This window comes from Mya arenaria, chromosome 5, assembly GCF_026914265.1.
Source record: "Mya arenaria isolate MELC-2E11 chromosome 5, ASM2691426v1".
Lineage (NCBI taxonomy): Eukaryota > Metazoa > Mollusca > Bivalvia > Myida > Myidae > Mya > Mya arenaria.
The window spans coordinates 57,511,493-57,655,671 of record NC_069126.1 but is presented as its reverse complement, the minus strand read 5'-3'; the positions used below and the strand labels follow the sequence as shown (position 1 = coordinate 57,655,671).

Below are 144,179 nucleotides of genomic sequence, written 5' to 3'. Positions count from 1 at the left end.
AGTTTTTGAACAAGATGCTTTCTGGCACTATGATTCGTTAGCTGTTTGTCTCCCGGAAGTCCTACAGCTTCATTATTGAGGTAAGGTATTGGTTGGCGTTTAAATCATTTTGTTTACTAACAATGCGGAGGGATATCTAGGTCGCGTGTGATTAGTCTAGCCAAATGTGTAAGATAAAATATTCGTAATGGGTATATTACACGGAAAACAAGGGTAAGTATGTGATAAATTTATTTCTAATTTTGTATATACAATGTATGACGATCTCATAATGTAAGCGTGATAGTTCGTCTTAATTTAGATAGAAACAAATTAAAGCGGTTGATTTCGTTGAAACATAAAATGACGTCGAAAGCATATAAAAATACTGACCTTATATTACCCGATATGACGACACAAAGACGCACTTTTCGTAAAAAGTATAGAGTATTTGTTGTTCTTATTTTGTTTTATATTCGTATGTATTCTACTTATAAACAGAATTAAACGATCGGTTGTATCTGTGGTTTCAAAATATTACGGGTACAACATTTCTGCAATGCATGCAGCTCGGGAAATGGAATTGTTTTGTAGTGTTTGGCTCATCACTAGAGCAGTTGAAACAGGTAGGTCGATTTTGCTATCTTAACTGGAAAAAAAACATGTGATAGAGAGAATGTGACACTTGTCATTATATAGCTCACATATTTATTCAACTCGTCCAGTAAATCGTTGGATACAATTGTGTATACTACGACTCGTGATAGAACTTACACAATAAAGTATGTTAGTTCAAACATATCTCAATACATGAACTGAATTAATTCTTTATGTTTTTTCCAAATTAGACAGTGAACAGCAATTGAACATGTCTTTGAAATTCATGCGTTCAAATGCCTTTTGGTCACAATCTACCTTCCATATGAACAATATTTTGCACCATTTTCTCATTATGTTTTGCCATTGTTCTGTTTTAATGTTAGATAACATTTTCAGTTTTCAGTTTCTGCAACGCGAGAAGCCCAGAACGAATGTTGAGTAATTTTATTATCTCACTAAATGACAAAAATAATGCAACAGCTCATAGAAACACATATCGAAGTGCTCTTTGGCATCATTCATAATACAGGAGTGTTGGAATTGAGAAGATGGTCGACTTGACAGCCATATCACTATTGCTTAACACTGTTGCCAAGATATCCGTATAACGTCTTAGCGATAAACCGAAAATGGTGATATTTTGTCTCTATGCGCATTTTCAGGTCGACTTTAAGTGAATGCAAAAGGGTTTGATGTACTAATAGTGTGTGTACCAGCGGTAAATCCGACTATAATTAGGAAAATACACTTTAGAGAGAGAATGTTTGAAGTGTTCTTTATATGGATTGTCAGTTTTCTGCCTCTGGCGAAACTTAATATGACAGGCGAACCATATAAATATATTAACAAATTACTTGAGCTATAAAAAAACAACATTACTATGAATTCATATCATGGTCTTTATTGTAGTTAGTATTGCAATAATCCTAACGTTTTGTGTTAACGTTTATATACCGATGCGAGAGTTAGCGATACTTGATACACTGACGTCATTGGGGCGTTAGTGCGATACGATGGGCGAACGGTAATCGATATCAAAAATTAAATTCGTTGAGACTAGAGCCAAGCTAAAGGCATTCCGAAAGCCGATTTATGCAAGTTTTACTTGTAGTTCGTATTTTAAACGTACGTTGATTGCAGTTTTTTGAGTATTATTACTAATTATATCGACTTTGAAGTATAAGGGTATTCTTTAGATATAAACACATAAGAATAGATGGTAGATTCCGGTCATTCGTAACTATTTCATTTAAGACCACGGGTTCGAATGACCTTTAATTTATCTTTAACTATGTGTAAATGGGTAAGCTTACCATTTTATTTTCATCCGTACGAGTACATTTTTAAAGCGATTGTGAACACACCGACAAGTATTGAATGTAGTAAACAATATTAAGACTTCCGGGTTTAAAGAAACGGGAAAATAAATATGAAGTATTTTTGAAGTAGTTTATGAATCCTATATGGTATGCGGAATATTTATATACTACATCAAAGTGTTAAAATGTCTAAATATATGGATATAGCTGCAATATTGTTGTTTTTATTGCATTTTCATTTGGGTAAGTCAATAACTTTTCAAAAAATGTGTCATCAAACATAAACATGCCATTTCTATTAATTGTTGTGTATATTATTAATGTTTGTTGGTGTTGATGCATTCATAAACCTATACGAGTAGGTTGATACAAATAACATTTAAACTAATGTCGCAAAAACTTTCATTGAATAATGTCTACTTTAACTTTCGGTACAATACAATATGAGTGCGCATTATTATATGAGTGTAATCTTAACGTGTCATCAGGAGACTATATAATTGAATAGAAAGTGTTTCATAATATCTGTACCCATTTGTATTCCTGGTAGTTTTAGAAAGACAACCATAAAACAAATTAGTTTCAATATTCTTATTTCAGACAATATGTTGTTGATATATTGAAATTATATACTCGAGTAAAAGCGCTCGAGTCAACTATCAACTACTCGGGTTGTGGGTGCCATATCTTTAACTCAGCCAATTAGTTCCATTTCTAAAACCAATAAGCCGGTTTTAGTTCAGAATAAACATGTTTAAGTTGAAATATTATAAATTTAATGAACTCGGTCCCTTGGAATATATTTGTGCATTTTTTATATAAGGACGAATACATTCTTCATGTATTCAATTCTGGTTATTTATTTTAATCTTACTCTAAGGCTAGTTTTGGGCCTACAATTATCATTGTTAAAATGATATTACCACTTTCTTTTGTGAGCATAAAGTATTGTTATTTGCTAAATATCTATGGAGCCTGTACCAGTGTGTGTATACCACGTGATAAATTGCGTCATAAATGCTTCGTCGGAAGGCGATATAACAAAGATAACTTTCCTTTTTCTTCACCATTATAAATGAAACATAGCGCAGTCTACGTCGCTTATGGAGCCCCGACTTAGGTCGTTTACCAGAATGTGATTGAGAGTTTGGTTTCTTAAAACACTTCGACAAACCTTTCAAAATATGGCCGTCTGACGGAGCACTGTCAAAATCATTATTTCGGAAACATGTTTGTCGGAGTGTTTGTTGAAATTAATCACTTTATTAAACTTCGAAAAAAAAGAAGGGGGAGCTCTTTATAGACAGTCCTTTCTTCATTTAAAAGGGTGTAGTAAAAGAAACGTTATCTTTGATTGAAGTCCTTATTTTAAGTAAAATGTTGCTTTCCGACGTAGCATATATGACGTAATTTCTCACGTGGTATACAAACACTGTGTACGGTAAAGGAAAAAAATCAATTTGAACTAAAACAACCATACATGTGCTACACAACCGTTCAGAAAAGTCAACTTGATTCTTATATTAAAATTGCCTCTATCAGTGAAACACTTTCAATTAAGCAATTTTTTTGAAGCGTAATATCATGACGTCATTTATGATGGGCACTATAGCCCCTACACCCTGTTATATTCTTTGTGGACTACAACCTCTTAACTCCTGACAGTCTGACAAAACATATTTGTCTTACAACACTTAAAAGTAATAGGCAGAGTAACTGGGGACCGCTTAAACTGCATCTACCTGATCTCGAGCGCTGCTCAGTCTCAAATGTGCGAACCTAAATACTATGTTATAGTATGTAGTATGTGTTGGTAAGAATCAGCACCCGGTTAGCTCAGTCGATTGGAGTGCCGTGATATTTTTCCGGTGGTCGTGTATTCGAGTTCTACATCAGGCACACATTTTGTACTAGGTCTACTTTACTGATGTCAGAAGTAAAACACAAGAGTACATGGATTGGCCTGAAAGGTTAAGGGTAACATGCGTGTAGTGTGTTTTGGTTACAACCAGCCGCAGTTGATTAGAAAGCTGTATGATGTTCCGGCTCTCGGCACTTAAAGATTTTGTTATGAAGCGGATCCCTATGATTTGTTTTAGTTTGTTCACTCTATTGTGCATGCAAAAGCTGAACGGATACTTCATATCATAAATAAAATAAAACGAGAATTATTCGAAATGGAAAACAGATAAAGTTCGAAAATAAAGCGTAGGAATACTGCTCATACATATCAATCAATACCATTTAGACAATATTTAGAAAGAAAGATGCATGGACTAGATACTTTATCTACGATGTTTATGTCTAATTGTGTGAAAAACCACGTAACTATCTTACAAACGTTGAAATACGCTGCATAATTCTGCACAACTATTCGCATGTCGTAAATTCTATTTTCATGTTAATAATATTTACGGTTGTTTCCCCTTTTTGAAAAAAGCACTCCAACCTTTATACAAATGTGTCGAGATTTGCTCGGTTAAGAGCCGTGTTAGACACATGACACTTCTGGCAATTTGTGTAACCGATCCAATCCTAGAATTAATCGATTAAAGTTATTGAAACTTTACCGTATGTTATCGAAATATGATTCTATATCAGCTTATGAAATAGCTATTCACGCAGCTATTAAAATTCCTTAATTTTACGGAGCCAAAATAGTACGTTTTATTATCATATAACGTTATATAAGATTTACATATTAGATTTCCGCGAGACGGAGCAGCACCTGTTGGTCAAATTTCTATGTTAGTGTACAATGACGATCACCTTTGACAACTGACTGCAACAATATGACCAATACGTATACTTCTAAACCATTTCTTTCAATAATATTATCGGAAACGAAAGTGTGATGACGACGATGACGATGATACCGGACTAAGTAATATGTATTTGCCTGATATTTTTCGCAGGGAACACACTGCACAAAGCGCGCTGTGATTATTATTGCATGCATTCTATATACAGTTTAATCTTTAAATTTGCGGACATAAAACGTTTGATAAGAATCAATAATTATACTACCTGTCCTTATGTATTGACAAGGCTTTCCAGCATTCTTCTAAATAAATCTTTCACATGCAAAAATCCACTTAAACACAATAAAGTTTAATTTGCCCTTGTATTTCATTGTGAATACCACCAAAGTTGTACCTCAGTTTTACACTATAATAAACAATCAGAACACAATTTATTGAAAAGGTAATATTGTCTTACTTACTTATTTCTTAACTATCAAAATATCATGCGCTGACGACATGACAGTTTATTTAAGTATATTTTCCAGGTACTGAAGCAACAATAACTCTACACGCTAACGGCTCCTCTGACGAGGTTGCATCTGTGCCCGTGAACAGCGCATTGACGCTAACGTGCACTGTACCTGCTTCCGCAACATCAGCGAACTATTACAGAACACATAACGGGACAGATGAATTACTCGTTCTTCAAATAGCTCCAAGTTCTGCAGACAAATGCATGGAACATCCAACATATAAGATTCCAATTAACATGTCGTGCTCCTGCATGGACGTTCCAGTCTACAGCTGCACAGTGAGGTCGGTATCAAGCGCGATGAACGGGGACACGTGGAAGTGTGCATATGGTAGTGTGCAGGAACGCAGTAATGGTGTGCAGGTACAAGTTCAAGGTATGTGGACGGATGTTATTGATGGAGTAGTGTTGTAGGGTTGAAATTTCCTGTAACCTTTAAATGAACTACAACAGTTTGTTTTGTATTACCTCTATGAACATCGGCAATATCTTGTGTTCCGAAGTTTTTATTAATTTATTTATAATTTGTGAAAAACTTGTCATGCTTAAATATTTGGCCCCGAAATATTCTAATCATGTGTCATTTTCTGTTTTGATAAACATATTCTCATAATAGAGGAAATTGCCCAGTGTTTTAAACTTATTCATTATCTTTAAGCCGCCGCTAAAAGTTATATTGTTTTGTATACGATACATTTAAGATCATATGTGCACAAAACCATAAAACGTCTTGTTTTAACATGTACTCGATAAAGAGTAGTATCAGGCAGATTTGAATTTCTCATTAGAACAGGTATTGATGGAAATACTTACACTTTCTGAAACTAGGGTTCAAATTTGCATGATTGTAAATTATTAACATTTATTACGTCATAACGTTCGCGCAAAATAGGGGCGCAAAAGGGGATTATCGATAAGGCCAAAAGTAAATTTATTTAGAAGCAGTACCCGGCAATGTCAGCTTAACAATCATACTGTTTTGTGTCAAGTTGATTTAAGTGCTTTTCAGACTTGTGCAATAGAAAAATCACTATGGTTATAATGTGTTTTAACGAACATATACAATGTAGGCCGAATTTAAACAAAGTTCTACCGATTGCCTTGTTGAAATGCACAATAGAGCACTATTTCTACGTTTGAAACATTCTTTGGAATTTTGCGACATATTCCAAATCAATTATTTGTTTTCTTGGTGTCGTGGAAATACTGACATTGTTCATTTCTATAATATGATGGCATCGGAAAATGTTACCCATATTAAATCCATTGCTGTTTACGTTCATAAATTCATGTTAGCTATAGATAACCCTTAACTTTGTATATTAAGAGACACTACTCTTATTGAATTACATATTTAGTTACATATATGCATTTTGTTATATTTGATTTGCATTATAACATGTATTATGGGCTGGAGGCCTTTTATTGAATAAACTTTCGTTCGTTCGTTTATCAATCAAAATAGGCGTTTCTTTATTTGTCCGCATGTTTCGCATGTGCAACAAATTCAGCAATACAAAAGCAATACAAAAGGCGTAATTTTGTATTAGCTTTCATTCATACATTGTTTTCAATCAAACGGTATTTGTAACAAAAGATTTTTTATGGACTTTATCGCACATTTGTTTCACAATACTGATATTATATGTTTGGAGTTAGCAAGGTCAGGGTGAGGAATCACATGACTTCAACGGGGTTCTCACATGTGTCAACACGTTTCAAAACCGATGTTAACAAGCAAGAATGTCACAGTAATTCCTAAATAACTTTGTTTAGAGAAAAGATAGGACAATATGTCTTAGTCTATAAAAGATGATAATATTTTCTGCTTCTACACGTGTTAAATACTTTAGATTTGCTGGTATTTTTACGATGCAATCCTTGGCCAAAAATTCACTGTTTTTTTGTAGAACGATGCAACGCTGTGTTTCTTTGTTGTGTACATATTTTTTAGTCATTAGTAATAGTTATGTTAGTTTTGCTCATTACTTTCATAAAACGAATTGTCCGTTAATTGTTTTTATGGTTTGATTTTTTCAATAAATATTGAATTTGCAAGAAATGCTGTTGTAAACGTGAATGTTATATGTGCTGCCGTTAACGTGAACTTCTCATTTAAATTAAGCCGACAATGTTTAATAGGTATGCTTAACAAACGTATTATAACATGCTTATTTATTCTATTTGATAGTTTATATTGCTCTTTCAATTGTAAAGCGAATGTATACAACCTAAACACTTATTCTTAGTATGAATTTACATCAATTTGATCGATTTGAAAATGTTCAAAGGGAGACTTCTAAATACTCTTTGCCCCTCTGTTTCACCAAATGTTACAAAGATAAATGTACGTTCCAAAGTGAAAGAAACTCAACAGTCAAGAAATGATTACATTCAATAACCAAATTCCACATTTCTAAGGCTAATCATAAAACTGCCCACACTCCAGTTAAATCTCCTGCTTTGAAAATGGTAAAAATATCTTCATCAAGAAGAAATCAGGAAATAAAAAGAAGCACTGACAAAGAAATTGACTACCATAAAAATGACCTTCCCTCGTAAGTTGATAATTTGTATCTTGCATGGCCTTTCATGTAAGAATAGTTCATCCCAACCCGAGCCTTGTGTGTTATACGGAAACAAGGTTTATAAAGTTTCAAATAATACCATATGACAATGTTTCTTCTGTGCTACAGACGACTTCAACAAGGGAGGCAATTATGTGATGACAATAGAAGAGTAGTTCATTACGGGTATTTTTTATCTTGAGCCATGAGCACGATAAGGATGTCCAGCATGGACATATATTTGAATCTACTTAACTGGCGGGGATTGATAGCTTTGACGCCATAAAAGAATATATCACCAACCAGATATCGTAAGTGGAATCACAAGCCTCGAGTTGTGATAATAAAGTTTCATAGTTTATTCAAATGTATAAATGCCAGGCCATAGGCCCATGAACATACATATGTACATCAATGGAATTCATAATATATATAATTAAATGCACTTCTTTTAATCGATCGTAGGCCACAATATATATTAATACACGTATACTTATTTATGCTAACAAGGAACTCTCGAAACATAAATTGAACGTAGACAGTACACATAGAATATCATATAATCATAGTGAGGTCACAGTGGTTACAAATATCATTTAAATAAGTATTTAACATAATTATAAATATAAGAGGGACCCTCAATTTAAAAGTCTTGTAGATACATATTGCTAATTTCCTTTGAATAGTCTTATTTGTATTTGTAATCATTTCACTCAAAGGGTTTGACTTATATCATGAAAAAAATAAGTAGTTTATAATAACGTCAAATACAAATAAAATGGATCCAACCAGCAACACATGTTATAACTTATTTCTTCGATTCAATACTTTAATGATCAATTGTACATTAGCACGTAGTTTAATCATTTCTTGACTGTTGACTTTTTTACCGGGGGATGTACATGGAACGGAGTTGGCTGGAGTATATCTTGTCTTCCATTTGAATGTATTCATCACTGCATCAATTGAATTTATTCATCTTTTGTCAACATTTGGTGAAACATATGAGGGTTGACTTTGTCTTTTACAGAGGGACAATGAATAATTTGGACGTATTACCATGACGGCCTACCAAGAACATAAATTTTACTTTGTCAAATCGATCAAATGGATGGATATACATTCATTTCATGAAAGAAATATCTTTTAAAATAATAGTTCAATACTGAATGCATTATCGTCACAGTTGAGAGCGTAGTTCAAACTACTTTCTAAATCAAATAAGCATGTTATGAGAAGAATTGACGTTTGACGAATTGACGAATATGAAATTCACATTAACAACAGTCTTTCTTGAAATATCGATAATCAATAAAAGATATTTTACAAACAATTCGTTTAATGAATGAAATTAACAAAATTAACATTTTAACACATGAATAAGTTTTTTTAAATATTACTTATGACTAAGAAATGTAAACAAAACAAAGAATCACGGCGCACACAGCATTGCATTGTTCTTAAAAATTCCGTCGAGTTTAAATTTTTGCCAAGGATTGCATCGTTAAAAAACAAGCAAATCCAAACTAGTTCACACTTGCAGAAGCAAAAAATAGCATCGTCTTTTATAGGCTAGGAAATATTTTCCTTATCTTTTCTCTCAAAAAAGTTATTTAGGAATTACTGTCACTTTCTTGCTTTACATCGGTTTGAACCGAGGTGACACATGTGAGAACATTGTTGAAGTCACGTGATTCCTCACCCTGCAAGTGCTATTAAATATATGCAAATTTTGCATTTCATATGCACATTCATACTATGCCCCACGTGAGAGTTTGCGGAATTCCTGACAACTTCTGAGTTTTTAGATATCAATCTTGATTTTTACTTCGTTAATTTGATCTTTCTTGGACATTCGATGCAATTTTAAAATGACACTTTTAATGCCATAAAAATAACTAAAGGTGATATTTACAACTGTCGGTTACAGCTTCCCGCCAGCTTTACTATGTATTTATTTTACGTCCAGATTCAGTTGAGTTACAGTGCAAAAATCCAAAAATCAGTTACATCAGCTTGTGAGATTCGCTAAATACCTATGTGAGAAACTGTAGTTCTCGTTAACAATTTTTACTCGGATTGTGGATGCAGTCACTTTTTTTAAACCCTTAATGTTAAGAAGAAAAGATGTTTCTTCATGTTTTTCAATGGTTATTTTGTTTTATATGTGAAATAAAAACAGAGAAAATATCAATTTTCATATTTTCACTGCAAACGGAGGGATGAAAATATCAACTTTAATATCTACGTTTAAAATTCATTGTAGTTACTTTCCCTTGATTACTTTTGATCCAAAACATATTGCCAAAAAGAAGTTTATAAGAAAATGGTAATCCTGTTCCTTCAAACGTTTTCTTGAACTTTGAAACTGAATGTTTGAAAATTTGCTTTCATACAAAAACAAATTATAGAGGAAAACAACTGCTCGAACATCAATACAACATTATATATCGTTTAATTAATTTTTGTTACTCCACCCACGCTTCAAAATTTGGCAATGACCTAGCGTGGTCTTTAGTCTAAACTTATATATCGATATGTCTGCAAGTGAATCAAACTGGTATCTGACAGTGAGGGATGACTGAATATTTATATTTTATTAAATAAGCTATGAAATATGTTTTGATCAAATTATTATCGGTTATTGTTTGCTTACACGTTCGACCTTTTAAATTTTTCATTTTATAACTGGCGGCGTAGTAATTTTGTCATGAATCCATGCATAGTTTAATTTTAAATTGTATTCTTTTTTGGGGAAAATAAATGTATTGAACAGAGTTTATTGATTGATTTTTAATAAAATGTTTGCTCCAAAACGAGTGAATAATAAAAACATCGGAGAACTGTTAAGCAACGAACCGGAAATAGAAAATACGTCAACAGTTATAATTTTGCACGAGGGGCAAGACTAAAAAAGGATTTCTGACTAAAAGTGACTTTGCCACGCGTGACAATATGTTTTTCTATGATACTCGTGAACTAATATACGATTTTCACTAAAAGAACAAATATCCTCTATTTAATTAATTCTTTCGGTTAGCTCAATAATATAAATGGTCTATATATTATAAAAAATAAAAAATAAAATTGGTTGATAGTAACCACTAGGTATTTGTTAAAGTGACACATCTGGCGTAGTCGTACAAATAATGTGATGACAGTGTACACATAAAAGTGGACAAAGTAGATTCATAATGTTCAGCAAGTATTTCTTAAACAATGTTAAAAGCCATTTTGCTTCAAGACGGTAAGACCATGCTTTTATACACTGGCATATGATATAAAACACACACACACACACACACACACACACACACACACACACACAAACACACTAAAAAAACTCAGTTTCCATTTCCTAATCGGTGCTTTTTGGCCTAAATTCAAGAAATATTTTTGACAATATTAACAGGTTTGCGAACAAAATAATCGATAAAAGATGATTCACTCTTAATCTGAAATCAACCATTTCAATTATTCCAGCGTTAGCAGGGATCCCTCAATCTGTTATTTCTCCGTCCGGGGTGGTTCCGGTTGCACGAGGAAGCAATCTCACTCTCACCTGTTCAAATGCCGCCGCTGAATTTTCATTACAATGCCAGTGGTTTTCTAACATTGAAGCAGGCTACTACTCACTCAAAGTATTGATACAAACTGAGAGTTGTTTGAAACTTTTCGGGAATGAAACATTATATGGATTTGAATGTCTTGGTAATAATGTGTTTAAGCTAATTATCTACAATGTTCAAAATGGTAGTGACGGATCACATTGGAGATGCAATCAGCTCTTTGGAAATACAGTCACTGACAGCGAGTTTATACAGTTAGATGTTAAAGGTATACTGTTTTAGTTAAATAATTTCATACCTTGATATTTGCAAATAAAAATATACTCGAACGTTCAATACATACACATAATTATGACTTATTTCATCTCAATGAAAACGTTTTATTGCCGTTTTTAACAGTTATATACTAAACAATATTTAATAATGCCAAAAATAATGAAATCCCCGTCATCATTTTCATTTATCATGGTTATTGTAAAAACGTCACATTGCGTCAGCATTATTGTGATAGCACGATGTATTGTATTATATCTAATTCTTATTTAGCTCAAGGTGGAACTTATTTATAGAACAGTCACCTTTTCTTCGGTTTTTGGAAAGGTCATTGTTGGCAATCTAGTAAAACGGGAATATTTGCTATTCACGTGTTGGCTGCAGTTATCTACATGGGTTGATGGCATAAATCTGTATGATCTATATGTGGATAATACAGAGTTACAGAGTTACTTTGCTTGTTGTATATCCTTATGTACTTCGTCCGACAATCATTGCATAGTATTGTATAGTTCAATGTTATTAGTCACAGGTCTTAGAATGTAAATTTTGTTCCATTGTTTGGGATCATTGTATTTCCTTCTTTGAAATATGAACATTTTACACAACGCCGGTGACGACTTTTTCTCATTAAATAACCGCTGGTGCTTGTTTCAAATCTTGCTCTTGTTAGAAATGTCTTTAACTTTCATGATTGACGTTTTCTTTTGATCATGTTCGCTTACTCTCTTTCGTCTTGTTTAGAAAGTTTTTATTATTTAATATTTTTTAAAGAATTCAGGAGTTTTAGTTTTGTTTGTTAATGCGACATGTTTAACTTTATTATTATATTTCTTTATTTGTTTGAATACTGACATTTATGTCCGGCTTCTCTTTTAAGTGCATACGGAATAGTCTTTTATTAACAGTAGGAACTTATTAAAAAATCAAAACCGCACTGATGTTATTTACATATAAAACGAATTTCTTTAAACTTAAATAACTATCCCGCTGGTGTTAAATTATGTAGCGTTTTATTCATATGATATGAATTAAAGTTGTTAACTTTATTAATATATGAAACATCTTCCAAGCGGTTTTGAACTTTATTTTCTCCTGTTTTGATGTGTTAAGCTTTTTTCATAATTCAAACTGCTTACATATAAACTAATTCGTTTTGACTTCTTTGGCATCTTGATAGAAAAATTATAATGCAAATGATTGCATTTTATAACAAAAAAAGATCCATAAAAATCAAAGTTTTTACATATTATTCTCTCTATAGCTTCAATTTCATTAAGATTTCATTCAGCTCTTGTTATTTATTATCTTTTTAAATCTATATCACTTAACATGGCAACTATAAATAAAAAAAACTAGATTAGAGTCGTTTTCTACAAGTTCACATGACTTGTCATTCTATATGGGTCAAACCTAAATATGTCTTTTTCTATTTATTTTTTTTGTTATGACGCTCATTATTATATCATAAAACACTAATACAGCAGTTACTTAGCATGAAACCTTACTTCGACAACGTTTAGTAAATTATACCAACGCCGGTTAATCATTGCAATGCATGTAACATAATAAAAACCTGAAATTTATATCCAAAGAAATTATTGCCTTTTCAAAAACCAACGTATGTCTATCGAGAAGAAAGCATAGTGCTTATGCAGTTTGTAACATCAGACACAAGCTGATTATTCCTATTAAATAACTTTTGAAAAAAATGGCAATGTAATGTTCAAATCCAAATATAATGAAAATATAGTAGATCTGACAGAATAAATGTGTGCGACAATAAACTGTACACTTTCTGGAAAAAAATCTTCCTTCGGACTCCACACACTTAGACCAGCCCAATGGCGTTCATACCCCGATAATGACATCAACCCCGAAATTCATTCCTTAAATAAAAACAAACACAACATTTTGGTATTTATGTAATTCGTGCACGTCCTCAGGAATACACTGGTAAAATCTTATTGTGATTTAACTCTTCTGTTCATGTTTTCCAGAAAAACCATCTATTTCGGGTCCCAGAAACGTTTCAGTTGGCGATAATGTCACAGTTTCTTGTCACAGCGTATCCACTACTCTACCGAGCAACCATGAGGTTTCCTTAAAATACATCTGGTATATCAATGGCCAGAAAAATCCCAACGAAACACGATACGTGTTTTCATTAACAAAAGACGAGCTTGTAATTGTCGGTATTCGAAAGGAAGATGTTGATCTAACATTTCAATGTTATGCGACAGAAAAGAATACCGACGGTTTTGAAACACCTTGGAGTTTGATTTACCGGTTCAATGTTATATGTAAGTAACTAGTTATTTGCATTGCACAATCGCAGTGCTTTTTCCAATAAAACTGACGAACGTATTCACTATTTGTTTTTACAGAAAAATGTTTAAAAGTAAGTGAGAATTTGTATTTTTATAAATCTGTAAATCGTATATTCTCACTATACCATTATATTCGGTAGATGGGCCTCAAATTGCTAAAATTAGCGTTCCATCTGAATTTACCATAATAGAAGGACAGCAATCCATAAACATAGAATGCAAGTCAGACTGCTGGCCTGATTGTAACTTTAACTGGATGAATAGCTCCAGCAATACTTTTATAGCTGCAAATTGCACATTGACATTCCTTACGGTTACCAGATACTTTACTGGAAAATACAAATGCGTGTCTACGAACATTGCAACGGGACATCAGAGAGAGTCAACGATAAATATCCTTGTTCAGTGTAAGTGATTCATTTGTATTTATTTTTTAATATCACACACATGTATAAACCGTAAAACTTCAAATGTTTAAAGTATCCACCATAGGAAAAGGAAGCATGGGCCAAAAACAAATATATTCTAGGTGGACGCAGTATTTATTTATTTTTTTGGGGGGAAGGGGGGGTTATCGATTCAGTGTCAGGGTCGATTTGTGTTTAAGGGCAGCGGGATCGTTGTTAGTTAATGTATAAATGAGCGCTTCGTTTAAAAGATAAAAATGATATGAATACACTTTCTATGTAGAAATGTTATTCGATGATGCATTGTTGAACTGCTTTGTGGCCAGTAAGGTCAAGTAACTAAGAATATTAATAATATTTTCGCACAATAACTTTCGTAAACATTGATGTATAGTATGAAACCTTTTGAGTAGAACACTTTTATGAAGACACGCATTGGGATTGTCGGGGTCCATGTCAAGTCTCCTCGTAGATACGTATACTTGTTGAATAGTGATAAAACTTGGCGTATAGAAAGCGAATTTGAAACGAAACCATGTCATTTGTTTGTTGACCTCTACCTAAACTAGAAATTTTGTTTGTGCTAAAACAATGATGCAGTTGACGGATGCATTAATGCTGAAATGTAATATAAGAACCTAATTGTGGGGTCAATAGAGTCATGCCAAAGTTGATATTACAAAAAATAGTTTAGGCTTCATCATTTTTGCTTGCAATTAATCACAGTGGTAAGAATTGTTTTTAGCAAGTTGTAGCATGCCAAAAGGTACTTTAAATTGTCTTTCGTGTTAAGGTCATTGATGATGAAAACCAAATACAGTAATGCTTCTATGTATAAGAGCATGACTCTTCAGCTTGAATTTAGGGCTCGGTCAGGCAATGGTAAGGGAAGCTTTTACCAAAGGCGATAAAGCCGAAATCAGGATCTATGTTGCTAAAAAGCGAAGTAGGTTTAGGTCAAGGCTATAGGCTTAAGGTTTGGTGGGGTCAATATCGCTTTTGAAATGCAGTTATAAATCCAGTCGTTGCTCAGCAGTTTCTATTGTCAATATTGTTTTTTTTTGTAATGGAATAATGTTAAACCGATGACATTCAAAATATATTCAAATATACCATAAATGTCATGCGTTTTTTTTTTTTTTGGGGGGGGGGGGGGTGGGAGGGGGGGTGGGGTAATCTCTTTTGATTTGATTTAAAATTTAATGAAAATTTAATCGAGTTGGGAAAATATGCAGTTGTTCAAGTGAAGCCTTAAAAAAACAAATTATCCATGTCGACTTTAAACAACACGTCGATACTAAGTATACTGTATGTAAACCATTCTCATTTTTATAATACAAAATACTAACATTAACTTTTTTCTTATTACAACTTTTTGTGTGTAAAAAATAAATGTGTTACATATTATATTTTTTAAACACATAGATGCACCTGATGTCGAAGTAATCGCAAACAATGTAACTACGAAGGACAATCAAGCACAACTTCGATGCTCAGCACACGGGAATCCAGATGTATTTACTTACAAATGGCAGCAAAAATGGCCGGATTCAATACTTACAAAAAACTGGACATTAAGCGGGTCTTCCGTACTAAATCTTACTGATCTGAGTTACGATAATAGCGGGATTTACACATGTTTTGCCAGCAACGGAATACCTCATTTTCCAGACATGGACATATATCGTTCGTCATCTACGTATATGTTTGTGAAAGGTTGTGATTCTGTTTCATTAAACGAGAGCAGTACATTATTTGTATTCGTTATAAAAGTTTGTTACCATCAGTACATAAGCTAAACTGCATCGACATGTATAGCATAGCGATCGTATGATTTAACAGTTATTGTACTTACCCTCATAAACACCAATATCGAGCGCTTGTTTTGATACATTGTTCTGTGTGATTCGTTAATCAGCATCTGGTTTAATTTCAGATGTTCCAGTAGTTGTTCACCCATTAAAACCTAACGAGGGGCGCTATGTTATATTTGCAAACTTGAAAGAGACAGTGGATCTAAACATTACAGTATTTTCCAACAATGGTTTAATTTCAACGAACATTTCCACAACTCATGACCAAAGCAAAAACATGAGTTCCATTCGGACCATCGACAAAATTATTCAGCTACCTGTTTTTGGATCAACGGTTCCGGCAAAAGGATGGTTGATATTCATTACTTTTTTCTTAGGAGATACCAGTGATTTTACTACATACGACGTGATGTTCACAAACGAGATTGGAGCCGTTACGTTTGCTGTAAAAATTAAACATAAAGGTTTCCTACCATATTAAATTTTATAATTTATTACGTCGAAATTTTAATAATTGTCACAGCACGTCGTCAACGTCATTATCTTTTTCGAGTTGAACGTAAACTGTATTTTTTCAGCCGTGGAACCGTGAGTTATAATCTTATGAACCCTGTTGTTTATGCTAATAATGACATAGCGTCTCAGTCAATGAGTATTAGATATGTCTCCTGGTCACCCGATGAATCAAGAAGGGTTGTATATGCTTGTGCATTTTTAACACAGTACGGCTGTCGCATATAAATATCATATGCATCTGTGTGATTGCTACAGACGATAAGTTATGAAAGATATTGATAAAATAGAGGTTACGAATTTCTGTTTAGTCGTAGATGCAGCAATACGTTCATGTTAAAATTGCTGTTAAGTTTAACACTCAATTGCAAAATTTCTCAATGAAATCACTTATACTGCTGGCATGCAATGTAAATTACTCATCGTGCAATCTTAGAAGTGCAAACTGTACACAAAATAGGGATGGTGTGCGCACATAAAGAAGTCTACACGTGCATGTTCCCGTACAATATATGTTTTGCATACTCTCCAAAACAAAACACACTAATAATACACCAACAACCACAAAGACAATTATGCCTATAGCATACACACAATTTACGAGCAAACAGGTGAAATTAGCGAGAAGTATAATATTAAATTGATAACACAAGATGAATGTTAGTTAGATAGTAGTAGTGAAATATGTTACAATAAAAGGCTAGTTTATAAAGAGTATGATATATCTGATTAAAGGCGCTAGTTGTATATGATTGTATCCATATTTATTGTTACCAACTTGTATTAGCGTGCTATTTACTTTCTGTGTTTTTCACTTAATTCTGAATTTTCCGAAAAACAAATAACTTTGTTAATCATCTATCGTTGAAAATTTCGAAATGTAATGGCCTGAAAATTTTCAAACCATATGCCAAATTTTTTATCATTGAAAACTCCTTGTGTCTTTAAGTCATTATGCGTAAAATGATTTAAAGGTGGAAATCATATATATACTATATAATAACAAAGCCTAGACAGTAGATTCGATCTTCTTTTAATACCTTTCAGAAACCTCTGAGTCAAAAAATGGCCCACTTATCGGAGGAGTAACCGCAAGTCTTGTAGTTATTGTTGTTCTTTTTGCTATCATTGTTGTTGCAAGACGCAAATATTCGACATCCTGTCTCCGCAAAATTACGTCTAAAAGTATGTTTATACAAATTTATCTAATTTCATAAACATGTTAAAAATATTTTAATACGAGCATCTACATATTTTAGTTTGCATACATATAACATGTAACTGGTTTCAATCGGTACGAAAGCGTTGTATATTATTTTCAAACATTTTCAAACATTTCAAATGATCAATATGTGTTCGATTATTTTTTAGAACTTGTATTACATTGTACCCACACACCTTTCAACACCATTTGTTTTCTTTACATGTCCAACTTCAGATATGAGAGAAGGCAGTTCTACAACAAGGAATGATGCGTAAGTGTATCAGGCCTTATTGGTTCATTACTGAATTGTAAATCATTGCAGAAGTTGTCCTGTAACGATGTCTTCGTCGGTAGATTTTTTTTTTAATTTTAGCAGCAAACGTTCTAGCAATTAGCTAAAATGTTAATGTACTGAACCAATCAAAACACGTCTTGCTACTAGTGTTTACATTTTATTTTGCTTAGAAATGAAATGTTTTGTATGGTAGTATGATTTCTTTTAAATGATTTTGTATATTATTGATAACCCAATGATCAGTATCACCTTTGATACCGCAGGTCGCCTTTGGAAACAAACAATGCTTACGAACAAATTGAAAAGCCAACGGAATTACCGGAATATACAAAACTTAGTGAGTGTCTGAGATTTTTAAAATGTCCATTAACTTTGGTTTGGGTAATGCACTCAGTTTGTATACATAAGTGTGCATATTAGTTATTTTATATTCTGAATAACAACGCCGTCATGAAATGTATTAACTTTGTTGTATTTGTATAGTATAATGGCTTTTGAAGTGAGGTCATAAACGGCTAAATTGAAACATATGAGCGCGTTAAACAGCAACTAAGACTTTCTGTCATGTCTTGAATTTTGCATTTCTGGTCATTCAATACGAAATATATTTAATCTCGTAAATTAAATGCGTATTTATTGACCACTCACGTTGATTATGTAGATATCAGTTGCACATTTTTTAAACATAAAATGGGCACTGTTGTTAGAAAGGTTACTTTATCTACTCTAATATGTTAATAAATGTCGATTCTGGAGCTTCAAAGTGCTGAATCGTATTATTAGTCTTTTAAAATCACACTGCTGTTCAAAGACCAACATAGCCTCTGCGATACACGACATAAACGCAGGTTACATTTATTTCGTAAATATTAAGTTATCGTTATCAATAAATGTTGGGGTTACTGAAATAAAGTCTTAATAAAGAGTTTTATTTGCTTAACCTCACTTGTCCATTAAAATACGAATATACACACGAATCTCTCACAAAACAGATTTATGAAATACAACAGTAAAGCAATACACATGCAAAAGGGTGTTTATAAATACACACTTGGTTATTGCATTAGAAGAGTCACCGAACAAACTTCGAATTAAACATTCCAAGGGCTTAGCCCTTTTTCTAATGACGGCAATTGGCGTGCAAATGAAGATCTCTATATTCAATTCTCTAAACATATTTCAAAACATTTATCTTTATTATTTTTATTTTTCAGAGAAGGATCATATTGGGTAAGAATAACAAAGTTGCCTAACTTTTTATAAAGACGATTTTACAATTGATTACATATCATTTTAACCGAATTAAGATCCCATTGCAAATATCAAATGACTGCAATTTTTACTCACAGAGAGACAAACGCGTACGATGATTTGACACCAACGGAGCCGAAGGCGGAATACGAGAATACTGTAACAGTGTCGCAAACTGGTCTGCAGTTATTTAACGTTATCTGTATTATTAAACGTCTTGCTTATTGCATGTGGCACACTCAAACGAACTAAATGTCTATTCCATATAACTTCACAACGAATCAGTACACGATGATGGGATTTTAAAAGGATTTCAACTACTTCAATAAAGGTACAATGTTCTGGTCGCAGTAAACAATGCATTTTTATTCGAGACAAAACGTTCTTATATTTTTTTCCAGGTGTACATTACTACAACAACTGAACACAACTGTTTAATTGTGCCCTTTACAACGCATGAATAGTGTTCTACATTACCACTGCATGTGTAAGGGCATCTACAAAACTGAACAGATCATTTCAATACACATGTATGCCTATTCGTATTGCAACCATAATCACCAATTTACATGATAAGGTTCGGCAATGACAATACGAGGCTGAGACAAAACTTTGACTCTCCAACAGCAAACAAGCGAAATGTATAACGTAATAGCCACTACTTGCTAATGAAATGCAGAAGATAGTTTTGCTTATCATGTTGAAAGGCACTTCAAGAATGAAATGATTAACCATAATTAACAAAATGAACACAATATATTTTTTCTGAACAAAAGCAATAATAAGGAGCTTGAATTTATTAACAGACGACAAGCTAAGTGATACGGTCGTGGGTTTGATTGTCAATAACAGGAATTAGGCGAACGATACTGATGTCTTAAACATATTTACTGCAATCTTGGATATATAAAGATTAGTCGATTACGTAACACCATTGGGTTCAGTTAAATCTTAAAATTGTTACACTCAACAACTAGTACAAATGAACTACGGCTGTTTGTTAAAGATTATATCAACTGATCTTTTATCTTAAAACTTGATTTTGTTAAACTGGTTTAATATAAAAATATGATTATATCCTCGGGGCAATATCAAAGAATCAATACAGGGATTTTGATGATAATCCACAGACTGTAAACTGGGTCTCTAAAGTAAGAATTATACTTCAGTCAGCGGGTTATGCGGATGTGTGGTTATTACCTGAGCCTATTAATATAAATTCATTTGTCCCCATGTTTAGAAATAGATTAAGAGATGTATACATAACTAGTTGGCGAGCTACCATGGAGACACAGTCATCATTGTATTTATATAAGGAAGTTAAACATACATTCCAATTGTCTAACTACATGGTATTACTGGATAATATAGAATATAAAAATGTTTTAGCTAAACTCATATTGTTCTCTCATAATTTGTATATTGAACTAGGTAGACATCACAATATCCCTAGGCAAAATAGAAAATGCACACTGTGCCATTTCAACGATATAGAAGACGAGTTTCATTTTGTTCTTGTCTGCCGAATGTATAATGACATCCGACATACTTATATTCCTAGATACCATGTTAGAAATCCCAGTATGATTAAATTTAGATCATTACTAGATTATGATAAAAAAACTCTGTTAATAAAATTAGGTATTTTCTGTATTAAGTCTTTTAAGATAAGAGACATAAATATATTATATTTTATAAGACATTCTCACCTTATATTGCTGTTAAATTTGTTAGTTTTGTTGTATACCATATGTATTGTTGGTATAGTTACCAAAATATCTATACGCATTACTTATTTGTTACATGCATTACTTATTTATCACATGCATGCTATTGTTTTTCATTTTTTTCACTCTGCGTTTATAACGATAAGCTGTATATGCTTAAGTTAAATAAACATTCTTTTCTTTTCTGTATGATATATTAAATATGACTTTGTCGAAAATGGACGGCATTGTTCCTTGCGTAAAGGCTATGTGTGTAATGGACAACCGAGATGAAGAATAAGCCTCAACAATTAATTATCAGAAATCAGTTATTTCATTCTTGATTTTAAAAATTATTCATTTCGTTGGGTTAATACGTATATTGTCTAATGGATTGTAACAATAACATATAGACTGGTGACTTTCTATAATATAGCGGCTCAGTTTTTTCGTAGTAGTAAGATATGCATTAATGTTTTCTTTCAACATACTTGATCTTGGTGTCCGTGCAGGTTAACCATTTGACAATCAATGGAGGGGTTTTGTAGATACACCATTCATACATTTGAAATCATAAACGCATATATTCCGAAAAAAAACTTATAAATGTTGAAATTAAAACAGCTACCTGAGAACGTGTAATGTTGTTTATGATATTTTTCAAAAACGAATTTCATTTGGGAATCACGCTCATTCAACACATGCACAAAAAGGAAATGTCAGCATTTGTTTTTGCAACGCTTAAATTGAACTTTCATATGACTATGGAGTACAAACCTTGTCCTAGTAGATTAGTTTATCATGTCAAAGTATATTAATTTGAATAACGCGTTACTTTTAATCACGCTCTGTTGGTATGATTTGACTTCAGAGTTTAAACTACTTGTTATAACAACCGTTTTATAATACAATTGTTCGTTTTCATATTGCAAATGTCTTCTGAAACCGAAGTCGCCGTAGTAGGTTACATCGGTTTACTTAAAAATTTTGAAAGTCACAAAGAGTGGTTTTCAGAGCATAACTAGTGGAATCGTATATTTCCGTGCAAATGACTGTTGACAGAATACCCTCTCGGCCTGTAAGGCAAAAATCTAGCGATTGCCTTTGGAACAACCTTGTTTAAATAGGACTTATAAGTTGAAGAAAGTATTGTTAGAAGTTTGCTTATGTTCGTGGAATTAAATAAATATAAACCAAAAGTGAATTAATTCATTGGGAGAGGAGGGTACCGATAGAGCGGTATAGAGAGTGTTATCTTTATTTACTTTAATACTTTTGTAATGGTTTTAAATTACTCTTTATACAGTTATGCAAAGTCAATTCAAAGAAAACATTTGCAAAGACTTTCGCGTTTGCGAGACAATGTACGGCTCTGTATTCAGTATACTTTAAATTATAGTTGTTTTCCCTCATGTTTTCCCAAACAGGGAATATTAATTTGGGATGAATTTCATACATGTCTTCATTACAAATTTCAATATGGATTTTGGCCTCTTTTTCATGCACATGGACAATAACAACGATACTTTGCATTATTATGCAGATATTACCAGTTATGAAAGCTGAACTTATAGCACTATATACTTTAAACATAATATACAAAGTGAATGTAAATACCAAACGGATAATACATGAGTGTTGCTATTTGACACAACGTCGACTAGAACGTTTGTAACTCTTTGAAGTAATGCGGAAGAATCGTTGACGAGGTGAAATAAAATGGTAGTAACACCACGATATCAATAAAGTTCTCAAATTTCCCTTGTGGCGATTTGCCCGCCAGACAGGTCATTATCGCCCATCCCAAAGGAATGTTCAGTTGAACACCAAAATAAACTACTAAGTAATACGTACTCACACAAGAATTTGGTGGCAGTTAGTTAGCTTCTAAATATATCCTGAATTCGTGTTGTGAATGTATAATGTTTGATATATGTAAACTTCGTTTCCGCAAAAACACCCTTCGCTCGGGTCCGGTATAAAATCACGTATAAATACCTTAGTTCCAACTGCTGGCGCTTAAAACGTTCATTATCAATCCTTTTAGTGCAATCATAAGCACAGGACAATAGTTGAACAACTGTATAATGATTTATATTTCATTTTTAACGTTCAAATTAAAGTGAAAGATGACACGGTTAGCACAATCATATATACACAATTTGAAAGTGGCTACGAATCAAATTTCAAAGTCTCCAAAGGGATACATTTCTCAAACCAAATCAGCATCTTATTAAGTTTATGCTTATCTTACAAAGTACAAGTATTTGAACTTGATGTCGCCACCTCATCACTTACGACGTTGATTTCGTAAAAAAGGTTGTAATAAAATCTTCAATTTTGCTGTTCTAAATTGTATATATCCATTTTTCATAAAAGAAGATAAAAATCATTTTCTTGTCCACACATGAGTCGTTTTATACGGCAAGTCCATGATAAAGTGTTATATCATCTTATGTAACGCAACCCTTAATTACCCTCAATTACTTCAGTCCCCAGGTCACCAAACATAAGTAATTCGTTCACCTGGTGATCTCGGTTGCTGTGGTGAGTAGGCATCTTGATAACACTTAACCCATGCCTTATATAAGATAATGGTAAATATTCGCAAATAGTATGTATCAATTATATCAAACTGTTGCTGAGGGCTAGAGTAATAAGTTATTATTTTCCACATTTTAGTAAGAAGCTTTAAGATCACTCTGCATTAATACCAGTTTTTAGCAAACGTCAGTTGTTTCTCGTGGACTATCAGATGTTTAAAGACAAATTAGTGAACGAATATCATATTTCGTCAGCGTCCCCCCAACAAAAGTAAAACTAAGCAGCCATATTCTACAAAAAGGTAACCTTTCACCAGCCCCTTTTCCACTGCTGATGGAAGGTAAAGGAAGACACATATCTGACTGACCGATTTAAAAATGAAACCAACTAGAGAATATACGGCTTACAACTTAAAAACAATATTTTTATTTTCTAGAAATATTATCTATAATATAAACGTCCACTTAATAACGAGTCATATGAATATTCAAATTAATCACAAAATCACTAAATTAAATAGCCAATAAATTTATGTTTTATAAAAAGTGACGAAATATCTAGCTTCCTATTTAGCACAGCAAATCAAAGTGCATATTTTGATAAGAAATTCTCACGAACTTGCATTTAAACACACACTGTCATATTGTTATATTGAAATATTAAGGTATCTATACAAGGAGAAAATAAACAGTAATAGCATACTATAGTTATAAAATACTAATTTAATAGTCCCTGTATTTGAACAGCAATTAAGATGAACAAAAACATAATTTAAATGCACAAATTAGAATATCGAAAATAAAAGTAGAAACGATATGATCCTGAAATATTTGAAAAAAAACACAACTTAATTCGTGATAGCCTTTATGTTAAACGGTGTCAACAAAAGTTTATGATATATTGACTAATTCCTTATTGAGGACAAATAAATAAACCCTAAACTTACGTAATAATGCGATTTCAGAGTAACAAGTAATATATTTGCTTTCAAAAATGATATATTTTAAATCACATCATCAACAATTATAATAATCAAACTGTACTTAAATAGCCATATGGTATAACAATTTTAACATACTGTTTTGACCGCGTAAAAGTTGGAGCATAGACGGTTTAAAGTAAAATCAATAAGGTCTAGAAATATTCAAGACCTTTTTCTGATGAGTAATAAACTTTTGGCAACATCTTGCCAAAACAATCCAAATGTTTAACCGTCTCATTTATAGAAAATAAAGATTGAAATTCCCAAGCACTTATTTCAGCCGAGCTTTAAAGTAATAAAATCTTCAAAAAAACGCTTATACTTATGTCTAGAAATAAATGGATTTTAATAAAAAAAATATGAAATAAACTTTTGTAAAAAGTGTAAGCAAATGAAAACAAATAATAAAAAAAATAAAAATACAATATGTTTGTGCTTCTAGATGAATTCGAACCTCAAAAGCTTTGTAGTCCTGTGCTTAACAACATAGGCTAAATCATAGAAAATTGAAGAATGTAAAGTGGAGGTTTCATTGCGGATGTGCTACCTTAAACAAACGTAAATCTAGACCTCCTACTTTTTAACTTGAATACAGCAGTACAAACAGGATAGTAAATATCACAAACATATATAAAAGATGTATGCATAGAACGTACTCACTCTTCAATACAGACATCAATAAATTTAGTCGAACACAAATATTACAAATAAAACAATAAAAACGACTTCTTCCGCGATGATCCAATGGCGAGTATAGCTGTTAGCTCGAGTATTGATAAATATAAACTATGGATATAGCGATAAAAATTAGTTCGAGGATTTCTAGAGACAACAATAATGTACTTAAAAGGCGGGCAGGGGGGGGGGGTAGAGATATGGGGATTAACCGCTCCAAAAGGGGCATGGTGCCGCGCGGCGTTGAAAGACTTCTGGCTGCTATTTTGAGTGACAGGGCTCCCAACATACCACCACACTACGTCACGAATGAACAATACCCTAGTCTTACTGTACCTCGTCGGGTGGTAATTTGTAGAAGGCGGGGATACAATAATTATATGGAACACTACCGAAACAAGCTCAGTAGCCAAAAGTTTAAACACAAACCCAATTAAATTGCACAGGATGAACGCCTAAGACAAAGAACACAAAAACAGAACGTCACAAGCAAAATACATGGAACAACTTCTAAGAAATTATTTGTGGAAGTGCCAACATATAGTATAAATCTTAACGGTACAATATAATACCACAATAGTCAAATATTTAACAGACATAATACAAGGTAAATAAAATTGCTCACGCCCATTTGTTGGGGGAAAAACAGAAACAAATACAAAACGGGTTTAATTAGTATTCATATATCAAATGATACAAAAAACGAATTATAGTACACCATGTAATGACATAAAATAAAGTGAAACGGTTTGATTATTTGAATGTTTTCGACAGCTATATGACTAACTGAATGAGTATAATATAAGATTATGATAATAATGAAGAACCTTCCAGTTCGACGTTCAGGTAAGAAATTGCTTGATAAAAATGGAAAGTTAGTATAGAACTGCAAAGATGTAAAAATCGACCAATGGAATTGTAAATACGATAGTAATGAATATATAAAACCTGTTCAGACATCCCACCGTGACTTTTGGCGGTATTTTAAGAGTAATGGTAGCTCAACAACAAATAATATTTCATTATCTGGTTTTAAATCGCATTTTGAGATGATGTTTTCTGAGATGAATTTTAACTTACATGCAGAATCAGAAGATATTAATAGGTCTCCTGATTTTGATTGAAATGACCCCGTTTTCGAAAATTTAGACACTGTTATTACGTTTGATGTAGTATGTAAAGCTATCAAAATTCTTAAAAGTAGGAAGTCTCTGGAGAAGATAAGCTGCTAAATGAGTTCTTAATTGAAGCTAGCGATATTTTAGCTGGTTTTATTACAGATTTATTCAAAAGAATTCTAGATTGTGTTCCTGAAGCATGGGCTAAAGGCATTATTATTCCTATAAATAAAAAAGGCGATAAAAATGATGTAGCGAATTACAGAAGAATAATTTTGTTGAGTAACTTTGGGAAACTTTTTACTTGTGTTCTAAACCAGAGGATAATTACCTGGTGTGAGGAGAATAATACCATATCTGATGCGCAGTTTGGATTTAGAAAAGGAAGGTCCAACTGTAGAGGCTGTTTTAATTCTCCATTCACTTATCGAAAACTATTTAAATATAAATAGCTAAATAAATTTGGCATCAATGGTTAAAATACTGAGAATCATACGTAATATGTATCAATATGTCAAATCACTTTGACATAGCATTAGGCTTAAGGCACGGGGAGATAATTTCTCCGACTATGTTTTCATTATACATCGAAGATCTATAAAATAGGATAAATTGTGGCATAGACATTACTGATTTATGTCTTATACTGTTATTGTTTGCAGCCGATATGTGTATACTAGGCGCGAGATCACAAGATCAACATACCTCGTTAGATAGACTTTTTGAATATTGTACAAACTGGGGCTTAGAAGTAAACGTTGCTTAGACGAAAAAAGTAGTAATTAGAAAAAGAGGTGCCTTAAAAAGAAATGAGTTATAGACATATGGTACTGAAACAATCGACGTCGTAAATGATTTTACTTATCTAGGGGTCACGTTAAATTATTCTGGTAATTTTAATCTTAATATACAGGCTTTGCATGGAAAGGCATCAAAAACAATGAATACGTTGCTAAGCAAGCTGAAGCAATACGAGACTATGTTAAAAGTTGCGTTACAGTTATTCGATGCGTTTGTTTCCCTATTTGTTTCATATGGGTGTGAAGTTTTGGGCTTTAGTTAGTCTAACCTTTTAGAAAATATTCAGCTTAAATTTTGTGAAACATTACTTGGTGTTCGACAATCCACAATCAACGTTGCTGTATACGGAGAGTAAGGGAGTTTTCCACTGTATGTATATAAATATATTAAAATAATTAAGTTTTTGTTCAAGTTGTATCAAACACACAACACTATTTTAAAGGTTATGTTATCAAATGACCACTTTAGTGTTGAAAAGCAAATGTTATCAAGGTATGGATTTTTTGAAGTCTACAAAAATGTTGTAAATGTTGATGCTGATTGTTTTTTTCTTCCTTTGTTTAAACAAAGAATAGTGGCATGAAGGAATAAATGACAATGGTTTACTGACCTTATATGTCCATGTAAAATGTTCACTTGATATGGAACCGTATTTAGGAAATATTATTTCAAGACACGTTAGAGTTGCCCTTACCAAACTAGACGTGTCTACAGGAAGGTATGGCCAAAATAGAATTGAAAGACATTTACGTGTATGCCAGATTTGTAACGTAAATGTTATCAAAGATGAATTCCATTTTATCCTTATTTGTCCTTTTTACCAACAAACTAGAGAGAAATATATAAAGCGTTATTATAGACTACGACCTAGCATGTTTAAACTTGTACAGTTACTGTCATCAGAATATAAATCTGAACTATTTATGTTAAGTAAATATATATACGAAGCTTCAAAAGCACGTTCAGTATATTTAATGCAATGAGATATTGTATCTAAGATTTATACCACTATTATAAACACTATTTGCCAATTATATTTGTATAGTGAACATGCTATATATCCTTTAAATGGTGAAGCTTATATATTCCATATAAGATCCATCCTATGTGCTATTACCTTATGTCGTATAGTTTGATTTGTTTAAATGTACTTATATGTCACAAGAAACTATGTAGTTTACGTGAATAAAAATCTGTTCCGTTCTGTTCTGTTCATTAACTAATTTGAAAATACATGAAGGTTACATTAACTGGACGAATGGTAATTACAACATGGATTGTTGGGGTGGAAATGACCTGTCTACATTATGTTTATGAAATTAAGATACTGTTTACGGTTCATTGGTGTTTCTCTTTCTTTTTTGAGTTGGGGGAGTTTCAGATTTTCCGGATTATGCAAATTGTCGACGATTTCGGTAATTTTCGACATGGATTATGTCATAATTCAAATGTCAACTTCAAAATGTCAGTATTGTGTCAAATCAAGATTTTAAAAAACGTTTCAAATCGTTTAAAAAAAAAAAAAAAAAAACAATTGAAATTGCTAACGGTAGAGGTCCACGTTATAACCATTCCGCATTAACAATTATACTTCTAGCGCACCAAGGGAATAAATAGAATAAACATCTGAGAAATCTAGATCCACGTTAACGGACACTTTTTCAAGACCTGGTTTACGAACAAATGGATGGATAAAAAGACCACCGTCATTCCATAATTATCGTCATTTGTAAAAGAAGTAGTTAAACAACTGAACATGAAGCGAACAGGAATTTATAAAATGATAAAATAGCAAAGAAAGAGTCGAGCCAAATTGCTAATAACTTAACAAAGACTCTGGTTAAAGGTACATGGCTGGAGCCTAACAGGCTTAAATGAGAACATTACAATGTACAAGATATATTAGACGGACGACACATGAATGAGATGCATGTCCAAAAATGCATTTTTAATATTTGATCTATGTGATCTGAATAATAAGCGAAGGGTAAAACATATACATAAGGTACTAAATATTCGTCAAAACAGTAGTTATTTCTAGATATATACAGGCCTCTCATTTTCATGAATGTAATTGCCTAAATATAACATCCGTATTGGGCCACATGATAGTAAGCATCTGTACCAAGGGTGCGAAACAGTGGCTCCAGCTCTTTTAGGAGCTGTGTATAAAAAGGAGCCAATGACACTTCCGAGCTAGAGCAAAAGAACGGATATCATCGTAAAACGTAAGTATGACTCGTTATTTTATCTAATATCACAATTATGAGGGCTTATTTGAGAGATCGGGGAATGCAGTGCCATACAAATATCTTTAATCTTCACACGTATTTGGGTTATTTTGTAAACATATTGTCTATGGAGTTATTAAACCGATTCTCCCATCAAACACATCAATGTTTACAAACGAAAGTAGAACATTTTCACCAATTTTCAGCTGAATTTCACTCAAGAAGCTTACATTTAAGAAAAAGCCAGTATTATCGAGTGCTTTTATTTTGTCGGGAATAAAAATGACCGTCTGATTACCGGAATAAGCATGTTTATACTCCTTTTCTGGGTTGAGCTGGAGCCAAAGCCAGGGAGCTGGAGCCAAAGCGTGGAGGCTGAGCCAATACGCTGTATAATAATGCCTGTTTTGATGAGAAATATCGGCAAATTCCGAACACTATATTCTTTATTAATAACGATTATTGCATAAAATGTGTGTTTTCGGTCCACTATCGTGGTGTGTTAAAACGCAATTACCCGGGCGTTATCGGTAAAAAAAAACGTGCATTATTCAGTAAATTCACGTGCCGTTAATTTTCGGCTTTTTTAACATAAGCTCTATCATGGCCCGCATCATAACAATGGAGACTGAAAGACCTGGTTTCTTACCGAAAGTGGGTCAACGATGCAAATATTGCACTTAAACATATTTCACATATATAGCTGTATACAAACATTAAAGAAATGAAAAACAACACATATAACTTACATATTTCCTTCTGAAATATATTTTCATGGCAAGCTGATGTGTGTTAACTAGATAGTACTTTCTGCAGTTGTTTTGACTAATTGTTTGCTCTAAAAGCACTAAATTAAGTCTAAAACGTTTAACTCCTCCCAACTTAAGTCATTTCTGTTGATTTTATTCAGAACAAACGACTTATATGGACATGATTCCATTACTTCGTATGCAATGAACAAAGAGTTTTCAAATATATTTTTTCTGTTAGATGCTGAAGATGCTGAACATTTTGTCCAGAACATTTTAACAATTTTTCCCGGTTTAAATAAGTTGCCAATACATATAAATGTTTAATTAGGAATATATCGGTAATTATTCGATTACCCGATAGGTATGTGTGTAAATAATCCAGGTAATCCAGTAAATTACTAAAAAAGAAAACACTTTCCAATCGATTGAACACTGAAAAAAATAGCGTTGAAACAAAAATGAAACTGTCGAGTTTTTTTGCAGCCCTATTCGAGCAGTACAAAGTTCAACAAGTGTGACCAATTTGAGAATACCCGGTACCTTACGTAATTTATAAATTTTCATGCGATTCAGACAATTTTAATGCTAGAAATCACAAAAAAATCATTCCCTTGAATTATTCCCATCATAGTTTAAACTCATAATCAAATTTCAATGCATAACATTTGAAATAATTTTAAACAGATGAAAAACTGTTATTTTTAAAAAGCACAGTACATTGTTTATCGTTTATGTGACATAACATTAATATAAAAATTTATTCAGATCATAATTTAGAGACTTGTCTTGCACTTAAATGTGAACAAGTATGCTTGGGATTGAACACTAAGAAAAACAAATTTCAAAGAATGAAATTAAATAAAGCACAAAATATACAAAAATTGGAACTTTTTAGACTTTCAAAACTTCTGCAAAACAAGTCCAGCTGTCTAGAAAGACTATGTCAAACCCTTACCAGATAAAATTTCTAGTGTTTTCAAATTATCAACTTGGCAATGGTTTTATCATAACATAGGATAATAATGCTAGTTGTTTTAAAGAAAATTCTAGTGGTTTTGTATGTGGAATGATATATCATAAGTGGCACTAAATTGAACATAATTTATAGTTCTCATTGATAAAACACATAGCCCCAAGTACATGTTGATCTTAGATTTAAGGCTTGGATGGAGTCAGGTCAAGAAAATTGCATGTAACATTGTAAATACATTGTACTTTCCAACGCAAGAACTGTTTGTTTATTCAAGTTAATAAAGCAATCCCCACACCAAGGAAATACAGTATTGCTTAACCAGCTCAATTGACATCATGAGTTGGACATTAAATTGCTGCAATTAAAGGCACATCTAGATATCAGAATTATTCAAACTCTGATTTAGCAACCTTATTATAGTTTAATATATGAACTACTTTTGCGAAATGAAAGCTTTTTAGATTTACAAGGACGGGTAAAAGTATTTGTAGTGAAGTAAATGTACTGCAACACCTGATACATGTTGCCTAGGAATCCTACAAATTCTAGGCACTCCAAATGGTACAGTTCTATTCAATTCGGAGTGCCTGAAATGAAAGCTTCTTGATTCTACATTCAACATCTTTCTGTATGACCAATGACCAGGAGAATCATGAACCTACAACCATTTGCAACTATTGAGATAGGGAGCTATCAGGACAGAGACAGAGGACAATACAAGAATGGCAAACTGTTGCATTTATTGATGTCTTTTACAAATATTATCCAAAGTATGACCCTGTGGTTTAAAGCTCCCCTGAAAGAAGTGACAGGTTTTCTATATAGGATATAATTACATCATTGAAAATCTTCTCTGAAACTGCAAATTACAGACCTTTGATATAAAATGATTTAATCAAATTAAAGGAGTATGTGTACTTTGGTTAACATACGCCAACCACGTAAATTAATTTGTTTAGGTCTGATTTAACGACATTGAGATTTTCAAAAGAACTATGACTTTATCTGATTAAACACTTTACCCCCCCCCCCCCCCCCTCTACCCACACTTTTAAAATTTCCATTGCAGCTTGCAAGCAGTTTTAGTCTAAAGTTTAAGCTAGCCCATTAAACAGTGACCCCTTGTGATGTCAGCCGATTTGTTTAATGCATAGAACATGGTTATCAACGTTCCCCTAAATGAAGCCCTAGTCCATCAGTGCTTTCAGCACTTTGATTAAAGATTGGCAGAAGAGATTCAGTTTCAACTGCTTTCTTCTATTTTTTGTAACAATGACTTTGATCCTAGGGGGCCAAAAAGCAATCCATGACATCATGAAAGCTTTGCATAAACTTGTCCTATATACCAAGTTTGGTCACACTATGTCAACCCTTACTGAGTTATTCAGAACTAACCATATTTCTATTTTTAGCAACAGTGACCTTGACCTAGACTATAACTCTCGGGGCCCAAAACACAATCTCAGGAAAGGTCTCTATAAACTCTTCCTATATACCAAGTTTGGTCACAATATGTAGACCGTTACTTCAGTTATTCAATACCGACCCTTTTTCTACTAATAGTAACCTTGATCCTAGGGCCTCAAACGCATTCCAATAAATGGTCTCCATAAACTCTTCGTATTTACCAAGTTTGGTCTCTTTATGTCAAACCTAGCTAAAAAGCTAAAATTATTCGATACGTATGGTGACTTTGATGCTGCCCTCTCACCTGCCCGCCCAAACAATGATGCAAGTCATTCAATATGAAATGCGGTTAAGAATATAAAAATGTGCCGTTCAAAAGAAATTAAATTTAATAAAAAATAAAAATCAAGGGCCATAATTTGTATGTAGGGTTAAAATGGAGTTATGTTCCTTGTTGTAAGATGGTCGTGATGGTTGTCAATAATTCTGCGTTTTTTTTATTAAAATCCCAACTTGCCCTAAAAGGTAAATATGGAGTTATCTAACCTCATTATGTGATGGCCCTGAACAACTGTGTGAAGTATTAAGTCAATTGAAGGAAGGGTATTGGACTTATAAGTGAAAATTCCAACTTGCCCTAAAACTTTAACCAGACGCCGACGCCGATGCCGACGCTGGATGAGTAGTATAGCCCTCCTTATTCTTCAAATAGTCAAGCTAAAAATACTCTTGAACGCATACACCAAAGCAGGGGATATGCAACATAAGGAACACACTGCCGACCTACCTTCCCTATTGTCCTCAGACTTGTTGTTGAAATACTCGACCATGTGGCTGTTGACATGCTCCGTGAACGTGTTCATACATTTAAACACCGCAGAACAAAGCTGCCATTCACAAGGCAACATCAGTTCTTCCGAATTCACTTTCACTGCAGAATTACGGATTGCTTTCTGTGCCATCCTGTCAGGTTAACCTGAAATTCAATTAATGAATGAAAATAAACAAGACTGGATGATCTGATTATCAAATTTAGAGGTAATATGATGTTCTTTGACATACAATTAAGTTTTACAAGTTCTAAGGCATCACTCAGTGTCATAATTTTCAAATAGTAAAAAGAAACAACAAAATATGATATATTGTATACATGTAATAAAATTAATGATTGGTTGAGATTCAACTGCCCAAAATTTAAAAAAACATTTAGCTGAATCTAAATTGTAATGGAACATTTTTTCAATGTTGTAAGCACTTTCATAATAAACTGATGTTCCAGTATCGGGTATGACCTTCCAGCTTTACTTGATGTATCATATTTTGTATTTTATATATATTAATCTTTGAACAGTTATTATGTAATTTTAAAGCTTACATGTTGCGCTAATTAATGTTGCCCATTTTTGATCATTTTGCTTCATTTATGAATTGCATAGTGCAAAATATCGTAAGTAGTAAAGAAAATAGATTATATAAAGACAAAGAAATTTTATGAGAAAAAATAACTTTTTAAATGTGTAATTTTTCATTATTTTTCATGTTGAAAAACAAAAACATGCACTCTCTGTAATTAAATTCCAGCCTATCTTTGAGGCGGCAATGGTTTATAACTCCCTGCTCATTTGAAGGATTACATATCACCCCTTAGCTGGCTTTAAGACAAAAGTTCAATGAAATATCTTTCACAGTACAAAATATTGATACTTTAGTACACGGTCTGATGTTAACTTTTCAGAGCTCTACCAGTGGCCAGTTGCTTCGACCTGACTTCACAAACATTACATAAATATCCAGACAGTATTATAATCTTAGCACAAACATTATAAAAACAAGTCTCAGTTGTATATTGGTTTCAACTAAAATGGAAACCAGTTTTATTGTTTGTTCTAATAGAAGTGAAATTGTTGTTTTTTAACTTTGGAATTACTTGGAATCAAACTTTACATTAAATTCCTTTAAATTTGAAATTTACCACCGTTCTATCTAAAATCATCTTACTACTCTGAGAGCTATCACATTAATCCTTTATTAAGTAAAACCTGTATTTAATACTATTGCAAATTACCATTCAAGGAAAGGAACTTTATTAGTTAATTCTACCGTTCCAATCCTTTATTTTATATGTTTGTAACAAATGCTGTATTGTTGTTTTTCTGCATAATAAATGTTTAAATTAAACTAAACTTTGGAAACCCCCTTTCAGTCTCCGTTTCATCAGTTTGTTTCATCTGAAAACAATTTCACTTTGAAAAAAAACCTGGAGGAGTGTGATCAATGTGTGTTAAAACAGGCAAACGAACAGCTGCTAACAGCAGTACTGTACAGTACCATTGAAAAATTAAAAAGAATAGCTACATGCAGATTTTTGATCATGTTGTTGAAGCTGTACATAATGCCATGCATTTATTACTTCAAGCGAAACTTTTCGAAATATGTTTCCTAACAGCCAAACCCTTGAAACCAAAACTGAAACTATTTTGGCATCAACAAAAACGCCCTAACAGAGGCTTGAATTTTGGCGCGGACGCTTGTGAGAGCACCATTCTGGTAATATTTTGGAAATTGAGTGAAAAGACTGTCCACGTTCTCAATACATGGAGAAAAAAAATGACAGGAAAATACATGTTTCAAATTAGCAGATCTATGATTATTTTAAACACATTCAATTAATACAAAGTAACTGACAAGGATATCTCTGGATAAGCTTCGCTACGTCAATCAAGCCACACTGTGAAACTGTTAAACCGGCTTAAGAAAAAATCGACGTGTCAATCCGGGACCAGGTAGAAGACTATCGTCTATGTAATAATTACTTTTGATCTAATCATGGTTATTTCAATAATTATCATTACAATGTTATAGTAACTAGTTCAGTGATCTGTGTGCTTGTAACTAAGCTGTATATTCCTGAATGTGTTTTTTTTCAGTAACTATGATTCTATTTGCTTGTCAGCCGTTGAATTCGTACATACATGTATGTAAGTTGAAATATTGCAAAACAGACAATTTATTACTTCAATTGTAGTAAATATGCACTAACTTTCATTATCAATAATGTATATTCGGTAACAAACTGCAGTGATTTACATATAAGTAATCAGCATGCACTTCTCTTCCAAATAATACAAGATTTCCACTTTCCAAGTATCCAATTTTAACATTATATGGTTCATGGACCCTCCAGAGTATTAGCTTAGTTATCAGTCGAATACCTTAAGAACTTCGAAAAGCACGGATTATTTCTTGAAGGCTGAGAATGTTGTCATTTTTGTATATATCAAACGGTATTTGCTGGGATCAATAACAATCCTACTCACAGGCATTTGACATACTACTAAAAACTGACAATTTTTTTTACCACAAGTCTTTTTTTCTTTCCTTTTGCGGCGAAATTACGAATTTGTCCTCAAATATGAATGAGTATACTACGTCTATAAGTTCCGCTTTCAACTTTTCTCATAACCATGCATTTATTTGAGCAGCATGTGTTCTCTTTGTTCGTCAGACCTGGGGGTAGGAATACCATTTTTAGCCGTAATGGCTCGTTTATAGTCCCTTTATTATTTGTCCCAGGTCTGTTTTCAAAAATATATGCTGACAATTAATTGCAAAAAATGCGGACCTACAAATGAACACACAGCCTACAAGTTCTTTCTCTATTAAGGTGATAAAAGATATGTATCATGAGTTGCGATTTTATACAAAAAAATGTATGGACAAGTTTAAAAAGTGTAAAGCGAGCCGTTGACTTTTATGAAAATGGTTTCATATTTGTTTCGTATTGAACCGCTACTTGTTGTTTTTATCCCATGACACATTCGTCGCCAATTATGTGCTATTTTTTTCTGTAAAATGTCGGACACTCAATAAGTTTACAGCGAAATAACGGAAAAGTCAAGTAATATCACACTAGGGTTTTAAGTGATTGTACTGCGTTTACATACAAGAATTGTATTCGCTTTGATAAATCGGCTTTTACGAGACGCTATTGCAGATTCGGATTTCATCGGGCACTAGCAAAATTTATTTAGAGTCAAATATGACCTTCCGGATCAACACGCAACTACCTATAACCATTTGATTATATATATTTCTGATTTATAAATCACTCAGAAGACAAGTTATTACATAATATATTACGTTTTAATGGCGCACATTTAAGTCTTCTGGCGTCGATTTACATCACAAAAGAGATTGTTATGGCGAGACGTCAGTAGAATGGAATACGGCTGTACTATGAATTTTCAAAAAGTATTGCTGGCAGTATAATTAAACACTATATAAGGATGCTTTATGTAAATATATCGCTACAGGCTTGTATAGTCATGTAAATCGTTTGACCTACATTTTGCAAAAGTTGTCGGTAAACTTACATCACGGTACATGTAAAATTCAAGTTCAGTTAAAATTGTATTACCGGAACTGTTACCTAAGCTCAATAATACCATGACAACAAGGACAAACCCAGCAGTAAAACATTCAACTGTAAACCTGGTTTAGATGCACATGGTAGGAACCCAAACATTACCAACCGAGGGGCGCTAAACGCGAGACACACAAATATAATCAAAGCGCGAGGCGCTGAAAGACTATCTGCGGGCAAATATGTGAGAGTTGCAAATTTTATTTGAACTATGGGAATGGGTGAAGAGCACTTAAATAAAAGTGAAAAATGTGCCGACAGCTGCTTGTGCCCGCACTGGGTGAAGAAACAAACATAATCTATATCTTTATGGCGTCTTGTGTCATTTTGTTTTTGAAAATGTCACTTCAATCGTCGTAGTCCCCTATCCCCATGTATTTAGTGTTACAATGCATGCCCTATTTCAATCGTTTCTAAATGTTTTTTGTTGCTTTGATTATATATCATACGATAGGAAAATACAATACATCATATATATATATATATAAGGAAAATCATTTTTTTACAAACAACTTCAGCAATAATTCCATTCAAAATGCACAGCTTTATATCAATTCAGTCGACGTATCCCTATGTTACAGTAAATGCTCTTTTCAATCGCGTCTAAAGGTTTTTCGGTGCTTTGATTAGATAGCATACATTCGACCAATTTTATGAACTTACACGTTTTAATTCTTTAAGGAAAATGATTTTATTTTTACGAGCAACTTTAGCAATTATACCTTTTAAAATGCAGAGCTATCAGATGGTCGTTTTCCCGCGGTGAGGGCAAACATGTGGTCAGTTAATGTATGTAGAAACTATGTTTAGAATATCGGAACTAGTCTGTTTTCATGAATGAGAATAGGATTGTGCTTTTTAAGGTTTATTGATAAATTTAATGTTATTTATGTTTAATGTAAGTACCTTTGTAGAAACATTACTAGTGCTGTTATGAATGTTTCGTACTCTTTGGATGTTAAACAGGTTTAATCCGAAATACTTTGCTTCACCAAACGTATGCATGACTCACTGTCGTATCAGGGCATGTGTGCTTATATAAATTGAAAGCCTAATGTCTAAAACTATGCCAAGAATACACCGGAACGAAGCTTTTATGCAAAAATGAAAACTTCTCATTATAAATATAAACGCCTAAAATCATAGAATGAATAGTATCTTATTATTGTGTAGCAGGTAAATTACAATGTATAGTATTTGAAGCATTAGCAATGCGAAACCTGAGATACAACTATTTTAACACTAAGACAATAATTGTATTTGTTTCTTATCTCATAGAGTCTAATAGAAAATCACCATTACGAAAAAGCATGCTTCAGGGTCACGTCAGAACAAATCCTGCAGGCGATGTGACACTTACGGTCGGTAATAATTTCTGAAACATCATGGGCTAAACTAGAGTGAACATCAATACTGTATGTTATCTTCCTACCAGAGCCTCCATTATCTTGACCCTCATTAATCTGATAAATACAACGATCTAAAAATAGTTATATTCTGCTAAAAATAAAACGCCGGGATGCATAATCACAGCGCGGAAATAGCCGAACAAGCAAAAACTCATACTCGGACTGCAACACGACCAATCCATTTGTATGGTTTCGACGTCATTCTGCTAAACATAGAGCGCATTGAGACAAAAAAATGGGTTAAAACGACATGAATAGAAGTAGTTCTTTGGAGTTTGTGGTCTTAAGACTACCTGCGCGCATGCGCAGATAGTCTAAAAACCGACCACACGCGCGTCAAGATATCTTTATCAATAAATGATGGGAATATGATAAATGATGAGATTACAGGCTCGAGTCATTTTGTGTTCGTGCATTTGATCCATTGTGTTCTGAGGTACATTGTTCAACAGAATTGTGTGTGCATATTATCCACTGATACTTGTGTAGGAACACAGCATATAATGATAATGTATTAGACATACGTGGCAGTCTGTCTTAAGTGTGGGTATGTTAAACATATTCATGTCATAGATGCAGAGAACCTTTCGAATGTTAATGACACTTCTGTGGGAGGCGTTAACTTGGATGTGTCACTATATTTGATACTGTAACATATCTGTTTTTCTACATACTTTTTAAATGCTGCAGGTAAATGTCATTCCACTTTTAAAGGGGCTTTAACAAAAAAATTAAAGAAAGGTAAGGTTATTTCCGTGTCTATGTAGTTACTGTATGTAAACTTCACTAGACGGGCACTAGCCATGTATTCATACGCCCACTAAGGTCTATTCTAATACATTCAATCCAAAACTTGCAGTTAGTTATAATAAGTCCGTGGCTAGGAAATTACACAATCAGATTCTTATTTATTTTTTCTTTCAACGCTGGAAAATGGATATGTGAAATTCATTACACAACATTGTAACAATATTACACAATCAACAACATCAGAGGCAGACAGTTTGCCAATATGAGCATGAGACAATATTAAACAATATAATAAGACAAAATAAAACAAAATGGCAATTAACACAAAATAGTGTATGCATGGTGAAGTACATAAGACAATATACCTTTAAAACATGCGGGTAGTTATTGGTCCCAGCTACATGTAATACATTATCAGTGAATGTAGATAACCCTATGACATGATAATACCGCGTTTCAAAGCGGCAACTAATAATAGAGAATAAGGAATTAAATTTGAAAAATGGACAGAAGTAAAAGCTTATTTTATATAAATAAAAACGTTATGTTTTGCAAACTCGGCAAGTTTCAAAAGAGTACCTTTATTTTCAAGAGTCATCCATATTTCTAATTTCAATGTATCTTTAAGTACATAGAAAAACATATCAATGATAAAAGTTGTTTTTTTGCATTTGTCAATGTTTACGTTAAAAGATATAATGAAATCTATCTCCAAAAGAGTTGCTTTGACACAACTTAAAACTCCTTAATTCTCTTGCAATATTATCAAGTCTACCTTCAACCAAAAAAAAGTTTGTTATTCATACTCCTAAATTTGTAGAAATATGACTTAATTTACAGATCATATCATAAATTACGGGTTTAGTAGGTGACCCGATATGGGATGAACGGGGCGCAGGAAACCATGTTCGCGTTCGTGATTCACTCTCATGCGATTTTTTTTTCTTTGTCCTGTATCGTATCGGCTCGCCTGCTTTAAATAACCCTGTAAAGGCAGTCTCACATTGATCAACACCCCAATACTTTTAGTTATACTAAAATGTGATTCTAAACAAAAGTCCTGCTTATAATACTTGTAATTTACGTGAAATTTGTAATGTACTTCCCAAATTTTTAATAAAATGATCACGTAATCTTGATTTGACAATATTCTCGAATGAAGCAAGTGTGTCTACATTATGATTTATCTGATGCCTCAATCATAGGTTAAATTATTTCGAACAGAACAAAGCCAGTCAGATTTTATACTATACATAGAATTATTTTTATGCACTCCTGTAAAGTTTTACAATACCTCACACTTTATTGTATCAAACAAATAGTCTTGTGTACTGGTTGGTTTGATCAGATTTCCTAGATTTCTCTTTTACAGTAAGACCTCGCCATCTCAGTGGCCAGTTACGAGAACGTTCGCTACGGGTGCGGAAGTTGTGGGGTTCAAACTCTGGCAGCGTCAAACCGAAAGTCTTAAAAATATGGTACCAGTGGCTCCCTTACCTAGTGCTCGGCATTATAAGAAAACAATGGAGTACTCAGAACTGGCTCGACCCAGGAAAGTTGTATCCCGTGTATTTGTGCTTTACAACGAGCACGTTCAAGAACTATGTCGTTTATTCGCCAGTGGCTATAGGGTTTCACACCCAGATCTCTTGTATCTAACTCAGTTTTTTCAGGTATTTCAATTTCTGAATTTGACAGCAAATTGCTTTCACTTCTACCTCATGTCGTTTATGGCATTCACGGCGGGGTCAAGCCACTGTGCTCGTGCAGACCGTACTAAATTCAAATAAAACAAAACAAACTTTTTAAAGTAAACATGACTTTACACCGTTGATTTATCAGGTAAGTTTTAGTTATTTAGTAATTCAAATTGATTGATTTAATATGGAAAATTATCAACAATTTTAAGAAAATTCTATCCCAGTCCAAATCAGGAGCATAACGCAAACCACATTTTATCATTACTACAGATAATATTTTTACTTTTGTCAAAAACTGTATACCTTCATAAAGCAAGTCAAATCATTCAAGAAAAGGGGAGACAATGCGAAGATTATTTTTCACTATATATTATCCCAGTGTGGCTAGTGAAAGAATCTAAAATTGTATTACTTGAACTAATACATGATTTATCCCTTACAAACTTATTGTATATGATTTCAAAACAGTTTCCATCGATACTCTAACCTAATAAGGTACGTATGCCATAATATCTAATACGAATTAAAAAAAGAACAGGTTTGCGAAACAGACAATTTTCCGCTTTATTTTTAGTGCAAGTGTGTGATCAGCGGTACCATAATGTTTCTGAAAACCCGCATGCTTTTCACATTTTGAATGTGTTTGATTCCAAAAAGTAATTTAAACTTTTAAATATAAATAAAATTCATAGATTTTTAAACAGGTAAGATAGCTCTTATCTTTCTACCACTGGTGGTACATAACCTTGCATCTTGTAATCGGTTAAATCTTAGTTAACTAATTGAGCCCATCATGTTATATTCTCTATTTAAAGTAAAATGTGTAACTAACTGTGTTTGCTAACTAAAACGATAAAATATAAGAAAAAGATATAAATATAATTGCTGTTGATTATATTATCTAAATAAACTTGCAAAGTTATTTTTTTTAAAACAATCATCCTAGAGCTTAGAGATTAAACAAGGTCATTTTATTTTTTTCATCACCAGCTCGAACATGGCCGGGTTATTTCGGAGAACGCTTGTCAAGCTGAGCGAACACAATTTAAAAGGTGTCCCTTATGAGGTTCCAGAAAATTGGGTGAAATCAACTGCAGGAATGACGATTAAGTCTACAATGCACCATTACATCGTAAGTGATTGTATTCATCCATGCCTTACGTAGGTGGGTGGGGAATAGTCAGAATTATTTTGTATCTGAACAGGTCATCTTATCAACTAATGTCGCATTATTGGTGTGTCAGTAATGTCACAATACCCATGTGTAATAAGGATGTTAACATGCAGTGCTCAAAAGATGAATAATTTAATGGACATGCCGCACTATCATTGTAACTAAGTAGCTACAATAATGAGCGATCAGGGATACTTTTTTATTATTTTGACATTTCATGTGTATCCCTGTAACGCTACAACTCTCTACCATTTAACACTGGACGAAAGAATATATAGTAATATTATGCATCGATGTTGATTAATAATGATATAATTGTTACAAATGTACCTAACAGTGATCTTAACTGGGTTGGATTTGTCGTTAGAGTCGTTATTTTCACATAAATATACTCTGGGTCACGAAATGAGCGTAGCAGTCCACCATTTTATATACATGTTGATTTTTATCGAATAAATTTGTACCCATCCGTCAATGATGGTTAACCCTGTGCGCAGTCACAGTTATCCTCCCTCTTCTATGTATTGTGCAGAGCAACGCAACAGTGTTCAAAAATGGTGATACCTAATCATCATCATCATCATCATCATCATCATCACGAACATCATCATCATGAACTTCTCCCAACTTGACCCATCAAACACGTTAGCGTTCAGCGCATTGAAATGGTTGCATTTTAATAGTGTTATTTAACCGAGCCTATTAACGACCAAAATATTCGAAATCCTCTACCCCGTTTCATACATGTACACAACCTGTCAGATTTGTCCTAGATTTACAGATTAATGGATACAATCGATGCATGTAAGTGCATTATGGTATCTGAACATGTTTTTTTGGCATAATGACATAAATAAATGTGTGTTTGATAGTAGGCAATGATATTTTCGTAGAAATTTGAATTTATAACAAAGATAATTTAAAAATTGTGGCCGCGAGGATCCTCTGCGCAAGGCCCGTTTGCTACTTTTTGCTGGGATGGTGGACGTCACCAGTCTGCCATAGTCTAAAAATTGTCAAAAGACTGGTTGACGGCCATTTAGGTGGACTATGTAACTAAGGTACAGAGAGTGAGAGACCACTAAATAAATTCTCTCTATATATTTGATAGTGTAGTTCACAGACACCAGCATTTACAAATGACCTTAACTATTCACTTACACCACAATTCACTAGTGACCCTGACCATTAAAGTAAACCTTAAGTGCTTTTTCTGTCCATTTTGGGGAAAAGACAAATTGGGAAAATTTAGGACAAAAATTTACAGATATGGGAAAAAGTTCAGGCCTTTTTTTGTCAATTTGGGACAAAGAATTTGCAAAAAGAGTTTTATAAGTCGAGTAATAATTGGCAATATAAGGAAGAAAAATCCTCAACAAAATCATCATTTTGGGCAACATTTTTCTGTGAAATTAATGTACAGAACCTTGAATGTCACCCATAAGTGCATTAATAAATTGTAAATGAACGAAGTATTCCCGCGCTGAAACCCCAGCTAAGGGGCAGGGTGTAAGTCAAGTAGCCAGACTTTTATTGACAGCAATTTCACCTCATTTGGATTTTTTTTCTTGAAATTGGGAAAAAACCATACATATTTGACATTTATTAATTAATAGAAATGGCTTGACCGAGTATGTCCGATGATCGATTATGATTTTAAACTTATTTTCCATCCCTACATGTCCCATATACTGATTTCAGTAATGTGCAATAAATCTGTTTACTAAGCTGACAAATTTTCTTTCATTGTTTCAGCTTTTGCCTCTCCACTTCTTCACCATTTTTGGCGGAGGGTGTGCGGCTCTCTGGTGCTTTAAGATGTGGACCTACAAGGACCCTGAGTATGTGCAGCCACAATTCTTAAATTGTTTATAAATTGAGCAGTGGCTTTTCTGTTAATACATGTGAACACTACCGGCGGTAGGTAAAATATACCGCGTTTGAGACCCTTCTAACGCCATACCGCTTTCCGGCTAAACTGATATTGAAAGCTCTCTTAAAAATATCAAAATTATATGAAATTGGCCTTAACTTTCCTTTTAAAAACATCGAAATTCTATCAACCATGCTAAAATACCATATTAATCTGCCACTTAAAAGAACATGGCGCAATAAACAACTTGTCAAATCTCTTCACACTTCAGCAGAGATCGTTGCCAAGTTACCAGTTCGGTACAAAAGACCACTAATCAGCATTCTTTTTTAATTGGCATCCTAATAATCAGCATTTTTGTAAACATCAAAGACATTATAAAACTGTCAAAACATTAAAGAAAACAACATTTCAAAGGTGTTATTAATTATCTACAGTGTATAAAATTTAATGACATTTTGGCGGGAAATTTGACATGCAGTTGTCTGCACTTACACTCTGACCTGTTTTGGCCGTCTGATTTACATTGTTCCCATCATTGTTTTTGGCTGAAAATTAAAGGAATTAGAAATTCTACCGCTTTTGTCCCCAAACTACCACTTTTGAGACCTAAATCTACCTCTCTGTCATTGCCAAAGGTTCACATGTCTGCTGTTATCTTGTAGGAATAGCCCTTGACTGAGTTGAACTCAGTTGTGATGCAGTGTTAGTATTCATAAAGCATCTTAAAGCTGCACTCTCACAGATATACCATTTTACAATTATTATCCCCCGCCTATGAAATAGGGAGGGGGATATTGAAATGGCGTTGTCCGTCGGTCCGTCCGTCACCTGCGTTTTCTCAGTAACTTAAACTAGCTGGTAGAATTTCATGAAACTTAAAATGAATATGAACCACTATACTGGAATGATGCCCGTCCAAAAAAAAAATTTGATTGGTCAATTGTACTTGGAGTTATTGCCCTTGATTTTTTGAAAAATGCACATTCACAGCCATTTCTCAGTCACTAGCTGGAAGAATTTCATGAAACTTAAAATAAATATGAATTACTATACTGGGATGATGCCTGTTCATATTTTTTTTTGGATTGGTCAGTTGTACTTGGAGTTATTGCCCTTGATTTTTTGAAAAACTCATTTACAGCCATTTCTCAGCAACTAGTTGGTAGAAATTCTTGAAACTTGAAATAAATATGAACCAACATACTGCGATGTCATGCCTGTTTATTTATATTTTGGATTGTGTAATTTCTTTATGAGTTATTTGCCCTTGATTTATTAAAAGATCCATGTTTGCAGCCTTTTCTATGCAACTAGCTGGTAGAATTTCATGACACTTGGAATAAATAAGAACCAACATACTGTGATGATGCCTGTCTATTTTTCTTTTGGATTGGTCAATTTTCCTTAGAGTTATTGCCCTTAATTTATTAAAAAATCATTGTTTGCAGCCGTTTCTCAGTAACTAGCTGCTAGAATTTAATGAAACTTGAATGTTATATGAACCAACATCCTGCAATGAACTTCTTCGGTGAATTTCTACGGCTACATTTTTATCTCAACTATTGAGTACTATTTTGCAATGATTGATGTTTCCGAGTAAGCAGTTTCGGAAATGACAGTTTTATTTAATCATCCCTCTGATTTATTTCGTTAAATTTTTTTATCATAAAGTAGTCCCGGTTGATTAATGTTTTATTGCTTAAACCGTTACAAATGCTTTGAGAAAAATGCATAAAACATCAATTTTTGAACTTAAATATAAAAACCTGTGATCTGATTTTTTGTCTGCAGTCTAATATAACTGTTTTCCATGCATTTTCGCAATAATTGGCTTGTTCCAAGTAAAAATATAAATGTTATCAAAACGTTTCATCTGTAAGAGCGCAGCTTTAAGTAATTTCCTAAATTAAGTCACTTTTCATTTTTTTAAGTACATGTTTCTATCTTGTTGTATGTTGATTAAATTATTTATAAATATTGCTTGTTAGACAAATATTCTAACCGTAATTATGAATATGGTGTTTTTTTATTTTTTAGATGGAGGTACATGCTACCCGCTGAACAATGCAAGAACCAACAGGTTTTTATTTAGTTACTGTTTGTAAACATTAATCAGCGTTTCCTTCGGTATTTTGAAGTTGTTGCCATTGATTGACTGTTGCCAATTTGAAGAAAATGGTGACAACTAAGAGTTATCTTTGTGTAACAGGTTTCAAGATGCTCAAACTACATAAAAGACTTTAACCTGTAAAATGCTTTCCATTAGTTTATAGTAATTTATTAGTAAAATTAAAAGGGAATTTCACTGTTATAAACTGAGGAAATATTAATTTGATATTTTTCACTGTAAATTTTAACATAGAAGCCCAAATCAAATTTTGGGGTGCACAGGAATTGGACACAATTTCAACAACAACATTACCGAATATATTTGTTCATTGCATCATCAGCAAACAATGACAAGGTTCAACTAGTCTTAAGTATTTTGCATACAGAGCTTCAGTAAAGAGCTCAAGTTTGTCAATAATAAGGGACCAAGGACCCCCAGCTGTTATAATCCTTGAGAAAACCTTGTAAATCATCCAAGAACAAACATGTTGAACTTTTTAATCAAATTTTTCATCACAAAAAAAATATTTGGAAAGTTTTGCTTGGAGGTACTTGATTTATCATGTGATTTAAAAACTACTATATTTTACTAACATTATCAGAAACAGTATCACACAATGTAAATGCTATGTAAATCCAGAATTTGAGCAAGCCCAGAAAGTATTTTACCAAAGCAGGTCTTAGAGGGTTTGATAATATTTATATAGTACAATTGAAAAAAACATGTACATATTGTAAACTACTAAAACAATTTAAAAAAGTAGTTCCTTTTCATTTCAGTTTCCTGAGCAGAAATGGCCAGAGACCAGACCGGAAATTTAAGAACTGTTGACCACAGGAACATTGTATAGTTTAATGGGAAAAAAAACTATGTTTTAGCTGAATGATACCCTGATCTTGTAAACATCGGTGTAAGATTATTTAAATATCAATATTTTGTTTTAAGATCAAACTAAGAAAAGTCTTAACAAACTGAAACTCTAATTTTGACCTATATGTATACCTTGTGATTTGATATTTGTATATTTACATCAGGAATTTTTTTGTGTTTGTGTGAATAAAATTTATGAACGAAAAAGAGTTTGTTTAAAAACATGTATAGGGATATTATATTGGGATGTTATAAACTTTTTACAATTTCGAAAGGATATTAGTCTGGATTCCATCTATAGAACCATAATGATCAGTTCAACTTTATCTCTAGAGCCCACTTGTGATCAGTTTAACTCGATCTCAGTGCTGGCTTGTGATCAGTTGAACTCCATCTCTAGAGCCCATTTGTGATCAGATTAACTCCATCTCTAGTGCTGACTTGTGATCAGTTCAACTCCATCTCTAGTGTTGATTTGTGATCAGTTCAATTCCATCTCAAAAGTGCACTTGAGATTAGTTCAACTCCAACCTAGAGCCCACTTGTGATCAGTTCAACTCTATCTCTTGAACCCGCTTGTGATCAGTTCAACTCCATCTCTAGAGCCCACTAGTGATCAGTTCAACTCCATCTCTAGAGCCCACTTGTGATCAATTTAACTCCATCTCTAGAGCCAACTTGTGATCAGTTCAACTCCATCTCCAGAGCTCACTTGTGATCAGTTAAACTCCATGTCTAGAGCACACTTGTGATCAGTTCAACTCCATCTCTAGAGCCTACTTGTGATCAGTTCAATTCCATTTCTAGAGCCCACTTGTGATTAGTTCAACTCCATCTCCAGAGCTCACTTGTGATAAGTTCAACGCCATCTCTAGACCCCACTTAGGATCATCTCAACTCCATCTCTAGAGCCCACTTGTGATAAGTTCAACTTCATCTCTAGAGCTCACTTGTGATAAGTTCAACTCCATCTCTAGAGCCAACTTGTGATCAGTTCAACTCCATATAAAGAGCCCACTTGTGATGAGTTCAACTCCATCTCTAGAGCCCATTTGTGAGAAGTACAACTCCATCACTTGAGCCCTCTTGTGATCAGTTCAACTCCATCTTGAGAGTCCATTTGTGATAAATTCAACTCCATTTATAAAGCCCACTTGTGATCGGTTTAACTCCATAAACATAGAGCCCACTTGTGAACTATTCAACTCAGTCTCGTGAGCCCACTTGTGATAAATTTAACTCCATATATAAAGCCCACTTGTGATAAATTAACTCCATATCTAGAGCCTATTTGTGATCAGTTCAACTCCATATATAAAGCCCACTTGTTATCAGTTTATATCCATCTGTAGAGCCCACTAGTGATCAGTTCAACTCCATCTGTAGAGCCCACTTGTAATCAGTTCAACTCCATCTCTAGAGCCCACTTGTAATCAGTTCAACTCCATCTCTAGAGCCCACTTGTGATCAGTTCAACTCCAGTCATAGGGCACACTTGTGATCAGTTCATCTCCCAACTTTTACAGACCACTTTAGGTCAGTTAATCTCCATATATAAATAGAATAGAGCCCACTTGTTAAACTCCATCTCTAGAGCCAACTTGTGATCAGTTGTCCTACAACTCCTTCTGTAGAGCCCACTTGGTGTCCTACAACTCCGTCTGTAGAGTCCACTTGTTGTCCTAGAACTCCATCTGTAGAGCCCACTTGTCCTAGAACTCCATTTGTAGAGCCCACTTGTTATCCTACAACTCCATCTGTAGAGTCCACTTGTTGTCCTAGAACTCCATCTGTAGAGCCCACTTGGTATCCTACAACTCCATTGTAGGGCCCACTTTGTATCTTACAACTCCATCTGTATAGCTCACTTTTCCTACAACTTATCTGTAGAGCCCACTTGTTATCCTACAACTCCATCTGTAGAGACCACTTGTTATACTGCAACTTCATCTGTAGAGCCCACTTGTTATCCTACAACTCCATCTCTAGTGCCCACTTCTGCTACAATTTCATCTGTAAAGCCCACTTGTCATCATACAACTCAATCTCTATTGCCTACTTATCCTACACCTCCATCTGTAAAGCCCATTTGTTAAACTACAATTCCATTTGTAGAGCCCACTTGGTATCCTACAACTCCATCTGTAGGGCCCACTTTGTATCCTTCAATTCCATCCGTAGAGCCCACTTGTCCTACAACTTATCTGAAGAGCCCACTTGTTATCCTACAACTCCATTTGTAGAGCCCCCTTGTTATACTACAACTCCATCTGTAGTGCCCACTTATTATCCTACAACTCATCTTTAGAGCCCACTTGTTATACTACAACTCCATCTGTTGAGCTTGGTATCCTACACCTCCATCTGTAGAGCCAACTTGTTATCCTACAACGCCATCTGTAGAGCCCACTTGTTATCCTACAACTCCATCTCTAGAGCCCACGTGTTATCCTACAACTCCCTCTGTAGAGCCCACTTGTTAAACTACAACTCCATCTGTAGAGCCCACTTGGTATCCTACAACTCCATCTGTAGAGCCCACTTGTTATACTACAACTCCATCTGTAGAGCCCACTTGTTAAACTATAACTCCATCTGTAGAGCCCACTTGTTATCCTACAACTCCATTTGTAGAGCCCCCTTGTTATACTACAACTCCATCTGTAGTGCCCACTTATTATCCTACAACTCATCTTTAGAGCCCACTTGTTATACTACAACTCCATCTGTTGAGCTTGGTATCCTACACCTCCATCTGTAGAGCCAACTTGTTATCCTACAACGCCATCTGTAGAGCCCACTTGTTATCCTACAACTCCATCTCTAGAGCCCACGTGTTATCCTACAACTCCCTCTGTAGAGCCCACTTGTTAAACTACAACTCCATCTGTAGAGCCCACTTGGTATCCTACAACTCCATCTGTAGAGCCCACTTGTTATACTACAACTCCATCTGTAGAGCCCACTTGTTAAACTATAACTCCATCTGTAGAGCCCACTTGTTATCCTAAAACTCCATCTGTAGAGCCCACTTGTTAAACTATAACTCCATCTGTAGAGCCCACTTGTTATCCTAAAACTCCATCTGTAGAGCCCACTTGTTAAACTATAACTCCATCTGTAGAGCCCACTTGTTATCCTAAAACTCCATCTGTAGAGCCCACTTGTTAAACTATAACTCCATCTGTAGAGCCCACTTGTTATCCTAAAACTCCATATGTAGAGCCCACTTGTTATACAACAACTCCATCTGTAAAGCTCACCTGTTGTCATACAACTTTATCTGTAGAGCCAATTTGGTATCATACAACTCCATCTGTAGAGCCCACCTGTTGTCCTACAACTCCATCTGTAAAGCCCACTTGTCCTACAACTCCATCTGTAGAGCCCACTTTGTATCCTACAATTCCATCTGTAGAGCCCACTTGTTGTCCAACAACTCCATCTGTAAAGCCCACTTGTCCTACAACTCCATCTGTAGAGCCCAGTTGTTGTCCTACAACTCCATCTGTAGAGCCCAATTGTTGTCCTACAACTCCATCTGTAGAGCCCAATTGTTATACTACAACTCCATCTGTAAGGCCCACCTGTTGTCCTACAACTCCATCTGTAAAGCCCACTTGTTATTCTACAACTCCATCTGTAGAGCCCACTTGTTATTCTACAACTCAGTCTGTAGAGCCACTTGTTATCCTAAAACTCCATATGTAGAGCCCACTTGTTATACAACAACTCCATCTGTAGAGACCACTTGTTATACAACAACTTCATCTGTAGAGCCCACTTGTTATCCTAAAACTCCATCTCTAGTGCCCACTTCTGCTACAATTTCATCTGTAAAGCCCACTTGTCATCATACAACTCAATCTCTATTGCCTACTTGTCCTACACCTCCATCTGTAAAGCCCATTTGTTAAACTACAATTCCATTTGTAGAGCCCACTTGGTATCCTACAACTCCATCTGTAGGGCCCACTTTGTATTCTCAACTCCATCTGTAGAGCCCACTTGTCCTACAACTCCATCTGTAGAGTCCACTTGTTATCCTACAACTCCATTTGTAGAGCCCCCTTGTTATACTACAACTCCATCTGTAGAGCCCACTTGTTATCCTACAACTCCATCTGTTGAGCTTGGTATCCTACACCTCCATCTGTAGAGCCCACTTGTTATCCTACAACTCCATCTCTAGAGCCCACTTGTTGTTCTACAACTCCATCTGTACAGCCCACTTGTTAAACTACAACTCCATCTGTAGAGCCCACTTGGTATCCTACAACTCCATCTGTAGAGCCCACTTGTTATCCTACAACTCCATCTGTAGAGCTCACTTGTTATACTACAACTCCATCTGTAGAGCCCACTTGTTATACTACAACTCCATCTGTAGAGCCCACTTGTTATCCTACAACTCCATCTGTAGAGCCCACTTTTTATACTACAACTCCCTCTGTAGAGCCCACTTGTTATCCTACAACTCCATCTGTAGAGCCCACTTGGTATCCTACAACTTCATCTGTAGAGCCCACTTGTTATCCTACAACTCCATCTGTAGAGCCCACTTGTTATCCTACAACTCCATCTGTAGAGCCCACTTTTTATACTACAACTTCATCTGTAGAGCCCATTGTTATACTACAACTCCATCTGTAGAGCCCACTTGTTATCTTATAACTCTATCTGTAGAGCCCACTTGTTGTCCTACAACTCCAGCATGCCACTTATTGTCCTACAATTCCATCTGCAGAGCACACATGTTATCCTACAACTCCATCTGTAGAGCCAACTTAGTATCCTACAACTCCATCTGTAGAGCCCACTTGTTGTTCTACAACGCCATCTGTCGTGCACACTTGTCCTACATCTCCATCTGTAAAGCCCACTTGTTATTCTACAACTCCATCTGTAGAGCCCACTTGTTATTCTACAACTCAATCTATAGAGCCCACTTGTTATCCTTAAACTCCATATGTAGAGCCCACTTGTTATACAACAACTCCATCTGTAAAGCCCACCTGTTGTCATAAAACTCTATCTGTAAGCCAACTTGGTATCCTACAACTCCATCTGTAGAGCCCACTTGTTGTCCTACAACTCCATCTGTAGAGCCCACTTGTTGTCCTACAACTCCATCTGTAGAGCCCACTTGTTATACCACAACTCCATCTTTAAAGCCCACCTGTTGTACTACAACTCCATCTGTAGAGCCAACTTGTTATCCTACAACTCCATCTGTAGAGCCCACTTGTTGTCCTACAACTCCATCTGTAAAGCCCACTTGTCCTACAACTCCATCTGTAGAGCCCACCTGTTGTCCTACAACTTCATCTATAAAGCCCACCTGTTGTCCTACAACTCCATCTGTAGAGCCCACCTGTTGTCCTACAACTCCATCTGTAGAGCGCACTTGGTATCCTACAATTCCATCTGTAGAGCCCACTTGTTGTCCTACTACTCCATCTGTAAAGCCCACTTGTCCTACAAATCCATTTGTAGAGCCCAGTTGTTGTCCTACAACTCCATCTGTAAAGCCCACTTGTCCTACAACTCCATCTGTAGAGCCCACTTGTTATACTACAACTCCATCTGTAAGGCCCACCTGTTGTCCTACAACTCCATCTGTAGAGCCAACTTGGTATTCTACAACTCCATCGGTAGAGCCCACTTATTGTCCTACAACTCCATCAGTAAAGCCCACTTGTCCTACAACTCCACCTGTAAAGCCCACTTGTTGTCCTACTACTCCATCGGTAGAGCGCACTTGTTCTCCTACAACTCCATCTGTATATCGCACTTGTTGTCCTACAACTCCATCTGCAGAGCGCACTTGTTGTCCTACAACTCCATCTCTAGTGCCCACGTATGATTCATATCAACTTAATGCTGCTTCTAAATTAAACTCGAAATATTTGGAACGAAAAACCTTTGTTTATGCATGCATTTAAGCACTGGAACAGTAGTACATAGCACACAATTTGACACAAGCATATTTGAACTTGGTGGGATTGTACCTTTATCGATGCTTAGTCTCAAAAAATAGCTATCTCATCATTGACCTTTCAACTTTCACCTTTGACCTTCCTTAAGCGAATAGGCTGGTACATGCCCTCTCAATGCTTGATACAGGATTCAGTATTTATTTCAGCCAAGTTATTTGTTAATCCTAAAATGCAGTGACTGAAAGTAAAGGGCAAAAGAGAAAACACAAAAAGGACGGACAAAGTGGCAACTAGCATAATGATGCTTGTAGAAAATATACCATAAACAAAAGGAAAGAGGTTTCAATATTTTTATTATTAAATGTTTAACTACAACAGACTTCCAGCTTAAATGTACAAGAATCTAAACAACTTGTAAGATAAATGTAAATATTTCTTAAAAATTATAACACGCAGCAAAATAAAACGTTCTAAATATTACAAAAGCAATAAATTACTATCACGGTACAACAAATGAAAATAGAGCTATCACAGGAATGATGAATACCCCCATACATTGCCTACATACAGTATGTTATTGACTGACTGGGGCAAATGTTGAAAAATTTCATTAAAGACGTGTGAGGATTTTGTCAATTTGATATAGTATATGCCACAACGTCAATCAAAAATCCCCAATATGGCAATGATGTTCACAAGCATGAAACTCAACATAGAGTCGGCTGCTCCTATTCAAGGACACAACTTTAAGGAAATTGTAAAACTTTTGGAGTCTTTTACTCCACAAATATTTGCCAACAGACTGACCAACATTGTATGGTGACTCCAATATTTTGGCCCCTTTGAACAAAGTTTGTGGGGTATGAAGACACTTAAAAAAAAAATCAATATGTTAAGTTTACATGTAGCTCAGGAAACAATTTCATAATTTTAAAGGTTTAATTGTATAGGTAACTGTAAAAATGTCCTTTAAAACAGTTGTAAATGATAAACTTGTGTAAATATCTATTAGTTATCTTAAAACTTTGCTTTTACAAAATCTATTATACCTTATCAGCTAAATGTTAAAATTGTCACAAACAGCATAAAAACATGTTATCAAACTAGAATAAAAAAAAATCAATAGAATATATTAATGTTCTTAATTTTGCTGAAAACAAATAGGACTTATGAGTTTAGCAGACAGGCATTTTATATAACTATAGGATCTTACAAGAGTTGCCATTTAACACACACATTAATATACCAGTAAGTGGTCAAAGGTGAGCTTTTGTGATCACCATTTGACCAGCAACCATTCATTGTCCACAAATAGTTCATTAGCGTCAACAAATCTGAACCAATCTTATTTAGACTTGGACATAATGCATATGGTAAGTTTGACAATCGGAAAAATCTGATCAAAAGGTTGTTAAATAAATGTATGTACCATTGTAACCACTCTATCACCCTCATCAATTCTAATCCTATTTAATATAAAAATGCATGATCATATAATCTCGGCCAAGTATTATTATTGAAAGAATCTGACCAGGAGTCAAGAATTATTTTCCATGATTTATCATATAAAACACCATTTTTAACATTGTTACCATTTTTAGTATCTTAAATATTTACCATTCCATATCCAATTTGAAATGAAATGTAAAACCATACAATCTCTGCCATGTTTGCCAAAGTTTATCATGGGCCGAACCTGACCAAATTCCTTGGCCAGAGTTTCTTGTATATGGTGAGCGATCCAGGGCCCGAAGGACACTCTTGTTTGTTTTAAATGGCAACGAATATAAGATTCTCTTTATCACATGACACATTCTTCATAATGAAGATGTTCTCAGTTTTCAGTAAAAAGTTTCATGCTTAATTAGTAGGGCAATTAACACAAATATCAAATTGTATGACTCTCGAGTCCTTGACTAGTGAAACATAAGAAAATATTTAGGGGTTTTGTAACACTCGAAACAAGCACCGTTATGACCTGATTATAAATTAATTGGAAGCAAATTTTCGGAATTAGTGTGGGTCAAAATGAATATTATTCTGGCAGTAAATCTAACAAATTTAACAAATATCTGACAAAAAAACAATAACATGAAAAAAACTCTGTAAGCCATTGAACTATTTTTGTATAATAATAGTTTAACATGACTAAAGGTAATATATAATATGATCTAAATCTCCATGTACATACGATTATGATCATCAATCTCTAAACTGATAAGTGGACTTCTCTGAATGTTCATATTTATTAAAGTGATAATCTTATTCGAAACTAAAACATACCATAAATAAATTTGACAGTATAGTTGCTCTATACTTGTTTATTCAAGTAGTTGTTTGCCTTATGTAAACAAATCATCATTATAATTATCAATAAAAAATTAAACAACCCTTTTAAGTTAGGCCTTTTAAATGAACGTCATCCCAAAACCACTGTGTACAACTGTAAGTCCAGTCAGTTACTGATTGAAACATATTGTGTGACAATGCTGTTTACTATCCGGTAATAATGCTTGTCATTTTCGTAATGTGTCAATTTAATATCAAGTGTAAACTAAATGCTGAAGAACAGATTTTAATATATGTTCAACTTAATTCTAAATAAGATTATCAATTTAAACTGCAAGCTAGTTACAGGTATCCACTTCCAAAATAAAATACATGTACAAGTTATAAAAGCAATGGTCCTGGTAGCTTTTTTCATAACCAGTAAATGCAAGTTGAATAAACATTGGAGACAAACTAAATCCACTCACTTGATATCTGCTCCAAATTCATTTCAATATTTTACATTATTACCAACTTCAATAGCAAATGAAAATGCTATATCTAATTGTAAATAGTTCCTAAAAGAATTAAAGCAATGGGGTAATATCAGCTATATTCTCTGCAGATCTATCTATTACTTCCCGCCAGCACTTTCTTCCCGAATGAGCGCCAACGCCAACTTCTTGTAATCACCAGATAAGTCATCCTGGATATATATACATTTATCATTATTCAAAACTTTAATTGACCTTTGTACATGTGAAAGGGCAACATTCAAAAATTATTACAGAAAGAAAATATGAGATACATGTTAGTTAAGCAATATCGTATTATAGGGAGATCGTGTACATTTGTATTAGTAGCCTCTGATGCTCATAAACCTTGATGAACATGCATTCAACAAGTCTATGTTGTAAACCTTTACTGAAATTCATGTGCTGCATCAGGAATTTTCACCAATGTGTTTATCACCATACTTTTAAGTAATATATAAAATTAATGATTGGGAGTGCAGGAGAGAATTTTTCTTTTCAGTGAGTTTCCAAATCTATGTTTCTTACTTCATACTAAAAACCCTGTGACAGGATACAATTATAAACTAACATAACATAAAACAAAAACCTGATTCTAATGTACTTACAGCAATAAACATGCCAAGGGTCTGTTTAAACATTTTCTGGAATTCCTGTTTGATCTGCACCATGTCAACGGAGGCCCGTGAGGCAACAACGCGGCACAGAGTGTCGTCGTCTGTGCCCAGACCCTTCATAGACTTGTGAAGCTCGTTAGCAAAGTGGCCTGCCTTGCTCCTGATGCAGCGAACTGAAAAATGATGGTTTCATGCATGTTGAGTGTAACATAACTAATACAACAAAGGTACAGACCTGTTGAATAAAATGTCACACATGTACCAAGTTTCATGTGAAAATCTTGAAAAACCTTTTTAGTAAGGCTAAAATAAAGATCTTGCATGACTCGATCTTCCTTGAAAAATTACTCACACAACTTGACATATTTTATTCACAAAACAGACATAGAACCTAACCGTAACCGATCAATTTTGCTTTTGTAAGATTTCACTAACCTATAGACAACATGCTCTTCTTCAGATCTCCTGACATCTCACTCTTTATCGTATCTTCAATGTCTTTGTTGGCAATCTTGGCGTATTCCTGGAATGTGGCACGCAGTTGTGGGTAGCTTCTTGATGCTAGAATCACATTGAATCTGGCAAGGGAAATGGAGGTTATAATATAGAATATGTAGGGCACTTTATTTATTGCCAACGTTATCTTTACTAAGTGAAGGTAAAACATCTTGGAAAAAAATGAAGATTACGTTGATATATGTGTAATGCCTACTGCTAATGGTCAATACAAATAAGGCTTCTTTCCCACCAATCCTAGCAGTGTGGTTCTTTGAAAAATTTAAACAACGGTAGTTAGTACTCTATTTAACTTGTAACCGATCAGTTATACACATACCCATGGCAACAAATGCACAAAAGAAAACTTGTCACAGCTTTCTTTACAAACAATGATAAAAATTCTTACCTTGATTCATCCGTGCCCCACTTCTTCTCCCCAGCATCGAACAGTGCCTGGGCATCCTGTTTGGCCTTCGTCCTATCAAACTCCAGTCCCTCCGGCCTGTTGGCCTGCAGACACGCCACCAATATACGCTTGTAGTCACCTGATGTGTCACCTATCACGTCCTTCTCCAGCTCTACATTGTATTCTGTTAAAGAAAAGTAATATTGATATTGAGGTTGTTATTGCTTTGATTAATCTGATATTAAATTGATTAAGTGGTGGGATTGGTCTCGTGGTATAGGTGTCCATCTCTCACCCAAGAGATTGTAGGTTCGATCCTCAACAGAGGTACTTTCACGCGGCCTCTCAAAATGGACACCAGGACTGGTTTCCATCCAGGAAACAGACTTGAGAGTGATTCTGTAAGCTATCAGCTTTCGTCACTATCAAGCTTAAAGAAATAAGTTTCAACTATCAAATTGATAATGCAGCTTTTATATATTTCTAAATGGACTTGAGGGGCACAATATAGAATTGCACTTGATAGATGCACAAAAGTAATGTATTAATTTCAATTAGTTTATCTCATTCTCAATAACAAACAAAAGATAGAATAATGAAATTTAATTTTCAATTCATAAATATTTTACAGGGCAAAACAAAAAGCATATTAGTGATATTTTGGTGCTTTTTTACTGGGGAATTGTGGTCATGAAGCCAAAAATTTAAAACCTTATTTATAAAGGCTTATGATTTTAGGATGCACAGTAAGTTTAAAATGGAAATCCCTAACTTGAAAATTGTATAAAGAACTAATGTTTTCTAAATTCTGTGTCAAGAAATCCCTTCGTTTTCAGTCTGGAAATTGACTTGATTAGCGTAAATTCTAACACCAGTCTATCTAAGCAGTCAAACACATTCACAATAAACTTACAGGCTTTATAATAAACTTACTGGCTTTATAGGCAGCCTTGATGTCAGTTAGTTGTTTGTTTGATCTTGTGCAGATAATCTCGGTTAGTACATCCTCATCCGTCCCCAAACCCTATAATAAAACAATAATGTCATTAATGTAGTCTTTATTGGAAATATGAGTTCATAACTTTTCTACAAAATTATATATTTGAGTAATGAATTGAACTTTTTTACTATTAAGTATGTCAGCCTGTGAAGCTTATTACTAAATGGCATTCTGGGCTGAGGCAAGCTTATTTGTATGTTTTCAGGAATAATGAAAAAATAAATAACAGTTTGAATCAGGCCTCTTAAATGCATTGAGTGACCAAACTTATTATGTGATAACGAAACTTGTGAACACAAATTTTAACTAAATATCAAAGTATCTTTGATTCACGTTAAGAGGAAAACATACACATTAAAATGTTGACAAGTTTCGTTTCAACGCTGCCCAATTTACCATTACTGCTTATAGGATTAGCTGATTGGCATTTCAAAATCACATGAATAAAAATAATCGGCAAAAAGCTTGAATAGAACAATATTTATTTAATCCTAAAATGAAATTGCACCTGAATTTGAAAAAAACCAAACACAAATGTGACAGGCATGGATAGTTTCTAACCTATAAATAAAATTAATGAATTGTACTACCTAGTTAAAATAGAAACAAACTTCTTTCATACTTACAGAGATAGCCTTATGCAAATTCATGGCATCAAAATCAGCCGATGACATACACAAGCCCACAGCAAGTTTCTCAAATCCTCCGCTAATCTCGCTCTTTAGTTCGGCAATCAGATCTTTACCGAACATGGTCTTGTATGAGCTTACGACTTGCTGCATTTGTTCGTTTGATCGGTAACCCAGGACCTTGATGATGGCAGCCTCGTCAGTGCCTGAAACATTGAAGAACAACAATTGTTAAGAAGCTTGTAAAAAATGATGGTAGGCCCCTCTTATTGCCATATTGTTACGCAAGAGTGTTATCTCCCTTTGTAAGGTAAACTGTAAAAACCCACCATAATCCCAAACCCATTCGCATTCATCAGAGGTTTGATAATGATAAATGGTAAACATAGCATCAACACTCTGCTACGAGAATGCCCAAACCAAACTAGTAACATCAATCAAGCCTGAGAAGCCTTTTTATGAAGGGCGTACCCTAACCACGCGCTAACCGAACAACCTTGAAGACCACTGATGAAGGCTTATCTGTCTTGGGAAGTAGATCCAATACATCAGTATGAAACCCATGTTTTTAATGAGAAAATTGTACATTTAAACATTACGAGTTATAAAAGGGCTGCAGAGTTATTATTGATTTTTTTAAAACTCAAATCTTACATTCCATTGAATCGCTCATTTGCGTTTCCCAAAATAACTGCCTTATTTGAAATCATTTAGGAGTTGTTTTTTTAAACATGATTTTTCAACACAACAATTTGTATGAAATAAACAAGATATTTCCCTTCCTAAATAGTTTATTGTCCACTGAAATTCTTTGTAGGTACAAAGACTGGCTCTGTTATCATAATGGTCCCAGATCTTTTCCTAATTTGACAGTATTCTACCCCTTAAATGTCACTCATATCATCCCATCATAATCTCATATAGTACCTCACAGTCAGTCTCTACTCTCAGTTGTCTGTCCATTCAAAGATCTTACTGCAAAACTCAAACTGAAGTTGCTTCCTGAATTGCTTCTCAAATAGACACGGACCTAATCTATTTAACTGTTTATTTGAACTAATTTATCTTTGCTTGGTTGTGAATACAGCCACAAGCTTTGATATGAATCACTTTGTCGTCTGTTTTGTGGGTAGATACCAATACTAGTGTGTTTGAGGGGCTAAGAGATCTTACTGCTGCATACATGCCATATCCCCCGGCGGGGGGGGGAAAATCCCCCGGAATTTCGATCCATCCCCCGATCTCCCGGCGGGAGATAAAAATCCCCCGGAATTTAAATAAAAAAAAATAAAAAATTATTTTAGAAATTTTACATCAGGCAATCATGACAAAGTAAGTGAAACCACAGTATGTGAGTGAAACCGAATGTAAAGAGACAACTAACAACTCCTCAAGGGTGAAATGCCAAAAGGAAACTTTTACAACAAGTGATCAATTCATTTGTAGTAATTACCAAAGGCAAAGAAATATTACTATTTTGGAAGAAAGAAATCAATAATATTTATTCTATTCTCTTATTGTCTGAAAGTCTTTAAGCTGATAAAATTAAGCACAATTTTTTAAAAAGACTTTGGAGGAAGGTAAATTTAATTTAATTGTCTCGAAAACATATTTTTCCCATGACATATTTTGTTCTGCAAGTGCATTACAGTATGACATGACAGTGTATCATAAGAATATGATAAATCATGACATAAAATAATTCTGTATAATGAAAAAGTTAAGAGGTTTTCAAAGCAAACTATATGTGAATACATTTTTTCGTACTTGCGTCTAAAAATACTTTAAAATTTCGCCAACTTAGACCTGCTAAAAAATCCCCCTGAATACAACCCAAATCCCCCTGACTTTTCAGCCTTTTGAACAAATCCCCCTGAATGGTCTCCAGAAAATATGGCATGTATGCTGCTGGCAGGGCTCGAACCCAATACCTCTTGACACAAGACCACCACCCAATTCAACTGTTTCAGACAAATCCACTTGCACTCACCCCATCCTTTCATTGCCTTCTTGAGGACATCACAATCAGTCTCTGCATTAAAATTTTCTGCCGGAACAAGTGTGGGGTCTTCTTGTGGGGGCTCAGACTCCATACGTATATCTTCATCTAATTCTTCCTCGGTCTTCTGCTTCACTGCCTCAACAAAACCCTGGCCAGCTGTTGAAAGTTGGAGGTTTGTTTATTGTTAAAAAGTTAAATTTAAAGAGGCATTAAAAAAATGTTCAGGCTGTTTGCGGAAAATATCGTTTTAAATAATTATATGATCCACTGTCAAATGCTTAATTAAGTGCAAACAGCATCATCTAATAATGACTATGACAAAGTACTGTTAGAAAAACCTGAATCATGTAATGAACTTTTCACTATGCACAGGGTGTACAGTCACAACTTTATTTGTAGCTGATACACTTAGATGACATTTGTTCCGAAATTTCAACAAGGGAGGTAACTCATTCTTGGCGTGAAACAATGTGGATTTGCTTTTGACCTTGACTGACATTTACATCACAGATTTTGACCTTGACTGACATTTACATCATAGATTTTGACCTTGACTGACATTTACATCATAGATTTTGACCTTGACTGACATTTACATCATAGATTTTGACCTTGACTGACATTTACATCATAGATTTTGATGTTTTTATCAAGTCACTTTACTGTTTTAAACAATGAAAACATCTGAGTTGCAGTTTCCTTTACATACAGTAGCAACTTACATTTAGAAGAAGTGTCTGGGGGGTCTCCACCAACAACCAGTGCAAGAATGGCATCCCGGTAGTCACCTGATATGTCATCCTAGAAAACACATTCAGTTTTACATTTAAAGCAGTTTTATAACACAAGAACTTCCTAGCACACATGATTTATTGTCCTATAGCTTGGTGTTCATGTTATGTTTGTTGAAACAGTAGTATGTAATACAATGAGTATCATGCTGAGTTGAGTACAGGACAATCTAGGACCCAAGCGCTCATAACCTGATTTACTGGGTTGTTATTTTATTTAACAACAAAACTTTTTACACAAAAATAAGCATACAATCAATTATTTCAAAAAAAGATTTTCTCAAATGACACATCAGATCTAACAGTTATGATATCTCAGTTATAAACAGTTTTTATTCAGGGACATTTAAATGCATTTAAAATTGAAAACAGTTACAGAAAAGGTTATATGACAATTGATTATACAGATGTTTTTAAGCTAAATGGTGATGACTAGTTTTCACATTTTGAGTACCACTAGCCCACTTTCACCCTAGGTGAGGGTAAGACACCAGTACCTCTCTCACACTCAGTAAGAAGATCATAAACACCTACAGCTATGTACTGTTCCAATGTCTGACTGGTGAGTGTCTGGAATTCTCCCTTAATTTGCACCATGTCAATCTCACACCGAGATACGACCACGCGCACGAGTGTATCGTCGTCTGTGCCGATCCCTTTCATTGTCTTCTGGAGCTGTCGCGCAAAGTGGCTGAACTTGTTCTTCACACATCTCACTAAAAAGTATTTGCTTGATCATCTATATAATTGCAATATAATAATGCTTAATTATCCACATCTTTTTACCAGTGTTGTATTGAGATCAATTGCAATTTATTTTTTCATTACAAGAGTTTCTCTCAAATATATCTAGAAACTTATCTCAGTATCTTTGCAAGTACTTGCAAGTATCACATAAGAGTTTTGCTCAATTCTAATGTTATGAAAATGCCAGATTAACACTTAAGGCTGAATTTTTCAAAACACCGAAATAAATTAAAATTCATACACAATTGTAAACTAAATGTCAGATCACACTAAGTGAAATATAAATATAGAATGTCTAACCAATGCTGAAAGGAGAGGAAGGTGTTATCAGGAGAAAATAAAGATTTCCGTAAACCAGTCAGGGCACCTACCCACAGTAAGCATCCCTCGTAACAGGTCTCCAGACATCTCGCTCTTAAGTGCTTCCTCGATCTCTTTCTTTGAAACATTCTTGTATTCCTCGAAAGTTGCCCTTAACTGAGGGTAGCTGCGTGTCACAAGAATGGTGTTGAACTTGGACTCGTCTGTTCCCCACTTTTTCTCTCCTGCCTTAAAAACATTTTTTTTTTCACATCAAACTATACCTTCTATTTTTTCGTTGATCTCCTTGATACTTGTTAACATTTTAATACAAATTATTAACCAAGCTATCAATTTCCAATACTAACATCCAGGCAATAACTACCTACCTGGTACAGGTCTTTAGCATCTTGTTTCGCCTTGTTTCGGTCAACCTCACTACTATCACTCCTGTTAGCCTGTACCAGAGAGACAAGGAGTTTCTTGAAGTGGCCAGACGTGTCCGATATAATATCTTTCTCCAAATCACGGTTAAACTCTGCAAAAAAGATGGACAAAAAGTTAAGTACTGCTAGTGCTATACTTAAATCAATACTGTTTGGCTGGACAAGGAGTGTGTTAAGTGTGTCTGACATAATGTCTTTAAGTATTGACACAAACAATGTCAAAACACTACTTCTAAGTTTTGCAACTGAAAGTTTACAAGTCATGCAAACAGTCAATTAATTTTGATACTCATTATTTTCAAATATTTAAAGACACTTAAAAACCTGATTTTCAAGGATATTTTAAATCTAGATGAAGGTAATTAAAACATATTTCTATGAACAATAATAATGCTTCCTTAGGGCTATTCCAATAAAACATATAACCCCCATGGGGAAGGCAATTATTTAAATAGTGTACAGGTGGGTGTCTTTTTTTGCTAATTTGGACCCTGAAAGGGTAAATTTGCTTCTGTAGGGGGGTGGTATATTTTAAAAGTGCCTTGCCCCTGGGGGTTATGTGTTTAAAACTGTAAATGGAATAGCCTATATACTTATTCTAAAAAATTTAGGGTAAATACATTTCTAGTACTTGAACTCACTTTCTTTGTACACCCGTATCACCTCCTTGAGCTGGGCATTAGACCGTGTACAGAGGACCTCAATGAGCACATCTTCGTCCGTTCCGAGGCCCTTCATGGCCTTTCTCAGCTGGTAGGCATCATACTCAGCCGGAGCCATCAGAAGGGCCTTAATTGTGTCCAGAAAATGACCACTCAGGTCTCCCTTCACATCCTCTATCAAATCCTGGAAAATGTTCAGAAAGAAAGGTTTGTTGTTTGGATGAAAACTTTTTTTTTAAATGCTGTTTTTATCATCTTTCTAGATAGTCTACTACTATAACGCTAATAACTACTAAAATTTTTTTAAACAGGATCCAGATCTGTAATTGTTTTTAACAGGCTAAAGTTATAGAAAATATCTTTATAATCTATGTTTGGTATATAAAATGAAATTTAAGCGAGTAAATTTGCTGAATGAAATACGATTTTTTAAATTTTTACTGCCTGTGCCTTTCCAATTTGAAAAATAAGCGCAGTAAGTCCCAAATTTTGGAAAGTAAGAGCATATTTATTTTACTCATAAATGATTTTTCTGCTTTCTGTACACATTTTGCCTTTTCTAACACACTGCTCAATGAGTTCAGACCATTAGTGCACTTTTCAGTGAGAAGGGAAACGCAGCTGATATTTGGCATTAACAATAAACAAAGCAAATCAAGAGTAACCCTGACATTAGTCAATGATGAAATGACTCACCTTTCCAAACATGGTCTTGTATGTGGAGACGATCTCTTGTCTCTGAGTGTTGGAGCGGTAGCAGACAACATTTATGATAGCCTCCTCGTCAGTACCCAAACCCTTCATTGCCTTGTGGAGAACCTCCGCATCCTGCTCAGCGTTAAACTTAGCATACGCCTTAACTGTGCCCTCTTGCTGTAAGACAAAAACATCATGATTATTTACTGGGATAGGTCTTAGCAGTGTTTTTCATTTATAATCATTTCATCATGGACTTGTGGAGAACTTCTGCCTCCTGCTCAGCATTAAACTTCGATGTGCCCTGTAATGTAAGACAAAATTAACCTGCTATTTAAAGGAACTGGGCTTTAAACATCCCTTTATTCCCTTGTGGAGAACCTATGCATCTAACTATAATTCTAGACATTTGAGGCGAGTTTATATAAATCTTTGAAATGGTTTCTATGTCAATGACTGTATTATAATACAGATTGATAATTGGATCTTGGGACTGTTTCTACAAGAGCATTTTATACCTTATTACAGTTATTTTCAACATTATAAAGCATTGCATGTATAAGTATAAACGCAAGGTATCTTACGTTCAAGTTCTCCGTCTCCATAGCAAAGAATGGGTCCTTCTCCGGTGTTGGAGGTTTCTTGGGCTTTGGTTTTGGGGGCTCTTCTTTTTTCTTTTCTTCCTTCTTGGGCTTAGGTGGCTCAACTTTCTTCTTCTTCTCAACCTTTGGGGGTTTACGAACAGACCCTCCTGTAAGGCAAGAGATGGTCAGTAAAAAAAGTTCCATGTAATCATAATGCACATAACAATAAAAACAATGAAATAAACAAGCTTCCTAGCATTATTTTTCATACTAACATGTTCATTGTTAAACAATAGTAAACATATATTTTTTTATCTTGTTTTTAACAAGTCGTAACAAGATTACATTTTTCATTCTTGTTGGTAAAATAATGATGCTATTCAAGACTTTGGTTTTGTGTTGTGGGGGAAACATACTTGCCCGGCTTGGTGCTGGGCACCAACCAAACATTCATACACACAGATTAAAATCTCAAGATATCATGGTGGAGAGCAGGAGCATTTGAATATGCAGAGCCAAATTTCAATATGATGTCTTAGACGTCAACCTAATACACTGCTTAAGTGTGCTAAGGAACACCCGTTAAGTTACAGCACAATCTATTTGATACATGTACTTAAGGTCTTTTTATTGAAATGCAGTTTACCCCAAAAACAAGGTTACATCTGGGAATTTATTTTGTTAACCAGAACCATCCTTACAGCCCCATGACAATAACTCACGTGGTATTCCTGGTTTTGCAACAACAAGTCTAAGCTCATAGCAGTCCTGCTCATCTTTGAAGTTGGCTTCCAAAACCTGACAAGATAATTAAACATGCATTATTGCATTATCTTCTCACAGTCAGTATAAAGAAACATATATCTTTAAACTAAAAAAAATCAAAACCATCTTCAGAGTTCAATTAGGCGAAAGAATGGCTATGGTACTTCGCAAATTTTAAGCATAATACTTACAAAAATTGTCAGCAAATATTGTGGCAATGCCAAAACTCATGTAATTACTCAAATAACTACAAAGGTATTCATACTGAGTAACTATTTTTAAATCACCAGCAGCCAAGTGTATAGAACTGGTTTACTTTTTGGTTTGGATTAAGTAAGCTAAAATATTATTTGATTGATCAATATGTATATAATAATTAGTGTTGACCAATCAAAATGCCTTTATGAGCACACTTACCAAAAGATGACTTATATTGTATACATTGGCTGCTGTAGAATGAGTATGACACAATAAGAAAAGGCAACAAACCTTGCCCATCTTTGGTTCGGATATTGGGTGTCTGAAGTCCTTATGGTTGTTGGCAAAGTCGATGAGATGTGCGTAGATATGGAGAAGGTTCCCCTTGTAGTCACCTGAAGATGAATTGTGTGTCTGTTAGTGACTATACTTAAATCACATAGAGAATTCCTACATTTTGCAGATATTTGGTTTGGATATTGCATGTCAAAGTCCTTATGGTTGTTGGCAAAGTCGATGAGATGTGCGTAGATATAAGGAAGGTTCCCCTTGTAGTCACCTGAAGATGATTGTTGTGTTAAGCAACATGTCCAGCCATCGAAATCACATTTGAGTTCAATAGATAGCAGACACTGTAATTATGATGTTTATATGACATACTGATTGGTTATATTCTACTAGTTGCTACACATAAAATAGAGGTGCATCTCTTTTGCATCTAGATGTGCACCTCTAATTTAAAGGTGAAGGTCAGAATAATTTTTAACTAAATTAAGAAATATCTCAAACTTCAATTTTTGTCAATTTCAAGTCACTGGCCTAAGAACCCAACTCATTTTGACCTGTAAGTGAGACCTTAACCTTTGAGCTACAGGCCTGAGTCTACTTGAGGTTCCTATCATGTATGGTAAGAATGCAGAAAGCAGTGTATAGTCCTAATAACAACTCATTTTGACATCAGTGACCTTGACCTTTGAGGTTAAAAATGCTATAATACATTGTAAAGATGATGCCTGGAGAAGCTACAGTCCTATAAACAGTAATCACTTCAACCTTGAAGGAAAATTGACCTCTAAGCGTGACCTTGATCTTTGAGGTACAAACCTGGGTCTTGAGCACCACAAGTCACCTAATCATTGTGAATTCATAACAAGTTTCATGAAAATCCTATAATGCATGGTAAAGATACTGCCAGTGCAATGTTTAGTCTGGACCTGAGTCCTATCAACAGAACTCATTTTGACATTTAGCATTTAAGTGTGACCTTAGAGGTACAATCCTGGGACTTGTATGCCACTATCTTGGTCAACATTCAAGTCAAGTTTTCAGGTAATCTGTTAATGATGTGTTTAGAGGTGGCCCAGACAAGGTACAGTCCTATTTACAGTAAAAGGGCATGACATGTCAATATATGAGAAACTGTATAAGGTAATAAGCCGTGTAGTTACCTAGTGAATGAAACAAGAACATACTGACAGCAATAAACTCAACATTACATGCAGCCATTGTGTTTAGTTTGACAATATTGATCCATTTGTTTGATTCATTTTTATCTGGTCTATTTCAAACAAAAGTTTTTGGAGTTGTCATAACTTTGGTGTCCTTGACATTATTTACTGCAGCATCATGTAAAAAACTTCACCATTGGCCACAGATTAAATATGTTCTGCTTCAATATATTCAAAAAAAGAGTAGGGTACACATGTTGCCAGAGACAATAGACACATGTATACAGCAAGGCCCATAACTCTGGCTCTATCAAATGTCAAATAATGTCCCTTGTTCAACTGACAAAAACAGAGGAAGGTTGGCGTTATGTTCCCAGGCTGTTTTGTTTATCATTCTGACTTACTGGTGTTAGTTATTGTTTACACTTTTTACACATTTTAGCTTCTACACATTTTTTATTAACTATTGATTTCAATCGGACTGATGTTAGAAAATGTCAAGGAATTACTAATAAGCAATACCAGGCTAAGGCTCACAAATACTGTGTCTGCATTATCTCTGATGTATTGCCTGATTCTGTGATTTAGCAGCAAGACAAAACAATATTGTTTCAAACTTTATTGACTCTTCTACTTTTACAGTGAGCAAATTGTACTTCAGAGATGAGCAAACACAGTATTTAATGGATGAGATAACAAGATTTGAACATGATTTTGATTGTTAGCCCTAATTTGACAAACATGAACAGTCGCTAATTGCAATACATGAACAAAATGATAAATAATAAAAAATCCATTACCGGTAAATTGAAAAAACGTTATTTGGTTACATAATTTTTTTACAAGGTAAATAACAGCCAGACAACAAAAATACATGTAAATAAATAACAATAAGTATTATGCAATAAAATATATTAAATGTAAATATAACACCATATAAATATAAATTAATATAATGTTAATATTAAACTTTTAACAAGTAACAATACAGGATGAGATAATGCCTTCCAATGCTAGTTTTGAATAAGTCATTTATTCATGTCATTATTTATGAAACGTTAAAATGATTTTGTATATAAAAATATGACAAACACATTAAAATCTACTTGCAGGGCTATATGACACTTACTTGAACTAAAAAGAAAAAAATACATGCAGTTTCCATGCAAAAAGAAATTAAAATGAAATGAACTATCTGCATGCCTAAAACTTGCGTACACAAACAATCAAACATTTCAAAAGCTCTACACTTCAAAAATTCTGAATATGTAAGCTGAAAAAAATCCTTCGGGAAAATTGATACAGATTTGAACATTTCAGGCCTTTTTAATGCACCTAATGAGCAACTTATAACAGATTTAGAATTGAAATCATCTTGACAATTCAATTCACCACTTAAATACAAAGTCATCATTATTTTGACCAAGTACATTTCTACCAGGCCTGCCTCCTATCATTAGGCGGGACATATCAGCCCATGTGACCCTACCTCCTCCGGGGCTGACAGGGTTCAGTGGGGGATCCTTCCACACGGGCACCTCAATTTTCTGAGGCTCTGGAGGTGGAGGAGGGGCCTCAACTGCAGGCTGGGGCGGAGGCTGACGACTTCGCATCATGTTTTTCAGGTCGCCAACTGTCACATGTTTGGTGTTTGGGTTGCAATTCTTTAAAAAAGAATGACTATAATCATATATGACTCTATAGTAATAAATGTTACTAATATTTTTGTATTATAAACAATTAAATTTCCTTTCTAAATCAACCCTGAAATATAAACCATATCAACAATTCAAAAATAATCAGGTAACAATGTACAGTCTGATTCTGTACCTGTTTGAAAATACAGTAAACATATACATATCTTATCAAACTTTATAGAAAAGCCAGATGGGCCTATTTTACTGTGTTTTTTACCCATTTCTCCCAGGTGAAATAAAGAAATTTTCTCACTAACCTGGACCATGTTTTCAGTGAGGTAGCCATACTGTGTTGTGTATGGGTTGCACAGGTTAGGCTGACCAAAATTTACGGCCCCGGGTGTCCCACCCTGCACGAAAGGGGGTGGGGCACCTCCCCACACATTTATCTGAGTCCCTGAGTAGTTGGTCGGGTTAAAGGGACCATCAGGAATTGGCGGGTTTGGATGTGCTGGAATACAGATAAAACAGTACAAATAAATATATTCTACTAATTACATAAATATTTAGCACACTGTTTTTATGATATTGCATGTAAGAATGTTCATAATATAGTACTTATAGAGAAATTATCAAAACGTCTTAACAGTCTTTTTTATATGTCTTGCATAATGTACCTAAACACAAGAATATTAAATATATATGTAATATTTCATTCCTGAATTTGAATCCGGGAAGATGATTTGTATGGCCACATACTATTCTCTCCAAATGCCCCTGAGTTTAATGACTGCGTAATCCCAGCACTCGCCCAAGCTTCTTTCGGTGCTCGACCGGGTGACTTTGATCTTGACCTTGAACGTAGAGTGCGTGTGGGCGATTTGCTCTGAAAAAATTGTAAAGCAGTTAAATTTAAGTTGTGTAATCAGAGCATAAACAGCAATTTGAACCAAGATTCTTACCTGGTTCTCTATAATGAATTGAACATTCAAATTTGAAAGTAAAGTCAGATTCAGAACAGTGAAGTGTTCATTTTATTACTATGAACAACAGTTTCTGTAGAACAGCCTTACACATAGATTTATCTAACGCAGAGTTAAAGAGAAAAAGATTACATGTGGCTTGAAAATAGAAGCTGCATGCTCTACAGAGTTACTATTCTGCTCTCAAAATTCACTATATGATACAAACAAAATCATTAGTTTTTATGTTAATCAACAATTGTTTGAGATGATGACCATGACAATTTATCCTGTGGTATACACACACTGATGACCCTTGTTTACCTTTTTCTTGGGTTTGCTTTTCTTGCTGGATTTGCTGGAATTGCTGCTTCTTAGAGTGGAATCTGTTAGCCCCCAGCCATCAGAGTCATACATGTCAGAGGAATCATGGTCAGATGAAGATGATGCAGAAGTTGAGGTGACAGGGATGGGGCTTGCGTTGATCTTGCCAATGTCATCTACATTGTATGTTCGTGTGATCACATCACTCTCTCTCCCATCTCTGCAAATGGATGGTTGATTAAAAACACAGGTAATGTGTAACATAATGGTATGACACAATGCCTGAATGGTATGGTAATATGGTTATACTTTATTCATGATGTATGGTAATAATTAAATCTAATTTTTTCATCACCTAACTTGAAATTAGGAGGATTTGGATCATAACTTGACAGACAGTTTTTTTACCAACCTGGAAACAGCAATGGCTTTTAAAACTCTTTTTCCATCTTTCAGAGTAAATGGGTCTGTGTATCTGTGAGTAACAACGCGCCCACCAATTTTACGTTGACGTGGATTAGGCTTGGCTCCATCTGCTGTGAAGTATATTTTCGTATGTGGTGTTTCTGAAAAGAAAATATCAAACATGATCTTGAAATTTGTTAAATAATTGGCATTTGTTTTTGTTTTTTAAATCTCAATTGCAAGTTTAATGCTTGTTTTAGTGAGCTTTAAGTAATGAAGATTAAATGTATTACCCATATATACTTTAGTATTCACTTTTATTCTTATGATTAACCAGCTCTTAATTTCCAATATTTTTAGTATTTTTAAAATATCAAAAACAAATAGTGTTACATCAACACCTGTATGCATTAAAAGACGTACCACAGACTATTTCTATGAGTGTTGAGGTGTCAACATGTGTTGATGACTGGCCGTATATGGGCCTCCGAAGAGGGGTGACGGTAGGGGGACAAACTGCCCCAGCACTAGGCATGACTTCTCTGAAAAAAGAATATATATAATGATAAATAAAACAGATAATACTGGTCAGTATAACCTCATATAAATAATGTGAATACATGTTTATAAATCTTGAGCTGTCAATGTTATGGGACTGCTACATTAAGTTCTACACAGATTAAGAGTTAAAAACACATGCAATTTAATGATGGCATTAGAAAATACACATGTATATATATGACAGTTCCAGAAAAAGCACAGCGCTCTCAATGTCATTGATGTTATATATATATAACCTGAGGATTACAACAAAACACACTGATACATGGTTTTAATGTCATTTTCAGCACTAACATTGTTAAAAAGAGAAAGAAATGGCCAGAAAATTCACATCTATAAAAGTGCAGTATAACTTAATGTATAAATATATTTTCCTTTATACTGGTTACATATATGAAACTGCAATTTATGGAGAACATTTGCCCTGACAACATTCTTCGGAGTATGCAGCATACTCCGAGGAATGTTTTCCTGGCAAAAGTTCTCCATAAATATACATGTACACACACTCATAAAAAAATATGTGAATGTACTATTGTCTTCATGACACAGTTAGTGGTTATTTTGTGTGTGATTTCATGAATGGTGTTATTTTTAAGGTATAAAACTTTTGGAGACTATTGTTTGGTAAGAAAGTGCTAGCAAGATGTATATATAAAAAGCCTTAGACTGTAAGTAAGACTGAGTACCGGTTCTCATATCAAATTAGTTTAATAATGATATGATATGATACTCAGCGTTATTAGACAGTGGGTTATTTAATAAACTTGGGTCAAACTGCTTATGTAAAACCTCATTTTATGCTTATAGAATTTTTTTGCAGTGAAACATGTTGTTTAAAAGACATAATTATAACTGAAGAAGTATGTTGTCCTATTTAAATACACCAATTTTGTTATTTCATATTTATTTGATAAACATTATTGATGACGTTAAGTGGACATTTGGAAGTCGACTTAATGCTTCCATAGTTGCCACATATATTAAGAAAAAAAACGCATGAGCATTATCCTAACACAATTGTAAATCAATATGACCCTGATAAATGAAGATGTCATTATTTGTTTTAACGATTTTAGAAATATCTTTTTTTTCTCGTGAGTAATATGTCAATTATGAACAATTGGTACTCTCAATTGTTGTTATAAAAAACTTTCTTCGATTTATTCAATATTTATTATGTATCAAAATTGATGTCGAAACATGTTTAAACAGTCCTCACTCAGTGTAAAAAGTCTGCGAATTCAAAATTATATGCCATAATGACACTTTATTTCTTATGACAATCCACTGATCGGTATAATTCAACACATTATATTGTATGAATTTAAAATATTTTAATAACATTTTACCTGTGTGTATCTTCAAATTAAAATTGTTTACAAGATGTTTGTTGTTGTCAAGATATGCCATTACAAAACCTCCGCATTGAAGAGCTCGCGCACCTGCACAACCGCGGTGCGGGGTAATACAGGAATCCAGTGGATGGAAATCCACTCAAAACGTGAAATCCACTCAGAACTCAGTCATTTTAATTAATAATTATTATTTTTTGTATACCTATTTGAAAGTGCCTCATGAAGGGTTTATATTTTAAATTTTATTGAAATTTGTCAAAAAATTAAGAAGTAAGAGCCATTTTTCGAAAATTGATCGGAAATCGAAGTGAAATCCAGTTTTGGAGAAGTGAAATTCACTCATAACCCATTCATTTTGATTAAAAGATAAAATTTATTGTTTACATATTGGAAAGTGCCTCATAAAGGGTTTATATTTCAAATATTATTGTAATTTGTCAAAAAATGAAAAAGTTATAGTAATTTTTCGAAAATTTCTTATCTTATCTTATCTTATCTTTGGAAATCAGTCATGAGTGAATTTCACGTCTCAAGAGTGGATTTCACTTCGATTTCCGATCAAATTTCGAAAAATTGCTCTAACTTCTTTATTTTTTCGACAAATTTCAATAAATTTGAAATATAAACCCTTCATGAGGCACTTTCCAATAATAAAGATAAAATCAATTATATTGTTAACGAATTAAAAGCGTTGTAACAAACGAATGATATTAGTATTAACAATATAAATGATATTGTCCATGAAATAGGACAGTTATTCCATGACAGTGCAAATGCTAGTTTTAGCACTCGCCAAACTACAATAAAGAAATGTTTAAACAAAGATAAAGCTTGGTACAACAAGGAATGTAAAAATTCACGGAAAAGATTCCATAGAGCGAATTTTTGTACAAATTACATAAAACTGAAGTTTATAGAAATAATCTTAAAGATAAAAGCAAGAGTTATAAAAACACATTGTCTAAAACTTACAAAATTATCAAAAGGCAAATGCAGATAAATTGAAGAAAATGAGCAAATCTAATCCAAAACAATTTTGGAAATTTTTGAGCTCTAACAAATCTAATAGTTGTAATGCAACTTTAGGCGAAATGTATGATTATTTAAAAAAATATCAACAGTGATCCAAATGCTCATGGAGATAGCGAAGGTAATGAACAAAACATAAATAATACAAATGCAAATATAAACATTGATGACAATATGCTTAATGGTGAAATTTCCGTTCAAGAAATAGAAATGGCAATTAAGAAACTGAAAAATAGCAAAGCGTCAGGTGCAGACGAAATTGTAAATGAATATTTGAAATTTTCTTTTGATCTTATGAAAGATATGTATCATAAATTGTTCAATATTGTGTTAAGCACAGGCATTATTCCAGATGATTGGACTGTTGGTATCATTATTCATATATATAAGCATAAAGGAGACGTGTCTGACCCGGCCAATTATCGCCCAATAACGCTGCTTAGTTGCTTCGGGAAGTTATTTACATTGATACTTAATAATAGACTTTTGAAATTTGTTGAAAAACATGATCTGATAAGTAAATTTCAAGCTAGTTTCAGACCTACGTTGTCGACAGTTGATAATATGTTCGTATTAAAAATGTTTATTGATTATCTGTATGTCTCACGCAAAAAGCTATTCTGTGCGTGCATAGATCTGAAAGCTGCATTTGATTCTATTAATAGAAGTTTGCTATGGTTGAAATTGGATAACTATTGTATGCATGGAACGTTTTTTAATGTTGTAAAAAATATGTACGAAAAGGCTAAAAGTTGTGTTCGAGTAAATGGAACATGCTCGGACTACTTCCCATGTTGTATAGGGGTCAGACAAGGAGAAAGTTTATCCCCCTTATTGTTTTCGTTTTTTGTAAATGATCTACATGACTATTTTCAAAATAGTACAGTTGTAAATGGCTTGATTATTACAAAACACGACGGTGATCAAAGATTAATAGATTTCTTAAAATTGTTTGTACTGCTGTATGCTGACGATACAATTATTATTTCTGAAAGTACTAACGATTTTCAAAATGCTCTACATGTCTATGAAAATTATTGTAACGAAAATAGACTCACAGTCAATACGTCAAAATCCAAAATTCTTATTTTTTTCCAGAGGTAGATTGCCTAGATACGAGTTCACCCTTTGTAATGCTAATATTGATGTAGTGTCTGAATATAAATATCTAGGAGTGATATTTGGTAGAAGTGGTTCATTTTGTAAAGCTAAAGAACATATTGCAAAGCAAGCAACAAATGCCATGTTTAGTCTATTAAAAAAGCAAAAACATTATGTCTATCTATTGACCTACAGATTGATTTGTTTAAGAAAATTGTAAAACCAATTTTATTATATGGATGTGAAGTGTGGGGCTACGGAAATAATCATATTTTAGAAAAAATACAGTTGAAATTTTTGAAGTATGTACTAAACATTAAAAGCAGTACACCAAACTGTATGGTATATGGCGAAACCGGTGTAAAGCCATTGCAAATAGATATTGATACTCAAATGATCAGTTATTGGTCAATGCTTATAGTCCCACACTGTACAAAACTTCCAGTATCTGTTTATTATGTTATGCTTAGTAGATATATGTATGACAATAGAATTAGAAACAATGAATTTCAATGGATAAAACATATACGAAATATATTCATTAAATGTGGTATGAATAATATTTGGGAAAGCCATGAGTTCCCAAACACATTATGGCTTAAAAGGTCCGTTCACATGAAATTATCCGATCTATTCATAAAACGAGTGGTATTCTACTTTAAATACGTCAAGAAAATGTTATAGCTATAGACTGTTTAAAGAGAATTTTGAATTCGAAGAATATTTAGTTAAAACACCTGCTAAGTTTTTGAAATATTTAGTAAAATTCAGAACAAGAAATAATAGACTACCAATTGAAGTAGGAAGCTGGAACAATATAGAACTGAATGATAGAAAATGCGAACTTTGTGATAAAAACAGATTGGTGATGAATTTCATTATTTATTAGAATGTAGCTATTTTGCCGAATATAGAATAAGATTTATTGACAGACAATTATACCGATATCCTAATGTTTTGAAATTTAAGGATATTATAATATCAATCCCAATGATGATATAAAATTCATAAAATTATGTAAATTCCTCAAGTGTATTGTTAACAAATTTAGTATAAGAATGTTACACTTTGTTCTCCTCCACATATATTTATATATGTTTGATATTAAAGTTTCAATAGTATAAACAATATTCACATTTAGAAAATCTGTATCATTATGTCTGGAATATATTTTGTAATGCCTCATTATGTTGTATTGTATATGTACCCATGCTCTTATTGTCATGTACTTATGACATGAGTGATGTTAAAATAAACTTGGAAACAATATGTAAACAATAAAATTTATCTTTTTATTATATTGAATGAATTTCACTTCTCGAAAACTGGATATCACTTCGATTTCCGATCAATTTTTTGAAAAATTGCTCTTACTTCTTCATTTTTTGACAAATTTCAAAAAAACATTTGAAATATAAACCCTTCATGAGGCACTTTCCAATATGTATACAAAAAAATAATAAGTATTAATTAAAATGAATGAGTTCTGAGTACGTGAAATCCACTGCATTCCTGTATCACCCTGTACCCGCACAACCGGAAGTTCCTTTTCGGACATTGCTAGAAATAGACTGTGCGCTGTTTCCATACCATGTAAGAAAAATCCTTGTAATCCTTTTTATTTAGAACCCTAGTTTAGAAGAAGATGTACTTTTTGTAGTAATAAGTATTTGCACTCATCTTCTATATTTATTATTTTTCTTTTAAATTGTTTAGTGATAGAATGATTGGCTTGTGTACATTGGGCGAATTCGGACAAATATGCGGTGTATTGTTCCCGAGCGAAAACCAGTGAACATTTTGGTCGTTTAATGTAGTGCAAGATAGTTTGATAAATTTTACGAAAATTGCGTTCAATAATAATAGATAACGAACACGATCATAATTAACACAATAATTAAAAGGTGCATTTAGCTCCGATGACAAAAAAGGTGAATGGTGGTAAAATAACGATTTGCCTAGAATTGCACTACCATAAACGGATCCCTGAGCGCGATCAGAAGAACTTCACAGTAGGGAACTTTACCAACCTGCAGGTCGCAGGGAATTATCCCAATTAATTCGATATGTACATGAAATGAATGTTAAATCACAATATGCTTGTTTGCAAACTTCAGACAAAACAACCATGCCAACAGACGCTGTGGAGAAACCAGTTGTAGAGGATGTCAAGGACGACTCTGGGTCTGGGACCGAGTCTGAGAGTGACGACTCCATGCCTGATCTTGAAGACGGGGATGTTGCCCAGCAGAGCAAGGTCTGAATGTTCTCCATCAGATTCTAGTCTAAAATAATAGACGTGTTATACGGGATTCTTCCAATCCCTAACGTCTAAACGGGAATGTGCAAAAAACGGGGGTGTTTTGAAAATATTGAAATTGTTTTAAGTGAAGTATTTTATGGTTGAAATTGATCATAAAGAGTTATATTCATATTTTACCATGTAAGTGAGATGTAATTTTGCACTAAACAAGCATTTAATGCATTAAAACAAGTTGTTTACCTTTCCAATAAAACGAAAGTTGACTGACACAGAAAACAATTATGCGAAGGGGAACAACTCGATACAATCGTAATAACTCGGCCTCCTCCGACAAAGCTTCGAGATAGACCTCGTTATACAATCGTAACAACTCGGCCATGGCTGAAATGTTCCGAGCGATTTAAAACTGTGCCCTGAAGCCTTGCAGGTGCCCTTCATGTATATATCGTTATGTTTTGACAGAATGAAATGAAAGAAAGCCGTCAAACTCATAATTATAAGTTGGATATTTATTTTTTGTGTACGGAACTAATATAAAATAACATTATCTGGTAATATTTCTTGTTTTTATGATATTTTATAGACTCTATATGCTTTAAACCGGAATCCTGATCGGAACAACTACCCACTTTTGATACTAAACAATTTGTACGTGAAGGATTTGCCATATCAAAAAATCTAAAAAAATCCGCCAACGTACAATTATTTGGACTTATTGAGAACCCTGACATGTCCAGAAATCCCCCAAACCACAACACTTGAATCTGATGTAGTCCAAATAATTGTAAAAAAAATCCGCCAACGTACAATTATTTGGACTACATCAGATTCATGTGTTGTGGTTTGGGGGATTTCTGGACATGTCAGGGTTCTCAATTAGTCCAAATAATTGTACGTTGGCGGATTTTTTTTAGATTTTTTGATATGGCAAATCCTTCACGTACAAATTGTTTAGTATCAAAAATGGGTAGTTGTTCCGATCAGGATTCCGGTTTAAAGCATATAGAGTCTATAAAATATCATAAAAACAAGAAATATTACCAGATAATGTTATTTTATATTAGTTCCGTACACAAAAAAATAAATATCCAACTTATAATTATGAGTTTGACGGCTTTTGTTCATTTCATTCTGTCAAAACATAACGATATATACATGAAGGGCACCTGCAAGGCTTCAGGGCACAGTTTTAAATCGCTCGGAACATTTCGGCCATGGCCGAGTTGTTACGATTGTATAACGAGGTCTATCTCGAAGCTTTGTCGGAGGAGGCCGAGTTATTACGATTGTATCGAGTTGTTCCCCTTTGCATAATTGTTTTCTGTGTCAGTCAACTTTCGTTTTATTGGAAAGGTAAACAACTTGTTTTAATGCATTAAATGCTTGTTTAGTGCAAAATAACATTTCACTTACATGGTAAAATATGAATATAACTCTTTATGATCAATTTCAACCATAAAATACTTCACTTAAAACAATTTCAATATTTTTAAAACACCCCCGTTTTTTGCACATTCCCGTTTAGACGTTAGGGATTGGAAGAATCCCGTATAACACGTCTATTATTTTAGACTAGGTTCTCAATAAGTTTTGGTTGGACCGTCTCAAATAGTTAAGTAACTGACCGGCTTCTACTTGTTCTACTTAAAGTTCATGTAGTTTTCCAAATAACAACCGGCCCAATTGCAATTTGAACCGTCCATTTTGGCCGGCAGCCAGTTCTTCTTGAGAACACTGCATGTTTATCTTAAATACATATATATATATAATTATTTGAAGTGAAACTCCTAGAAAATCATTTAAATGTCATAATTTACTTTCAAACAGTATCAAATCACTGAATGGAAATAGTTAAGTGTCCAAATCATGTTACGGACACCTGTGAATGTTTCAATCTAAGCTTGCAATGATGACATTATCTTTCCCCGTCCTATCGACATATGACGATGTGAAATGTGTTTTTAAGCCAATATTGTCTGATGCAAGCATCTTGAAGTGTTTTTACACCCTATTTTACTCCAGATTTTCTTTAACAGCTTTTTTAAAATTTAAATGTCCTGAATACCTTATCCTTACTCCTGTAGGTTGCAGAGGCTGCAGGAATCCAGGAAGAGCTGGTGAGCAAAGCCAAACAGAGTCGCAGCGAGAAGAAAGCCAGGAAGGCGATGTCAAAACTTGGTATGCACAGTTTAGTGGTGCAACTTGGGGATTTTAGGGTCCTTTCACTAAATTTAAATAATTGTGCAATTTTATACTTGGAAGGTGCTGTTCAAAGAATTTCCTTGATCTTGGATGGTGTTAAGAATTCTAAATAAAATGATAAGTTAAATTAGTTGAGCATAAATGACAGTGTCCATCAAACTTGGCCTGTTTTTGATATGTTAGCTTTTTGATCTTGTGTATGGCTATGATGATGCAATCTTTCCCCGTCTTATCGACAAATGACGAATGGAAATTTGTGTTCAAGCCAAAAAATGTCTGAGCCAGCTTGCAATATATCGCATATAATTCACATATAGTCATTTATGATTGAAGCTTTGGATTTTTTTTTAAATGGAGAAACAGGTTTTATAGGTATTGAATTGTTTCATCTCTTGCTATGATGATAGTTAAATTAGTTGAGCATAAATGACAGTGTCCATCAAACTTGGCCTGTTTTTGATATGTTAGCTTTTTGATCTTGTGTATGGCTATGATGATGCAATCTTTCCCCGTCTTATCGACAAATGACGAATGGAAATTTGTGTTCAAGCCAAAAAATGTCTGAGCCAGCTTGCAATATATCGCATATAATTCACATATAGTCATTTATGATTGAAGCTTTGGATTTTTTTTTAAATGGAGAAACAGGTTTTATAGGTATTGAATTGTTTCATCTCTTGCTATGATGATATTGTCTTTCCCCGTCTTATCGAAAAATGACGATTGAAATTTCTTACTCAGGCCAAAACTTTGAGCAGAGATCTCTAATTAATATTCCCGATAGTTCTGTTAACTATTTATTGTCATTAACAGGGATGATAAAATTCCGGATTAATCCGGAATTCCGGATTTAAGGCCTCACGGATCGATTTTGAGATTAATGTAAATCCGTTGAGTTTTTTTCTAGGGGGGGAGGGGTACAGGGAGCGATTCGAGCTCAGTTCGAACAATATGGGTACGAAAGGTGAGTTTTCCGGAAGTGTAAAGCCGGAAATTAACGAACCTATTTACGTCCTTGTAATCGATCTATATGATTGGTTAAGATAGCATCCGGTGATTACGGAAATTACCGATGGGACTAGAAGACAGTATCCGGATGGTCGTATCCGGATATGACAGACGACGAAGACGAATAAACGGGTATTGGAAAATTGGAAAAAAAACAACCACCACCAACTTCTAAAAACATCGAATCGCCGATTTTAAGGGTATATTTGCCATTTATTGTTAAGTGAAATTCCCGAAACGTTTATTTTTAAGTAAATAGAAAGTGATCAAACTGAGAATGAATTTTGCACATGTAGCATTATTTCGGACATCCCGATTCGGATTGTGTCATAATAATCGATTTTTATTTGGCCGATTGAAGTTTACGCTGTAAACCGTTTCTTTATTATTCTCATGTTTGAAGCATTGTTCTCAATAAGAAGTGGTGTTGACCATAATGGGAGGTTAAAGTGAAAATTGGTTTGGTTCAAATTAAAAAAAAAACATGAAGAAATATTTTGTAGTAGTAAAATAAATTACGTGGAGGCAGTCATTTTATTTTCTATTTGAGACAGTCATACATGCCATATTTTCTGGAGACCATTCAGGGGGATTTGTTCAAAAGGCTGAAAATTCAGGGGGATTTTGGTTGTATTCAGGGGGATTTTTTTAGCAGGTCTAAGTTGGCGAAATTTTAAAGTATTTTTAGACGCAAGTATGAAAAAATGTATTCACATATAGTTTGCTTTGAAAACCTCTAAACTTTTTCATTATAAAGAATTATTTTATGTCATGATTTATCATATTTTTATGATACACTGTCATGTCATACTGTAATGCACTTGCAGAACAAAATATGTCATTGGAAAAATATGTTTTCGAGACAATTAAATTAAATTTACCTTCCTCCAAAGTCTTAAAAAAAATTGTGCTTAATTCTATCAGCTTTGATGACTTTCAGACAATAAGAGAATAGAATAAATATTATTAATTTCTTCCTTCCAAAAGTGTAATATTTCTTTGCCTTTGATAATTACTACAAATTAATTGATCACCTGTTGTAAAAGTTTCCTTTTGGAGAGTTTCACTCATATACTGTGGTTTCACTTTGTCATTATTGCCTGATGTAAAATTTAAAAATTTTTTTTTTTTTTTTTAAATTCCGGGGGATTTTTATCTCCCGCCGGGGGATGGATTGAAATTCCGGGGGATTGTTCCCCCCGCCGGGGGATATGGCATGTATGGACAGTTCAACAAAACTTCTTGAGGAGAATTAAATTCTATAGTTGTAATTTGTATTTCCCCATCCAGGTATGTTGATGGATACAAAAGTCAGGGATGAAAGACACCTCAGCCAGTGCATCCAGTTGTTCCTGTCAATGACTGACAATTCAATCCAGAGGCCATGATACTTGGACTTATGGCTGAACTATTTGGACTAATGGCTGAACATGCTCCCTGGCACCACAGTAGTAGTGACACTTGCCAAGATACAAAAGCTCTCAGCGAATTAAAACTTCAAAGGTTTACAGCATCATACAAGATGACTTACGGAGTGGAGTGGCTAGCCATTTCAATGATGAACATGTGGAGGAGTTAATGGATCTCGGTTTTGTTTCAACTAAGACAAGTCAACAAACACAAACAATGAGAAAACTGTTGCAGCTTTTTTTCTGCTATAGAGAAAGAAATAGTGTTGAGACATTTGGCCTCCTTAAAAATCACAAGGGCTGATTCTAAATCAATTTTCATAGAATTTGAAAGCCTGTTGAGAGACTTGAACTGCCGTGGGACAATCTCGTTTGTGTGCTGCTGGACTCATGTAACACCATGAGGGGGAAAAATCTGGCTTGAGGACCAGAATACATCAATGTCCACCATGTCCACAATGGCTATGCTGCCAAAGCATTTAAGTACCGTTTGGATATTAATTTGAATCATATATATAATAATTAATAACATTATATTCTCATCTAATGTGCAGAAAATTGAATAAATACTCTAATGATACATAAAAATTGAATAAATACCACTTTTACAATGAACATTTGCAAGCATGATAATTGATATGTTGTTCATTATTATAAATCAAACATCCCACAGTGTAGACTGTTCATACACAGGCATTTGATCATAGCCAGTTGAGTTTTATGGGAAGTGGACAACTGAACCAAAATGTCAGGTACTTGTCTAATGCCTGTGACTTCAGGTAAAAAAAGTAAATTTAACTTTGTTTAAAGACAAAGGTGTTAAACTTCACTGCTAAGATTCTTGATAATTGTTCTGATTGTGGATGTCTCGTGTTGAACATGATTATATCTACCAAACCGAAAGGTGTACTCCTTGAACACTTTTCTAAGGCAAAAAAGGGTATTAGAATCCCTGAAATATGGAAAGCTTCGGGGGGCTTGGCCCCCCCCCCCCCCCCCCCTTGTCCCCCCACCAGGGCTCTGCCCTGGACCCATCGGGACCCTTAAGCGGCCCCCTGAACCCCACGCTGACATTTTCAGGATTGGCAACTTGGCTCTGTTATCATCCCTGCATTAAATGCTAACGGATCACATTCATTTAAAGCAGGTAAGTTAATGCAAAGAATTCAATTGTGATGTCAAGCTTCAAATAATGTTATGAGTCGAAAGTGGTTGATCACAGGGATAGTTAATAATCTCTGTACATGTGTGCATCTTTAAAGCGGTGATGCTTGGATCTTCCTTAATGTTATTAAAAATGATGATTGGCAAGTCTTTCTAGGCCAATATTTTCTCATTAGGAACACCTCTGCCATTTTCCATCGAAAACAACCTCAGATGTATATGGACAGTTTTCAAATGTCACAAATCTTATGTTTAAACTAAGCTGCAAGTAGATTGAGTAGTACGTTCAATTAAGCATTTAACTTAATGACTACTTTGGGAAACCATTCTTTATGCAATAGTTGATCTCCTTTCTGTATGAAATGGTAATTCACTTTTCTATATGCAATGGTTGTTGACCGTTCTGTATGCAGTGGTTGATCACCATTCTGTATGCAATGGTTGATCACAGTTCTGTATGCAGTGGTTAATCACCATTCTGTATGCAGTGGTTGATCACCATTCTGTATGCAGTGGTTGATCACCATTCTGTATGCAGTGGTTGATCACCATTCTGTATGCAGTGGTTGATCACCATTCTGTATGCAGTGGTTGATCACTATTCTGTTTGCAATGGTTGATCATTGTTTTGTATGCAATGGTTGATCACAGTTCTGTATGCAATGTTTGATCACAGTTTTGTATGCAGTGGTTGATCCATTCTGTATACAATGGTTGATCACAGTTCTGTATGCAGTGGTCATTCCCTGTTCTGTATGCAGTGGTCATTCACTGTTCTGGTTATCATCTTGTGAAAGTTTGCTATGATGACATCATCTTTCCCCGTCTTATCGACAAATGACGACTGGGAAATCTTTTCAAGCCAAAATTCTGAAGCAAACTTGATCAATTTGATATCTACTTGAAGTTTATTTTGTGTACCTTGACAGTCATTAGTAAGGCAAAAAAAAATGGTTTGGTTAGGGTTACATCTTTTTCAAAAACAGCTGGTCTTTTATATGTTTTGTAAGGTTTCATGTAAGAATGATGTGTCATTATTGGGTAATGGCGTTCAAGTTATCTTCTGTATAAATAATTAAAGGAAAAAAACACTGACTTAAAAACCGTATTTCGTAGGTCGAATCTGGTAACCCAAACCTAAAGTAAAAAAAAAATATAGCTGAATTATTTGAAATGACTTATTTTAGATCTAAAATACAATCTGTGGATTTTTAGGGATAAATTTTGTTTGTTAACAGGGTGCTTAGCTTATTGTGTATCGATTCATTTTCAGGCTTGAAGCAGGTGACTGGTGTCACACGGGTGACGATCAGGAAATCCAAGAACATCCTGTTCGTGATAGGACGACCAGACGTGTACAAAAGCCCAGCGTCTGACACATACATTGTCTTTGGTGAAGCCAAGGTGGGTACTGACATTCAAAGTCGGTTAGGAATATAAAAAAAAAGTAGCATTGCAGAAATGAAAAGTGGAAAATAAAATAAATTTAAACTAAATAAATTACTGTGTTTAAAAATATATATGGCAGTTTCTATGTAATGTTGGTTCTCTTTATCTCTCTCCTTATGTAGCTCTACCCTTTATTTCTCACTTGGCAGAAGTCATAAGTGATGTTTAGTTAAGCAAAAACCTTGCAAGATTAGCAAAAACCTTGCAAGATTGGCCTGTAAGTGGTTTTGTATATCTCCTGATCTACTGCATTACAGATTGAAGATCTGAGCCAGCAAGCCCAGATGGTTGCAGCAGAGAACTTCAAGCGTCCAGAGAACACTGGTGGGCTCGGAGATCTTCCCAGCACCGTCTCGGCGCCCATACAGGAGGAGTCAGAAGAGGAAGATGAGGTGAGCTTGTCTGTTATTTGAAGAAAAAAGTGCAAAATTGTACTTAAGTCTGCAGGGGTTTTAAAATGTCCCAGAAATAAGTGTTGGGCTGCCCACTTACTCTTCTTCTGTCCAATGATGTGATGGAGGAGGTCCCCACATTTTGTCTACTTGTTGCATATATTTTGCTACTTACAACCATAATGAGAACACTTCAGTCCATTAATTAAATTCTAATTATTAAACAAATCATAGCCATTTCCACTTAAGCTTTAACAGTTTCACTTTGCATCTGTATGGGTTCTAAATAAACCACAGAGATTATTTTTTCTTAAAGTGACATGAATTGGCTATTGGTCTGGCTAATATATAGGTCTGCCTTTTAAAGATTATCTAATGAATGCCAACAAAAGAAATAAATCCAATAAAAAATTATTATAAGGTAAAACTTCTCTTTTAGAGCTTGCTATGATGACAATATCTTTCCCCGTCTTATCGACAAATGCTGATTTGGTCTTTATTTCAAGCCATTTTGTCTGATGCAAGCTCTATTAAAATGTTCCAAATTGCTGGTCATTTTGAATGAATTAGATTCATACTCATTTTGTCACAGCTTTAAATTGGGAAAAATAGTGACCAAAAGCATAAAATTTACCAGAGTATGTTTTACACAATGCAAAGGCCTGTTGAGCTTTTGGGTTTGAAGATTATCACAAGGCTGTACTAGATGCAAATGAAGAGAAAGATTGGACAAATTTGAGTAACTGTTAAGAGAATCTTCTGCGGATTTTTGTGAAAGAAGTATCCTTTTTATGCCCCTGAAGGTGGGCATATTAAAATCACACCGTTTGTCCGTCCATTCGTAACTTGCCACATGTGTTCCACATGCCAAGACGACCTGTCGTGTGCAAGACCCGTGCCCCTACCTCTAAGGTCAAGGTCACAATGTTTATTCACAATGTTGCATATAGGACACAAAGTATAAGTTGTCGTGTCCGGGCTGTTACTTTCCCATGTATAGACAGATTTTAAAATAACTTGCCACATGTGTTCCAATTAGCAAGACGACGTGTCGCGTGCAAGACCCGTGTCCCTACCTCAAAGGTCAAGGTCACACTTGGTCTTTATTCACAATGGAGTGCTGCATATAGGACATAGAGTATAGGTTGTCGTGTCCGGGCTGTAACTCCCTTGTATGGACAGATTTTAAAATAACTTGCCACATGTGTTCCACATACCAAGACGACGTGTCGCGTGCAAGACCCGTGTCCCTACCTCAAAGGTCAAGGTCACACTTAGTGTTTATTCACAATGGAGTGCTGCATATAAGGACATAGAGTATAGGTTGTCAAGTCCGGGCTGTAACTTTCCCATGTATGGACAGATTTTAAAATAACTTGCCACATGTGTTCCAATTAGCAAGACGACGTGTCGCGTGCAAGACCCGTGTCCCTACCTCAAAGGTCAAGGTCACACTTGGTCTTTATTCACAATGGAGTGCTGCATATAGGACATAGAGTATAGGTTGTCGTGTCCGGGCTGTAACTCCCTTGTATGGACAGATTTTAAAATAACTTTCCACATGTGTTCCACATACCAAGACAACATGTCGCGTGAACGACCCGTGTCCCTACCTCTTAGGTCAAGGTCACACTTAGTGTTTATTCACAATGGAGTGCTGTATATAAGGACATAGAGTATAGGTTGTCGTGTCCGGGCTGTAACTTTCCCTTGTATGGACAGATTATAAAATAACTTGCCACATGTGTTTCACATACCAAGATGACGTGTCACGTGCAAGACCCGTGTCCCTACCTCTAAGGTCAAGGTCACACTTAGGTGTTTATTCACAATGGAGTGCTGCATATAAGGACATAGAGTATAAGTTGTCGTGTTTGGGCTGTAACTTTCCCTTGTATGGACAGATTTTAAAATAACTTACCACATGTGTTCCACATACCAAGACGATGTGTCGCATGACAGACCCGTGTCCCTATCTCAAAGGTCAAGGTCACACTTGGGTGTTTATTCACAATGGAATGCTGCATATATAAGGACATAACAGTGTCGGTTGTCCACTATGGGTGGTATTTTTTTATGTTTAGAGGCAATTTAAAATAACTTGCCATATGTATTTGACATGTAAAGGCAAGATCAACTTTTCATGTACTGACCTTGTTCATAGGTCAATGTCACAATCAGGGGCATTCGTCACATACTGTGACAGCTCTTGTTGGATCATGAATGGTTAGGGTTAGGGCCTCATTTGCAGTTTAAAAAATCATTTGAAATCTGTCTATTTCCTTTAAATTGTATGCCAAAGTTATACTAATTTTATATTGCAATGAGCTTGTTATGATGACAATATCTTTCCCCGTCTTATCGAGAAATGCTGATTTGGTCTTTATTTCAAGCCAATTTGTCTGACGCAAGTTCATGTTAAAACTTTTTTAAGTACATGGATTCTGATCAATGTGTATGATATAGAAAGATAAAAAGCAACTACATGTCCCTGTATTTTAACAGGATGGTATGTTTAACTTCACACTAACATATCTAGAACACATGGTCATCTTTTAAATGTTCTATCAATTCTATAACAGTTTACTTCTAGTGTAATTTTGAAGTTATATATGAATTATTGTTAAGCATTCAAGTGAAAGGGAAGTTCTACTAAAGAAAAAGGAAATTGGCAGGTTTCTGAATTATTGAGGTTAAATGTTCAATTAGGCATATCGAAATCATCTTACCTTTAATAAATTATATTTCATTTCATTGTAAAGAGCTTGTTATGATGACAGTATCTTTCCCCGTCTTATCGACAAATGCGGATTTGGTCTTTATTTCAAGCCAAGTTGTCTGACGCAAGCTCTAGTAATAAATGTTCCATATTGCTTGTCTTCTCATCTTCAATGAATGAGATTCAGTTTTGTTGGTTTACTTTCCTTGGATGAGAAGTGTGGATGAGAATTGTGAAAAAAGTGACGAAAAGCCAACTATTGTGAATTTACCGTAATACCTGTATGTTTCAAGCAAACAAAGCAAGGCCTGTAAAGCTCTTGGGTAAGAATAATTTTAAGAGGGGTTGTGAGTAAAAAGAAGAATTGTGAAATCAGAGTCAAACTGGCATGATAATCTTCTGTGGATCTTTGTAAAAGATGTTTACTTTTTTTGTGTTGTAAATGGGGCTGGCCTCATTTTTTCCAGATAAAAACACATTGAAAACAGTCTCTTTTCTTTAATTTGTCTGCCAAAGTTAGACTTATTTTGTTTGTTTTGCAATGAGCTTGTTATGATGACAGTATCTTTCCCCGTCTTATCGAGAAATGCTGATTCGGTCTTTATTTCAAGCCAATTTGTCTGATGCAAGCTCATGTTAAAACTTTGCACTTGATATTGGTTTATAAAGAAACTACTACATGTTAATATTGTATAACAGGCAAGGTATTGTGACGTCATTGTTAATTTCAATAATGCTCTCCAATTGGATACGTGCAATGTCATTTTACCACTGATGATTACAAAAAACAAGTAAGCAGTTGACCAAGAAACGCTCATGTGCTTCATGGAGTTTGCTTGCATGCCCTACTGCATTCATATAGCATAAACGCAAGAAAAATGTGATTAATCATTTGCTGAATGAATGAATTATTTTATATTGTAAGGAGCTTGTTGTGATGACAGTTATCTTTCCCCGTCTTATCGACAAATGCTGATTTGGTCTTTATTTCAAGCCAATTAATCTGATGCAAGCTCTTTGCATAGACATAAGATTTGTGAATTTAAAATTAAGATTTATTTTGAAAAGTTTGTGATAATTGTGACTTGAAGAAGGGATCATAACATGCTTTAGCTAAATCTTATTTTTAAGGGATATCTGTCCTAAGAGTTTTTTTTCGTTCACTCACATTTTGATCTCCATCTTTCAGATTGACGAGGGTGGAGTGGAAGCCAAGGATATTGAGCTGGTCATGTCCCAGGCCAATGTTAAACGCAGCCTTGCTGTTAAAGCCCTCAAAAATAACAACAATGATATTGTTAATGCTATTATGGTGAGTATATATACTGTTAACTTATTCAATGCATGTACAGTAAAACTGCGGTCGTTCGAACAAGCTGTTATTGGAGAACCGGCATTCCCTCGAGGTCGGAGCTTGGTCCCAAACTTTTTTCCTTCTATTTTCATAAAAAATATACTTATGCTGCATCGAAACCTAATTATGTCGAGGAGTCAAGCAATATTCTCAGTCCCAAGTACAAAAATCATGCACTAAACCATATGGCTCCCTCGAGGTCTTAATTTCACACTTGTTCCCGAACGCTCGTTCTAAAATAAACCAACAATTGCTAGGCATCAAAATTTTTGCAAGTTGTAAAAAATGCAATGACAGTTGAAAGGCAATTGATAAGGTGTGAAAAACCGTTTAACACTTAACACATGACCAATATTAGTTGATATAGGCATTTTAGAAGATAATGATGAGAAGTTAATTGTGAGAAATGTAAATGAGTAATAAAAATATGAATAAACACTTCCATATCGATCCAACATCGGAATCTCTGAAAATAATTCCTTTTTGTCATTTTGCTTTGCAATATGGCCATTTTGTAAAATAAAATGATTTATTGATATTTCTTTTACATTTCATATTAAGTATACATATAGTAAACGACAGCCTTTGAACATGAGCAATTACCACAACGCAACACATATAAATTGTAATTTGGTGTCTTAGTATACAGACTACTTCATACTTGAAACACACTGAAATATATTTCATAACAGACTGGAGAATAAAAAAATTGGGTCGTTCGAAACACTGGTTCCCTCGAGGTTTAGGCTCGGTCCCCTGCGACCTCGAGCGATCACAGTTTTACTGTATTTGTTCAGTTTCCTTTAGTTAAAGTGAATAACTTGAAGGGGAATGACCATACGATCTATTTTAAAATGAGTACTATACTGCCATAACACAACGAAGTAACTGGCTCTGGATTTATTATTTTACAAGATCATTAGATGTAAAAACCCTACATGTTTGGTCATTTACTTAAAATATTTTATTTAAATGATTTCTCATCAATCTAGTTTGGACATAATTGACACTTGTGATTATTCCTGTTTCAGGAGTTAACGATGTAACCTGCTCCTGTATGTGTGTGTGAGAGAGATTGTCTGCCCGCCTGAGTGTTTCTTTTGTATTGTTGCCACCTGAGCAAAATAAATTATAAAATTATTTGTCGTTTTTATCTTTATTATTTTGCTATGATAAATTCAATCTGACAATGATAACTTATAAATATGATACAGCTTGTGGTGTGCCCAATGCAGTAATCTTTGGGCCATTTCATGCAAAACCTTGTGAAGACAAATAGTATTATTCTATCCTGATGAAATAACCAGTATAATAGTATTATTCTATCCTGATGAAATAACCAGTATAAGTAGACGTAATATCTCGTTTACTACATAGATTTGTTACTTTAACATTAAAATATTGACTCAAATCGTGAGTAAAACAATTATTTCATGGTCAAATATACCAGCATTCCGCTGCTTCCTAATTCCCACAATTTGCAGCATTCCTCTGCTTCCTAATCCCCACAATCTGCGGCATTCCCCTGCTTCCTAATCCCCACAATCTGCAGCATTCCCCTGCTTCCTAATCCCCACAATCTGCTGCATTCCGCTGCTTCCTAATCCCCACAATCTGCGGCATTCCCCTGCTTCCTAATCCCCACAGTCTGCAGCATTCCCCTGCTTCTTAATCCCAAAAAATCTGCAGCATTCCGCTGCTTCCGAATCCCCACAATCTGCAGCATTCCCCTGCTTCCGAATCCACAGTCTGCAGCATTCCGCTGCTTCCGAATCCCCACAATCTGCAGCATTCCCCTGCTTCCTAATCCCCACAAACTGCAGCATTCCGCTGCTTCCTAATCACCACAATCTGCAGCATTCCCCTGCTTCCTAATCCCAAAAAGTCTGCTGCATTCCGCTGCTTCCTAATCCCCACAAACTGCAGCATTCCCCTGCTTCCTAATCCCCAAAAGTCTGCTGCATTCCGCTGCTTCCTAATCCCCACAATCTGCAGCATTCCCCCTGCTTCCTAATCCCAAAAATATCTGCAGCATTCCGCTGCTTCCTAATCCCCACAAACTGCTGCATTCCGCTGCTTCCTAATCCCCACAATCTGCAGCATTCCCCTGCTTCCGAATCCCCACAATCTGCAGCATTCCCCTGCTTCCGAATCCCCACAATCTGCAGCATTCCCCTGCTTCCGAATCCCCACAATCTGCAGCATTCCCCTGCTTCCTAATCCCCACAAACTGCATCATTCCGCTGCTTCCTAATCCCCACAAACTGCAGCATTCCGCTGCTTCCTAATCCCCACAAACTGCAGCATTCCGCTGCTTCCTAATCCCCACAATCTGCAGCATTCCCCTGCTTCCTAATCTCCAAAAGTCTGCTGCATTCCGCTGCTTCCGAATCCCCACAATCTGCAGCATTCCCCTGCTTCCGAATCCCCACAGTCTGCAGCATTCCCCTGCTTCCTAATCCCAAAAATATCTGCAGCATTCCGCTGCTTCCTAATCCGCACAATCTGCAGCATTCCCCTGCTTCCGAATCCCAACAGTCTGCAGCATTCCACTGCTTCCGTATCCCCACAATGTGCAGCATGCCCTTGCTTCCAAATCCCCACAAACTGCAGCATTCCGCTGCTTCCGAATCCCCACAATCTTTAGCATTCCCAAGCTTCCTAATCCCCACAATCTTCAGCATTCCGCTGCTTCCGAATCCCTACAACCTGCAGCATTCCGCTGCTTCCGAATCCCCACAATCTTCAGCATTCCCCTGCTTCCGAATCCCTACAACCTGCAGCATTCCGCTGCTTCATAATCCCTACAATCTGCAGCATTCCGCTGCTTCCTAATCCCCTGCAAACTAAGGCATTCCGCTGCTTCCTAATCCCCACAATCTGCAGCATTCCCCTGCTTCCTAATCCCCACAATCTGCAGCATTCCCCTGCTTCCTAATCCCCACAATATACAGCATTCTGCTGCTTGCTAATCCCCACAATCTGCAGCATACCGCTGCTTCCGAATCCCCACAATCTGTGGCAGTTCGCTGCTTCCGAATCCCCACAAAATGTAGTATTCCGCTGCCTCTAAATCAACACAGATAATCTGCTGCCTTCGAAATCAGCAGGATACAACTGCTTCATTCTATCACATCATGTAATCATTTAAAATTCACAATCATCTGATTAACCAAGTTAGATAACTCTGGTTTGCATTTAATGCAAATTATTGCTATTGACATTTCGACTTAAAATTCTGGTTACGGTTTTGCGCTCAAGCACACAGGTTAATATCTCAGCAACTACTTGAGGTATTGCATTAAGACTTAATTAAATGGCACTCAACAATGCAACCTACTTAATTAACCAAGTTAGATAATTCTGGTTTGCATTTAATGCAAATTATTGCTCTTGATTATTCGACTTAAAATTCTGGTTAAGGTTTGCGCTCAAGCACACACAGGTTAATATCTCAGCAACTACTTGAGGTATTGTATTAAGACTTTATACAATGGCACTCAACAATGCAACCTACTTAATTAACCAAGTAATTATTTTGCATTTAATGTAAATAATTGCCCTTGAGTATTCAACTAATATATTCTGGTTAAGGTTTTGCGTGCAAGCACACAAAGTTTAATATCTCAACAACTACTTGAGGTATTGCATTAGGACTACAATGGTACTCAATCATCCAACCTACTTACTTAACCAAGTTAGATATCTCTAGTTTGCATTATATTAAAAAATGGCCCCTTTTTTAGACATAGAAATTCTGGTTAAGGTTTTGCTTGTTACCACTTTTAAGTTCATACCTCAGCAAATCCACTATGTATTGCATTGAAACTTTACACACATGCTTCCAACCATTTAACCTTCTTTAATCAAGTAAGATAACTCTATCTTTCATATTATATAATTTTTGCCCCTTTATTATGCATGTTAGCACACATAGGATATCTCAGCAATTACTTGACGTATTGCATTGAGACTTTAAACAATGGTATTCAACCACCCAACGTAATTGAATAACCAAGTTAGATAACTGTATTTTGCAAATAATGGCCCTTTATTATTAGACTAAAACATTCTGGTTAAAATGTTCCATGTGAATACAATTATGTTAATATCTCAGCACATCATGTATCTGAAATCTAATCTAACAGTGATTCGTGCATGTTTCGCCAAAACTTTTCAATCCTTACACTGAAAAGCGGCGGAATAGTCGAGCGCGCTGTCTCTGTGACAGCTCTTGTTAATACTTGTAATAACCATATATGAGAACTGTTTTACTTCGTTTTTGACTTGTGACAACAAATAATGACACAGTGAAATATACACATAACTTCTACACAAATTCACTCAATGGATCTTTAATGTAACCGTAACAAAACAAACATTTTCGCATGAATTTTATACAAGTTCAAGAATCAAGTGAAGTTATTCAGCAAAAGCAGATACAGTATCGTTTCCATGGAATGATTTACATCATCATATGAATTAATTTTACACTTACCGTGAATAACATGGAATAAATAACAGGAAAAAATTCATACAATTCAATTTCGTAGCATATCATTGCAAACGGATGTCAAACGGTATTAAAAAATGAATTTAAAATATGCACTTTTATGCATACAGTTTCTTCCCCAATGATGCCAAACGTATGGATATGTGCAAAAGCACGTAAAAGAATAACACATGGAAGTGATGCCGGTGGGGAGGCATTGATCAAGGTATGTCAGCATTATGATTTAGTATCATTGACGTGGTATTAAAGTACAAATTGACAACAAACAGTAGATCTATATGGTTTCATAGGTAAGTGCGCTGACGCTTGCTGCATCAATAGAAATGATAATAAAAAACTATTATTTCGTGTGTAGTACTAGTATACAATTATACATACTAAAATTGAAATGTATATCATCATTTTGCAGCATTCAGTTTGATTCAGTATATTACCATATACTAGTGCACCAGTCAATTGTAACCCCCCCCCCCCCCCCAGGTCCAAGGAATAGCGGGTACTTTGACTTTCGGTCAAGCCAACCCCCGGGTAAAATACCCGCCCTGTGGGGACGAAGTGATGGTAAAATCCCCGCTAAATGCCCCACACCCAAAGGACCTAGATAAGGCCCATTCCCCGCTTTATTTTGCGCGAAGACAAAACCACCACGTTCACCCAGCACTGCGGGGCCACCTAAAAGGTAAAGCATGGCCCATTTCCCTGGGTATCCCCGGTATACCCCCGGACCTGGGGCGCCAGGGTAACAATTGACTTTTGTTATATTATAGTTACAATGTATTTAAAGGGTACGTCGAATATTCTGACATCGGTAACTTCCTTCCCTCGCCCTCAACCCGTCGCCTTCGTAAGTTTTGTCTTTGCTCTCGTGTCTTCCGTGACAGATAAAAACAAGTATGCAAATCGAAAATTCGCTAATTCGCGTTTCACCTTAGATGGCCAAACTGTCTGACAATATTATTGTGACAGATGAAAACAATTATGCCAGTTTCTTTGCGCAATTTCTTTTGAAAACATTTCAACATTCAACTGTTCAAGCTAATGCTTACCTTTGACACTGTTTAAGCCACACTGTCAAGGAACAAATACTATGAAGTTTCGTAATTGTATATGTTAAGTTAAAGTTATTGTATATTGTTTAGTTATTGTATATTGTTTTTATTTTTAAAACTCTGAATGTGACAACGTACATAGATGTGTATTTGAAAGTCTTGTTTTGAAAGTATATATACTTACAGATTTTGACCATTGCTAGTAATTCATCGTATTTTGTGGAACTTCGGTTTTAAGTACATTTTTGAAAACAATACGAGGATTGTGTCAGGTATATGAAATGTCATTAATGAATTCTGAAAGTATGCTAGGGTCAGTCGTAAAGTTCCCGGATTGTTGCAATTGTAGTCTAGAAATCAATATTTATCTAATGTAGATCAATAATTGGCATATAAAACATAATAAAACTACATAATCTCTCACAGGGCCTTTTCATCAGTATACTGGTCAAAATCGGACATGATACTCACACTTCATGATACTTCTTGATACTTATATATACAGGTTTTGTACATGTACTAGAAAGGGAAATTAATAAAAAAAAATTATTCCAACCAGTTGCCCCTCTAACTGAAAACAAATACTCTTTACGGAACACTTGTCTATTGAAATGTAAGAGAATGTGATTTGTTTAACTAAAGATGCAAATCTTTCATATTTTGTTAAAAATAATACAATAGCTACTTTCTCGACGCGAATATGCGAAAGATTTCGTTGGCCAGTAGTATTTGTTTTCATTTTATAACAACAAACTCGAAAACTAATAGCAACCACTGATATAGTATTTAAAATACACGATAATAGATTGCTAATCATTTGAATCCCCAAAGGGCGATGTTTATAGTTTTGTATACTGCCGTCAAATCGAGCATTGCTTGACCGTTGATGTATTTTGTCGTAAAAACACTATATACTTAAATGGATTAAGCCAATGGATGGACATGGTTCAAAGTTTAAACCTTTTGTAACAAATAATTCACATCTTTATTTTTTTTAATATATTTTTGCCGTTTTTTTCTTCAATTATTTTATTTCAATCGTATTAGATGCAGTTTACTTCATATGAAATGTAACATAATTCAACAGGCGCCAATTTTCAAACAGCAAAAGCTTGATTCATAAGCGAAGCATGAAAACGAGATCCATGATATTCTTAATTCCGTGTGTCCGATCCTTATCAATACTATCTTCTCACTGTAACTTAATCAGTCAAAACATTCAAATTGATCTCAAATCTTAAGTACACCATCTTAAATATATTTTGTTGCATACCGGGCATGCATTTCCGCTGAATTTTAACCGCATATACATATCCCATCCAGCATCTCTTACGACAAAAGAGTCAAATGCAACAAGGAGCCAGTTTTTATTTCTTTTAATGTTTCCTATATTACAAGTGAAATATGCAATTTTAATACAGTGCTATATATTGAATATATTATTAAATATATATAAGTACATAAAAATCAGGCCATCACGTCCGCAAACAACACCATTAACGCTAGTTGGTGAACAAAATAACTATGTGTTTTACGTCAATTAAACACTTTGGGAAATTTAAGCTACTATAAAACTTAGCAATCATGTGCTTCCAGCCTGGATCGAAAAACCGACTTTCGAGCGTTGCCGGTAATCCGACAACAATGCAGTGAAAACTACAGGTAGTAAAAAAACACACCCTGTTCAGAGGCCAATGGCAAGGACTAAAACGACAATGTTACTTGGACACAAACAAGTTAACACTACACACATTTCTAAAACTAATAGACCACACACTCATTAAAAAGCGTTTATCTATAAATGATAGGATCACCGCCTTAAAACGGTCAGTGAAAAACAAGTTCACTTGAACCCGGACCAAATGGGCATCCGAATATATTAAGTTAATATCGATTTGTTTTAAAAAAAAGCGAAAAGTTTTGTCTTAAACTCCATACATTCGAACGTATTCGGAAGAGGATTGGTCGAACCCACAGCAAGTACATTTACACAAACAGACCAGCTTCTTAGTTAAACCAAAAGGAATTACAGTTGAAGTAATAAAAGCTTCGAAAATAGATATCATTATGACGATGATTATGAGCAAGGGGAAAATTGAATTCAACCAATTGTAAATAACCTCCTCAGAATATATGTTTATGACTTCAAAGGCTATCATTGAGATCATCTTTGTCGCGTAAAAAATACGTCTTGTGTTTTTGCAACTTTTGCACAAATATTTTGTTGTACAACAGCATTCCAATAAAAGGTATGAAAGAGTTAATAATATCGACGGCACCAGAATTAAAAACCAATCACAAATAGTATGAATTCCTCGGACATTTTTGTTGGAAAAACACACTGAAGTGATACCGTTTACACGTTCTCTGTATTTTTTGTAAATCAGAAGATTAAATATGAAAATGCCTGTTTGAATAAGAAAAAGAATAAAATAAAATACCATCCAACAACATCTGTAGCTCTGAAAACTTTTACTTTCTTTGTTGTTTTTATAGTTTAGATTGCGTTCGCCGTTGACGCATGCACATGCAAAATGTTCACAATTTCGCAATAAAGCATTGTACAATTTTCGATCGCTGTCCTTTTTACAGTGTTTTTGGCAACTTTTAGCTCTTTTGAGTGTTTTTGCTTTATCATACATAGGTTTACAATATTCATATTTTTCCAATGCTTTAACATCAACTTTTTTGTTCTTTACACGACCACTTTTGTCCTTTGATCTTAGAAAATGAGTATTGATTTGAAAAACATTTGGCTTTATCTTTCCTGCTTTTCCATTATCGACACCTATAGCTTTCACTGTAACGAAGTTATCTCTTACTTTCGAAATAGCATGAACGATGGCGTGATGATATTCAAAACGCCTATTAAGTAAAGGCACCCGGACGTGGTCGCCCTTTTCAATATTCGTAATTCTTTGTGTTGTATCGTTAAGCTTTGCCTTTACCGTCTTTCGACATGCCATACACCAAGGTGACTGAAATTCAAATACGCTGCTTATTAAACATAGATAAAAGCGGAAAAAAGTATAAAACACTAGCACCTACTATCACTGCAACAACACAGAACTTTAAATTTTGTTTAAAGATAAACATTATTTTAAACAATCATTTTATGGCTTGTTCTTGTATGTTCCATCAAATAAAAGACTGTAATGTTTTTCAAACAAGATTGTATAATATCAAATTTTCTTGCGGGAGTTCTGTAATTTTCAAGGACAGGGCGTCAAGTGAGTCAAAAGTAAGGTTTTGTTAGAGACGAGAGAGGCAAACAATACGTCAGAGATAGAAAGCCGTAAGAAAGATGGTATAAGGAAGACGAGCGATCTGGGAGAGGCAGCCAGCGATTCGTGAGAAGGTCGAAGCGAAGGAGTCGAGCCGTGAAAAGTGCAAAGCCGCGAGGACTTTGCAAGGTAAGTGAGCAAGCCATTAGAAGGAGCGAGGAAGTGAGCGTGCCTTGGGAATGGCGGGACTATTGAAGGTAGCGAGTCAAGAGAAAGCTAGGATGTGATAAGCGACCGAAACCTGGGAAGGGTGAGGGAAGGGAAATAATTAGGGATACGCAAGAGAGCGAAGCGAGGTAGTCAAGGGAAGGTTAGAGCGGGGGAAGTAAATGAGCTGTGAAAGGATGGGGCTTGTGGTTTAAATGAGCCATGAAAAAGCTGTAAGCGATGAAGGCGAGTGAGCCGGAAGATCGCCGAGGAAAAGAAGGTGAACAAGCAGTGAAAACGGAGAGACGGGGGAGTCAAAAAAGCTATGAAGAAAGAGGATCGAGAGAAGTAAGCAAGTCGTGAAAAAGGCTTAGCGAGTGAGGCAAGCGAGACTGAGGCCTTGCTCACTTGTTAACGCCGCCTGTAGACTCAAGATCCAGAGACCACTTTGTTTCACTTGCCGGTCCAGAATAGTATGTCTATCATTTACCGTTGAAGCATTTTTGTTATCACTTTATGGTTTATTTTTTGGTTTTTGTGAGACGTGTAGATCGAGAGAGGTGAGCGGGTCGTAAGAATGACCGTTTGAGAGAAGCAAAGGAGCCATGCCGGGGCCAATGCCAGTGAGGCGAGTGAGCCATGGCAAGAGCGGAGCGAGGTAATGATCTATGAGAAGACCGAGACGAGGGAAGCAAGCGACCATAAGAAGATGCATGGGAAGCGAAATAGGCTTGATAATGATAAGACCAGGAAAGTGTTCAATCGATGAGAAGGGCAAAGAGATTGGCAAGCCGAGAGAATGTTTGGCGAGAGAAGCGATGGAGCCGTTACAATTGTAAAGCGAGTTATCTTTTTGGAAGGGCTTGACAAACGTAAGAAGGTTGAAAGTGAGCGAGCACTGAGAAGGGAAAAGATAGCGAGCGAGTTATGAGAAAGGTTTCACACAGATAGCAAGCGAGCCGAACGATTTTGAGCCGTTAGATGGTCGGGGGTAAGGAGAAGATTAATTCGTGATATGTTTGGCACGAGGGGAGTGAAAGACGCATGAGAAAGGCAGGGGAGCGAGGGAAACGAGAGAGCTGTTTGAAGTTGAATTGAAAGTAGCGAGCGAACCATAAAATGGACGGGGCGGGAGAGGCAAGTGCGCTGTGAGAAGGAAGGATGCGAGCGAACCGTGTGGAGGGGGTTGTGGGAAGTGAGCTGGCCTTTCGAAGGGCGGGTTGACGGAAGCTAGCAATCATTGAAGAGGCATGGAAACGCTACTGAGCGAACGGTGTGAAAAAACGTGAGGTCAGTTCGTCTTGAGAAGTGCAAAGCCGGGGAAGGTCTGCATAGAATAACATTTCTATATTTACAGCCATTGATATCGTCTTAGACCTTTAATAAATACTATGATGTCGGATCGAAACTACTCTCCCGACAAGTCATTACAGTGGGTTCACCGCCAACTTTTTGAAGATTGAAATAACAAAAAGGCTGTCTTACATCGCTTTGTCATTAGCATAATTCGCTTGTTTCTCAAACTCCCAAGCTCCTATGATTCCATACACGTTATTCTCTTACCTCTTTACAGAGATTCGTACAACACGTTGCTTTCTCAGTCTCTTCCGTCGTAGATCCGCTTTCCTTGAATGTATAAAATGAATTTTAGCCAATTAATTAATGCATTATAACAAACTGTTTTCAAACAGGCGGATATTATTAAGTCCATACGCATACCAGTCTCTTCACTCGTGGCGGTGCAATAATGATACCGGAAGATGTATTGCGGCTTCGTGAGGGGTCAGGAGTTGATTTGATTTGAGGAGCTGAAACATTGACTACTAGGTTTTTAAAGATTATGTGATTTTGATAAACGAGGGAAACAACTATGAGTTTAGAATCATTGTTTTGTAGGCTTTTGTAATTGTCAAATGGTGTAAACAATTTGTAACTTTATTGTCTTTATTTTTAATGTGATACAAAGAAATACTTAGCTTAACTTGATTTACTACGCTAATTCAGCCGTTTTAGTTTATTGAATATAAATTGACGGATATTTACTAAAATAATTATTATATTTAACTCTTTTTTCTTGGTATTTTTTTCTTCATTTCCGTAATTTATTTAGATTACTATATTTTGAAAGATCGAAGCCTTAATTCCATCTCAATTCATAAAGTATTTTCTAATAAAGTACGGGTGCGTTAGAGGGAGGCTGCGTCTTTGGCATGCATCGAGACGTGCGCTCTCACCTCCTGAACTGTAAATGTAATGGATGGCATTTGGCGTCATCCTTAGACAACTTTGGCTTATTTAAGCATAATTGGTGCATTTTAATAAATACGTGTAGTCAATGAATTGTTTTATCATCAATATTGACATTAAAGACATGCTTCTTATTGAGCCTGACTGTTCGAATCCGCTGTTGGGGCGAAAAAACTGACTGTGGTTTCGGTGTTTGATGACTTGTTTTCTTAACTGTTTTAAAGAGAACCGTCGGATTGTTTGTTTGCGAATAATATCATACATGTACGTGTAATACTCTAATAATTTGAAATTTTAAATACACCTCAAGATAACACCTTTTACATGTAGATAAGTAAAGATATCATGTGATAGCCTGATATATACTGCATTAGTTTGCATTTTTCTGAAATATGTTTATAAATCTGATAAGTAGGTAAGCTCATCACATTATAATTATCGGCGTAATTATCCTCTCAACAACATCATAAACGCAATTTTAATGTATATTTAAGATGTCATCAGTGTTTCGAGCATATTATGGAAGGGTATTGAAGAAAATAAAACATTTCGAGTTGTACAGGTTGCTTTCAGTCATTTACATATTCCTTCCCGATTTGTACACCTTTTATTATGGCATTCTGGGTTCGTTACCTATGCCTATGAAGGATATAAAGTCATATTGATCGATAAGATTGATGATATATTCCATTCAATCCATTATCAGAGTTAATTTCGTCTTTGTGATATTATGTAAACATAATTTGCATGTCACTATTTTAGCAATATGCAAACTTAAAAGAATCTTCATATTCTCCTTCTAACGAAAGAACAAATGTAAGCAAGCACTATGTAATATATCACATAGCAGAATACACACTAGCTACTTTTAAAATACAAGAGAGTGCAATACAGGGCAAAGTAACGGACCAAACGATCAAGGGGCATACATTGAAAATTATTCAAGCTTTATGCATGGGCTTTGCTACGCATTTACATATTGTCATGCATTGATATTGGCGTGGAGGCGGCGGCACCGTGAAAAGGCGGATCGAGGGGAGAGAAGCAGCCGTGTAAAAATCAGGGCAAAGGAGGCGACTGAGCCGAAGGCTGACTGGGCAAAGGCAAGCAAATAGGGATATGGGACGTAATGGAGTCTTGAAAAGGGTGGAGCGAAATATTTGACGAGTGCTACAAACGCGAGTGAACCGCATGAAGGGTGGAACAAGAGAGATAAACAATCCGCGAGATTAACAGAACGAGGTAAGCGTGAAAAGCGCGAGAGGGGCGTAGCGAGAGAGACCAGAAATATGCGAGTTGGGTAGAGCGAGGAAAGCGAGAGAACCGCCGGATGGGCGGAGCGAGATCGACGAGCAAGCTGTACCACTACAACTGTAAAAGTTGAAGAGAGTGAAGCGAGTTAGTCCTGTGAAGGGCCGGAATGGCAATTTAACGATCGTGGGACAGGCGGGTAGACGGAAGTCAGCTTGCACTAAGAATTACGGGAAAACCGTTTGAAATGCCAGCAAGGGAAGCTAGCGAGTTGTGGGATGGCAAAGCGTTATTAGTTTGATAGTGAGCGATTAACCATTTTTAGTCATTACGATTTTAAGTAAATGTTTTATTTCGAAAAGTAGTCTGTGAACCAAATTTAATACATTATATGCTAACTGCAGTTATTAACTGCTATGTTATATTTCAATTTTGTAACTTTAAAACAGTATAATAGTCAACTTACATTTTCTATGTCGCTGTTTTCATCCGATTCAGTAATCGAAATTTCAGAATCATCGCTAATGTTACTCATTTCGTTTTCTTCTAGTGGTATATAAGGTACGTCTTTGTCTTTAGATTTTTGCGTCGCCATCGCTCAATTCAGTTCAACGCCAAATGTGTTGTGTTGCACAATGAGCACTTTCATCAAATTGAATCGAATTAAAATCAGAGCACAGATTGATAAAGAACGTCTATCTGAGCGGCCGATGTTAAAGTCCATACGCGTATCCGGTCGTGGTTGGACAGCAATGATACTTGAGAGATGAGTTGGGGCTGCTGGCGGGCGGAGCTCTAACAATTTTCTAATAGTACAAACAATTTGTTACAAATTTAAACACAAAAGGTTTTTGGCTTGTCTTTATTTCCAAAATGAATTTGATGGCACAATGCAAGACCTATCGAGACTTCATGTAGCTCGATAATAATTGTTTACTCGTATTGAACAGTTTAAATATATATTGAATGAGATTAACCTTACTTATTTTGAATTTAATTTAATGTCTTGGCATTTTCCTCTGATTCCTTGTAATTTTATTCAGGTTATTATAGTGTAGGGAATCGGACAGAAAAAACTACTTTCGATAATCGGTTTATAAAACTGATCAATGATCTATTATAAATCGATTTAATTATTATTTAAATATCTTTGCACATCTTAATTAAGGCAAATAGATACAGTGCATGCACCCGTTTTAAGAACCAATGTTCCCTTACAATATTTTTTTGGTATATTTCTTTATATAAATAACATTATCTACTATCTTTTAGTGTTTACAAGTTACTATTACAGAACATGAGATCACATGCTTACATTTAGTATTGTATACTTGTGTAAAATAAACACAAAGAAAGATATCAATTTCCTTTTAATAATCAGTCAGAAACTAATACAACAAACAGTTGAATATTCTATATGATTTACAAGAACAGTTTCTGTTTAATAAGAACAGTTTCTTTCAGAAAACTGAGAAAACTAGATTCTTACATGGTTAGAAGTAAACGGTGACATGTTTTAAAAAAACACTTTTAAACCACAAACTTGAGAAGTTGAGAACCAGTCCTTTAACAGTTAAATTACAAAGAAAATTTGTAATTTGTAGTAAGGTACTGAAGCGACTTATTAAATTCATAAGAATATGAGTACATAACTTAACATAGTAACACTTTAACATTTCAACATAAACTAGCATTAAACAGAACTAAGTAAATTAGTCGGTAGCGATTACGTCCCTTGTTTCTATAATCGATTGGCGTTAGAACGGGACTGTTGTGGGCGCTTGCCTCGAGATGTGCACGCCTTTCCAACCGTAAATATTTGCACAAAATGTGATAATTGGCATTCGTATATTCGTCTGATATAAGTATAATTGTTACATCAGTGTATAGTACATGTATATTCTAAAGAGAACGTAAGGACTGCTTATTTGCAAATAACAGTATACGTTTAAAACTCTGAAAAATTGAACAGCTTAAAGATAAAACCATTTACATGTAGATATAATATGATGGCCTGATATGTTCTTAATGAGTTTGCATTATTTCTGAATGATGTATAATGCTCATGTGATACACAGATAACCTAATAATAGCATATCAGCATCATGAACGCAGCATTAATGTACAATTAAGAAGAGTGATTTTGAGCATATCACTACATGAATATAATTTAAGTGTTATTATAGTAGGCCCTATCTAATTGTACTATACCCTGTAATTGCCTCGTGATTGTTATATATGTCACACATGATAATAAATTTTATCAAAAACGAATCAATAGAGGAACAAGTAGGAGTCAACTCAGTAAGGCACGTGGAGACAGTGAAATTCCCACCAAGGTTTACCGGTTTATACAAAATATTCAAACGTACCTTTTTCATGAACGCTTAATTTTGTTACATATTTCGATGTTAAAGCAATAATCGTTCGAGAAACTTATGTTCGGAATATATATGACAAAAGAAAGAAATTGGTGAATCTTTAATTGTGGACAAATAATGAGGTTACTAATAATTGCTACGGCGGAGCAACCTCTCAAATACTCGTGTGTCATTTTAGAATATGCACAGAATTAAATTTGTAAATGTTAACGGGTCCCCTTTTAATTGTCATTTTACGCTATAGCCCAGATTCAAGATTCATATTACATATTACGAGTACAAAACTAAACATCGAAAATAAAGATAAATATAGAAAAAGCAAAATTATCAACTTGATAAGTTCAGTAAATCAAAATATTTCATAATGCAATCTATTAATTAAACTAAGCTGCCAATAACTGTATAATATGTAAAAGAAACCCTGATAAGTGGACATAAGGAGCGTTCACATACATATATACAATTGTTGTTCTATGGTGTGTGCAACATTTGCAAATATCAACGAGACTGTAAGGATCTAAGGGAAATCACTTAAACTTTGAAATTTACTTTAGTTATAGTCTTACCTAAATCAGGTAAGTTAAGTTTAAAACTTCAAGGTAACATTCTATAGAGAATCATGGTACAAACTGAGTGTTGATATTCAGCAGGGGGTCCAACAAAAATTGTTTTTTTGCGGAAATTAAAGTGAGCAAATTGTTAGGAGCTGAACAAAATGGCGGTCTGTGAAGTTATTTTGGTGTTTTGGGAGGATATCTTGACCTGGTTTGTAACTTTATATCACTTTCATTGCAATGTAAATACGCCTTCCCGGAGGCCAGACGTGTTAGCTTATCTCGTTTTTTAATGTCTCTAGCATTAACACACTTTTTTAAGCTGAACGATTACTAAAATGTAAATAGAAAATTGCGTGACTTGAAACTGCTTTTTAGTCAAAGTGTACCATTCTTGTACCCATTTTAGGTCATTTTTATTGAGTTTTTGCATTTTGGTTTCTTTCCGACAGTATGTGCACTTAACATGGGCATCATATGGCCAATTGTATTATGTTTAAACACCTTTTATGTCTGGCGTGGAAGTTTATGCCGTTTTTGTTCGATTCTGAATCAGAATAAGCGTGCGTTGATATAAGTGTGTTTGAGACACGAGCTGTAAACTATGTTCATTTCTATAACAAAAGGCAATTTGTACTATTTATTCAATGTATAAAGATCGTTTATGAGATAAAAGTTGGTAAATTATCGTTCTTATATCTCATGAAGGTTTTCTAATAATATAAACCACGCCATATTTTAAATACATATTAGAGGATTTCATCAATAATTCCCTCTACTTTCTTATGATTGTGCAGGTAACGCGTGTGTAATTTACATGACTTTTAGTAAAATATTTCACAATAATGATTGATGCTGGTAAATTATTAATATTTTTACACAATTGTTAAAACACAATAATATAAAAACATTTGTACTTGTTCAACAGAAGTCGTAAAATGGCATTCAAATTAGATATTTTATTGCATAATCAATACAGCGTGAAAATTCATTTGCAGTTTACACACATAAACATACATTGATGAATAAGTGTTTTATAATTTTGTAAGATAAATTATATTTTAAAATTGTGCTCATGGAACGGGCAGCTATTTAAGAGTTCATTTACAATACTTATGTGAAAAACTACAGAAACAAGGTAAGTAGCTAAATGTTTAAACATAAACCCCGTTAAATGACACAGGGTAAACGCCAAAGACATATAACACAAAAACAAAAACAAAACACAAAGAAGAAACATAGAACAAAAGCACAAAACTTCACAGTGCATATATACTATAAAAAAACTAGGTATGTTTATCAAGGATTGTTAGATACCGCCTTGCGACGGCCACAATCCAATTGTGGACAAAACTGCCTTTTTTACCTTGGTCAAGTTTCATCGTCCTTAAAAATGCTGATATAATGCCTTTTAAAACCATGTGAGGATGCTGCACATATATTTGTCTGCATTGGAACACTTCAAAGCCTACCATGAGTACCTGATACATTCAAAAAGCTGGTTGATTATCCTGATTTAGTTAGTTGAATGCAAAATAAAGAACGGCGCCAACATTCTTGATATCTGGTCCCGTAACAAGAAGTCCTACGGACTGAATGGCTTTCATGTGCAACAATGACATAACCTTAATGTCATGTCTACTTTTTGATGAGTAAAAAATTAACAACTTTGCAGAAAAGTTAGTTTTCATCCTAACAAGGTGTGATACAACAATGGCGCCCCGTTAAATCCTAGAAAAAGACTAATACAAATTCCATATAGCTTTACTGTCTGTACATGGCCATCTTCTTGATGGAATCGAATGCTTTTGTCTGCTGAATGGTAAACCAAAATATATACATAACCTTACTCGAGTCTATTGAAGGCCATACTATGTATTTATGATTTTATGTAATCATGTATTAGGTGAACAAATTGAGATAAATCACATTCTGCCCAAAAGACCCTAGGTTCTCAAGAGTTCTCATTAGACTCTTATAACAGTAAAAACATGGTTGTAGAGCACCCCTTAAATCGATGATCAACTATCGGTTGAACACCTGGCAACACTTCCTTAAAAACTACCCACTATGACTTCGAGATATAGAATGAAGTGTTTGGATAAGAGGGCCAAGTAGATAATCAAAAACATGTCGACATGTGTAAAGATTGTTTCACAATAAATCATAAAATGTACTAGGTTAAAAGAAAATTACAATGACTCGGAAAAAACGATGACGAAGTGGAGCTTGATAATACGACTGACATCGTATTTGAAGATGAATATGATACAGACAAGAACAGGATGTTGCTATGTTGTGAGCATATCGGTTAAAGTGACACTCTTATTACTTATAACAATGAACAGTGATTTAATATCTTGACACGTAGTTTTGTTGAGATTGGTCTGCACCTAAATTTCAAATTTAACTCAGTGTCCTTCATAAGAACAATTGATTTCGACTTTTATTTATCCTTTTTTGGTTTATAAAAACATTTGTATTAATTGTTGTTAATCTTCTTTGAGAGTAAGAGTACATCTTTTAAAGTTTTACGCACGTTAAATAAGGCTACCTTGATTCATTGACTGCAGATTTTTTTTCAAAAGTTAACTATGATGTATGTGATTAAAAACGTGTAGACATTTTCTTCATGTAAATTATGCAAAATTGGTAAGATGTATGAACATTACAATTTGTCGCGTATAGGACACATAATGTTAACAAAAGTCAAATTGTTTTAATGTATTTTTTTTGTTCATGAAGATCTCCAAATAAATGACTCGAAGATAATAATTAAACAAATCTGAAATAATATCATAACAGTTATTTCTTCTACAAGCTTGATACACCGACAAGCGGCGTTCTCCGAAGTCGAAAACAGATGGAACATTAGGCCATTTTAGGCTACTTGCGTTGTAAATTACGCTTATAAGTCGAGAGTGAAGGCAAATTTCTTGGGTCTAGATCGAGTTCATTCCAAAATAGAATGACAGAAGAAGTTGTAGATTGATTGTAAATTTTATTCATATACAAAAAATGGCTCATGCGCTGTTATATCCATGATTTGCAATATATCTATATATTATTTAAGAAGATAAAGGTCTATCTATGAGTTGAAAATATAAATCTGCCACAGAATGATTCGCACTGAAGAGGCAAAAGCCCACGAACATGCAGTAAAATGTAAGTACAAGTATCAATAAACAATGCATTTGATACTACTTGGTGTATAACATAAACAATCTGAGTTATATTACATTCATAATTCATTGTCAATGGCTATATAGGAAAGCAATAAATGTTTTTAAAAATTAAAAAGTGACTCTCTTTTGTGGATATAACTGAGCAGTCTTTTTGTGTATTCCATGTGTGTTTCGCCTTGTTTTGCTGCAACGATGTTTTCTGTGAAAACACTGGTTTTATTTGTTGCATTTGTCATTAAGTGCTGTACAAACGGACAGACTGAGTCTCCGACATGCTACAACAAGTTTGAATACGAGTACCATGTTCTTGAGAAGCTTCTTACATTGGAACAAGGCGAGCTTGATCTTTCCAAAGTTATCAAAGTCTTCGCTGCAAAGTTCGAAGGTAAATGCTAAACTTATTCTATCACGATCGAATACATCGCTTAAGCTGAGCACGGACAAACACTATTTATTTATTTATATGTCCGTGATTTCAGTAAAATGAAATTATAAGGTCATAACAATATTGATTGTACATATATTTAATGCTGATAATTAAGAAATAATCATTTGGCTTATATTTACAGAGATCTGCAAATATGTGTGTAAGACCTTTCCCTAAAGTTTTCATTGTATATTTGAAATGATTAATTTCGATATATGGTGACTGTTCCACAGCACTCATTTCCACTACGTCCTTACAGTCATGCCTATAATTGTTTTAAATGAAACATAAATAAATTTTACACTCGAAATTTGTATTTTGTTTTTAAAGAGTATGCGGACACGAATGATTTTTAAACCGCGTAGCTCAGGCAGGGTTAATAAGTCATTTTTATTGCATTTGAATATAAATTCCCCATGCTTGTGTAAACAGTGCAGATCATTCAGTGTTTACAAACTTGTGTAAATTAAGTACTTTCACTTTGATATTTCCTTATAATTCACGTTTAATATTAAATATTCGTCTGCTAAATACATGCATGTAATTTTGCTTTATTATGTCTAACCCGTTTCAATCGAATTTCCTGATTGGAGAGGCATTTGTATTTAAAGGGAAGATTGTTGAAAATTGTGCTTAATATTTTTTTAATCAACAGAACAAAACCGAATAATTGACGCTTTGAACGCTTCTATCCATGAGCGTCTATCCGACGGATCCACGTATATAAGATGGGGAAGATCAGCCTGTCCTGCCGATACAGGAGCTGAACTGATCTACGAAGGCTACGCCGCCGGTGGCCATTACTCGCACCCGGGAGCTGGGACAAATAACCTTTGTTTGCCGAGAGACCCACAGTGGGGTCAGGATGCGACAACTGGATCACGAAACCTGATATACGGCACTGAATATGAGACACCAGGAACGTTCATGAGCGCAGTTCATAACCATGATGTCCCTTGTGCAGTTTGCAGGACGCCGGCTTCGAACGTCTTGATGATTCCAGCAAAACTCGAGTGTCACGATGGCTGGAAAAAAGAGTACAACGGGTATCTTATGTCCGGCTATTACAACTATGCTGCTGCAAAAGAGTATGCATGCGTGGACAGTGAACCTGAGGCTTTAGACGCAGGCCATGAGAACAAGAATGGTGCCATGTTTTATCTGGTTGAATCGGTCTGCGGGGCGTTGGAATGTCCGCCTTATACAAATGGAAAGGAGCTAACATGTGTTGTGTGCACTTATGGCTCTTAAAATACGATTTGAACTGTTTATCCCCCTTGACATAACATATAATTTATGTATTTTCATATTCAATTTAAACAGAACACAGTTTGCAAAACTATGAAAATTATACTATATATGATTATTTTGTTTTGAAGCTCAAACGTGTTATAGTTGTATCGGAAAGCGGTACATGAGACAGTAAGTAACACCAATTGTGTATTTTGTGATCACTTATAGGATCAAGAAAAATAGGTATATTAAATGTTCTCCCCTTTGAAAGCGTACCTTTATATAATAGTTATATCTTTATTAACGAAGCAGCAGACTGTCAACATTCCGGCAATAAACACAATACAACCGGATGTTGGTGCGTGCACACGGATGAGTAGGGCCGACTCTATTCAGTTGTTGACTCCGACTCGGATAAGCGAAGTTTGAATGGTTTTCCCTGATTTTCTTCCAACTTGAAAACACATTGAAGAGACCTCAACACAAAGAGTGCGAATTCAGTTTATAAAGAGACATAATAACTTAAAATCAATTGCCAGAGGCAAGATAAACAAAACACGATAGCCTTCAAATTTTAGCCACCATCGTCAGAATTAAATATATACTCGCTTAAGATGTAAGCCATAGCTGCTACATGTTAAACGTACTTTTATTAAATTATTACGTTAGTTTTTATAGTCTGAGAAGTTTTGTATTGCTAATTGAAATATGAATTTACAAATGTCTGGTTTTGAAGTATTTTAGGTTAAACACAGATTATTGCTTAAGTTAGTACACTTAATAGTGTTGGGTGCCTTTCCACCAAGTGAATAATTATAAATTGAGAATAATTTTGTATTTACATTCATTGACCTGATATTTGCTTATAAGCGACATGTAGTATACTCGTTTCAGTTCATAAATAATGCTCCTAGAGGCCGCGGCAACGTGAAATGTTCATCCCATTATGAATTGAACCCATTTTTTCCATGTTAATACAGTATTTCAACAACAAGTTGTGTCGTTGAAACTGATGTCTTTTAAATTTCTATTAGCATTGGGACATCTTTTAACGTTTAATAACATTTACAATCAACATAGGGGACGACCGGCCGTAAAAGAAAGTGCACGGCGACTTCCGCGAGCATTCTGACACAATATCGCTGACGCAAGGCCAATCCCGAGCTCGAACATAAACTTTCATAGATATTGATAAAACCATATGTGTGAAATAAAGGTAGCTGTCCACTGGCGGTTCAAGGGAGGGATGGAGGTGTCGCAACCCCCTTAAATCGTCCAAGTTTACTTTTTTGTTGCAATATATGAGAAAAAACGTCAAAAATTTACCCATTTCGGAAAAAAAATCGTAAAAGAAATATTGAGAGAGTACCCAAAACCTCTCTGCCAACACACGGTTGCGAGGAACGGGCGCGAGGCAAAAGTATACACCCTCGAACATCAAATCTGCTCTGCTGTCAAAGCCAAGCAGCCATTACGTAATGCAGTCTTTGTAGACAAGGAACGGTGGGTAAATAGTAAACAAAGGACAGTAAGTGATTATCAAAAGAGTGGTGTGGTTGGGCATTGTGTCGGGCACGTCGAGACTGTCACGCGTAAAGCATTGTGTCGGGCACGCCGAGACGGTCACACGTAAAGCATTGCGTCGGGCACGTCGAGACTGTCACACGTAAAGCATTGCGTCGGGCACGTCGAGACTGTCACACGTTTTGCATTGCGTCGGGCACTTCGAGACTGTCACACGTAAAGCATTGCGTCGGGCACTTCGAGACTGTCACACGTAAAGCATTGCGTCGGGCACGTCGAGACTGTCACACGTAAAGCATTGCGTCGGGCACTTCGAGACTGTCACACGTAAAGCATTGCGTCGGGCACGTCGAGACTGTCACACGTTTTGCATTGCGTCGGGCACGTCGAGACTGTCACACGTAAAGCATTGCGTCGGGCACTTCGAGACTGTCACACGTAAAGCATTGCGTCGGGCACGTCGAGACTGTCACACGTAAAGCATTGCGTCGGGCACTTCGAGACTGTCACACGTAAAGCATTGCGTCGGGCACGTCGAGACTGTCACACGTTAAGCATTGCGTCGGGCACTTCGAGACCGTCACACGTTAAGCATTGCGTCGGGCACTTCGAGACCGTCACACGTAAAGCATTGCGTCGGGCACTTCGAGACCGTCACACGTTAAGCATTGCGTCGGGCACGTCTAGACTGTCACACGTAAAGCATTGCGTCGGGCACTTCGAGACTGTCACACGTTAAGCATTGCGTCGGGCACGTCGAGACTGTCACACGTAAAGCATTGCGTCGGGCACTTCGAGACTGTCACACGTTAAGCATTGGGTCGGGCACGTCGAGACTGTCACGCGTAAAGCATTCTTGGTCGGTATTATTCACGAATTCGATACTTAGAAATCCACCACACTGAGATTTACAGAAAGCATACCGTTTTCGCATACACCACTTCATAAAGCTTTCTAAAAAATGTACATGGCATATAATATAAATACATGAATCTATAAAAAATACAAACATCTTAAGTGTTTTATAGGATAACAAGTTAGCTGTGAGGCATTTCACAATGATTCCATTTTAATAAATAATTTCGAAATATATTAAAACTACTCTGTTCGGCTCAATTGAAAAGCCGAAGGCGTTTCTGCAATAAGAATAAATCAAAGCGCTGAAAGCGCTGCAAGACTGTCGGTGACGTAACTGAAGCAAGCAAACACTACCGCAAAGTGATCAAATGATTTCATACAAATGATGAACACTCTTTAAGGTAGATGAAGAAGGATAAATGTGATTATAATAAGCACAAATATATTGGCCCTACTTAATCATGTATCCAATGGCCTACAAGATTTTTAATTCAAATTTCCTAATTTTGAACAGCTTTAAATTAGTTAAATGCATATTCATTATGTTAAAATTGCTTCAATTTATGACGTCGCTTATAACAGTTTCAGTAAGCAATTACATTCCTTCATTTCATTAGGGTCTGTTGAAGCCAATGTCTTTAAAATGCAAATACAATACAAACTATACCCAAGATTCAAGGGACATAATAAAAATATAACTTTAAAATGATGCTCTTTCAACCCTAAAAATGCCTCCCAGAACTTCTATCAACAGAGTCCACATATCTACAAAATTTGTGCTCGAGTTACTTTCTTTGATATAAAAGTGAAAACAAATCTGCATGGTGCTGTGGCATCATACCATGAAAAAAACTAATATCTTTAAAATTTGTTTTCAAGTTTGTTTTTATTATAAAAGGGTTAATAAATCTGCATGGTGCTGAAGAAAAAAAACACTAATGTCTTAAATTTCAAACCTGCAGCATTAATTAGCGCCATGTTGTCAAGAATATCTGGACAATTGAATGAAATATGCATGGACAGAAATGACAGCTGGTTTTTCATTGACAAAAGATGCCTTTGAGGCAGTTTTAAGATTATGCTATTTAAAGTATGAGGGTAGTTGGTACAGTTTTCACTCATATTCAGATGATGGCTGATATTTGTTGATAAACATGTATCCTCTTAGCAGCAGGGAGTAAGTAAATGACATAGTTTTAATGACCAATATTGGAGATGTGACCTTGACCTCCAAATCCAAAGGGGTCATCTGCTGGTCACCCCAAACATAAATTTCAAGTTTGAAGGCCATGGGTGCAGACTTTGTCGAGTTGTCACACAGGCAAGCTTTTTGCATTCAATGGTCTGTGACAAATCAATAGGGCTCACTTACTGGTCAGGCCCAACCCCAAAGTCAAGTTGTTCAAGGGCCATGGGTGCAGGCTTTGTCCAGTCATTATTAGTACAACCTTTTAGCATTCAAGGTCACTGTGACCTTGACTTTGACCCAATGACCCCTTAAATCAATAGGATCTTCTAATAGTCAGACTTAGCCTCCATGTTGAGTTTGAGGGCCATAGGTGCAGGCATTGTCAACTTATCAGTCAGATGTATGGTTTGACACCTTCCTGTTCAAGGTCACTGTGACCTTTGACCATATTACCCCTAAAATCAAAAGGGGTCATCTACTGGTTAAACCAAACTTTCATGTCAAGTTTGACAATAGGTCTAGGAATTGTAGAGTTATCACCCGGAAAAGCTTTGGTCTACTGTCAGACAGACGGACGTAGCGGCCAACATGTGCAAAGCAATATACTCCTCTTCTTTGAAAGGGGCATAATAAATTGAAATTGATTAAATATTTTTGTTTATTATGTTAATTAACTTACACTACATACAACAAGTACCATTTTGATATTTTCGAATGCTCATTTGGGCATGTACATGGGTTTTGATCTGACTATGAACATGAAACTACATAGTGATGTTCCCTCCTATCAATTCTAAATTTAAATAACCATGAGAAAAAAAGAATGTTTTCACTGCACCATGAATAAATATGTCAAACAAAATAAATGTCAAGTTATTCAAGATTAATTTAACACTGTTCTTTTGATGATTTCCGTGCATTCCTGACTGCAGGTTTTTCCCATTTTCCCACACAGTTATTTCATATTGGCCTTACAATGTCAGATCTTGAGTTGGGTCTTCATTGCTGGACACTATCTCTTTATCTCCACAGAAAACACACTGGTGCAAGTTTCACTGCAACAACTGCAAAACAAGTTATATTATATTCTAACTGAACTCTGCATCAATATTCAATTATTTTTTATTGGATTTAGGAAATGTCTTTGTTTTAAAGGGTTCATATAAATTAATGCATTTTTTTTTCAATTTAATGCATTATCATGCTGGACTCTTTGACATTGATGGTTAAAACAAAGAAGGCATATGATTTGTGTACAGATTAAACATTATTAATTATAAATGTGTTCTTTAATTAATAGACAAGTGGCAACAATTTCCCCAGTTAAAAAAAGCTTACATTTGTATATCTGCAGATTAATCATTTGCTTTTGCTTTGATCATTTAAGTCAAATGAGTTAGACATGATAATGCATTAAAATAAGAAATGTATTTTTGGGCATCAATCTATAGTGTGTGCCTTCAATCTAGAAATAAATTTCTTCTCAACAGATGCTAAATTATAAAAAAAATATATAAACCAAGATTTTGATTATGACATACCTGCATAGTTAGTGGTTTCCATAACTGCTCAGAAATGCTCCCTATGACAAACTAAGTGCTGCTGTATGGCTGGGTAATAGTGCTGCTCCAACCAATAGCGCAATTATTCCTACAGGTGGACCAGCTCCTCAATATGGTTTCTGTCATGGCAGTGATAACAGTATGTAACATGCCCTTTTCTACTTTCCAGAGAATGAATCTTCCAATCTAAATTACAAATTTAAGAACAAATATATACATATGCACATGTAATGTTGTTAAAAACAAACCATTTAGATGCCACAAAACTATAAGATTTTAGGTGAAAATTGAGCCAAATCAAAACATTTAGTCATTTAAAGCTGCACTCTCACAGATTTACTGTTTTTACAACTTTTGTATTTTTTTGTCTTGGAATGACCTATTTTTTGCTAAAATATCTGCAAACCAGTGATATAAGACTACTGACAAAATATTAGATTGCAGACTTCCATATTTCAGGTCGAAAAGAAAGGTTTTATGGCTTAAAGCGTTACTAACGGTTTAAGAAAAATGCATAAAACATTTTGAACTTAAATATAAACATTTTCTGACAAATCTATTGTCAGCAATCTTATATGAATGGTTAACATGCATTTTTACATAAATTGGCCCGTTCCAAGACAAAAAATAAACAAAGTAGTCAAAACGTTCAATCTGTAAGAGTGCTGCACTCTCAGTCACAGATTGAAGGTTTTGACAACTTCTTTTACTCTTTGGCTTGGAATAAGCTAATGAAAAGCAGTACGAAAACTGATGAAATAAGACTGCTGACAAAAGATAAGATCATGTTTTTTATATTTACATTTGTAACTATTGGTTTTATGGTTAAAAGCTAACGCTTTACTAATAATGAGATTTTTGGCACAGAACATCATCTTTTGACCGTATTAAAATAAGAAAACAGCGTTCCAATATTTTCAGTTGTCTTTTTTGACTGAATTAATATAAGATAGCAGCGATCCCCTTTTTCCAGTTGTCTGTTATGTCCAGTGTTCAGAAATTCGCATAAAATAATTCATTACAAGACCAAGAAATAAAAAAAGAGTTGGTAAAACAGACAATCTGTGAGAGTGCAGCTTAAACATATGATATGCATTATCAGCCAAGTGCAGACCTACTCACATCCTGGATACACAACCAGTACATTCATCAGCTTTACTGATTCGAACCAGGCACATTTATATTGGTAGACTAGCATTTTACCATTCTGTGCTGGCCAGTAAAGTTCTCATTTGAATTAGAATTCAAAATGTATATACCTTTGTTCATTTTTTTTGCCAACTCTGTTTCAACTGAACTTCCTAAATGAATGAGAAGTTTCAAAAAATAATTACAGTATCTCAGTAAATACCTGCATTTATGTGTTTCTTGTGCAATCTGTCAGCTTTGGTAGGCTCAGGTTTCATTTTGTCCACCTCAATACTTGTAATATTCTAGTCTGATGTACTGCCATCCAATTTTTAAGTCAGGTCAGACAGCCATTTCAGCTTTGTTCCAGTTGATTGTATCAGATGATGTTAACAATACTAGCCTTGTATCCAGGCACTTCTCAATCTGAAAGTTTACAAAAGAACATGACCTGTAATATTTAATAAAAAAATCATAATTGTTTACTCATGGATGATGGGTTCTGAAGTAAACCTTTGAGAAAAGATGCTACTGGTATTGTGCTTGAACCCACGACCATGTGAACACTTGCATGGAGATCTGTCAAACTGAGCTAACTGGGTAACTGATTTTTAGGCAGCTCCCAGCTTGGCTCTACAATTGACAGGTGCATTATACATTATAGAGACAATAAATCAAACACTTGAAGCACTAGTCCAAATAATAGTAACTTAACTGATCTTTTTACAAATTTTGAAATGGCATATCCTTCACATACAATTTTTTTGTACCAAAAGTGGGTAGCTATTCCGATTGGGATTCCGGGTCAGATAATTATATATATCTAATATATGAGTTATGTACACAAAAAATAAAAGCTGACGAATTATTATGAGTTTGATGAGTGTTTTTCTTCATTTCATACTGTCAAAACATAATGATATAAACTGTTATACATGAAGATCACCTGCAAGGCTGCGGTGCATTGATTTACATAGATGTAAAATGGTTGTGTTTAAATGCATTAAATGCTTGTTTTGTGAAAAAAATCTTTGCACTTACATGGTAATAACTAAAATACGAAAATAAACCTTTAATATCTATTTCAAACATATAATACTTATCTAACTACGATTTCAATATCTTTCACCCCCCACCCTGTTTTGCACAAACCCGATTAGACGTAAGGGATTGGAAAAATCCCATATAACACGTCTATTTTTTTAGATTATTAAAGCATATATGTTCTTTTTTGATGGTTGAGACGTTTCAGGTTAAACAACAATTAAAAATGCGAAATAATTTTAGTAAATAATCAACTCTGAATTGAAAGTAACATGAAGATGTTGTAGTGAAGGATTTGCCATATATATACATTTTTTTTTAATCGTAAAAAGAGTCCGTCAACGTACAAATATTTAGACTAAGAGATGTAGATCAGCTAGATGTACCTTCTAGTCCAAATAATTGTACGTTGACAGATTTTTTTACGATTTTTGATACAGATTCTTCACGTACAAATTGTTTTGTACGAAGTGGGTAGTTATTCCGATCGGGATTCTGGGTTAAAGCATATTGCATCTATAACATATCATAAAAACAAGAAATATTACCAGATAATGTTATTTTATATAAATTCCGTCACCAAAAAGTAATATCAAGCAAATAATTATGAGTTTGATGGTTTTTTCTTCATTTCATTCTGTCGAAACATAACAATATATACATGAAGGGCACCTGCAAGGCTGCAGTTCACAATTTTACAACAATCGGAACATTTCGGCCATCAATTGTAACAACTCGCCATCTTCGGTAAGCTTCGAGATAGTCAATCCCTGTTGGATACTGGCTGAGGTGTTCAGATTGTTCGGCCAAGGCCGAGTTGTTACAATGTATTATCTCGAAGCTTGTCGGAGGTGGCCGAATTATTACGATTGGGTCAAGTTGTTCCACTTGGCATAATTGTTGTCTGTGTCAGTCAACTTTCCTTTTAATGAAAAGGTAAATAATGTGTTTTAATGCATTAAATGCTTGTTTTTTTGCAAAATAGCTTTGCACTTCCATGGTAAAATATGAATATAAATCTTTACTTTATTATCCATTTCAACCATAAAATACTTCACTTAATACAATTTCAATATTTTTCAACACTCCCGCATTTTGCACAAAACCGTTTAGACCGTAGGGATTGGAAGAATCCCGTATAACACGTCTATTATTTCGGACTAATGTACATGTACCTTCGTGTCCGAAATCGATCACTTCCTGGCAGCTCATTTCTGGATTGTCTCCATCTAAATTTAACATTTTTAGACGCATACATTGATGCCATTTTTGCTTCGATTGATGTTAAAGCAATAGCACTAAATACAGGTGGGTTATTTTGTATAAGAACGTGTTCGAAGTAATATTCAATTTCATTTCCGCATAATCGCCGCCATATTGTGTATGACTTAAAAACTACACCCTATAGTCCAAAATAACAATAGGCATAACGTTGACACACTGTGATAGGTATAATCCAAATAATTTACTCAAACAAATACAATAGTTCGATTGGTGCTGAAAAAATAATTTTAAACATAAAAGCTATTTCACAAAATATTACATGACATGAACTCTTTAACCGCGTATGATTTATTTCTTAATAGCTTTCATTCATAAAATAAGTTCTTTGCCGGGGTTTGCCGGGTCAGTCTTGAATGCCGGGATATGTGTGACGTCACACGGGGTGCAAACATGTGGTGTAGCTTACTATTGGATGTAGGGTAAAATGACTTCGTATGTAAATGCTATACTTTCATTATTTTTCATTATTTTGTTCAATAAAACTCAACAAATTGCAACGGTACAACTATACTAAGAGTAACACGCAATGTTTGTCATAAAAAGGCAATAACGCGTTAAATACACATAAGCAGGTACTTGACGCCCAACATTCACGTAAGTAGTTCTGTTGCTACGCAGGTGGTGTGTATTAATATATTCATGTTCAATATGTCGTGTCAGGCGACTAGTCGCGTTTCTGAAATACCGCCCTCTAAAGACTGTCGGCTTACAGCCGACAGTCTAAAAAATGCAATACAGCGCGTACAACTACTTTCTGCATTCCTGCGTAGATGTATGACGTTAACATGACAGGATTTAGTTAAGCAAATATTTTTTGGGGGTGTCCCGGCTAGCTGTATTTTCGTTTTTATCCCGCTTAATGCCTGTAGCGCTGTGATTCACTATCTGCGGTTAATATGATTACCTGTATAGTAAAAACGTCCTATTTTATCAATTTAATTTACGCATTGACAGCACTGAAAAGTTGTTTGTAATTCAAAACATATGCGTCTCACAAAACGACAGACAGACTGAGCCTCAGGTATCAGATATCAGATATGTTACAATATGTTTGAGTACGAGTTCAATGTTTTTTTTAAGTTACGTATTTTATTCTTGATCTAAGTGAACATCATCTTTTTTTAATAGTTATAATAGCATTCAGTGCTAAGTTTGAGGTAAGTTTATTGATCCAATTGGTAAAAAATATCTAAATTTGAATATACTCCTCGTATTAACTTATGAACTTTTGAAATACGATTTCGAGTTATAACTGCTTACCATTTGCAAATGTTAATGTCACTACTTACATGGGCTTGTACACATACTTGTCTTAAAGCAAATAACAGAACATATTACGGTAATTTATTAACAGTAAACCAAGGCCAGATATATTAGCCATTAAGGTATCTTTTTCACGGACGCGGCCCCAAGACGAGATCGCGCATATGAGATGGGAGATTAGTTTGTCCTACCGCCACTGGGGCGTAAATGGTATATGTGGGCCACGATGGCGTATGCCGCTACTGTGTCTTTTACCAAAAATGAAGTATAATTATTCCGTATTTGAACAATCTGATGTCAACCTCAAGCATTTACAATTTTTAATGTGTCGAAGGATAAAGCAGCATATAATATATAGTGACGAGCAGAAATGAGTTAGGCAGGGGCGGTCTTATAAATGTGGCAAATTATTATTATGACTCTTGATGACTTCTGTCAACGCCATATTGAAATAGACTTCCGCTTAGGGTGTATAACATTCCAAATGTTTATATATGCCTTTTTTTAAATTATGTGTTTAATAAAAAAGTGTTGTTCATCAGGCAAACTATCTTAATTTGGATGGCATAATATTGTGGTGATTCTCGATCGCTAGAAGCTTGGATTGTGACGTGACCTTATGGATTCTGAGTAACCCGCCTTAAGACGTAGAAGCCACCAACAGAGCCAAGACTTACTGAGGAATACTTACCTTCCCTCCCTTATGATTAATGCTCCCTACCTGTTATAAAAAACATTGTATGTCCTGATGTTATAGTAAGAAAACTACTATATAGTTGATAGGATAATATATGTCTAGATGTAGCGATTGTACACTTGTCAACTGTTAATAATCAAATCAGAGCTCATATGAGGTATGCTGATCGTTATTTGTTTGGGTACATTACAGGCAGCTGGGCTAGTCAGCGTAGTTTCATAAGGTCATTATTTATTATCATTGACCACAATTAAAATCAACTATACCGTAAACGTGTGCAATGATGATAAAATGTAGTCTTTTTGGTGCATTTATTTATCCAAGCAAAGAGAAAGATAAACAGTTAAAACAGATGCGAGAACATTATGTGATAAGGAATAACACTGTAAATACAAAACAACAACAACAACAACAACAACAACAACAACAACAACAACAACAACAACAATGGTACGTGCCATTATGTTTGATAATGAACGGGAGCTTTGTAAATTCATAATAATTGACAATGCAAAATGTTCGGTAGTTTTAATAGTTGAAAATACGTGCGAAATACAGAGTTTGTATACCTCAGTTAGACTGAATATTAGTACAATAAAAATATTATTAACACTACTGGTTAGGCAAATTGGCCCGGAAATTGGAGGAATTTCTTGAATAACTCGAGAAATGTTGCGTATTTTCGATCGAAATTCAACAGTGAAAAATTTAAGCCCCTGATCAAAAATTCAGCTTGAGAAAATTTATAATGAATGCGTATTTTAAGGACAAATTGACGTCCCGAATAAATTTATTAAACTCCACTGATACGACACCAATAATTCGCCCTCTTCAGAAAATTGTAATTTGAAATATTTCTTTTTATAAAAAAAGTTGCCTAAATATTTTATTTCTTTCTATTTTCTACAAATCAGATGATATTGCTTTGTTTAAACGGGTATTTTGGGGTGATTTTTTTTCTTTTATGGTGTAGTTGATATCGATAATACCCCTTTGGAAGAATATGTTGCAATTTCAATATAGATGATAAATTGCCTATTTTTCTTATTTTGATGCTTATTTAAACAAAAACCTTCATTTGAGTGAAAGACATTAATAATGGAATTGTTAAACGCTGGATTAATAGAATGGGGGAATAATAGGTACGGGCGACAAATTGCCGTCTACATTTATTCAATAATCTAAAGTTAAACATACAGTGCATAAAAGTGATTTTTCTAAATTGTATATTGTTCAACACTGAACTATTCAATGAATTTAAAATTAAACAAACAGTGCTGGATTTCATTTTCATTAACTATATATGGTTTAACGTGTTCAATTAATCTTAAATTAAACTAACAATGAATGAATGGCAACCTTATATTGTATGGTACTATCATATATTGCTGATTATCATTAAAAAAAACCTCTGTAAATTAGAGGAAACGAATCAAGGCTGAATACAAACTAAACGATAGAAACATACAGCGCATTATAACAATCACATTGCACAGATATCAAAATATACACACACATGAGAACAATATCAGTAGAAACACACCAGTAACATATAAATGTCATCTAAAATAACTCCAAACAAATGCAAAGCACACTTATAAAAACATAGTTATATTCCGCTCAGGATTCTTCGCGTTCACAGACCAATTAGGTGTCCCTTAAGGGTTGTAAGGTCAACAAAAATATTTCAGAATTGTATTTTGTCAACTTATTATGAAAAATCCATTTTTTCCGCGTTTTATGTTATCTTGTGCGGACTGTCCATTAACAATTATAACAAACAGTCTCATTACTCTCAACTAACACAAAGTCAGACTCGGTACACTCAGTCAGAGCAACATTGACCTCACCAAGCTCGTTATCAAGACAGTTTTACACTTGAAAATGGATGTAATAGTTTATATAGTAAAACATTCACGTTTTAAATTTAAATACCTTTGTTTATTTCACACTGTCGTTTTAATCGAGGCGACCTTTTAAGGAAGATTTACTCGAAGAAACTTTGTCGGAATGCCTTTAACAAAATTTAGTTGAAAATAATATTTGGAAACACACTAGTTGGAAAGCCTTTATCGAAGCAAACTAGTTGGAAAATTCTTAATCGAAACCAATTTGTTGGAATACCCTAATAAAAGTAGCTTTGTTGGAAAGCCTTTATCAAACGGTTCGACTTTGTCAAATCAACATTTGCTAGAAAACCCCTACCGAAGCAAATTTGTTGGAAAGCTTTTATCAAAGCAACCTTGCTAGAAGACCGTTACCGAAGCAAACTTGTTTGAAAGCCTTTTACAGAGCAACTTGTTGGAAAGCTTTTTCAATGGAAACCATGTTAGCAGATTTCTAACGAAGCAGCTTTGTCGGTAAGTATTCACCTAAACAATTTTTTCCGAAAAACCAGTCTTGAAAAGCCATTCTCCAAAGCAATGTTGTAAAAACATTAACCAATAATTATATAAAAAAAACAACAACAGAAACAAGTCCAGAAGTCAAAAGTGTAAACGTAAACCCCGTTTAATGGCACAGCGTCACAACAAAAAAAAATCAACAATCAACACACTATATATATATATACATAATATAATCACAACTAGAAGTTGTTTATTAAGAATTGTTAGGTACCGCTTTGGGAATATCAGTAAAATGTAAATTTACTGGGGGTTTAAACTTATTTGTGTGCACAACCTTACACTTATCAAAGCAACTTTGTTGGAAAGTCTTTACTTAAGTAACTTCAGTTGATTATTTTTATTGAAGTAACTTTGTTAGTGATTGTTAATCTAAACCACCTTGTCATTAAGGTTTTATCGAAGCATTTGGTTTGAAATCCTTTATCAAAGCAAACTTGTTTTTATGTCATGACTGAGTTACAAACAAAAAATGTTAAATGTTACATGAGACAATAGTAAGAAGATACAACAAGAACACAGGTGTTCTATAATTAAATTTGGTATAAGATGATCAACCGATTGTAATAATAAGAACAACATTAAAGAGGTTAACAGGTACATAAAATGAAATAGGCCCCTAATGTAAAACATACACTCATTGCCGGACATTGAATTTAATAATACTGGGTAGGGTTAAACAAATGCATGTAGTATCTAATGAAAATTTACTCTAAACGATTAACAACTAGTGCTACTTTTTCATACAACATACATAATCTTATGCAATGAACATCCGGTCTATTGAAAGGAACGTTTTTGAAGATAAAGGGCTATAAAACAGTACTTTTACTGAAGTGTTTATGGTCATGAAGGGAGACTGGTTTTCTCAGGCAGAAGCGACAGTCGTGAGAGGAGTTGTCCGCGTGGTGGTCTCGGGGTCAGTGTCAAACATGTTGTCGGCAGTTGCAACGTGACGCATAAGGATGGCGAAAAATATCGCAGCAATCAGTAGAATAGTGATCAGAAACGACACGAAGAGAAACGTGTCAAGTTGATCAAGGAAGTCTTCCCATGTATAAGACTCGTCCTCTGGATCGTGTCTGCCTGTCTCGATGTAGTGTTCAATGGGAGTCACCTTGTTGGCATTCATCCGTTGCAGGTTGCGGAGACATGTGATAGGACACTGCTTGGAGCCAATTGCCGACACGAGCTTAGCTTGGATCACCGTGTAGAAAACCGAAACTACACTGAGACAAAGCAAGACGACAATCAACAGGATAAAGAACGAAATCTGCAAAGAGTTCTGCGGAAGGGTGTCGCTGATCACAGTGAAGAAGATTCCGTAGGATAAGAAAATCGTAACCGAGAACGACCCTTTCTCACCCGAATGAATCGGCACAAGAAATACGCAGATGTTTAGGAAAGCTAGCATCATGAGAGGGGTAATCAATGTAAACGTCGCGAAATTGGCACGCCTCTGCAGGCGAAACTCTACATCGATGTACCAATTATTATCCTTAATGTAGCGCTTGCGTGAAGCTCCAACAATGACCCAAGAGGGATTCTCTGAATACTCAGACATGTCGGTACCGAGGTAATGGTCAAGCTCTACGGTATCCACCGTCTCATCTGCAGCGTAGTACGTTACCGTGCAGGTCTGTTCGTCAAACGGAAAGTACTGTATATCGACGTCACACACAACCCTGAAATATACGATGTATGTATATGTAGACTACAGAGACATATATGGTAGCCACTGACGCACTAAAGTATACAATTATTTACTACCTAGTTTTGAGATATGAAACTACAAAGCTGATAAGACAATAACCGTTTTTTACATGATGTCCTTATTTAATTACAAACTAAGGTCTGATTACTGTTGTACTGATAGAGGCAGGTTATACAGACATCGTGTTTCTTAAATAGTGGTATGTTAAATATCCATAGCTATTTTTATGTTTCAGGAAGTTATCATTACGCTTGACGTACCCTCCTTAACTACAGAAAGCACAGTTAATGTATGGACATGAATCGTGTACCATTTGACCATCTTTTAGATATATGAATAATGGCATACGAAACAAATCAAAGATTCGAGAGTCAACGTATTTAGAAAAGAGGGAATATTGTAATTTACAAAATGGGAGATTTAGTAATAAGATCCGACTCAGAATGGTATAACTTGGATACACTGGAGTCGCTGTTATATCATTATCAATGACATTTTGTATTTTTTTCTGATGCGTAATATACACCTGTTCCATGTCGGCATAAGAAAAAAAAACAATACGTGAAACATTGTTATGAAAGTTTTACATGAATAGATGAGAGCCAATTTTTTTTGTAAATGATTACCCATAATTCTTGGCTAGATGAAAACAAGGTCGCTCTGAAACCATTTAAGCCGTGGACACCAGTACATTTGATTTCGAAAAATGACATAGTTCGTGATGAGCGGCTAAAGATTCGAATATTAGTCTTTAGATAGGTCAAAATGTAGGCCGAGAGGTGAATACGGTATTTATTGTGTCCATTAACATTGCTCTATGTCCAATCATGAATGGTTTATTTATAGACCATATAATGTGTATTGACACATGGATAAAAAAGGCGACAACCGGACAAACATTTTCGACACATGAACACACATTGGCACATCTGCATCCCTAACACCTAGTCAAGTTGTAAGTTTTTATAATATATGACATTGCTGTTCTTTAAGAGGGGTGATACAAAAACGTGGGTATTTTATGACCGTTAAATGTATTGCCTTAAGCTATTTTTGTGTACAATGCTGAATATAAATTATTTTGTGTACGAAATGTTATATTTACAACATAACCAAATTCATAGTGAATATAAGAAGGGACGGTAGAGATCCAGCGGATCACGCTTAAAACGTCATTGTATCCAAAGTAATTGTGATTGTCATAGTTTATCAATTCAACCTCGCATGTTAATCTTGTTAAAATATTGAAAAATTGAAATATGACGGTGTTGATGTTGAAATAGTATTTTTCCTTTACCTTGGTGTAGTACTAACGCCTGGTGGTTCCTTAACTCAAGCAGAATGAATGGCTTACTTTTTATCATAAACGATACAATTGCTCCAGTTAAAATTATGGTTAATCTGTTTGATGCGTGTGTTGTGTCTATACATAATTATGGATCGGAGGTTCGGGGATTTGGGAAATATGAGTGCTTGAAAAGAGTGCAACAACATTTTGTAAATGGATCCTTAAATTGAAGAGGTCTACAAATATATGTCTTTATGCAGTAAGCTTGATCGGTTTTCGTTGTATATCGAACGATATATTTGGATTAATAAATATTTTCTTAAACTATTCACAAGCAAATCTGATAATTGTATTCTTAGGGCAACTATTTGTAAAGAATTAAGATATTAATATTCAAATTCTGCTGTTAGAAATCGGGCTTCAAACGTTTGAGATGTATTACAACTTAGGATTTCATGATGTGTTGCTGTTTCTTGAATCAGTTAATATGACTGACTTTGTACATTTCTTTAGAAATAGGTTACAATATATTTTCTCGATAGTCGCAATTAAGAACATTGTATACATTATAGAATTAAGTACAGACAAGAACTTGCACAATTACGACTATCGTCCAATAGATTTAATAGTTATAAAAATAGTGTATGAAATGAGAGAAAGTGTACCTTTTATAACCTAAACGATATGAAAGACGAGTGTCATCTGTTCTTTAAATGTCCAGTGAATGCTTATGTTAGTAGAAGTTATATACCAAGATATTATATAGAGATTATTTCTTTACTGCAAACCGGTTTGCATATTTTTTTAAACCTTTTTTTTTACATTTTGTAACAAATGATTTATCTAGGCCCTATATGTATTATGCTCATTTCTAAATGCAATATTGTTTTCTTAAAAATGTTTCATTCTATTGCTTTTCCAAATATACATAGTTTCCGTGTTAAATAATCTATCGAACATTCTCACTTTCATATAAACCATCGTACACGCTGATATGTGGGTAACATGGATGATGTTGTTTTGTTTTTTTTTGTCGAGAAATTTCTAAAGATAGCTATATCAACTACAAGAAATCATTTAAAACGCATTACAATGTAAATATGTATGTATTTATTGATTGTACGTGTTTCTTTTGTTTTTGTGTAATGTAACGATAAGCTGTTTATGCTTAATTCATTTTTTTTTGTTCTGTTCTGTTAATACAATTCGCTGTACTTTTTAAATTTCTTTTTTGCCTTTAGAATTAAAAGCTACAAACGTTCAATCCTTAATACATGATCTGTTCCAGGTGTAAAAGCAAATATTGGTATATACCTAAAGCTACAATTGAATTACGATTAATAAAAAAGTCGGTTACTTCGTTTTCAGTTACTCGTCATTGTATTTATTTACTTGTCATTTAAGACTCAGTAGGTGCCAGGTTCTATATCAATACATTTTATTTTAATCCATTCAGGCAAAGATCATTCCTCTATGACATGACTGTTTGCAGTGACGAGGTCCGATATTTACCTTCCAACATGGCATTTAAGTTTGAATGAAAGTGTAGCATTTTCAATACATATCGAAAAGTCGACCGTAGCATGCTAAATATCCACGAAACTTTGCTAAAAAATACTGGTTCGGTGTTTAATGAATGTTATGGGATTAAAGAGGTTAACTAAATATCTGAGATAAAAATAATATATTGGGGAAGCAAGAAATAAAATTCCATTAGTTATTGTGTGCTTTAATTTCGTTTCATAATGTAATATGTTGTTTCAAGGATCCACTTTACATTTCAACTTTCAACCTTGGCATTAGTTTCTTTCGCTACCCCAAACTGTTTTTCTTAACAAAAGAATGAACTCACGAGTATGTAGCCTCTGGTACCCACTGAACAATGCCGTTCCAAGAAATCATCAAAATGTCCGTTTCAGGGCTGCCGACGCCACCATGCCCGTCAAAGGACTGAAATAAACAAACACACTGACTTGTAGGTTAATGTGTACTACATGTTAAACATATTTGAGGATTCTCGCATAAACTATATTATGTTCATGTGATCATAAATGTAGATATGTAAAAGATTATTATTTATTTCTTAGAAAACGGCTTCAGTTCTAACTCTAATAATACGTTAAATAAGATAAAAATAAGATTTATTGCATTTCAGTTATCAGGTAAAATATTACGGCTGCGATTTGTACAATATTGACCACAGAATGTAACTTTGACACTTAAGATGTGAACACAAATGCCGTGCGTTATACACCTAGTTTTTCACCCAACTTTGACATATTGACCCCAAAAGCGGTATTGGTCATCCTTTATTTATGACCAACCTGTAGGGAAATAACTTAATGAACTATGAGATTACAGCAATGTAGCGGTTAGTGAGTCACCGAAACACGTGTTCACTTGGGGATAAAACTAGTTTTAATTCACATAACCCCACGCTTATAACTATATTATTAAATAATAACAAAAATATAGGTTTCATCAAAGCAGGCATCAGCATAAATCTTATATCTGAAAAATGCCAACAAAACAAAAGTTTATAAGATTTATGTCATCAGATTGCAGAAAAAAAACTTTACTAATGTTAGTTAATAAATATGACTGTTTGGCATTCAATTCATACAATATAAAAATATGCTTTATCGGAGCAGACTTAATAACATAACCATTAAATAATAAGCAAGGCTTTCCGCTATTCTTAAGTTGCGTGTCGGACCCCTGTTACCCCTGGCAAGACTTATAACCGACACGTGTTATTTGTGCCGACATGGAGCGAGATACTTTGTCAAACCAATCAGAATTTTTTACAAAACATGTTTTGCTGCGATTGATTATCAATTATTTAAATGTAAGTGAGAAGCATGGCTGAAAACAAGATGATACCTATCATTTTTACTTACTTTGAATAAAGATAAATCAATCTGAAACGACACATTTGCTTTGCATAAGATTTACCTTTGACGTTTTTATTTTATTTGGGATTGTTGGGATAGGAGTGAGCTTGTGCACACAAACTGGTTATCCCCCCCCCAGTAAATTTACATTTTACGGACGGTTCCAAGATGGTACCTAACTATCCTTAACAAAAACACCTAGTTTATATATATATATATATATATATATATATATATATATATATATATATATATATATATATATATATATATATATATATATATATATATATATATATATATATACTGTGTTGTTTGTGGAGTTTTATGCTGTTGTTTCATGTTTCTTGTTTGTGATTATTTTTGTTTTCGTATTCTGTGTCTTTGGCGTTAAACCTAAGCCATTAAACGGGGTTTATGTTTAAACTTTCGGCTGTTTTTCATATAAATATTTATCTTCCAACCATTTCTTTGCTTTTTTACGGTAATATGTTAGGTATGTAATTTTGCTATGGATTCCGTAACATTTAATGTCGATTAATCAATAGACTATGAACAAAGTTGATACTTTTAAAATATGTTCTATTCACTTGTTTTATTATTAACTCGTGTACCAAAATTAAAAAACGTACATCTCGTACATTTCTTTTTAAATGTTTATTATATGATTTTCCATACAGTTTAGGTATATGCCTCGTAACTTTACCATTAAACTATTTTTGCCTTATTTCTATTCAAATTTAAGATGATGAAACGGCACTATATATATACCTTGTGGAGAATGATATTTGGGGTCCAAAGTTCATGCAGATAAGTTCTCATAAAAGATATGTATCCATAGCGTTTTGGACGCCACATCAATTGCTCATCCGTCCAACGTATTCGAAAATACGCCAACATCGAAAGCCTTTGCTCAAAAGTGTCAAATTCAGTCAGAGCCATTGGCACAAACTGTGTGTTAACATAAACAGGCTTCGATTGATTTTGTACAGGGCGAATTCGAGGATCATATCCGTTCAAAAGGTTAGCGTACATTTTTGTTGCGATAAAGCGGCCTGTTACGCGAACAGAAGACCTTTTGGTAGTGATAGAAAGTGTTGAAGGCGGCTCAGCTGTAACCATCCTTGTAGAATTTGAAGTAGGAACGGTGGCGGATAAAAAATCAGTTGGTAAAGTGATAAACGTTGTGGAGTCATTTGTGACAGATGGTAAGGTAGAATACAGACTGCTATCAGATAATCCGGTCAACTTTGTGGTTAAAGTTTTAGAATTGGACACCGAAGTGGTGAGAACTGTAGAAGTCGTGGATGGAGCTTCTGTTGTAGTGGTCACTTCTTTGTATTCGAAATAATAAGCAATAGTCTGCTCGGGTTCTGGGTAGTAGTTGTACGGGTAAAAAATCGTTTCCTCGGTTTCAGGATATGTGTAAAATTCGGGGATGTCTGGTTCCGGTTTAACGTAGTAGTATGGGTCAAAAATAGTTTCCTCTATCTTATAATATTCTGGTTTGAATATTGTCATCTCCGGTCCTCGAGTTGTTGCCATATCAGGTTCTTCAGTTGTTGTCCTAGATCCCGGCGGTCCACCTTTAGACATAGTGTCGGTATAAAAGCAAACCAACACAGCAAGTCGTAAGAGTAACATGATATGCAATTAAATACACAATATCTTCTTTTTCCACGTGCTCAATCAGCTTGTAAATGTTTTCCCTTTTTTGTTACATCAATGGTTAACAATTTATTCCAAATATAATTAAACAACAATCCCAGTGCCTGAAATGAATTCTTTTAACTAATCCGATGAAATAAAAGTCACCACGTCGTTTGACCTTCAGAACGATTATGAAATTTTCACCATACGCTTTTTCGATGCTGGATATCGGTCAAAACCTCTTGGTAGGACCGGTGCTGCTGAATATTGAATTATAGACCAACCTAGTCTATACAATTCATAGCTTTCATGTATTAGGAAAGTCAAATACGGTAAACTCATCTAAAACAGTCTGGAACAACACATTGAGTGATTATACAAGATATTTTAATCAAAACTTTTGTTTCGCCATTGTTCTAAGTATAGAGAATAACATTATAATATTTTTTGTTGAAAAAAAAATCAGAAAACAAAGAGAAACTTACTGACACACATTTAAAATGAGATTAAGTCCATATGACCAACAGACAACGCCAAAACTAAAATATACCTTTGAAAACCTGAAATATGGATCAAAATACGAATCTTTAAGAAAATAGATTCAAGAAAAAGAAATATTTCGAAATTCTTCATCACAGCTTTACAAGTATGTGATTATTTGGATTTTTAGAAATATATATTGAGATGCAAGAATTACCAACAGACGGGGTACGATAGAAAGGCAGATTTGCGCTATTTGGGGCATTTTCACACAGTTAGTGAGGTGGTTAAAATAAATTCTTAATCTTAATGGTTAAGATTGCTCTAATTTAGACATTTTCCCGGCAAAAGTTGACATTTAAAAAAATGATTCGCTCTATTAGCCAAATGTCGACGTTAATCTATCGGAATCGAAACGGTTTTGCCGTTAAAGGGTTCATTATAGCAACGAAAGTAAGTGCAAAGTGTTGAGTGTTTTTTTTTGTTAATTTTGGTTTCGAAACTTATTAATTATAAAGTTTTTAGTTATAAAATCATGCATCTTAAAGCAAGGTCTCTGGCGACAATCCCCATAAATAATACTCTAACGGAATATTAATCGAATAATAAAACAGTTTTGTGGGAAAATAATACTTTATCCTGTCACTTTCATACAAATCGGTCCAATATCAAAGTGCCGTGTAAATTATAGTTTTTAGGATAGTAGTTCACGTGATGTTTATCTATAGTCAGTTGGTCATGTGACCTCAAAGCCCGACTTTTTCTATTCTGAAATGTAGAGGGAACAAACAATTAATAATGTTTCAGTATCTTAACAATTTTCCGCCAACAACCGACCTCTACAAGCACTCGCCCATAAAGTCCCATCACTCTGCATAATAATGACACTGGCAAAACAATCGACCATTCACGTGTAATGTGAAAATCTTACCCCACCAGCAAATGCTGGAAACTGTGCAGCATTCAACGATAGATAATCCATTTCTGTGGTGACAAAATCTCACTAATAACAGAAATGAATTATCTCTTTGCCGGCGCAGTTCTGTGCATACAACACTATCAACACGATTTAAATCCATTAACATGTGGCGACTGCTTGTAAACACTCGTGACCTTGAACCATGACCTGTGTACTGCATTCTGTGACTTGCGGACTAATTGTTACGTCATCAGATAATGTTTGGAAACTGATCCATGTTTATGCACTTTCAAAAAATATTTTTATGTTTTGAATTGATATTGACGTATTGAAATGCAATCCCATTGACTCTTAACGTACTGAAAAAGTTGAACAGTTTTGAGAGGTATTTTGGGGGCGTTTAAAACATGGATACCGAGTGTGCTGACGCCAACAGGGAGAAATAGTCCCCCCCCCCCCTTCATGTTTCAAAGAGTATTAATATTTTTAAGGTTATTTATTGTGTTGAAATAAACAAAGTAACTGGATAAATATATTACTTGGTTAGTGCCATGGATGGTAAAAGTTTATCTGGCTCGGCTGCGGAATTTATCGGGTTCTCTATATATGTTGCTACAACATTGGACCGGTAGACTTCTCTGATGATTGAGTGCGTGTCTGTTACAATAACAAAAGGGATAGCATTGAAAAATATGAGTTAAAAAGAGCTCTAATAAAACGTGGCGCAATTATATTTGCATAGACTGGAGGATCTCATTTCGAAATTAATGAGAAGGTACGAACAAACAACCTTAAGAAACTAAATTTGCTCGAATATCGAGTGCATTTTACTTTTTGCAAAGTAATCAATGTTATCAATGTGGGTCATCATCGATTTCCTATATACTTGTCTGACTACACAATAAGTTTCTAACAACGTGTGTGAATGTGGCAGCATTTAAAAAAATACAAGTTTAAAAAAACACACTCCTTTTTATTGAATGCACATTGAACAGATGAGAGCAAATGTCCGAAAACATATGGTCGTCAATTTATCGTCATTTGAAAAGGATATGTATTAACTATTTCTCCTATCAATTTAAAGTTTCCGTGAAATGTTGCCTCCCTAAAAACATTACATAAGATCATCAAAGCAGGTTACGTACGTTAGGTATAATATATGCTGTTGGATTAATCTTATGTTTATTGCAAAGATTGTGCAATAATAGGTGAAATATCGTTACAACATTATTCCAATATTTCCTGTCGGCACGATACTCGTGAAAATTATTTACCGGCGCCGGTCTATCATCGAACAAACACCTTCACACGCGCTTACACACTGTGAAAGAGGATATCAACAGAAGCTCAATTAATTCAACTATCAACATTTTCCCCTCCGTGTTAATTGCGTTGTTCAAACCCCATCCCCGGAGTAGGTATTCAAGCATAACCAGTAGGCAGTTTTCTGTCAAAACTCCGGCCAAGTCTATTTTCCCATGTGGCGGTCTTAATAGGGCATATCGAAAATACAATAAATCGATTTTTTGAAATCGTAACTTCGCAAAATCCGAGATTCGTGTAGTTGAAATCGTGAAATCGCGAAATCGTGAATTAGTGCCACCACAGGCCATTTATACTTTACAGAACAAGCATGCTTGGCTTTTTATATTTAACTTTTTTTATTTAAAATGTCCTGATTACAAATAAGCGGCATTGAAACATAACAACAGCATACTGGCCCCAAGGCCACAAAGATATTCGAATGACTTTTCATCCCTATCTCAATCCATCTTACCACATAAAAGTTCAAACTCTTGAGTTCAACGATCTGTACACAATTACATTTTTCTGTATTTAAAATAGTGGTATCAGCATTAAAATAGTGGTATCAGCATTTAAAATAGTGGTATCAATGGGATTTAAAAAAGTCCTGAATATACTTACACATAATGATGTATCATTATATTACATACCTAAATTAAAGACTTCAGCTATAAACTGATAATTCAGAATTTTGTAAAAGTTTACAACGTTATAAACAGCAATGTTTTTTTTTATTCCTTAATTCTTATTTTCGGGGTCATGCAACTCCTTACCCAGGAAACCCCAAATTATACTGTAGACGTGTTGAAGGGGATTTGGGGTCCTACGACAATACAAAAATAACTAAGTTTTGTTTTGGTGAATTTTTGCATTATTTCTTATGTTAAGAAGGGATGCACCCCTTGATTTTCACTGGGATAGCTAAGACAATAGTAAACAGTGAATACGTACTTTATTGCCTTGACTATTTGAAAACAGTAACCAAATTCCAATACATTTGAGCATCTAGTGAAAATCTGTGCACGAACGTTTTAGAAATGATTTAGAAAATCGTAAAAGAAATGCAGATTACAATGGTTTCCATTGACAAGTTCCACATTTATTAATCACCATTGCAAAATGATATAAATCCTGTTAATAATGTTGAAGTTCAGGATTTTAGCAGTAAGAATCATTTTGATAAAAAATAATTGTAGGTTTGATAAACTAAATAATCCAATCACATGTGAACAAATTATAAAGGTAGTTAAATCATACACGGGCGGAAAACAAATTTGGAAATGATTGATGACGTAATGAATATTTTATCGCGGCAGTTGATGCCCTGTCATCTCATATCGTTGATTTATATAATGCTATTCTCGATTCGTGACATTTCGCCTCAGATTTGTCTGAAGGCATTAGTGAACATATTTATGAAAAGAGCGACCCCTGCCTCACAGAAAACTATCAGAGTATTACATAAGTAAGCTGCATTTCAAACGTTTTAACCGGAGAAATACATACAACAGGTAAAAATTGGCAGACAATAATGATAATTTAATTCTCAATTTAGTTTTTGTCTGGGATCGGCCTTCTACAGATGCTGTATCGTATTCAGTACAATACTGATAACAATATTGTAACCGTGTCTTTCATAGCTGGAAACTCAAAAATTAAAATGAGTGGTGAGTGTTAAAATATTTATTGTGATCAACTATAGTCTCATAAGGTAGAAAAGCCGTGTTTTGTGCACCTTTCTTTCAAATAAACTCAGAATCCGACATTTTTGACATTTATTTATCCTTTATGCTATGTTAAAACAATTGCATTAATTGTGGAGCTCCAATTTGGGAGTAAGAGTGCATCTTTAAGAATATGCTCTTTGAGTACTTTGATTGGCCGTATGACCTAATCAAGGAGCAAAACCACTGCAACCAGAGTTTATTGATCTCTCAAGCATCTGTGTAAAAATAATGCCTCATAAATAACATATTTTATATCATGTTATAGTTAATTTTAGCCTGCCAAATACAATAGTATATTGTTCGGATAATTTCTGTTATTGACGTCGCCTGTTAAAACTAAATATAAATAGGTTTCCATTTTGTTTAATGCATGGTTAAAAATGTTTGCAATGCATGGAACGTGTAATTAAAAGAAAGGAGATTTCAGATATTAAAACATAGTCTAAAATATTTGACACTGACTGATTCAACAATGTAGCAAATAACACACACTACTCATGGCGGCTAACATAATAGACTCAGTTTCGGCTATAGCGTACAATTTTATTTGCAGCAAGAGTATTAGAGGTATAAACATGTATGTGTCTGCCTCAGGAATCAAGGAAATATTTTTTGCCAATCAAACAACAGTAAAACAAGCAAATTCATTGAATTGATATCCCCCGCCTGATTGGGCTAAGTCAAGGAATGGAAATCAATTGTTGGTGATATATATATATATATATATATATGAGTTTGAGTTTGATTGCAACTGTTTGAAATAAAAAAAAAACATATTGTATATAATGTAGCATTTAGAATAAACAAAGAAACCTAGTTTATGACTCCATGTTACCCAGTTCCATACTAATCTAAGATTTCATCAAGGCAAACATTCTGATCAAGTTTCATGAAGATTGGTCCAAATATATTGCAAAAAATATAGCCTCTAGAGTGTCCACACGGTTGGGTTTTTTTAAGATTTGACCCAGTGACCTCATTTTTGAACCCACATGACCTACTAGTTTCAAACTATTCCAAAATTTTATCGAGGCAAACATTCTGATTAAGTTTCATGGAAAATAGAGCAGATGTATTGCCTCTAGAGTGTTCCCAAGATTTCTGTAAGATATGACCTAGTAACCTAGTTTTGACCCCATGTGACCAATTTTAAATCTCTTGTAAGATTTTATTAAGGCAAACATTCTGACCAAATTTGAACATAACTGACTATTCAATACCAATGTTTAGTTCGGGACACAATTTTTCAAATATTTCACCCACTGATCTGGTTTCTGACCCCATGTGTCCCAGTTTCGAACTATTCAACAACAATCAAGGAAAACAGTCTGATTAAGTTTCATGTATATTAGATTGCCTCCTGTGTGTTTCCAATATATTTTCTAAGATTTGACCTATATGACCCACTTTTAAAACGAAGTCAAAATTTAACCCAAGAGAACATTTTGACCATGTTTGAACATAATCCGACCAATCACCATCATTAAACAGTAATGTACAAAATTTTTGAAAAATTTAACCTAGTGACCTAATTTTTTTATCACATGTGACCCAGTTTAAAACATGTCCAAGGGTTCATCAAGGAAAATATTCTTTCTGGTATCAAGGGATACATCATTACCAAGTTTGAATCTAATCCGAACAATCATTTCCATTTCGGACAAAAGATTTCTAGGATTTGACCTAGTGACCTATTTTTTATCATATGTGACCCAGTTTTAAATAAGTCCAAGATTTCATCAAGGAAAACATTCTGATTAAGTTTTATAAATATTTGACCATGTATAATGCCTCTAATTTGTTACAAAGATTTTTCTAAGATTTGGCCTAGTGACCTAGTTTTTGATCCCATGTGACCCATTTCCTAAGAGGTCCAAATTTTCATCAAGGGGTACATTCTGAACAAAGTTGAAGATTTTCTGATCAATATCTACCAAGATATGGCACCGGACGTACGGAAGGACGGACGGAATGACGGACGGACGGACAACGCCAAAACAATATCCCCCTCCCGAAATCTTCGATTCGGCGGGGGATAATAATATATGTCTTATACAGTTATAACGTACCTTTAGATATATATAATTGGTAAATACTAACGTGTCCCCAAACTCGTAGACTACAGGTTTTTTATAGCTTGAGTAGGACCCGAGTCATTAAAGCTCAGGAAAATAAAGTTTCGGGGGATATTTTGCATATTTAAAATAATCTGATTTTTAATAAATGGGAAAACTTGAAAATTCAAAGACAATTTATTACATATAACAATATGAATGATATAATGTAGGAACTGTACGTAACCGAACTTTGCAATTATCATGGCCGTATCATTGTTTTTACTGCCCTTTTCTTCATTAAATATAATTTTCCTTTCAATTGAAATATTTTATGAAAATAACAGTGTAAGTATGATTATTTTCTTTCATGCTTTACGATGAAATGTGGGTTTTTAACAGTGAAATAACAACAGTGAAAATATCAATTTGATATTTTCACTGCAAAATAAGGAGTGAAAATATCAACTTTCAGAACTACTTTTAAATCCGTTTGTTGTTACATGTACATTGATCAAAACAGACCACTGTGTTAAAAAAATAATAAAAAAATATTTTATAAATTTAAATAAAGATATAATTGGAAATTAGCAACTTACCGTTTATTACCGGTTATCCCGTTTATCAACCATTTTACTGATCTTTGAAGCTGAATGTTCGAACATTTGCTTTCATACCAAACAAATTACAGACAAAAACAACTGTTCGAACATAAATAACATTTTATATCATCGTTCAAATGTATTTTGAACTGTTAACCGTTGTAGTACGTAAAATAAGTTTCCTGGAGAATTCACACAACAATTTACAGATAAATCCGATATTTTTTTCCCCACCCACACCTCAAAATGTGTCAACAAACTAGCGTGGCATTAACTCTTTATCTGGAAAACAAACATTTTAAAGCGAAACAGACTGGTCTCTCAGTAAGATGACTGAATATTAACTTACTATAAAAACACGCGTACATGCAGTCTTAAAATAAGAAGAATGGTTAAAATCCAATGAGTATCCACATTTGTTTTGCTAACATATTTGACCTTCCAAATTTTCATTCTTTAAATAGCGGCGTAGTAAGTATTCATGCTCATCTTAAAATAAAAAGTGTTTTCATTATTTTTTGGAACATATGTGCACTTATAATACTTCATTGTTTACTGTTCATAAAGCTATGCAATAAAAAAACGAGCGAATATTAAGCTATTAGAATGAATAGCAGAGAACTATTTCTCAGCAAACCGAAAGTAGAAAAGTTGACAGCTATAATTATGTATGAGGGGCGCCCCACGGGTAGCGGCGTAAAGCCCACCCTTTTCAAAAAAGGGGGTAATTCAGAAATAAATAAATAACAAATAAAACTCCGAAAATAAGCATAAAAGAAACAGAAAATTTGTTTATTTCAGTGTAAGATCGTATTTAATTTCACTCGTGATCATAAAAAAACTAAAAACTCGTGGCTTCGCCACTCGTGAAAATATGTTTTTCTATGACACTCGTGAAATAAAATACGATCTTACACTGAAATAAACAAATATCCTCTATTTCTTTAAACATTTAAACGAATTAGTCCTTAGTGTTTATATGAAAATTATTTGTATATAAAGCAATATGGTACTCTGAGCATTAAGAAAGTCACGTCATATGCAAATTTCGTAGTGACTTTGTGCCCGCTAAATTAAGACTATATTTTAGATTTCATTGCAAGTTTGTTATTACGATAAATATATGTTTAATCAAACATTGAAAATTGGCAAAAGGGTTAAGAGAAGTCATTTGGATATACATTTGTTTCGATTAGTTCACATTACTAAAAGATACTGGGACTGGGACTTTAAACAAAAAACGATATTTGTCGTTAAATTTAGATAAATATTACTATTATTTCTATGCTAAAGTAGTTAAAACATCTTTAAGTTCTAATATGATTTTGGAAATATATGATTTTTTTAACTAAATGAAAATATTTAAAATTTATTTAATATACTTCTGTAATACGGGCCCTGTTGTATTTCTAACATTTACAGGTTTTGTCTGGGTTTGAAATGGCCTTACACGTGTATCATAATCTTCAAGAACTTTAGCATAAAACGCGTTCGCATTCGCGCTTTCAAGATAAGTAATAACGCCCTTGTGTTTTTCTTTTTAGGATGCCCTTGAATTTGATGAGACAGAAGTAGTTGTGTCAATTAAAGATAAATCCAAATAAGATGTAGATTGAAATGTATATTCAATAGAGTTTCCAAGATTTTTTTAAAGGCGATTGAGCGCATATGTTTTGCAAAGACAAGGGTTCTGATGTCCTAGACGGTGCCAAACCATGCCATGGCACGTTGCCGAAACCATTTGGTTGCTTCACTGTGAAATAACAAACGTTAATAACAAAAAAACTATCGGAAAATACATAACTTTTGGTCAAAACTACGTTAGTGACAGTTGTTAAATTGTCATTGTCGATCGTATAACGTCTACAATATGATACAAAATAAACGCCAAACAAATTAATTATTTCCAGACATAAACCAATTACTGATTTTAATTAATATCAGGGTAATAATTTGCACGAATAGGATTGTTAGTTATTCAAATACGAACGTTAAATTGACTAGTAAACAATCAATCACACCGGCAAATGACATTTACAAGTAATACAAGGAACATGCACAACTATAGTCGAGACTTCATAACTTCAGAGTTCTTGGGGTGTTTTTAAGTAATCAAGCTGGATCCGATTGACTTTTATTGTGCTAAGCTGTGTGGCTTGAGTATGTCATAAAATATTTTTGTTTGCGCAACGGACTCACTGACGGACCAGCGCAGATAAAACATACTCTTAATGTTAACTCAACTTTCAAATCAGCGAACATTATCAACATCTGGTTTAAACAGCTAGGTGATTTTTTAAGTGATAGCTATAAATAAAATCATTATTATATTTTAATGGTCCATTTAGCGTTAGCCTACATTAAATCTTATTGCATACCTTGTGAATGACGACATTCGGAGTCCAGATTTCGGCAGTAGCGACTTTAACGGTGTCTATATACCTATTAAATTTAGGTCGCCACATCATCTGCTCATCTGTCCAACGAATTCTGAAGTAGCCCAGAATCGAAAACCTTTGATCGTATGTGTCAAAGTCAATCAATGTTATAGGTACAAACTTGGTGTTCACATATACGTGATGTGATTGATTCTGGATTGGTCTTACTCTGCGGTCATAGTTTTTAAGCAACCTTCTGTATAGTAATTTAGCAACGTCAAGTTTAGTCAGGCGGACTCGTTGTACGACGGGCACTGAGGCTTTAGTTGTACTTGTTTCGTTAGTTATCGAAGGCTGAAGGAATCTTTGTGTAGTGTCCGGATCCGTATTTGGCATGAATGTCGTTTCTTCAGCTGAACTGTATGTAGAGATATGTGGCTTAGTTGTCATGGGTGGCATTTCTTCACCTATACTATGGGTAGAGGTTGAAGGTGCATCTCGCTTGGTTGTCGTCGCGTTTTCAAGTATACTTTTGGAAGGAGTTGGTGGCGTAATTGATGGGGATATCACAGTTTTTTCAACTGAGCTGAGGGAAGTAGTTGTAGGCGTACCTGATTGGGTAATTATTTTTTCATCGAAATTGTAGTACGAGTCGATTTCTGATTTGTAGTAGTAATCGTATGGCTGTTCGTATGCTATCGTGTCTGCTGTAGGAAAATTGTAATATAGTTCGTATGGCTGTTCGTATGCAATCGTTGCTAATGTACGATGTTTGTAGTAGTATTCGTATGGCTGGTCGTATGCAATCGTTGCCGCTGTTTTTGGTCTGTAGTAGTATTCGTATGGCTGGTCGAATGCAATCGTTGCCGCTGTTTCTGGTCCGTAGTAGTATTCGTATGGCTGGTCGTTTGCAATCGTTGCTAATGTACGATGTTTGTAGTAGAATTCGTATGGCTGGTCATATGCAATCGTTGCTGCTGTTTCTGGGTTGTAGTAGTATTCGTATGGCTGGTCGTTTGCAATCGTTGCTAATGTACGATGTTTGTAGTAGAATTCGTATGGCTGGTCATATGCAATCGTTGCTGCTGTTTCTGGGTTGTAGTAGTATTCGTATGGCTGATCGTATGCAATCGTTGCCGCTGTTTCTGGTCTGTAGTAGTATTCGTATGGCTGGTCGTATGCAATCGTTGCCGCTGTTTCTGGTCTGTAGTAGTATTCGTATGGCTGGTCGTATGCAATCGTTGCCGCTGTTTCTGGTCTGTAGTAGTATTCGTATGGCTGGTCGTATGCAATCGTTGCTGATGTTTCTGGTCTGTAGTAGTATTCGTATGGCTGGTCGTATGCAATCGTTGCCGCTGTTTCTGGTCTGTAGTAGTATTCGTATGGCTGATCGTATGCAATCGTTGCCGCTGTTTCTGGTCTGTAGTAGTATTCGTATGGCTGGTCGTATGCAATCGTTGCCGCTGTTTCTGGTCTGTAGTAGTATTCGTATGGCTGGTCGTATGCAATCGTTGCCGCTGTTTCTGGTCTGTAATAGTATTCGTATGGCTGGTCGTATGCAATCGTTGCCGCTGTTTCTGGTCTGTAGTAGTATTCGTATGGCTGGTCGTATGCAATCGTTGCCGCTGTTTCTGGTCTGTAGTAGTATTCGTATGGCTGGTCGTATGCAATCGTTGCCGCTGTTTCTGGTCTGTAGTAGTATTCGTATGGCTGGTCGTATGCAATCGTTGCCGCTGTTTCTGGTCTGTAGTAGTATTCGTATGGCTGCTCGTATGCAATCGTTGCTGCTGTTTCTGGTCTGTAGTAGTATTCGTATGGCTGGTCGTATGCAATCGTTGCTGCTGTTTCTGGTCTGTAGTAGTATTCGTATGGCTGGTCGTATGCAATCGTTGCTGCTGTTTCTGGTCTGTAGTAGTATTCGTATGGCTGCTCGTATGCAATCGTTGCTGCTGTTTCTGGTTTATAGTAGTATTCGTATGGCTGTTCGTATCCAATTCTTTCTGGTTTATAAATGTAATATGTCGGTAGCTTACTAAGTGTATTTCCTCCGCCTCCTCCTCCTTTTGAAACTTAGTAATAATCCGACGGGGCCATTTGCATAATATCTCCTTCCCCACCACCGTTACCCATACCACCATTACCACCGCCACCATTGCCTATACCACCGTTACCTCCACCACCGTTACCTATACCACCATTGCCTCTTCCATCTCTACCTCTACCTCCATTTCCTATGACACCATTACCACCACTCTTACCACTATCGTACGTATAATCTTCAGGTGTTGTCATCATGATTATTTCGCTGATATTCATGAGTAAAGGTAAAACACTTAGCCACAAGATCATCGTTGTTGATTCACAAAATTCCAGTCATATAAAAGAATATAAACTATTTCAATGTTCCTTCATATAGCAGACGCACTAGGACTCAGTTTGAGGTCCACACTGTTAACAGACGTTTCCTACTATGATTCATATCACAATCTAAACCGGTTAGAGACTTGTCCTTAAAATGATTCAGAGAACGAACATTTATGTTAACCTATTTGACGAAATATTACATTTGACGTTTTTAGGAGGAGTTTAGATGTTTGATCATGCATTGATTAAAGCAACATTTCCTATGAATGAAATTGTATAGTAGATGACAAACAGGCCAAACCAAGTAAACACCACTGGGATCTTCATATGTCTTCATTTCTTAAACAAATATTAACTCCAACTTGTAAGAAGCTCTTTGTGCTTAAGCGGTTGCTAACATAAAATAATTACTTCATTATTTACTTAAGTAAATGTTTATCTGTCGGGTGCTATCCTAGGCGTTTGGTTTATATTGTAGCACTATAAATACACTTGAAAACTAACGCAAAAAGTAAAGTGGTGAACCTGACCTATAACACGAGATGAGTATAATCAGTTTCCGAGTATTCAATCTCGCGCATGGTACAAGATACGTTAGTAAATTATATTCATTCTGATATTTGCCGCAGTCTTTTGCGTTATATACTCTTCATCAGTTAACTCTTTACAGCATAAACAGTTCAATATGTTTCAAAAGAACATCATTGATATGATATTCAATATCCCTTTGCCGTAAGGAAAAATAAACATGCCTTGCACAAGGAAATAAAATGTGAACTCTAAAATGATTTAGTGCTGTCTTAACAGCTTCTTCCTTATAACTATCCTTTCTCTGTGTTATAGTTAAGTGATTTAATGCTGTCAGTGCATTCTGAAAATAGATCAGAACATTGCCAGCACAGCAGTTTTACAAACACACATGACTGAATGAAAACTACAGGGGACCTTATGCTCGAAAATATTAACCAAGAAATATCCTTGTTATTAGATTGGAGTATGTCGTTATTTAGAATGATGGTTTATTCAGAAATACATGCAGACATACTGTCCATGTGTATACATTTGAGAACATAATATATATATTTAAGTTGTCAAGTGATCAATGCCATATTGATAATATACAGAACATATATGACATCGCATAGAATACAAAACTAATAACTATTGTATACATGTAGAGTAAAATCAATACATGACAATATATGACAGCGAGAGATGAGTGTGAAATAACATAGGCTATCACTAGTCATACTAATAATGATACTAAATGCATAATGAACATACATGGCTAAATTTCTATTCAATTTAACATTTTCTGATTGCATTAATTCAACAAATTTTGGCACGTTTGGTCTATTTCAATAATACTTAGTGATATATGACTTTCGTAATTCGTTATACAGAGGGCATTCAAGAATAAAATGAAATTCATCTTCCAAAACATCACACACAATACATTTTCTATTTTCAAAAAATATTGGTTCGGGTCTGTGCCATCTTCCTGCTTCTATTTCTAATCTATGAGATGATACTCGTAATTTACATAGGTCTTTTTTAAATTTATATATATTAACATTTGTCAAATAAGGTTGCAACATAAAATTACAAAACATTGTATAAGTTTTTGCACGTCACGAGTTATTAAGTTCTGACCTCCAGTTTTGGATAAATGTATCATTAAGTCTAGACTTCAACAAAGACATAAATATTTTTTCATCACCAACACCTTGATTCAACCAAGCTTAATGGAATCCAAGAGATTGTAGCAAAGTACATACAGATTTCGCCCAAGACTTACAATTTTGCTGTGTTTTAATTTAACAACTTTTAACCAATATCTTATTACATTAATAGCTCTTCTGCTTAACAATGAAGTTCAACCAAGACAAAAATTTAAATGAACTCTTTCTAGAACAAGATAATTATTTAGACCCCAAAATTCTGATCCATAATTTAAAATTGGAAGAATTAATTTATCAAACAGATCTAATTTATTTTGCATGGAAATTGAAGGGAATTTTATTAAATATGAATTTAATTTAAAATAGCCTTAGATGCTTGTCCTGCTAGTGTATCAAAAGTTGTTGTAAAAGAGCCTCCACTTGTTTAAACAATACCATAGTATGTAAAATTTCTGACTATCTCAATATTTTCCCCCTTATATAAGAAACTTATATTATTCCTTAACCTGCCACCCTTTTAAAAAATAATTACTTTAGTCTTGGTAGAATTTACACTAAGTTTCCATCTATCACAATATTCTTCTAATAACAATAAATTTTTCTTTAACTCATTCTCAGAATCAGCCATGATTTCAATATCATTAGCATATAACAACAGAAATAGTTTTAACATACCCATATCAATGCCATTGAACCCATTCAACATGTAATGTTCTTCTATGTCATTTAAATACATTGAGAATAAAAATGGAGATACCCTTTCTCCCTGCCTCACACCTAAGAAACATGTAAACTCTTCATTATTTACTGTATTATTAAGTTTAATTCTTGTTTTAACATTTGAATACATAGATTTTATAACATTAAACATATTTCCTCTTACTCCTAATTTTAAAAGCTTATACCAAAAAATCGAACGCCTTCGTAAAGTCCACAAAAACTGCATACAATCTCTTTTTATTCTCTAACAAATAATTAATGATACCATGTAGAACAAAGATATTATCAACAGTACCCATATTCTTTCTAGTTTCTGCTTGAGCCTCAATATACACATGATAATTTTCAGCCCAAAAATTCAACTTATTATTTATCACTTTAGTAAATAATTTACCAAAAGTACTTAATAATTT

The 144,179-nt window shown here is 34.7% G+C and overlaps 5 protein-coding genes, 2 long non-coding RNA genes and 4 other non-coding genes across 15 annotated transcripts; 8 read left to right on the top strand and 3 right to left on the bottom strand.

Annotated features, from left to right (window-relative positions):
- Positions 1–2,010: 2,010 nt before the first annotated feature.
- LOC128235254 (uncharacterized) lies at positions 2,011–21,309 on the top strand. 5 transcript variants are annotated; one of them, XM_052950044.1, is made up of 13 exons: positions 2,011–2,141; positions 5,188–5,550; positions 11,225–11,578; positions 13,584–13,886; positions 14,054–14,320; positions 15,746–16,036; positions 16,257–16,598; positions 17,695–17,834; positions 18,076–18,122; positions 18,410–18,483; positions 19,361–19,376; positions 19,496–19,575; positions 19,799–21,309. In XM_052950044.1, the coding sequence occupies exons 1-13, from the start codon at positions 2,048–2,050 to the stop codon at positions 19,819–19,821; spliced, it is 2,394 nt and encodes a 797-aa protein (XP_052806004.1). In that variant the 5' UTR covers positions 2,011–2,047; the 3' UTR covers positions 19,822–21,309. The 5 variants fall into 5 exon arrangements, 4 of the variants coding, with proteins under 4 accessions (XP_052806004.1, XP_052806003.1, XP_052806002.1 ...); XM_052950043.1 differs by having other exon boundaries at positions 17,695–17,832; positions 18,086–18,122; positions 19,496–21,309; XM_052950042.1 differs by having other exon boundaries at positions 19,496–21,309.
- Positions 21,310–41,806: 20,497 nt separating this feature from the next.
- Positions 41,807–47,105, top strand: LOC128235259 (uncharacterized). Its single transcript, XM_052950063.1, has 4 exons — positions 41,807–42,000; positions 43,798–43,883; positions 45,956–45,998; positions 46,808–47,105. Exons 1-4 carry the CDS (start codon positions 41,866–41,868, stop codon positions 46,847–46,849), a joined length of 306 nt encoding a protein of 101 aa, XP_052806023.1. The 5' UTR covers positions 41,807–41,865; the 3' UTR covers positions 46,850–47,105.
- An 8,413-nt stretch (positions 47,106–55,518) lies between these two features.
- Positions 55,519–72,775, bottom strand: LOC128233829 (annexin A6-like). Its single transcript, XM_052947685.1, has 23 exons — positions 72,669–72,775; positions 71,179–71,297; positions 70,763–70,916; positions 70,351–70,570; positions 69,824–69,950; positions 69,382–69,575; positions 68,917–69,091; positions 66,271–66,374; positions 65,739–65,814; positions 65,017–65,183; positions 64,433–64,609; positions 63,716–63,920; positions 63,018–63,166; positions 62,700–62,877; positions 62,116–62,297; positions 61,513–61,591; positions 60,779–60,946; positions 58,786–58,994; positions 58,093–58,183; positions 57,160–57,343; positions 56,691–56,833; positions 56,247–56,428; positions 55,519–55,811 (listed from the first exon to the last, which is right to left on the bottom strand). The coding sequence occupies exons 2-23, from the start codon at positions 71,288–71,290 to the stop codon at positions 55,740–55,742; spliced, it is 3,348 nt and encodes a 1,115-aa protein (XP_052803645.1). The 5' UTR covers positions 71,291–71,297; positions 72,669–72,775; the 3' UTR covers positions 55,519–55,739.
- A 3,555-nt stretch (positions 72,776–76,330) lies between these two features.
- LOC128234987 (nascent polypeptide-associated complex subunit alpha-like) lies at positions 76,331–89,906 on the top strand. The gene is made up of 7 exons (XM_052949654.1): positions 76,331–76,397; positions 76,922–77,061; positions 79,152–79,245; positions 84,124–84,254; positions 84,557–84,691; positions 88,600–88,722; positions 89,796–89,906. The coding sequence occupies exons 2-7, from the start codon at positions 76,933–76,935 to the stop codon at positions 89,808–89,810; spliced, it is 627 nt and encodes a 208-aa protein (XP_052805614.1). The 5' UTR covers positions 76,331–76,397; positions 76,922–76,932; the 3' UTR covers positions 89,811–89,906.
- Positions 78,965–79,056, top strand: LOC128236324 (small nucleolar SNORD12/SNORD106). Its single transcript, XR_008261324.1, has one exon. It is a non-coding gene; the product is annotated as a small nucleolar SNORD12/SNORD106 (small nucleolar RNA).
- Positions 85,130–85,219, top strand: LOC128236323 (small nucleolar SNORD12/SNORD106). Its single transcript, XR_008261323.1, has one exon. It is a non-coding gene; the product is annotated as a small nucleolar SNORD12/SNORD106 (small nucleolar RNA).
- Positions 87,954–88,043, top strand: LOC128236330 (small nucleolar SNORD12/SNORD106). The gene has a single exon (XR_008261329.1). It is a non-coding gene; the product is annotated as a small nucleolar SNORD12/SNORD106 (small nucleolar RNA).
- LOC128236328 (small nucleolar SNORD12/SNORD106) lies at positions 88,336–88,426 on the top strand. The gene has a single exon (XR_008261327.1). It is a non-coding gene; the product is annotated as a small nucleolar SNORD12/SNORD106 (small nucleolar RNA).
- Positions 89,907–96,605: 6,699 nt separating the features above from the next.
- Positions 96,606–101,890, bottom strand: LOC128233432 (uncharacterized). Its single transcript, XR_008260684.1, has 3 exons — positions 101,722–101,890; positions 99,321–99,383; positions 96,606–97,304 (listed from the first exon to the last, which is right to left on the bottom strand). It is a non-coding gene; the product is annotated as an uncharacterized LOC128233432 (long non-coding RNA).
- Positions 101,891–107,513: 5,623 nt separating this feature from the next.
- Positions 107,514–109,501, top strand: LOC128233421 (uncharacterized). The gene is made up of 2 exons (XM_052947090.1): positions 107,514–107,760; positions 108,458–109,501. The coding sequence occupies exons 1-2, from the start codon at positions 107,538–107,540 to the stop codon at positions 109,051–109,053; spliced, it is 819 nt and encodes a 272-aa protein (XP_052803050.1). The 5' UTR covers positions 107,514–107,537; the 3' UTR covers positions 109,054–109,501.
- Positions 109,502–114,232: 4,731 nt separating this feature from the next.
- LOC128236306 (uncharacterized) lies at positions 114,233–117,644 on the bottom strand. The gene is made up of 3 exons (XR_008261312.1): positions 117,516–117,644; positions 115,520–115,722; positions 114,233–114,354 (listed from the first exon to the last, which is right to left on the bottom strand). It is a non-coding gene; the product is annotated as an uncharacterized LOC128236306 (long non-coding RNA).
- Between the last annotated feature and the right edge of the window lie 26,535 nt (positions 117,645–144,179).

Coding starts and splice junctions, on each gene's coding strand:
- LOC128233421 (XM_052947090.1), top strand. CDS start 107,538: ATGTGTGTTTCGCCTTGTTTTGCTGCAACGATGTTTTCTGTGAAAACA. Junction 107,761..108,457: donor CTTCGCTGCAAAGTTCGAAG/GTAAATGCTAAA, acceptor TTTAATCAACAG/AACAAAACCGAATAATTGAC.
- LOC128235259 (XM_052950063.1), top strand. CDS start 41,866: ATGGCCGGGTTATTTCGGAGAACGCTTGTCAAGCTGAGCGAACACAAT. Junction 42,001..43,797: donor CTACAATGCACCATTACATC/GTAAGTGATTGT, acceptor TCATTGTTTCAG/CTTTTGCCTCTCCACTTCTT. Junction 43,884..45,955: donor TGGACCTACAAGGACCCTGA/GTATGTGCAGCC, acceptor TTTATTTTTTAG/ATGGAGGTACATGCTACCCG.
- LOC128235254 (XM_052950042.1), top strand. CDS start 2,048: ATGCGGAATATTTATATACTACATCAAAGTGTTAAAATGTCTAAATAT. Junction 5,551..11,224: donor TGTGCAGGTACAAGTTCAAG/GTATGTGGACGG, acceptor CAATTATTCCAG/CGTTAGCAGGGATCCCTCAA. Junction 18,123..18,409: donor TCTACAACAAGGAATGATGC/GTAAGTGTATCA, acceptor TTGATACCGCAG/GTCGCCTTTGGAAACAAACA.
- LOC128233829 (XM_052947685.1), bottom strand. CDS start 71,290: ATGCCTAGTGCTGGGGCAGTTTGTCCCCCTACCGTCACCCCTCTTCGG. Junction 70,917..71,178: donor ACTCATAGAAATAGTCTGTG/GTACGTCTTTTA, acceptor TTTTCTTTTCAG/AAACACCACATACGAAAATA. Junction 65,815..66,270: donor CCGAACCAAAGATGGGCAAG/GTTTGTTGCCTT, acceptor TTATCTTGTCAG/GTTTTGGAAGCCAACTTCAA.
- LOC128234987 (XM_052949654.1), top strand. CDS start 76,933: ATGCCAACAGACGCTGTGGAGAAACCAGTTGTAGAGGATGTCAAGGAC. Junction 79,246..84,123: donor GAAGGCGATGTCAAAACTTG/GTATGCACAGTT, acceptor ATTCATTTTCAG/GCTTGAAGCAGGTGACTGGT. Junction 84,255..84,556: donor TTGTCTTTGGTGAAGCCAAG/GTGGGTACTGAC, acceptor ACTGCATTACAG/ATTGAAGATCTGAGCCAGCA.